The sequence below is a fragment of the Acanthopagrus latus genome, chromosome 23 (genome assembly GCF_904848185.1).
Source record: "Acanthopagrus latus isolate v.2019 chromosome 23, fAcaLat1.1, whole genome shotgun sequence".
Lineage (NCBI taxonomy): Eukaryota > Metazoa > Chordata > Actinopteri > Spariformes > Sparidae > Acanthopagrus > Acanthopagrus latus.
Genome location: NC_051061.1, coordinates 5,674,002 through 5,816,453, shown reverse-complemented (window position 1 = coordinate 5,816,453; position 142,452 = coordinate 5,674,002). Strand labels below are relative to the sequence as shown.

The 142,452-nt window shown below is 42.4% G+C and overlaps 6 protein-coding genes, 1 long non-coding RNA gene and 1 other non-coding gene across 21 annotated transcripts; 3 read left to right on the top strand and 5 right to left on the bottom strand.

Moving 5' to 3' along the window:
* Positions 1 to 5,876: 5,876 nt before the first annotated feature.
* Positions 5,877 to 11,376, bottom strand: LOC119014123 (probable ATP-dependent RNA helicase DDX5). 2 transcript variants are annotated; one of them, XM_037089046.1, is made up of 13 exons: positions 11,215 to 11,375; positions 10,325 to 10,496; positions 10,109 to 10,205; positions 9,901 to 10,034; positions 9,711 to 9,776; positions 9,440 to 9,581; positions 9,191 to 9,351; positions 8,907 to 9,079; positions 8,675 to 8,785; positions 8,513 to 8,574; positions 8,356 to 8,415; positions 6,828 to 7,049; positions 5,877 to 6,615 (listed from the first exon to the last, which is right to left on the bottom strand). In XM_037089046.1, exons 1-13 carry the CDS (start codon positions 11,271 to 11,273, stop codon positions 6,203 to 6,205), a joined length of 1,872 nt encoding a protein of 623 aa, XP_036944941.1. In that variant the 5' UTR covers positions 11,274 to 11,375; the 3' UTR covers positions 5,877 to 6,202. The 2 variants fall into 2 exon arrangements, with proteins under 2 accessions (XP_036944941.1, XP_036944942.1); XM_037089047.1 differs by having other exon boundaries at positions 6,448 to 6,615; positions 6,815 to 7,049; positions 11,215 to 11,376.
* A 1,273-nt stretch (positions 11,377 to 12,649) lies between these two features.
* Positions 12,650 to 62,563, bottom strand: smurf2 (SMAD specific E3 ubiquitin protein ligase 2). 3 transcript variants are annotated; one of them, XM_037089290.1, is made up of 20 exons: positions 62,365 to 62,563; positions 62,088 to 62,188; positions 41,809 to 41,847; positions 40,237 to 40,345; positions 35,973 to 36,112; positions 33,322 to 33,387; positions 32,343 to 32,427; positions 32,029 to 32,112; positions 31,021 to 31,235; positions 28,312 to 28,396; positions 26,642 to 26,800; positions 26,473 to 26,520; positions 21,761 to 21,962; positions 20,254 to 20,357; positions 19,900 to 20,014; positions 18,594 to 18,772; positions 17,999 to 18,257; positions 17,715 to 17,916; positions 15,477 to 15,552; positions 12,650 to 15,203 (listed from the first exon to the last, which is right to left on the bottom strand). In XM_037089290.1, exons 2-20 carry the CDS (start codon positions 62,137 to 62,139, stop codon positions 15,104 to 15,106), a joined length of 2,319 nt encoding a protein of 772 aa, XP_036945185.1. In that variant the 5' UTR covers positions 62,140 to 62,188; positions 62,365 to 62,563; the 3' UTR covers positions 12,650 to 15,103. The 3 variants fall into 3 exon arrangements, with proteins under 3 accessions (XP_036945185.1, XP_036945184.1, XP_036945186.1); XM_037089289.1 differs by having other exon boundaries at positions 62,088 to 62,563; XM_037089291.1 differs by having other exon boundaries at positions 35,979 to 36,112; positions 62,088 to 62,562.
* A 1,182-nt stretch (positions 62,564 to 63,745) lies between these two features.
* Positions 63,746 to 67,112, bottom strand: kpna2 (karyopherin alpha 2 (RAG cohort 1, importin alpha 1)). The gene is made up of 11 exons (XM_037089292.1): positions 66,967 to 67,112; positions 66,607 to 66,721; positions 66,365 to 66,505; positions 66,022 to 66,110; positions 65,667 to 65,935; positions 65,469 to 65,563; positions 65,027 to 65,290; positions 64,632 to 64,865; positions 64,340 to 64,522; positions 64,084 to 64,233; positions 63,746 to 63,992 (listed from the first exon to the last, which is right to left on the bottom strand). Exons 2-11 carry the CDS (start codon positions 66,661 to 66,663, stop codon positions 63,903 to 63,905), a joined length of 1,572 nt encoding a protein of 523 aa, XP_036945187.1. The 5' UTR covers positions 66,664 to 66,721; positions 66,967 to 67,112; the 3' UTR covers positions 63,746 to 63,902.
* A 594-nt stretch (positions 67,113 to 67,706) lies between these two features.
* LOC119014272 (nucleosome-remodeling factor subunit BPTF-like) lies at positions 67,707 to 93,378 on the bottom strand. 5 transcript variants are annotated; one of them, XM_037089283.1, is made up of 31 exons: positions 92,072 to 93,378; positions 90,036 to 90,858; positions 87,944 to 88,164; positions 86,263 to 86,442; positions 85,836 to 86,018; positions 84,037 to 84,249; positions 83,833 to 83,918; positions 83,211 to 83,563; positions 82,896 to 83,027; positions 82,530 to 82,659; positions 81,855 to 81,990; positions 79,912 to 81,760; positions 79,491 to 79,615; positions 79,117 to 79,245; positions 78,837 to 78,987; positions 78,618 to 78,741; positions 78,217 to 78,469; positions 77,469 to 77,636; positions 76,868 to 77,004; positions 76,671 to 76,776; positions 76,325 to 76,569; positions 75,123 to 76,074; positions 73,144 to 74,630; positions 72,978 to 73,060; positions 72,650 to 72,875; positions 72,006 to 72,505; positions 71,716 to 71,892; positions 71,400 to 71,592; positions 70,507 to 70,591; positions 70,106 to 70,292; positions 67,707 to 68,557 (listed from the first exon to the last, which is right to left on the bottom strand). In XM_037089283.1, exons 1-31 carry the CDS (start codon positions 92,583 to 92,585, stop codon positions 68,518 to 68,520), a joined length of 10,188 nt encoding a protein of 3,395 aa, XP_036945178.1. In that variant the 5' UTR covers positions 92,586 to 93,378; the 3' UTR covers positions 67,707 to 68,517. The 5 variants fall into 5 exon arrangements, with proteins under 5 accessions (XP_036945178.1, XP_036945179.1, XP_036945180.1 ...); XM_037089284.1 differs by having other exon boundaries at positions 79,912 to 81,757; XM_037089285.1 differs by having other exon boundaries at positions 67,707 to 69,439; positions 92,072 to 93,377.
* Positions 93,379 to 93,715: 337 nt separating this feature from the next.
* trnas-aga lies at positions 93,716 to 93,797 on the top strand. The gene has a single exon. It is a non-coding gene; the product is annotated as a tRNA-Ser (tRNA).
* Positions 93,798 to 99,467: 5,670 nt separating this feature from the next.
* On the bottom strand, positions 99,468 to 132,938 carry grb2b (growth factor receptor-bound protein 2b). Of its 6 annotated transcripts, none has more exons than XM_037088837.1 (6): positions 132,426 to 132,796; positions 130,310 to 130,572; positions 108,086 to 108,183; positions 104,095 to 104,217; positions 103,199 to 103,367; positions 99,468 to 101,329 (listed from the first exon to the last, which is right to left on the bottom strand). In XM_037088837.1, exons 2-6 carry the CDS (start codon positions 130,385 to 130,387, stop codon positions 101,135 to 101,137), a joined length of 663 nt encoding a protein of 220 aa, XP_036944732.1. In that variant the 5' UTR covers positions 130,388 to 130,572; positions 132,426 to 132,796; the 3' UTR covers positions 99,468 to 101,134. The 6 variants fall into 6 exon arrangements, with proteins under 6 accessions (XP_036944732.1, XP_036944729.1, XP_036944734.1 ...); XM_037088834.1 differs by lacking the exon at positions 132,426 to 132,796 and adding an exon at positions 132,096 to 132,411; XM_037088839.1 differs by lacking the exon at positions 132,426 to 132,796 and adding an exon at positions 132,096 to 132,407 and having other exon boundaries at positions 99,468 to 101,320.
* On the top strand, positions 101,225 to 102,043 carry LOC119013929. Its single transcript, XR_005072860.1, has 2 exons — positions 101,225 to 101,367; positions 101,709 to 102,043. It is a non-coding gene; the product is annotated as an uncharacterized LOC119013929 (long non-coding RNA).
* On the top strand, positions 131,778 to 137,044 carry mchr1b (melanin-concentrating hormone receptor 1b). Of its 2 annotated transcripts, XM_037088833.1 has the most exons (3): positions 131,778 to 131,909; positions 133,882 to 133,937; positions 134,342 to 137,044. In XM_037088833.1, exons 2-3 carry the CDS (start codon positions 133,883 to 133,885, stop codon positions 135,382 to 135,384), a joined length of 1,098 nt encoding a protein of 365 aa, XP_036944728.1. In that variant the 5' UTR covers positions 131,778 to 131,909; position 133,882; the 3' UTR covers positions 135,385 to 137,044. The 2 variants fall into 2 exon arrangements, with proteins under 2 accessions (XP_036944728.1, XP_036944727.1); XM_037088832.1 differs by lacking the exon at positions 131,778 to 131,909 and having other exon boundaries at positions 133,563 to 133,937.
* Positions 137,045 to 142,452: the final 5,408 nt, after the last annotated feature.

Below are 142,452 nucleotides of genomic sequence, written 5' to 3'. Positions count from 1 at the left end.
TACCTCCAGGTCATGCTTCTGAAATATGTGGAAAACAATTTAAATCTGCCGTGCCCACAGCTCTAATCTCTAATCAGTAGGTGTGCTGCTCACCTGTGGCCAAGTTTCAGTCTTTGAATATACACATGACAGGTGGAGCAGCAGTGCGACTGTGATGCTAGGGCCCAAATCCTCTTAAGCTTTTATAACAAAGAGATTAAAATCAACAAATGCACTTGATATCAAATACACGATTACCGTCGGGGTGTGAAGTGACTGTTACACATGTTACCGGTGTCGTCAAGCTCAGTCAAGTATGTGTTGTTTAAATGTTTCGGTCCTCATAGGAGTCCTGTTGTGGCCCAGACCTTGCACAAACCAGAAACATGGATTCCACATACTGCGTGGAATGATGGCTCTTGGGCGGTCCTCTCCAGTTTACCAGATCTGAGCCACAAGCGGGCCTTACTAATTACTAATTTACAACAGACAAGTAGTGGTAGGTTGTTTTCAGGTAAGGATGCTTGAAACTAAAATCCCTGTCAATGTGAAACCAACCTGCTTAAGGCAAAAGAGTCAAAGACATGCTTATTCGTATCAAAGTTCACAGGGATTTTTATTGAATAAGGTGTCACCTTTGCCTCTTGGTCATAACACATCAGAATGACGTCATGTGTCAAACGACCTCTTTGATGTAGAGGATGATATAATTTTGACGCTGACACCGTTCGTGACCAGGTGGAATAAGCATTCATGACTGGTTATGTATGTTTCTGCATACTGTTTTGTAAAAAAATTCCCTTTTCAATTAAAAGAAAACATAAATTCCCACACACTTAAAGCACAACAAGAGCACACTTGCATAACAGGTGCAAGCACTATGGAGGATTTTTTCGATTGTGGGTAAGCATACTATTCAAGGGCGCAACAGGCGATTCTGGAGAAAGATATCTGTCATTGTTGAATCACATTCTACGGTTAAGTACAGACGCCTTAGTTTGGCAAGTCACCAACCCAAAGCGACTTAGGATGAGACTCCATCAATCTCATACTCAGCGATCTTTCTCCATATGGTGTCCAGAAATGTCTGGATGCAGGCGCTGGGGGCAGGGTATCTGCAATCCAGTCAGTCACAAGTGATGATGAAGGGGGGCTATTTTTGTGCAAGCCTCTACATTGCTTTTTTTTAAAGGAATTCCTGCATTATATAACTTTAACCTGGAAAACGTCACTGAGAAAGACTAAAAATGTTCACCATCAACACTTCTATGGCTCCTAGTGGCCCACCATGTTAAACTCAGTACTTTAGTCTACTTGTGCTAGCGCGTTAAAATGTAGTTTTGTATTTAATCTCTAGAACCAAACATGACAAAGCAGAAAATCTGATGTCTACGCTAAGTTTACATGGTCAGGGATTACAATGATATGACACGCTGAAGTGTTCAGGTGAAGAGTTAATGGTGAATTCAGGAATGCTGAGTTAACAAATCTTGATACTTAAGATGATTTATAAAGAAAATAAAAAAAAAAAAATTAAATAGTGCCATGTAGCAGCCATGGCGGTCATTTTACTTTCAGCTATAACTGAATGTGTTTTGCATCATATCTCCTGAACCAATTACAACCGCAGGCTGACACGTGGCTCAGCTCACGTGACCAGTTTTGCTAAAAATGTCATATTTCACATACATATATATTAGTCTTTCAAAGCCACAAATAGACGCATTACCTCACTGCTCTGCATCCTGCAAACAGCTGTATTTAAAAAGTTAAAACAGTGTTAACAATATAAATAGAGTCAAGCCATGTCAAGATCTTTATGACAAGAGGAGGGGGTGCTCCCACAGTCTGTGGCCAGAATCAAAGAAAAATAAAAGGTGATTGTAGTTGCCAAGTTTCAAAATATGAATGAAGGAATTCATAGAATAATAATACAATTTATAGTCACTGTATTTTCAGGGTTAATTAATCAGCTCTACACAACATGCAGGCCTGATATGAAAAAGTCTGCCCAATGTTCTCAGATAGTCTGATAACATGACAGCATGGCTGGTTATAGTTTCACCCAGGGAGACTCTCTCTCTCTCTCTCTCTCTCTCTCTCTGTGTGTGTGTGTGTGTGTGTGTGTGTGTCTGTGCCTCTCTCTTTTTGTGTGTGTGTGTGGCATTGTGAGTACTTTGTCAGGTGATTTCCCCATAACTGAAAGATGCACTCAGTTGTGTAGAGATCAAAATGAAGGACAAGTTTGAAATGGGTGTGTGTGGTGTGACACATTATTACTGTGAACTCATAGCGACTTTAGACCAGTAGCACTTACTTCGGCAGTTATGAAATCATTTGAACGTATAATGGTCAGGAAAGTAAGGGACGAGGTGCGGGATCTATTGGATCCCTACCAGTTTGCATATAGATATGGCAGAGGAATGGATGATCCACTTAACTTTGCAAACCATCTTGTTTTAAAACATTTGTAAAATAACACCTCATACACAAGGCTTCTGTTTATGGATCTTACCTCTGCGTTTAACACGATTCTTCCTCAGATCAAGCTCAAAAAATGTAAATACTTACACTGCATTCCATACCCAGAGACAGCAAAGGGTGAGGGTCACTGGAGATGAGTTCAGGAGCCTCACAAGGCTGCGTGAGCTCAGCTTTTTTATTCACATTATATACAAATAACTGTCAAAGCCAGCATTCATGAAACTACATCATAAAATATTCTGATGATGCAGCCTTGTTACGTTTACTGACCTGGGATTCAGACACAGCAATCTACAGATCAGAACTAGCTGATGTTTTTAAGTGGTGTGAGGAACAAAACCTATTATCAAATGTCAAGAAAACAAAATAATCAGTCTTCGATCAAGGTCACTAGGTGACCACAGCCCTGTGTTGATTAACCAGGAGGAAACTGAACAAGTGTGCACATTTAAATACTTAGGACTGTACTTCGATTCTCAGCTCAGATGGACAGATCAGGTAGAGTATGTGTGTTAAAAAAGCATCTGCACTTTTTTCATAGACTCAGGCTACATGGTGTTAATAAGCAAATTATGTTGTTGTCTTCTAGGGCTTTGATTGAATCACTTACCTGTAAAACAAGAAGCACAACTGCAGAATCTGATTGGACGGGCGGGAAAAATAATCGGTGTGCCACTCCCATCCTCTCTCCAGGAAATCTTTGAGGAGGCGGCGAGGAGGCGAGGAAAAAGGTATTGGGTACCAAACTGCAAGTTAAATAGATATAAACTGTCCTTCATACCTACCTCCATTAAATTATCAAATAGTGCAAGATAGTGTGTGTATGCGTGAATGTGTGTATATGAGTGAGAGATTCATAAAGGGACTGTGCAATAAAAACGGTGGTATAGGGAAGAGCAATAGAATAATAGCAGTGCAATAAAATTATCAGTGCAATAGAATTAATGATGTTGTATGGGTGTATGTGCAATAGGAAGAGTATGTGCAAAAAGTGCAATGAAGAGTGTGTGTGTTTGTTTGTTTTTTGTGTGCGTTTTGTGTTTCTGTGTTTTGTGATGTGCTTTATGTGAACATGTGACGTTTTCTTGTGTCCAAAACAAATTTCTTCTAAATGTTTCTCCTACTGAGACCTCATGGGTCCACATGTTAGCTGATGTGTCCCCATTGCAGGATGGTCTCTAGTTTCCTTCTCAGTTTTACAGAACAGAATTCACCAGTAACCGTTGACCACCATAACAATTTATGATATAGGTCACGGTATTACTGCAACCCTTGACAATCAAAACATGAGAGGCATCACCTTTCCTGTGTTGTCATGTTTGGTTCAGGAACTATATGATCCAAAACAAAAACTTCAATTATGGCAGAAAATAAAATGACCACCAAGCGGCGTTTTTGCCATGGCTGCATCTCTAACAATGTTCAGTGCCCCAAACTGTACAACTGGACCAAGTGCCACGTTTGTATGAAAAGTCGCACAACATCTGGACTACTGGTCTTCTACCAGCAGGTAGAAACATTACACCATTTCTCATCCATCTCCCCAAACCAAACTGCAGCTCAGAGGCGCAAAATGATCATTTTTGGCAAACAGCACGCAGAAAGAAATTAAAGACATACTTATGAATCACCACAAAATAATTAATGTGGCCAAGATGCCAGCATTATCATCATATGTGAAGGATTAGACTGACAGGGAAGACAGGTTTTCACTGCGGGTACACAAGGCAGGAAAACTATAGCAAGTGAGGTCAGAAGAATCATGTCAGATTCAATTCCATTTTTGCTGCAAATACAATAATTTGCCAAAAGTATTCGCTCACCTGCCTTGACTCGCAAATGAACTTAAGTGACATCCAATTCTTAATCCATAGGGTTTAATATGACGTCGGTCCACCGTTTGCAGCTATAACAGCTTCAACTCCTCTGGGAAGCTTTCCACAAGGTTTAGGAGTGTTTATGGGAATTTTATAACATTCTTCCACAAGCCCATTTGTGAGGTCACACACTGATGTTGGACAGGAAGGCCTGGCTCTCAGTCTCTGCACTAATTCCTCCCAAAGGTGTTCTATCAGGTTGAGGTCAGGACTCTGTTCAGGCCAGTCAAGTTCATCCACACCAAACTCTCTCCTCCATGTCTTTATGGACCTTGCTTTCTATACAGTCATGTTGGAGCAGGAAGGGGCCATGCCCAAACTGTTCCCACAAAGTTGGGAGCATGAATTGTCCAACATCTCTTGGTATGCTGAAGCATTCAGAGTTCCTTTCACTGGAACTAAGGAGCCAAGCCCAGCTCCTGAAAAACAACCCCACACCATAATCCCCCCTCCACCAAACTTTACACTAGGCACAATGCAGTCAGACAAGTACCGTTCTCCTGGCAACCACCAAATCCAGACTCATCAATCAGATTGCCAGGTGGAGAAGTGTGATTCATCACTCCAGAGAACACGTCTCCACTGCTCTAGAGTCCAGTGGCGGCGTGCTTTACACCACTGCATCTGACACTTTGCATTGCACTTGCTGATGTATAGCTTGGATGCAGCTGCTCGACCATGTAAACCCATTCCATGAAGCTCTCTACACACTGTTCTTGAGCTAATCTGAAGGCCACATGAAGTTTGGAGGTCTGTAGCGATTGACTCCGCAGGAAGTTGGTGACCTCTGCGTACTATGTGCCTCAGCATCCGCTGATCCCACTCCATCATTTTACGTGGCCTTCCACTTTGTGGCTGAGTTGCTATCATTCCCAATTGCTTCCACTTTGTTAGAATACCACTGACAGCTGACTGTGGAATATTTAGGAGCGAGGAAATTTCACAACTGGACTTGTTGCACAGGTGGCATCCAATCACAGTACCACGCTGAATTCACTGAGGTCCAGAGTCTTTCACTGATGTTTGTAGAAACAGTCTGCATGCCTAGGTGCTTCATTTATACACCTGTGGCCATGGAAGTGATTGGAACACCTGATTTTAATTGTTTCGATGAGTGAGCGAATACTTTTGGCAATACAGTGTATTTTGCCAACATCAACACACAACCTACACCAGACCACTGTTGATTTTAGTACTGTAATGGCATACACTACTCAGTGTTTGATATTCTAACATTTCACTCCATTGTCAATTAATATCCAATTTCTCTTATCAAATTTTGTTTGCACAAATAACAAAATGACTTTTATTGCCTATCCCCATCCATGTACGATGTCCAAATATCCCTAACTAAATTTGTGTAGTGTAGTCACCAGTCAGTTCATGAGGTTAAGACTATCTGCATGACTGCAACAGTTTAATGGTGAATGATGACACCTGCTGGACAAAAAACGGCATTACAAGTGTTAAATTATTTGCTCACAATAGATGACTTCAAGAATGTTTTTAAAGTTTCAAGTGAAGAAAAAAACACCATTTTCTTTTTAACGTTTTATTTGAAAGATCATGCAGTGCACTTCCAAGGTCGGAGCTTAACATCACTTTCAATGATACACATGAAAAACCAATACATTTGTAATTACCTAGTACAAAACATAAGTATTACTGAGGAATGTAACAAATAAAATGGGGGGGAAAACAAGTGTGCAACACTACTGCTGCACTGCAGATCTTAAAAGGCTTAATAGAGGTTGAAGTTGTTTTTAACCCTGTTGTGTAAATACAAAAAAAAAAATCTGGATTAAGTATAGAACTTAAACGACAAAAAGCAATAAATTACTTCTTTCAAGTGTAAAGTGTGTTTACTGAGAGAACTGAGGAGGCATGGGGTAGGGCACCAGCGGTGGCGGGTGCTGCTGTGGAGCCTGTGCCTGGGGGAAGGGGAATGGGGGATGACCAGCACCAGTCTGTGCTCCAACCTTAGCGGGAGCAAACTGTGGGGCCTGGAAGTTGCTCTGACCACTGAACGCTCCTGCTTGGCTGTTGAAGTTGGACTGTCCATTACCATTGTAGCTGCCTCCGCTGAAGCCATTGGCGCTGCCATTATTTCCCCCATAGCCTCCTCCATTCTGTGAATTTGTGCCAAAAGCTTTGTTTGGTCCATTATCATAACCTCTACCATTATCCCTGTCCCTAAAACCACCAAAATCACGCCTTCCAGAGGAGTATCTATCCCGACGGTCATAGTCTCCACCTCTGCCTCCCCTTGAACGACCTGGAAAAGAAGAACAAACTTAAGGCCTGGCAATAGTCATTTAAAAATATATATAAAAATAAAAAAGTTTAGGCAAAAACTAGATGACTTTGAGATACCAATATGCTCTTTATGATAAACCAATCGACTTCTCAGAATAGAAAAGGAGAGCAGCAGAAAAAAAGTGGCTGCAGTTCACAGCACAGTTTCTGTATCTCACCAATTAGATTTACCTCCTCTGTCTTCCGCCATCTGGAGGAGCTTTGGGTTGATGGCCTGGTTGGCCTCGCGGAGCACAGAGATGAGGTCACTGGCCTGCCTCATGTTGTTGGGAGTGAAGAAGGTGTAGGCTGTGCCTGTCTTTTGGCTACGAGCCGTTCTGCCAATGCGGTGGATATAGTCCTCAGAGTTGTTGGGGTAGTCAAAGTTGATGACAAATTTCACGTCTTCAACATCTGTAAGATTGTGTTGCAGTGTGGCATAAAGGAAGAGGAGGACAGCACACAAAGACGTGCACCAGCGCCACCACAACAACCAGATCAAAAACAAAAGTTAGTACTGTCGTGAGGTAGGGATGGCTAGTAAAAGGCTGCAAAAGACTACCATTAGACAAAAACGGACGAGCAATTACCCCACAGGGAGACTACGGTGGGAAAAGAGAACCGATGCACACTCCATTGGCTTCCAATCCAGATGGATAAAATAAAAGCCCTCCCCTGCTGAACCACTGCCAAACCACCCTCAAAAAGAATGGATCAGAAGTCTTACCATTTTTGGAGTATGCATTCACTAGTCCATTCCCATTGCAGCATTCTCCCCACATACTCTCAAGTGACCCACAGGTGTCCCCATCACAGTAGGGCTGCTATGCAAACTACTGCCTCCTAGTGTGCTTCAACTAGCACTTAACCAAGGTCCCTTTGTCACGCTTGCTATAAAGTTCACACTGCAGTGTCTCTTGCCGAGAAACTGTAGATCTGAATCTATTTGCAGGATGCCTACAAACAGAACATCCACACTCTCGGCATGGCAAGATATATCCAGAACCAGTGTTCACTTGATCATAATGTCTCTCGTTGGCAGGTCTCGACATGACTTTGAAACGCAGGCGAGGGAGGAGTGTGAACTTGGATTTTGTCCAAGTGTGTCCAACTTAGCATGTCCCACTGTCACCAAAAGCGCCAGTAGCCATGTCTTTACAGAGGTGAAGGTAAGATCGATCTGACAGACTGCTCTTCCGACAGAAGTTTAGGAAACTGCAACATTAACGCCACCCATGCTTTACAACGAGTCTACACAACAAAAAGCACCCCCCAAATGACTCAAATGGCTTGCACCAACCATACATGCAAGACAATAGGAGACGGTGTAGCTGGGCTTTGAGCTGGGACAGTTACAGAGCCTGGGTGTGTGAAGCAGTCCAAACCATTGCCAGAGAACAGACGAGCATATGGGGAGGAACTGTGGCCAGCCCTCAACTCGCCCCCCTTTTTAGGCAGGCCAGCGCGTTAGCTGCACTTGGGCCTGGTCACCTCTGTATATCTGCTCGACTGGGAGACCCGTGCCTCGCCAGTCAGGACACCTCCAAGAATCCTCCTTCCCCCTCTGGAGACCTGGGCTTGTCATGCCAAGGCCCTGCCACACAGACTGCTCCTTCAGGCCAGGGGAGAAACTCAGAAAGAAGCAGAAGAGTTAAAGAAAGCAAATACTTTCTTTTTTGAATCACATAGGAGTACAAAACACATCAGGGAGGATACTGACCTAGACCTCTAGAGGCAACATCTGTAGCAATCAGAATTGGAGCCTTTCCATATTTGAACTCTGAAAAATTAAAGAAATCAGACATGATAAATATTTCCTCGAAGTTACACCGCTCCAATTAACCACAAATGTAAATGTTCTAGTGACGTAAGCTTACCATTGAGAACCCAGTCTCGTTCCTGTTGGCTTTTATCACCATGGATTCCCATAGCTGGCCACCTAACAGGAGAGAGGGGTTCAATATTAAATCCATACAATGACTACACGCTCAATACAAAAAAAGTCATGTTGTGATCAGCATTTCAACTCGAATACTTACCCATCCCTTCTCATCCTCCTGGTGAGGTCGTCACAGCGCCTCTTTGTTTCCACAAAGATGATGGTCTTGTTCTCTTTCTCACTCATGATTTCCTCAAGCAGACGAATGAGTCTAAACAAAAGAAAACGGAGGGGGACAGTACATTTAAAATTTTGTAAAATATATCACGGTCACTAGTAGCCACTATGAAAACATCAGTTTCATCACTTTCCATTACAGCCACACTACTCACTTGTTTTCCTTCTCTCCGTCGTTGCAGACATCTACAATCTGCAGGATGTTGTGGTTAGCACTGAGCTGCAGCGCACCAACATTGATCTGGACGTACTCCTTCAGGAAGTCTTCTGCCAGCTGGCGAACCTCTTTGGGCCATGTAGCACTCCACATCAGAGTTTGGCGGTCCGGCTGTCAAAACAGTAATGATTAGCAAACTATTCCCTTAATGTATACAAACATCTAGAGAGATGACTTTCCTACAGGACAACTCAATACCATTCACATAAGTTCAACACATACTCTGATTTGGTCCACAATTTTCCGAATCTGTGGCTCGAAGCCCATGTCCAGCATTCTGTCTGCCTCATCCAGCACAAGATAAGTGCACCTTCGGAGGTTTGTCTTTCCTGCTTCAAGGAAGTCGATAAGCCTTCCTGGAGTGGCGATGCAGATCTCAACACCTTTAATAGGAAAGCCATTGTTAGAACTAAATTATGAACTGACCGTTTGAGTTTGTTTTTTAAAAGAAGAAAAACAGAGCTACCGTACCCCTTTCCAAGTCACGGATCTGGGGTCCTTTGGGTGCTCCTCCATAGATACAGGTGGACTTGAGGCGAGAAGCTCTGCCATATTCTGCAGCTACCTGTTGTACCTGCTGTGCCAGCTCACGGGTAGGGGCGAGCACCAAGCACTGTCAATGAAATATACAGACCATTTTTTACATGTCAGTCAACAAGCAACTTCAGTTATCAGTCTGATCAGATGAGGCCAGGAATCTGTTAATGCTCAGAATTTGCAAAAACGGCACAGCATGACTTACAATGGGTCCATCTCCACGTTCCAGGAAAGGCTGATGGTTGATGTGCACGATTGCTGGCAACAAGTACTGAGGAATAAACAAAAAATAATGTTGATTATGTTCTCATATATTTGTCGATCTGGCCTGAAAGATCAATGCACTATTCTTTCGACATGGCATCATTTCAGTGAGATAAGAATATTCAACTTACAGAGAGCGTTTTGCCAGACCCAGTCTGGGCAATGCCAACCATATCCTGGCCACTAAGAGCCAAAGGCCAGCCCTGTGCCTGAATGGGTGTTGGTTCAGTCCAGTTCATTTTGTTGATCACATCCATCACATAGGCTGCAGAAAAGAGGTAACCATCAACTGACATGCAAAATTTCCGTGACATTTTAACACTCGTCTTTAAAACTTACATGGGAAGCTGGCCTCGTGGAACTTTGCAATAGGATTTGGGCATTCTCTTCCCTTCACTGTGATGGTTTTGGCCCTTCTGTACTGTTCAACTTCTTGCTGCAAGATCAAAACGAGGAGAGTTCAGTGGTCATAACTGGTTGCATAACTGCAACACGTGCAGGAGGGAGCACATTTCTGGTGTTGCATAACACAGAGAGCAATGTTGCCTTCATTACCATAGACCTCCGGGTAACGTCGGGATGCTGTTGATAGAAGTTTTTCTCAAACTTTGGGAGCTCATCGAGATTCCACTGTTTCTTCCGCAGGCGTTCACCGGGATTGCCGAACTTTCCTCCACCACCTCCTCCTCCACGGTTACCACCAAAGCGAGGAGGGCCACCGCCATAGCTGCAAATAAATTAAACGTTAAGTTGTTGTGTACAAAGTCAGGTCGGGCTCGGTCGCTTCGTCTACAGCGGCCGGGAACAGTAGTTTCAGACGAACAAAGGCACACCTTAACTGCGTCATTCTGTGGAAATATACAGCTGCCATATACTTTCCAGCCAGCAGAGGAACAATGGAAAACAGCCGGCATTTTGTATCCGCATTCATGCTGCCACATGGCGAAAAGCCGACTAGCCAGCTGTACTAGCAACACCATTTCGGAGCAATACACGTTACTATCTTTCGTAGTGATCACAAAGTGAACATCGTGTACAAAAACTATGGTCCGAAACCTGTTTTTAATCCAAGAAGTCTCGCGATATCCGCCATTAAGTCTGTGAATGAGCGCTTCCTGTGGCCGAGCTAGCTAACGGTATCCCGAAGCTAACGGCAAGCCGCTGTGCCGGGGCACGAGGCCAAACTAGGCCTTGAGCCAAAGACAACGGGCTCCGATCCCCGGCCCGGGCCTTGTGTCGATATATAATGCCGGCAAACTGCCCGATTTTCGATTTGGTAGATTCACACTTCGGAACAAAACGTAAATCAGGGTAATTTCCATTTAATATTTAGTAATTTTTAGTTATTATTCGACATTGTTCTTGGTTATATGGCTAGTCAGCCATTTCTTCGAATCACACGAGGGAAAAACTAATCTAAAATGAGAATTTAAAAAAGTACTTACCCTCTATCTCTGTCACGGTCCCTGTCCCTGCCACGATCTCTGTCGGAATATCCTGGCATATTGTAAACAATTAGTATAAATAAAAAAAGATAAATATACTTCTTTTTGGCTTGGCCGCCGTCTAAAAAACCCGACCGGCAGTGGTGCTGAAATGCCGGTAAAGAAAAAATGAGGCCCGGTTTATATGGCAAGAGGAAGTCCGTCTTCCGATGTAGTCATCCGCCATACGGTTTTCAACTTCTGCCTCTGCCGACAGAAAACATAGAGCCACTGTGTAACAGCGAAACTGTGGTTTAAATTCACTGTCGCTCTAAAACCCCACATCTGATTCCCTCAGTAGCCCACCAAATATACTTTATAAGCTAAAATAGACCAGACGGAAGAACATTAACAAGGTTTTGTACAAAGAAACAGCACGTAGTCATTGTGTATGTAGAGCATAAATTACACATTGGAAACTGTGTTTGGTGTTTTCTGATTGTTTTCAAAATGCTGCCCTGAAAATCCCACAACTCTGTTTTCCGCTGCCTCATTTCCATACTTTGTATTTTGATGATTATAACAGAGTTGGCGGATGGATATGTACGAGACAGAAACAGGTAATCCGGCACCGACTGTACTTCCGATGCTTTACGGTAAGTGACGTCATCGGGACCAACCCAAACACTTTTTTGTTCTTTCTTTTTTAGCTGGTCCCGACATGACTCAGTGTTACGTTTTCACTTGATTTATGTTGAAATAAGTGGGCAAGCAAATGTTTAGGCATTTATACAGATTGTGTGGCACAAAACCAGGATTTTGACATTTGTAGTGTGGCAGAAATAAGTTTTCTACATGTCATATTAGCCTTGAAAATAAACATTTCAGTGGGATGAGTTTTACTGACTCTCATTGGGAGCATTATTTAGAATTTTGTATTTTATGTTTATGGAAACGCACCTTTTATACATGAGGTACTACACCATAAAAATATAAAATAGCTTTTCTATTAATACTCACTAGTCATACTAATTAAAGTGGCCGAAAGAAGTGCGACAAAATACATGAACATGTTCGTTGTTTTAGCTGTGACAAACTCCGCTTAACCCCCCAAACGCCTCTGATCATCATCATTTTACCCCCCTTTCCCTGCCCCCTCTGAGCCATCTGCCAGACAATTAATCCACATTGGTATCAGTGTGTAAACAGTGGGTGGTCGGGGACATGTTCCATTCAGATGTAAAGTATTTACATCAAGTACTTGACATTTACTCTCTGGCTAAAAAGCCCCTTATAAATTGATTTAATGGAATTTATTGCTGTGGCAAAGAGCCCGTTTAAGCACAACTAAGCAGTTTAACAACAATTCAGATTAAAAAGGACTTTCATTTTCTTCATTTTTGGTCTTTTTCATGACATTTAAACAACCATTCAAACAGAAAAAGGACAAGACATGTCTTGTACAAGGCCTTACATTGTTAGACAAAGGCAAGTTTAATTAGAACTAATTACACACAAAAATAAAATACTCTTACAAAATGATAGTGTTAACATACATCAAATTGCATCAGTCAGCTATGAGAGATATAGTCCCGCTAGTGGATCATGCTATTGGAAAAAAAAACAACAAAAAAACAAAACAAAAGGTGGCATCTCTCAACTTCGTTTCATAGAAAGTTCAGTTCTTCAAAGAGAGGCAGCTACGGGGCAAAGCTGAGTGATGTAGTGTAGGAACAGACAGTAGGGTGATCAGCTTGTGCACTGGACTTAAAGGCGAATGAATATCTGTTACAGAGGTCACCATCGAGTACACATGGCAGCCTCGTTCTGTTTGTGTGCAATTCCTCTTTTAATTTCAAGAAAAAAAAATCTTCTTCTACTTAAGTTAAAGATAAATTACAGGTTGTTTGATCCACATATATGAACAATATCGTATTACTGTACAAAGCACCATCTGAGGACACTTTTCACTTTGCATACACATTAGTCCACATAAAAGAATGAAAATGAACAATTCATTTATGACTTTTTTTTTTCTTTTTAGTGTATGCAAACGTTAAGAACAGTCCACGGTCATAGAGATTGCTAGACAGGCAGCATCTTTTGAAAACATTCAAGAATTTCATTTTTAAATTGTAGAAAACAACCCCCCCCCCCTTACAATAAAAAGAAAATCACTGATGGGACTGTGTTGCAGGCTTTAAGTTCATCTCATTCACTTCCCTTTCAAAACAAAAGCACATATGGACACATGCAACAATTAATATATTTTAAAGGTCTGCTGTGGGCAAAACAATTTATATGACGTGACTTTTTAAAAACCTCTTAACATTCAGCAAATCAAGACAATTTAGCATCCCGTCAGTCGTCAAATCAAAAGGACATCACATATGACATCTCCTGAGTGTGTGGCTAGGTAGAGCTCTTGATTTCATTTACATGTTTTGTGGCCACAAACAGGTATGAGCACAAGAAGTGTATTCTGCACATAAAGCAGTAGTATGTCAATGAGTAAGGTTTCCAATAAAAGACAAACGTTAATGCTATTTAGCACCAAATGGCTAGAAGGTAGTAGAGGTTTTTTTTTCTTTTTGTCCAACAACAACAATGTAGAGACGGCACAAAACAGAAGTGATTTTTTGACTCCACTGAATAGAAAACCATTACAAATTAATGGTGGGTTTCATGCTCATGACATTAATATAGCCCAGCTACAAATGACAAACTGTTAAAAAAAAAAAATGCAGCTCCAGGATGAGATCAGTAGAATTTAAAGGGTCTGCTCAATATTTGCAAAGATTCATTCGTTCAAAAGTGATTATGGCACTCAGAGGACATTTGTGTGTTGAGGATTTTTTGCTTTTAAAGACACGTCTCTTCTTGTACAGTATGAGAGAAGTTATGTCATGAAATAAACCACAGCATTCTTAAGTGAAATCCAGTCAAACTCAATTCTGTTTTTCACAAATTGTCATCGATAATTTAAACAGTAACACTTAACATTTAAAGATTTGATTTTTTTCTTGAACAATGGAAAGGGGTTTCTGAAATATAACAGCAATAAATTATATATATTAGATATAATTTTATTGTTTCTTTTTCAATTTTCCCTGTTATATAAAAATAACACATTTCAAGCTATTCATTCATTCATTCATTTTCAAACAAAAACTAGCTGTCGAACGTGTGAAATAGGTTTTCTGGGAATGCAGCTCTTGTTGTTGGGCAGCGACTCAGTAGCAGAGGTCCCTGCTGCTGTCTTTGGAGAGGGTTGTAAACAGTCGGGCTAATCTAGTCTCTAGTCTTGCCTTTCTCACCCGCACACATCCCTGTTTTTCCAGCCTTGGCGTTGCTGATAGCCCCAGTGTGATAACTCCGAGGAACCACACAGCCCGATTCACCACACTCTGCATCCGAATTTAGTGTTTCCAAGCTGTTGTGGTAACCATTACTAACCCTGTCCTGTTCATGTCTTGTTTTCAGAGTGGACTGACCTTGTGTTCTGCTTGGTAAGATGGAGCGTTGCTACATGGAATACAGTCTGTTTTTTTTTTTTTTTTAAATGCTAAAATGAACTTAGAAAAAAAGGGAAGAGCCAGCAATACTTGCAGGCTCCACAAGTTAGTAAATAGTCTTGAGTTATTAGCAGCTTAAAGATCCTTTTCAATTATAAAAAAAAAGACAAAGTAGGGCTGGAGGCTCTATAAAAAACAGTCAGGTGACATGTTCTGGTCTTCTCTGCCCATCCTCCCTTAGCTTGGCCACATGTCCTGGGGAAGTATGGGCGTCCCTAGGTGAAGCAACCGTGGATGACCCCCGTCTGAGTGGACTGATTTGTAGGGGGGGGAGGCTCATCATGGCCAAACCATGTTGCTTCTGGTTGTTGCTGAGCTCTGCCGGCATCAGTGACTCACTCCACAGCAAAGCCGCACGTCTCCTCAATGGCAGTGAGCAGCTTGTCATATAGTTTGTCATAGTGCTCGTAGGGAGGAATGTCGATCCGATTAAAACTGGAAAACACAAAGGGAGAACAGTTTTAAAATCATTTTCAGACCATCTGAATCTCTACACTGCTGAATAACTCCAGCCCACAGTCAACAAAAAGCTTTTTTATAGTACTCATTGTTTAACTACCTTGACTGTAAAGTCAAAGTGGAGTGAATTCAGTAAAAAAATAAAAGCAAGCACTTCGTCATGGTTCAACACCACTCTTTCACTCATCTCAAATTCCGGCATCATGTCAAACAATCTGAAACATGCAAGAGTGCTGACAGTTTCCTCACCAGGTGTGGGCTTTGGGCAGGTTGTTGGTGCTGGCATCAATCTGGTGGATGGTGAAGAGCCGTGGGCCAGCAGCACCTGTATAAACACAATTAGTTCAGTAAAAATGGACATTAACACACCTGCTCTGCACTGGGATGAATTGTCTGGATTCTCTCTTTGAATTTCCCAGAAGGTTATTTGAGTTTGATTTTTTTTCTCCCCAGCTTCACATACTCAGACCTAAAACTGTCCGATATTCAAATAACAAGTTGCTCAGATTCAGTTGATAAACTGGAATTACAGGCTCGCAGTTGTATGTATGCCTTCACGCAAGATTTCAGAGGCAGTTTATATCCACGTCTATCCAGATTCATGTAATATATGAAGGGAAGACTTTGGAGGAATTCAGTTTAAAAGGTTATAAATGTAGCACTTGGAGAAATGGAAGTTATTACTACGTGTGATTCCAGTGAATAGTCTCCAGTGAGAAACATGCTGTCTTCACTTAGAGACTATTTTTACAGAGGAGGGTTTACATGAAGCTTTACAGTGGACTCACTGAAGATTCATCACGTGGTGCAGTGACAATAACCTGAAGCTTAATTTGAGTTTATGGTGGACTACTGCTGTATGACTGTAAGTGTTCAAGGTTATTGATAGAAACAGAAAACAGAGCCAAGCTTCCTATGTGTTCACATGCTTGGTCAATAAAGCAGATTGTACCTTCAAACCAGCATCAAAGAAGATCAATACAGTCAGCACAGTTTCAAGGTGGACACCCAAAATTAGTGTCACTAATTTAGTGGCCGCATGTGAAATGTGGTCACAACAATCTCCCCCTTCTCCTAAGCTGTGCCGTTGAACAATGGCCGGAAAAGTGTTTTTTGCACAACACTGTGACGTCACAGTCAAGTTGATGTTTGAAGAAATGTCATCACTTCATCAAGTTATCTAGACATTTGTAGGAAATTTTGGATGATGAGCAAATTCTGGAGCACGTTCACAGAACAGGACAGACAGACAACCAGAAAAACATAATGTCTCCGGTCACAGCTATTGGCGATGTATAAAAATCATAATGCTCAAAGTGGTGAAATTCCAAGGTGTAATCAATGTCAATCAAGCCTAGGGAATCAATCAGATCTCTTTATTATGTCATCAGAAGTGCACAAAAATGAAGGAGTTCAGCTGAGTGACTGAAAACCATATATTTTGAAATCTCAAAACTTGAAACTACATTCTGGAATTTAAAGAATGCAATTTCAGACAGCTGGTTTTAGAAGTCAAACATTTCAGTGCGTTAACTTTAAAGGAATCGAACTTCAAATTTAAAAATAGGGTATCATTTGCTCAGAAAACTGAGCAACATGGCGTCTCTTTTCTTCCACAGCATCTAGACTCTTCCTTGTTGACCGAGCTGTGTTATTTCAGTTCAGTTGTTTAACTGAAGAGGTCTTATTAATGCATGTTTCTACATTCCTCCTATTCCATATTGCAGCAAATAATGTGCCCAACCAAACAATAAACAAATAAAAATAAACACTGACTGACATCCTTTACTAGACTTGAACCAGTCATTATAGTGCAGTTTGAATGTGTCATGTTTTCTGTTTGTATCATGAACTTTATTATTTCATCATTACATTTATTTTGTCCCTTGACTGAAGCCAAGTGGTCCAAGCATTTTGAATCAAAGCAATGCCGCAGCCACTGTAAGTTCAAGTGTGTTATTATTGGATGTCCTGGCCTCTGCTGATGTTTTGACCAAGAAAGGATGGCCGTGTTACATAAGGTGTGTAAGGGAGCTGTCTGCCTGTGGATCACGGTGTTCTCCTCATGCCTGGGTGCTCTGTCTCTGGGCAGCTGTGTCTGCCAGGACGGACCCACTGAACCACTGCACTACGCTCAGACTCATGGTTCAACTCAGGTCGGAGAAACCCAGAGACACAGACACACACTGAGAGGAGCCAAGAAACCCTAACACACACTCTAGATTGTGTTGACAGAGCCTGTGAATGCCCAGCACTCTGTGTGGACAACAAAGGAGCAGTACAGACCACTCTACCACACCTTTTTTTGCATTATGGATTGACACCACATCAGGATTCAGTATTTTCTTTATCACTCTGGTCTAAGCCTCCTAACAAAGAAAGCTCTGCCAGGAGCGCTTTTGCACATAGCATAACAATTCTAATGCAAAAGGATATTAACATGACAACACATTAAGTATGCACAGTGTTCACCCCGGGTTTTATCACCTTGGAGCGCCTTGAAGCCTTGCAGGGGAACTCTGGAAGAGCCGGTGACAAACTGCAGCAGCCGGGCTCTGCGCTCCTCATCGAACGACTCCACGGCTTTCCAGAACCACTTCACAATGTTGCTGTCTGGGGTGCAGTGTTTGAGCCGTGTGTTGGACTTCCAGTCATTGATGTCGATTTTGCCTAGGCCGCATACAATCAGCTGCGGGTGGAGGAAAGAAGAACTTCGAGCATTTTGCACTTACAAGCAACCTGAAGTATGGTGTGCGCAAACAACAACTTACCTCAAGCTCCTTCTCATCAAATGCCTTCAGCAGGTGCTGGGGGATGACCTCGTTAAAGCCCTTCTGCAGAGCCAAGAACTGAGCCTCGATGCCTCGCAGGAAGCGCCAGTTGACGTAGAGCCTAACGTACTCTTTCTTGGTGTCTTGGGTGACGGGGATGCTCTTACCATTGGGCTTGAGCTCGTGCTGGATGATTTCTCCGTAGGCGTTGTGTTCTACACAGAAGGTGTGGTCCAGGACACCTGTGATGTCGTTGTCCCTGAGAAGTGATACATATAAAAATGACTGAATTACTAGGAGCAATTTTCATTCCACTTAAAAATGGGTGAACTTTTTTGGTGAATGTGTGCTGATGAGTGAGACACAGCATGCGCTTATGGTCTACTGATGTAAAAAATACACAAAAACCCTGGGGGGCGCCGTCATCCAAGAACTCTTCTACTTTGTTTTACCTCTATATTCAAAGCACACATTGATTGTTAACGGGAAAGCATATTGTTGTGTGTAATGTGTTTCAATTCTTGATCCAAGCATCTTTTTGCAGAAAACTTGATACTCTATACTTGACTATAATAAAAAGATGTCTTGTACGTACAGGATCCACACAAGGCTGTTGTGCAGGTCGGGGTCGACAGACTCCATGTCATCCAGGGTGATGGGTTTACCCAGCAGCTGTTTATAGAAGGGCAGAGTGAAGCCTCCGTCTATGTAGTGGCCATGGAACACCGCCATCCCCATGATACGCCCGACGAAGTGGAAGTATGACAAGTGCTCCTAAGGGAAGACAAAACATCTTGAGTTGACATCTTGAGTACCGAGAAGAACAGAACTGAGGTTTTAAGTATGTTTGGGTCTCGCAACATTATCTCTAACAACTGAGCAAAACAACGGTATCCACACAACACATGTCTATCCATGAGATCATGTCTGTTTTTGTTTGGGTTAACACTGCTCTCAAGTCAACAGAGTGCTGAAGTTGTGCAAGACAAGATGGAATGATCTCAGCTATCAGTGTCTGAACTGAAGCTCAGGCCTGGTTGTACAGATTTGACATGTGTGATGTGGTTGAGACTTAGTGTAGTGTATACCAAAATCAATCTGATTTCCATTTCAGTACCATATAGAAAGAGAGCCCTTTTCATGATTATATTGGTCAAAGAATGATAGAAATCCAGAGGGACTAATCATAAAAGTAAATGGATTTACTGACATTTCTTTACTACTTCCCAGCTGCATGTAACAATAATTCCTAGTTCCTAGATCCAAATCTGAGTCAGGAAATGGATGGGTGGATTAACCTTGGGGGGGATGATATGGTAAGAAAAATAAAGAAATAAATCCTTTTGCAATTATTTTTGACAAATATTACATTTGAAATGTGATTCACAATTTGTGTTAACGTTTATTTTCACTGAAAAAAAATCATGATCACATTCTGAAGATCTCATGAGATCTGATGAGGTCTGTGCCCCCCCCCCCCCAAAAAAAAATATCTGACTTCTTACTAATCTGGAGAAAAAGATTTGTATGCCACAGAATCTGTGCAGCACAATAGTACTAAACTATAGTGCTGTTTGGTTAAGTTACCTTTTATAACTGGCAGCTGCTGACATTTGGATATTGCATTTGGGCGTATTGCAATTTGGATATTTAGATTAATTGTGAAGCCTTAGATTAACCTTTTGAAAAATAATTCATGAATTTAAATTTGTGCCCAAACTGACACTTGAGACAATGAGCTTCGTAGCTACTATAGCTAACAGCAGTCAGTGTTTCTGCTGCAGGTCTGATCTCATCTTTATAAATGAGTTTCAAGAGGGACCACAATGGGAATTCAATGCTATTTAAAGATTGTTTGGTCATAATGTATAAGTTTTAATTGTTGGTGGGATGTGACTCACAGGGTTGACAGCAGAGTCTGGGTTTATCTGCAGTGTGTAAATGTCATCACGTGAGTACTGGAACAGGCCGTAGTACGGGTTCAGCATCTCATGGGACAGCAGGTAGAGCCACTCCCTGCACAGAGGCACAGAGGACAGGCAGATGATGGAGGAGAGAAAACAGACGAAGGAAACATCTGAGCTCAGAACAACTTAAACTGATGGAAGAAATTACTACACCAAATCAGACAGAACAGTGGTGAGTGAGTTGTGTGCTTTGGATCCTCCACTAGGAGGCAGACGGCTGTATAAAAAGTGACAGTGTTCACAGAACCAAAGTGTGTGTGTGTGTTTCATGTACCACGCTCTTCTTACCTGGCGACTCCTCCATAATCCAGCCCCTCTTCTCCTCTAAACTTCACCATTAGCCTTTTCCACAGGTCCTTCGGCCTCATCTTCATCACCTGTCGATATGATTCCTGCAACACGGACGCAAACAAAAACACATGCCCCGTCAAAGACAGTAACAACATCAGTTATAAAAGTCTTTTCTCTAACATTTGCCCTGGTGTCGGCTGGTTCTATATGGTTCTCAGTAGAAAAAAAAAACAGTTATAGGAAGAAATGTGTTCGACATATGGTGACATGGGGGAAACGGTCAAAAAATTAAATGTGACCACATCTTCCACTTTTGCAACCCCTTGCCTCAACCAAGGATTATTCTAAACAGGACTGCTAGAAAAAGAAAGTATTTCTCTGAACACATTTGCTCTCCAGTAGCAGTGAGACAGATGCAGTGAGGCGTTACAGCAGTAATTTCCAATTGGTTCTCTGTTGTGAGGCCAAGATCTCTCCGCCTCAATCAGTGTTCATCCCACGTGCAGACAGCTCACAGTGTCAGGGGGAGGGTTCATTTAAAGTGGATTAGGGGCAGTTATAATAAACACAGCCATAAGACTATAATAACACAGCCAAGTTCCACCGTGCCCTCCAGATACAGCAGCACAACAGCGAGGTGCTGTGCGAGAAGTGGGAATGTCTTATCGACACCGAAAAAGTACACATAAAGACAGGCCTGACAGCCCACCAGCCAACACTTGCCTGTTCAGTCATAATGTAACGCTTCAGCTGGTCTGGAGACGCTACGCAGTTATGTCTCAACCTCAAGACGTCCTCTGCACCCTCCTCACCCGGCCCTCTCCCCCTCCCTCCCTCCCTCCCTCCCTCCAACTCTCTCTCTCACATTGAGATCAGCCAACAAAAATGTCTTCGTTCAGATTAACAGACGTGGCTGTTCCAGCACATTCCAGTGCATATTTTATGAGGGTCACGCAGTCTGTTGCAGGTGTTGTTGCTCTGATGAAGGCCCCGCACCTCCTAGATGCACAAAAAGAAAACTCCCCAGCTGTGAAAATGCGCTCATCTTGAACAAGAGGTCTGCTTTAGATTTTGAACACACTGGCTTCACACATCATAGATAACCGGGTGTGTGAGAGAAATCATTCTCACAGCCAGACTTCTACGGGCAATGACCTTTATGGGAGTAGACAAGGAGAAGGGAGGAAAAAACCCTTGGAGAATGTTTAACGTGACTTTTGTGCATCTATAAATAACCAGACTTAATAATTACAAGCTGTCTGCAGGTACAAACAGACGGAGATACTGTGAGGTTTTGCTTTGCGCGATGAAGCAGATTACATCAGTCCCATGTTTTTCATTGTCATGCATTTTAATTCGTTTCACGCATGCTCTGGCTCCGACAACTGAATTTCCCTCTGGGTTAAATTATGTACCCATTTTGCAGTATCTTTAATAAGAGCCACCCGTTGGGAGCGCCAGACGATATGATGACATGACTGAGCTTGTTTTTTTCCATCCTCACCTCAAAGATCTCCTCACGGGACACCTCGATGCGGCAGTGGCCAGCCTGAGGCTGCTGCTGGGACAGTTCCTGGCGGAGGATCTTGAGCTTCTGAACAAGGTCTCTCTTGTACTTGGGCACCGTGAGGCACTCGGCCTCCTCTGGGAGCTGACCGGGGGACACCAGAGCCTGCTGGGCCTGATCCTTCAGCTGGTTCTGACGACTTGAGGACAGACAGCAGGGAGAGGAAGAAAGGCGAGGGAAGGAGGTGAGAGTGGAGAGAGAGCAACGGCCAAGAGAAAGAGACAGAGGGACAAGATGAAAGAGAAAAAAATGTAAGTCCTCGATGTTCCAAAACACAAACAAGCTTACTAGTAGGGAAAAAAGTAAGCAAGCACTTCCACAAAAACAACAAGGGGGATGCCAAGAAACTCAAAATACAGCTTTCCGAGAGTGAGGGTTCTTTCTGTGTCCTTTGCTGACTGCAGAGTACGAGGAGTAAACACACTGAGGTCATCTGGGAAGCACATCAAATCAAACAGCTGCCTCAGCCTCGCACAGACAGAGGTGGAGGGATTAGTGGAGGTAAGACATCTTCTTCACTCACTCACTGCCCCCATCTCTCTTTTATACAAACACAAACCTCCACCTGGCTGTAGCCTGGCGGTCTCACACGGAGAGGCTGCTGAACTAAAATAAGGCTTTCTGCGGGGGAGCAGCAGAATTTGACTGAGAGCTCTGCAAATAGATCCTCTGTTGCTTTGACTCATCATGTATACTTTGTGTAATGACGGGCCATCTTTGCCACCTTGAAGAGGCTTACTGGTACAGTTGAACATTCACAAGTTTACAGAGACAGACTAAGAATTGTGCGGGCACTGTGATGGATAGAAAACTCACGCCAAGAACTGGCCTTAAAGGCTCAAATTCCATGACTAAATCTAACAAAGTTTATCATACAACAAAATATAATACCACAGAAATACATCATCTGTCATAAACCTGTCACCAATAAACAGATTTTCATAGCACAACAGTGCTAGAGAAGGTCTGGCTACACCAACTGTCATTCTGGTATAGTGGAAAACAAACACTGTTTGTGTTTTATAAACCAGTCACGATCATCTTTGTTTTTGATTTTGTTTCTGCACATAACTAATGCAACATTAGCTACATGCTATCATGACAGAGAAAAAAAAACCTAACCTAAACTCCTGCTGAAAGGTAACTTGCTAAGCCATTTTTAGTTTTTCCACTGGACTTTTTTGGCCAATCGGGGCAGCAGAAACACATTGTGAGAACAACATTGACATACTTCATCTTCGCCTTAAACTTGATATTAATATTTGATATTGATATTAATAATTGCTTCCTATATACACATCCAGCAGATACAGAGCAACAGTATCTGACATTTAAAGTTGTGTTTCCAACCAAAGGGTGAGTTTAACAAGTCCAGTATTCACAGTCCTTAAGCTCATTTTAGTCTGTTGAACCTCCTGAGAAATATCTGGCTCTTTAGCTTTAGTGCTCTGATATATTTCCCTGCTAGTTGCTTACATTGACTCTGTGTTTGGTGCTTATCAGGTAGAGTTTGACACTTTTACATCACCATTGGCTTTTATAGGAACAGGACTGTAGGGACTTTGAATGCTTTTAATTGTAGATTATGTAGAAATATGGATGGTAAGTAATTAAAAACCATGAAATAACACATTTTGTTTGTCAAAGTCAGAGTTCCATGTTTTTGATGCATGTTTTGCATGTGCATGTTTCTGATCTCAATATAGTACAACAAGCCTGAAAGCTGAATTAAAAACATTATATTGCTTTCACTGTTAATGTAGTTGCTGGTGCTCGCAGGTTTTGTAGCACAATCTAGATTGAATGTACAAGAACATAATTTTCTCTCATTTTCTCATCATTTCCGTCCTCTCACTCTATTGGAGACTCCAAAATGATTTCAATTACTAGTATTCCAAGATGGCAGCATTTGATGGGACATTTCAAACGCAGGGACAAAACCAGCAGTTAACCGCAGTATCAATAGTGCGGCTGTGAACATCATCTGCGGTTGATGATGATAGAGGTCTTGAGAATACAACTTTTGAACTGGGTGCTGTGTTTAGGAAGACAGCCGCAGAGGGTGGCACAGTGGGGAGGCATACAACACACACACACCGAATCAAAAGAGCCTTTATGAAGCCGGCACTAAAGGATTATTTGCACAATGGCCTTTTGCACTCCAGTGGGGGGTGGCAGGCATGCTCGGCCCTGAGCAGGGTCATAAACACCAGAATCTAGAGGCGAGCGCAGAGGGTGGTGGAAGCATACACAAGTCAGTCTGTGGGCGTGCAGAACGATGTCTGGGCTGTGACACCAAGGTTACAATAAACATTTTCACTCAGGTACTTCCAAGTTTTCAATCGAGCTGACGAATACTGGAGGAGCTTTAAGTGTCAGTCAGTTCAGTTCATGACTCAGCAAAGTGGTCGGAAGGTAATTATCTCAAAACTTCAACTCTCATGTCTCATGTATCTGCCCCTTGGCTGGTATCTCCTCAGTGCACCACAATGACAACTCCTCTCTGACTGAGTAGCTCAGTTTGGTTTCTGGTGTCTGCCCCGTTGAATCCAGTTTGGCTTTTCAATCACTTCCTGCTATCCCAGAAAGCCACAGGGCCCCATAGGACACTGGAGACCTCCTCATGAATCCCTCTATTTCCTGCAGACTAGACTCAGAGGGAGGGGAGGGCACTCTCCCAGCAGCACCCAAACTCTGCAGACGATTCAGAGGGTGGGAGAGAAGGGAGGAGAAAGAAGTCATGGAGCATCTCCTCCAGCTCTTTCACCCATAAATCAAACATTCCCACTCCGTCTTTGTTGCTCTCTCTGGTGGCTGCCCCAGAGTTCTCTCTTCTCTCTCTCCAACACTCCTCACTGATGAGCACAACTCTGCTGCATGTTACCTGTCGCCGTAACAAAAAGCAATGTTTTGGCCACGCAAAAAAAAATCACAAGCGTCTGGGAAATGATGCAGATATTTCTCATGCAACTGTGCAGAGGGCAGCCCTGCAGCCAGGACCAGACGAGGATTGAGTTACCTATTGAATGGTGACCCCGGCCAGTTGGGACGGCTCAAATTTGGTCAGAGATTGCAACAGCACGAAGGAAATATAACCAAAACTGTGGTCTGGATGCTCAGGCTGTGTCTTCAGCAAATAAAAAAGGCAATAAACTATAGCTTTGATGGACACATGTGTGTATATCGAACATTTTTGAGGGATGACGGCACATGAGGTGAAAATTTCTAAAATCCCTGACTTGATAAAATGCAGATGTCTTGATTGAAATCCATGACGACTGATGTCTTTTCCAGAGTTTTGTCACAAACGAAAAAGTCACTGCAAAGTCTTTCTGCAGTAACAGCAGCTTCAGTACGGACATAAACTATAATGAAAAGGCAGCAGATTACAGGGTTAATGGAATTAGAATGGACTGAGGTTGGCGCAGGTTAAACCTCAGCCATGCAGTCATTTAATAAGAAGTTATTTCACAAATCTCAGGCCAAGGTCCATGTGCCCTTCAAAAACCTGGAACAGCTGAAATGAAAGACTTCATATTTTTCTACTTCTCACTTCACAATAAAAGCACAACAAACGTGCACAAATGTGATTAATAACAACTGCAAAACACATACAGATATAGACAGACTTTTTTCTGCATATCAATAATTTCTGTTATGTTATATAAAACATATGCCCACATTCTGGCTCTGATGGGAACTACTCATGCTACCAGAAGACGTACACAATAGAAATTCTATGCATGATATTTTCACACATCTGGGCATGGTCATGCTCATGACAAAATTCCTACATTAAAAACAAATGTGGCGTGCCAGTCTACATTTTTATAAGAGGACCAGCAAAGCGAATACAAAATCCCAAACACGTTCTTTGATCCATCAGAACAGGAAAAAACGAAACCTGATCTCTCCGTCGATGCATTCCATCTCTCGCTGCACAGAGAAGGAATGAGATCAGGCGGTGGAGGCCCACCAAGGCACCCGTATGCTGCTCCACCTTTGCAGAGCAAGGACCTATGGGTAATTCTACAGCCTTCACTGCGCAGTGTTGTATGTGTTTGAACAGCTGCACAGGGGAAGAGATTCTGAACACATGCATCCATGCACGCAGGCATGTACCAAGCACGGAAGCATGAAGCAACCCACATGAACCAACACACACACAGACAGACAGACACACACACACACACACACACTTCATTCATCGACTTGGGCATCAAATTTATGCTCTGTTTCCTGGACGTAAGACGCTCCTCAGCCACAGACACAGCAGCCTTGGTTTCCACTCAGCTATCTGATGTCTGGCCAAAGCCAGCTTTGTGACGGATTGTGTGCTAAAACGCCTTTATGATCAAAACCTCTGCGGGCCTGAGGAATTTAAATTTTTGTGTGGAAAGAAAGACTGTGGGGGAGTGCACCATGGATGTATTTCGGTGTGCGCACAAACGTCTGCTCAGCAGAAGGCCCACTCTCTCTGCTGAACCTCTACAGGTGGTGAACACACATTGGCACAGGATCTCAGAGTAAAACATTGACTGAGGGGGAGGCATAGTGAGTAAGTCTGCGAATGTCTGGGGGAGTGAGTGCTTGTGTGTGTTCTTGTCTGTGTGTAAGTGAGGACTACTGGCACGAGGCCCAAACCTTACCTGACATTCTGACTTTCTATGCCTCTATGAGAACCATTGGGACTCGGACTACAAATGGAAAAAACAAAGACAGAAAATAAATCTCACTGCTTTTATACCGTTTTTTTATGTGGCTTCTAATTTATTTCACCAACACATTTTTCTGTGTTAAGGGCACTATAGTACTCACTTGAGGACTAGATGCAGGTTGGCGGAGAGGCGCGGGTCTGTGAACTGTGTGGTTCGGTTGTTGTGGTCGACAAAGTAAACCCTCCCGGTGGCGGTGTTCCGTATCTCCCATCCAGGAGGTAAAGGACCCAGTTCCTCACAGTTCACATTACTCAGATCTCTGAAATGTAACAGACAACATGCAGTACAGAATTACTACAGAAGACAAATAAAGGCAACATAGGGTGGGACGGGTGGAAAGAGACACAAAGTACACACACATCAAACTGGAGGTATAAAACATACCAGAGCACTGACTAACTGGACTCAGGCGGACATCGAGATTCTGAGATGTCTGAGAAATTGCCTTTATTCTATTTTTCTTCTTCCTCCCATCTAAATTATTTACTGCTGCCCTGAAACCCCTTTCAGCTGGATTCCATGGAGACAAAAAGGTTCAGGAATTACAGCAGTCTCGCTATGCTGGCGCTGACTTGTCTGTTTTGCGGGATTAAAGCCAAAAGGGACGAGAGCTTCACGAGCGATGAGAGCTTGGCAGCTGAGCCATCTGCTAATGTTGGAGCTGTCTGAGGAGCACCCAGTGAGGTGTGGCGTGACCAATGGCCTCCTATCAGGAGCGATAAAAATATCATCTATCACTCACATGCTGAGAGAACGCAAGTGAGCAGAGGCCAGGTATTATAACATCGGTCATGTTTTATTGATGGTGTCTGGAGTGCACTGAAGCCCGACTCTGCACATGCACATGTAGATCTGTGTGCATTGTTCTTGGAATACAGTAATCAATGGGACACACGTGCCTGACAGCATTGCCCAAGAGCCTCTGGTAAGGCCGGTTGAGACCTGTGTGCTGTTGTCCATGTGTCCTACCGTGAGGCAGCTCGTGCCAGAAGACCAGATCGCTCAGAGAGCCCCGTGACACGGGTCTTCTCACAGCATGGCGGACTCATAATTAACTGCAGGTTTACAGTAAACTACAAGAGGATCGGGACTGAGAGACCGCCATATCGTCAGTTATGTCAGTGTCTGCTGTTTCAGGAGGACCGTAAAGTGCTACAAAGAACGATAACTGGTTTAAAGGGGCAGTTCATCCCAAAATCAAAAATACATGCGTTCCCACTTAGCTGTAATGCCATTTCTTCATCTAGATTGTTTCCGTGTCAGTTGCTGAATTTTCTTTTAGATATCTGTCATTAAGATGTCTGCCTCCTCTTGAGGATAACCAAACTAGACGGCACCCAGGCCAGCTAAAATTACAGCTAAGCCAAGGAAGACACAGTTTTATGTTTAGGAACACAACCCTCTCGTCCATGAGTAGATGCACAGTTCTTGTCATCTGGTGATATGATTGGCAGGTCTAATTTGGGTTATCATGATTTCTGGAAGGAGACATTGCTGTTAAGTTTTTCAAATGTGTTCTTTTGGCACTTCGAGCATCACAAACCATCAAGTTTCATCTTAAGAGAAGGCAGACATCTCTTCAGCAGATATCTCCAAAACTCAGACACAACATGCACAATCCATACAGATCAATAGCACTACAGGTGAGAGGAAAGACATATATTTTGGATTTGGCCATGATTTATTCCCTGAGGCAAGTAGGTGTTAAATGTTCTACAGTTTAAATGTGGGAAGAAAAAGAGAGCTGTTGTGTTGCCTGAGGGGACGTACCTGGGTACTCTGGGGTCATGCCACGTGCTGACACCTGTCTGAGTGTGGAGAAAGTACACTTGGCCTTGTTGCGTGGTCCTCTGCTCTGTAGGAAGACATAAAAACAAGATAAATTAATGCACGGTTTGGAAAATGATGTGAATCAAATAAATACATGAGGAAGTAGAAGATTTTGCTTCAACCTTGGTATCAAGTGCATGTCAAAGGTTTAAAATATATGGAAAGTGAAATCGAGTTTAAACATGTGTCACATGCAGACAGACTGTGCGTATAATCTGTCTGCATAAGAGAGAGATCACACAGATGGAGATAAAAGGACTGGCTGAGTCAGTGGAGATCCCAAAAGGCAGCAGGGAAGAGGAGGAGGGGGAGGAGGAGGGGGAGGGGGAGGGGGAGGAGGAGGTGAGAGACAGGGTGAAGAACATTGGAGAGGAAAGGAGAGGAGAGATGGGCTTGTCTGACTTTTGAGTTGGTGAGCTCATTCATCACCGCCTGACAGAGATATTTCCATGGAGCGGCCTGCCAGAGAGCTCTTCTCTGGCATCCCTTTGGACCCACCGCCCTGCTTAACATGCATGCACACGCAATCCTCCAAACCCCAACGAGTGCACAAAGTACATTTGACACACAGGGTGACATCTGTGGGCTAGTGCCCAAACGCATGAGGAGAATCAGAGGTGCCGACAGGTAATATAGGTGTTGAGGGGTTCCATTTCAAATTCCTCAAAAATGGGAAAACACAAATAAAGAAATATTATGATGGTGTGATGTATTATGTTGGCCTCACAATGTACAGTGATGTTAACAAAAAATCGAAAGAGATGTAAAAGCAGAAAAACATGAAATGTTCCATGTACAAGACTTTAGTTGTGCAATAGTAAGTCTCCAATAATTGAACGGTCTCAAAAAACTCCCTAAGTCAATATTTTCATGAAAATACAGTATACTATAATTGACACTTTTTCCTTTTTTTTTTAAAAAAAGCATGTAATGAAGCAATATTTTTCTTGGACCAAATACAAGCTATTTGCAGTAACAAAAATATATATATAAAAGAAACAAACTGTAATCAAGCAGTTCACGTGACCATAAAAGTATCCAGTCACGACAGCGAAAAGCCTAAGAAGACAGACATAAAGAGACAGGCATGAGGGGTGAGTAGCCTTCTAATCTGAAGGACAGAGAGCAGAGTCGTCATATGCCTCAGCAGCTCTAGATCCAAATCCTACACAAGATGTCCGTGTAATGATAAACAAAACTCTCTTTGGCTGTAGGATGGCAGCTTGTGTGTGTGTGTGTGTGTGTGTGTGTGTGTGTGTGTGTGTGTTTGCTTTTACATGAATGCGTCTGATTGTGTGCAGAAAGGAGAACAGAGGAGGGAGTGAACGGCTGCCGCCAGCCTTTAACAGCTAGATCAATTCAATTAGATTGTCTAAAATGGAGCCAGTATTTCAGGCTCCTTGTGCGGTGGAGCTGCAGCGTCATCACAGCGGTGCTGGACTGAATGAGGCTACAGATTAGCCGGGTTACTGAGCCCAGTGTTGAGCAGAGAGGAGGGCAGGGGCGAAGCAATTAACAAGACAGCGTTACAATCATGACACAATTCATAGTGGAAGCAGAGATGGCTTTCAGAGAGGATACAGAAACCCGGCATACTCCAGTATAATCAGGATATTAAATATTTATCCGTCTCAAGATAGAAAAGCTGCACATACAATATTGATAGTGTAGTGTAGTTTAGTTTCCAACCCTTTTTTATGCACCTCTACAGGCCTATCAGATGAACTCAAGGACCTCTTCTTCAACAGCAGTCATTCTCCAAATGTGTTCATTTGAACTGAATATAAACTGGATGTTATTTAACACTATTAAGTAAATAAAGTGGATATTATGTCAGTATTTTTCTATACAAGAATTGTCAGTGTTTAGGTTACTTTTTTTTAAAAATGTCAACATCAACCACGCAGAACAGCAACATCATCGCTAGGCAATAAAATCCATAACATCCACAATATTATGTATTAGGTCTATCAGGTAAAACCACTAGCCATGTTACTTTAGGCTAACTATTTCTACTATTTATTGATTACATTCAGCAAACTATTTGAGAAGATCAATTTAGCATGCTAATTCAAACTACTATCTGTTACTTTTGACTCTATTTTAACCACTTATCAATCTACTTCTAGCAAAGTATTTTTAAATATCCACTTAGTAGAACTAAAATAACATTATCCAAATAAAATGTGTACTACTTATGCATTACTGTCGAACAAGTGTTCTTGACAGGCTTGTCTGTTCACTTGCTAACTGCTTTTCATGCAGTTGTAACTCATGGTGTTGTATAAATGTGTAGGGACACATTATCATTTTAGTTTTAAACAAATAACTATTTCTGCTTTGAGCTAATCCACAACATTTATACACACCCCCTGGTAACTGTATAAGTAGTGCTGTTTGGGAATCACTGTTGTTTTTCTCTGAGTGGATTTTCAGTGAACACAGACTTAATTGAAAGTTCCCTCTCAATTAATTTCACAATCAGTTCCAGTTGGTGTTGTACTTTAAGATGTGCTCATATTTAGCAATTTATGGCATCATATAGATCAATATATCGACTACACAATCCTTGTTTGGTTATATTTTTTGAGCACAAAGCCCAGAAGATATAACAGAAGGTCTACTCTGTGGTGCTGGTCTCCAACTTACCATATCCCTCAGGGAGGTCAGGTGGCGTGTGCAGGTGGGTTCTGCTCATGTAGTTGCGGTGCCTCTGGGAGCGGACCCGTCTCTCCTGGGCCCGCTGGTCCCCGCCACTGGTCGGCAACGCTGTGGTGGGCGTGGCCCCATTCGTGCTAATGGGTGTGTTTTCATCCACAATGCAGCTGAGAGGCCGGCCAGGGCTGGAGTACTCTGATGCAGGCCTGGGAGGGACAGGAGAGAAGGAGGGTGATGAAGATATGCAAACAACAGAAGACCAAGAAGCACAGGTGGCAGAAAGAGACAGAGTAGAAGAAAGTAGAAGAGGATGGACGAAGAGGAAGTCATCTCTAGGAACACAAATAGCACCTGAAGACTTCCTAAATGTTGCCTATTGATTTGCTGCTAAGTAGGAAATCTATACAAGGAAACTCACACACAGACCATCAAACACAGAGACTGTCTGAGATCAAGGTTAGTAAGAAGTGAGCGATAAAGACAATAAAAAGAGGGTACATCAGATGCAGATGGGGCGAAGAAGAGGTGCCTCTCTATCCCAGGGCTCTTACAGAGTTGTGGATATTGCTCAGCCTCAACTGTTTTGTTCTTGAGGTTAAGAACATACTTGAACTGAAATACACGCCTTGAAAACTGTTGTATAAAAAATGGCTGCAGAGAGAGGCCACAGAAAGGAAGGCGACCTGCACATCCTGCACAAAGGAGATCTACCTGTATTTGATGGGGGAGTGCGTGAAAATTACTTTTAAAAGGCTGAACAAACACTGTTATCCTCCTCTGTCAGCTCAATGACTTCCACATCATTAAACACCACTGTCTGGAGCAATCTGTCTGACACGCTTTTTTCTTTTCTTTTTTTTTTTTTTGAGGACCCCACTCTAGTTTTGGACAGACTCCCCTCGTTTGGGAGCACTGAGGTCAGAGATGAGGTCTTCCATCGGCCTGCTGCTGTTTGATTTAAGAGGGTCTGACTTTCTGTGGTCTGCAGAGTGTATTCACCTGGTAGGCCTCTCCCACTGTGTGGTGCGTGTGATGTGGTTCAAGTACTGGATCCGTCCAGACGCTGTCCTCCTCTCCTCCCAGCTGGCAACACAAACATACACACACACACAGCAGTGAGCAGACATGGTTAAGCAGCCGCAGAACCAGCGAGTAGTGTTCTGTCTCGCTGCTCTGTCTCACCGCATGCAAATATCATATTCCACATATCTTTACCCCCGCACTTTAAGGCAGCATTTATTGTTTTGGATTTGCGACAACCGCTCAAAAATCTCCCTCTGAGATGATAAGAGATTTCCCCCAAACTCACTCACCCATCTGGAAGATCATTGTCAAACAGCCGACTGCAGTCCACCACAGGGCCTCCTGTGCCTATCCGGTCCCTCGACTGCAGACTCACTGCAGCAACACATGGCACACAGATGCAAACGCTACGATTACTAGACAGCAGATTACAGTGCAGGCAGATATTTTATCGGAGCACAAAATGGAGCTATATATCTTTATGAGTAACAGGGATAGGGTTCAGTTTTATCAGTGGTATCCTGAAGGGTCTGGTAAAGGCAGTTTATTTTTTCATTCTGCAGGGAGAGCTTAGTTTTATGAAATCTAATCCTACCTTTTACATGAGGGCTGTGATATATGTGTTACAGCAATGGGCAAAACTTGGCGGACTAGAGCTGAACATATATACATTTATCTACTTTTATAATGGCATTAAAGATTATCCTCAGGAGTGTTTTGGACCTGCATGCATTTTCCATCCAGACGCAAGAACAAAACAGAACATTGAGGGCCATTATAAGCTCCAGGATTACTACTAGAACTGTAGCATCTTCGCAATTAGTAACTTAATGAGAACTTTAATTTACTTTTTAATTAAAATGACAGGTTTTCCAAATCTTTTTAGGCTACCAAATAAGGCTGCAACAAACAATTGTTTTAATTATTGATTAATCTGATGCATATCTTTAGTAACCAACTAATGTGTGGGGCACTGGAGAATGTGTGTAAAGTCACTGTTGGGATGAAAAAAAACTGGGAAAAATGCTCATCGCCATATTCCAAAGCATAAAGTTCACATTCACTATCATAAATGACACACTCGTTCTGACATCTCAGAAGCTGGAACTAGCAAATGTTTGACATTTTACTTGTGGCTGAAACAATTTATTGATTATTAGAAATAGTTGGCCATTCATTTTCTTTTGAACGACTTACTGATTAATAAGCTTTAATCATTGCAGGTCTACTACCGAATAGATCCTTGTCTGTGTGCTAATCTGTACTCACCCACTATCTGGCCTCTGACTGTGTCACTGTCGTTGGGACTCAGCTTGTTCAGGTCCAGTCTCTGGTCTGTAGAGAGATGACAGAAACAAGAAGTAGAGAGAGTGAAGAAAGTAAAGGAAGGGAGGGAGAGAGAGAAAGAGAGAAGGAACATCATGAGACAAACAGGAAATGAGAAGAAAGATGAAAGAAAGCACGGAGGATTCATCAGTGTCAGACAGATGCATGTAAACTAGCATGTGTCTGGATGCATTTTTTTCCCTTCCAAGTCCCTTTGCTCTGTATCATTTACATCACTCAGAGTCAAATCCTCTCTCCCTCATTATCCGTCTCTCATTCTTGTGTCTGTAGACCACAGCTTGGCTGTGCCCTGGAACAGATGGTCTGGTCTGTGGAACAGCCACGGGCTGTAAAAATCTCACTGAGCATCGGTACAGAGCAGGCTTCAGTTCAAATGCAGAGGTCAAACATTTGACAAATTTCAGTACAAAGCCTGCACTATTCCACTCAGTCTTAGCATGGACATGAACTTCTGCCAAAGTCTGGAAACTCTTTGTCTGAACTTCTTAAAGTCTGCGGAATTTGAGAGCAAGGGAGAAAGAGGGAGATCAGGCGGAAAGAAAAAAAAAATGTCCAAGTTGCCTGCAGACATGAGAAATGCCACTATCTGCTCTCTGTTGTCTGGGTGTCATGCAGATCAGCTCAGGATGTCTGTCTAGACTAAACAGGGACCAAAACAGGCAATGGTCAAACCGTTACAAGGCTGGCCGGAGGTCAGCAGCCACAGAGAAAACAGAGAACACACAAACAGACAGTAAAATGTATGCTGAGGAGTGCACTCAAAAGTACATACATTTTAAATGCGTATGCAGTCATATACACAAAGACAAGAAACACAAGACACTCTGCAATTATACATAAATGTGACAGTCGACCAAAAACACTCTGCAATTATACACAAATATTTTAGTCAACCCAATGCCCTCTGCAAGGCCTGCTGAGGGGACAAAACTGCAACTGCTGGTAAATTCCTCACAAAAAAACAAAGAATGACAAATACTCGCAGGGGGAGAGAGACCACAACTGAGAGAGCACAACAAATCTACGCTTACACTTAAATAGCAGTACAATTATGCATGTCTGCGTGAAATGACCGGTTGTCTAGATCGGCAGACGGAGATTGAGGGAGGTTAGTCACAATGGCATTTTGTGTGTGTGTGTGTGTGTGTGTGTGTGTGTGTGTGTGTGTATATCTGTGTGGACATGCTGCAAGTCTAAGGAGGAGACTGGAGGGGAGACTAAGGGGTGAGGAGGAGGCCAGGAGAGAAAGGAAATGCAGAGGCAAACCACTCACAGCTGTGGCACAAGGCTCAGGTTTCCTGTGTCGCTCCAGGAAAACAACAGTGTCAGGGGCTTCTAGGAAAAGTGGTGGGATTCTTTCCCGCTTCTGCCTGCAAGGTTGCAGGTCCAGTGAGCAGGTACCAGTTCACCACGCAGACGAAAAAAAAAAAAGAAAAAAAAAAAAGAAATCACATCCAGACTGCTTCGCTGGTGCTACAACTGTCTGGCATGGATTTTACTAGGAGCCACTTACTAAAGCCTCCATCTCATTTATCCAGTTAGCTTCTGACATGAGACACTTTTTTTTTAAACAGTAATTGCAGGGCGATGTTGATTGGCCCTTCCTGTTCTGGCAGGGGGGCAGAGTGCTGACCCCTCTCACACACAGGTCTGGCCTCTGTCAGACCTAGTGAGGGAGACAGTACACTAACAGGAGCTACTCTATGTCCTGTCACTTAGCCCTGACAGCAGTGTAGTGTGATTAACTTCTCCTGCTTCTTATCACTTTCTCCTTTGAAACAAAACCGGCTCCATGCGCAGGGTCTCATTTTACCAAGCAGAAGTCAGACGTCACATAACTAGCTCCAATGAATGATTTAAAAGTTATTCTTCAACGCAGGAGAGAGCTGCTGCTGCCACCAGCAACGGCTGATCAGCCTAACAGGACTAAACTAGCTGCAGGGTGGAGACCATACAAACAAAACAGGGACCCGCTTGTAAACACATTTCATTGTTTCTCCTACTATTGCCTTTGGGAAGTGGTCAGCGAAAGACAAAAACATTTATATTTTTCATAGTTGCTGTGAATTCTTCATGTTAAGAGACTTCCAGAGATCTTTATTTTGACATTGCATTTTGAAATGGCAGGCTTGTTTCTGCTTCCATCTCTTTCCGGGCATGCTCTAAGATTAGCTATGGGTTTATCAAAGATGTTGTTTTGCTTTCTGATTCCAGTGTCGCACCCTTGGACACAGCAGGGTATCATCATCCCAGCTTTTGAGTTTCCCGCCCTGAGCATGACGTCAGAGGAAAATGGCCGTCATGTTATTATGGTCTATAGCACTAGTTTTAATGCTATCAGAGCAGAGGCATTAACAACAGCCAATATCAGTAAAAAGATCAAATAAAGGTACTTGCTGGATTCTTAAGCTTAACATTATAATTATCAATCGTTCAAAATTAACAAATGTTGTACTCAAGTGTATCAATATCCCCTCTCCGCTTAAAACTGAGCCACACAGTCCCACACAGATTTCAAATTTCATTTCTTAAGATATGACTTTAACAGGATGGTGTATTGGATTAATACTGACACTTACAGCCTGTGTCTTTAAGGCGGTTGATAGCGTTGGACAGAAGGCGGACGCAGCCCAGGAACCCAGCCCCTTGCTTCTTGTGAATCTTCTTGTGATTCCACACGCTGATGGTGATAGAATCTGACTTCCCAATGTATCTGAGGGGAGAGAGAGAAGGAGGAGACTTCATTAATATTCAGACATAGACAGACTTGCTAAGAGATGCCATGAGAGAATCACTGTGTGACTGCTGCTTTTTAGACCTCATAGGAGAAGCCATGTAACATTAACATGTAACAACTAATGTGTTGACAAGGGTCTCACTTAGGTCGTCCCCAGCAATGCGGGGGAGACACACATCCACCACAGATGTCGCAAAGTCTCCCTGTCAAGGACACGTTACAAGACAGTCGGGACATGGAAGAGGAAGGGTTGGCTGAGAGGAATTTTCCAGCCTGTGTACGGGGATGTGTGAATCTGATCCCGAGTGTCTGAGTGTGAGACGGAGCACCACAAACAGACGGCAACCGCGTGAATCATTTACAATATTCACAGCGGTACATCACCACGTATCAGGGGAGGACGGGTGAGACAGACGACTGTGGGAGAAGAGATACAATAGAGAGATGACGTGTTGCGATGAGCAGTGACGAAACTGTGATAATGATTCCGCGATTCGGGCTGAACATGGGGAAAAAAGTGATTTTTCTATCAAATGGTTTTTAAATGAGGCTGTCGTCAAGCTTTCAGCTTTATAGCACCTTTTGTTTTGTATATATAAAAATCTAAATTACCTAGTTGATTAAAAATGTAACTGGGTTTAAAGAGTCATCAGTCATGCTGTCAAATGTTGTGGGTTATAATATCAGTTATGTTTGCCTGCAATTAAAATACTTTGAAGCAGTTTAAGGAAAAGCTCATAAACTGTGCTGTAAAAGCACAAAAACAGTCATGTTAGCAGCTAGGTAATTCCATACAATGCTGAGCTAAAGGCTAAATTTCAGCGTGTTAACATGCTTATGATCACACTGCTAAGATGCCGATGTTAAAAGGTCCACTCCTGAAGATTTAGTGGTGGCCGAGGGGAGGGTGTGCCACTCAAAAGGCCATCTCTATCGTGTTTGTTTATCCATTTTTGGGTACTGTAGGTACACGATGATGCAACATGGCGGACTCGATGGAAGAGGACCCAAACTCAAAGACACTAATGAAAACATAACTCTGAATATTATATTACCAGGGGAATGTCATCAGTTCTGCAGGAATTAGGTCATAAATCAAAGTAATGGACATTTGAAATTTGGGCCCGACGGTGGCGCTAGATGTAAAAATTGGAACATGAGCATGCGTGCCAAATGTAATTACAAGCCATCCAGTATTTGTTGGGACCATTAACACAACACCACAAATGTCAACTTCCAAAGACCAAAGACAAAATCCTGTTTAAAAGATTAAAGGAAAAATTGTTTGCATGCTTCACAAGTGAAGAACGTGGTCAGGTAATTGTGTTATGTACAAACAGCCAAAGATGTGTAGATGGATGAAACAGACGGATTATCTCCTGACTGCCTTTATCCATCTCCTCCCCTGCATTTGTGTAGCTCTTGTCTCCCTCCCCTTGTTCCTCAGAACAGGCTGAGGGGGTGTGATACAATCTAACCATGTGAACCTGTTGTGGCACATCTGCTCGGGTGGGCTCCCTCCTTCAGTCTAAAACTAATCATCTGTACGATTCGCAGAACTGCATCCCACTGTAATTATCATGCCGCTTACCAAAAGGGATATGAAACAATGGGGCTGTGAGTAAGACGTCTGGACATTTTGAGTCAATGCCAAATGCCTGTCTGGGGTGCGATGTGAGAGAGCTGCTATGTCAGACAGACGTGACGGGAGGGAAGTATTACAACCAAACCCCAGTCATCTGGATCACCCTCCATGTAATAAAATTCATTAGTCTGGCTACGATTTTTAATACCAGTCATAGGCAATAACACACACAGACACACACACGCAGACACACACGCAGACACACACACACACACACACACACACACACACACACACACACACACACACACAAGACAATGGGGAAACTTGCAATAAAAGGATTTAAAGAGTCAGATGTGCTTTCTAAATACATGCTTTTATTTGGCGGACTATATTTGAACAGGAGGCATCTTTGGCATTGTTTTTAGCTTTTTCATGTAGGTTACTGCCAAGAACATATGGTCAACAGGAATGAAGCAGCAGTATGAAAGCCACAATCTGAGATACAAACAGAAACAAAAGGGGAAGTTCAGTATGCTAAGACTCACAACTTGGGACTGGATCCTGCTGATGCTTTCAAACTTCACAAACAGATCCCTTAACATATGAACTTACACTAAGGAACAGCTAAATGAAGGGTTGTGGCTACATGGCCCTCTCACACTTTAAACTCAGAGTTATGAGAGTTCTCTGTCATTTCAGTATATCATGCACCTTTTCTCTATAACAAGCAGAAACAATCGCTACTAGTTTGCTGATTTGTGAATGACAGTCCTACATTTCCTATGTTGATGCACAGTCTTCGCAGTGTACACTTCAACATGTGATTTCTCAGATAAACATATAATATCAGGAGAATGTTGTTGTCTTCTTCTGCATTGTGGCACCTATTTTTTCAGCCCCATTTAAACTGCACAGTAACACTAACAATAAAATAAAGCCATTAATGGTGGTGCTGTTTAACTGGGTGCTTCCACAGATATTCATCCCGGGAGAATAAATAAATAAAAATGGATGTAAGAGTGGGCGTAGATAATTTGAGTCTAGACTGGGCACTTAACATTGCAGATGCATTATTTAATGATGCCATATTTGAAGAAGTCCTAATTAACCAAATGTGACTGAGTGCACACTGGAGTGAGAGTCTCAAAAATGCTTGGAAGTACTTCACGACGCTCACACTGTGAACATGGAGGTCCTCAAAAAGAATCATTCTATTACTGATAACCACTGTGACCAGAGGAGAGGGCTGTTATACTAATGCTTTCTTCATTTCAGCATTTCAACGTGGTGCAGGCAGAGTTAGTGTGAGCGGCGGGCAGCCAGATAGACTGTCTGCTATCCTTGGCATGCCGGCCACATCCTGCAACAATGTGGAGGGGGTCACAGTTCACGGGCCAGTTTTGCCGGCTGTGGCTGACCAATGAAACCAAGGCCCCGGAGACACACATACACATACACACTTGCACAAGATTTCTACACCCTCACATGAGCACATACAACAAATGGAAAACAAGAGTCACTGCCAACAGCTTTAATGCACTCAGCTGTATTCTGAACACCAGGTGTTTTTCAGGCCCTATTTTAATAAGTGCGAGCTGGCCAGACGGCTTTCTAGGCTGCTCTCAGTCAATTAAAAGTGCTCTCTTCCAACACACCACCTGAGAGTCTGTCAGTCTCCTGCTGGCCATGAAGAGAAACGCTGACAGACGGTGAAGGGGACACACCGATGTTGAACTTCTCGCGATTTTCACATAAACTCCAGACAGCTCCGTCTGCAGGCTCTTGGGACAAATTAGCAAAGAGAAGCTCCTCAATCGATCAGTCTTCTAAAAAGGTGAGTGCGTGACTTTTTCCTCCGCTTGTCAAACGTGAAACGAGCAGCAAATTTAACAGCCATGTAGAAAGACGGGTCCTGTATCCCCAGCAACCAAACAAACGGAGACATGTGCTTCCTCTCGCTGTTGGCTACGCATGAAGGTTGGATAAACACAGCGGCCAATACTGGAAACTTTCACTCTCACATTTTCACTCACGCGCTCAGTCTCTGTTTTTTTCCAGGTTGCTTTCACGGAACAAACCATCTTTGGGAAAGGCAATCAGGGTACAACAGGACATGCACGTGTTTGAGTCAATGGAAGAAAATACTATTGTAGACACCCCTCCTTTTCGTTTTCTGTAGATACTGCTCCAAGGGACATTTTTAGACTCAGAGTTATGTCATTACGGAGCATCTAGATAAGTGAGAGAGCAGATGCAGGAGCTGTTTACATCTGTTACTGTTTAGCTCTTGTTAATGGCACAGCCCGACAGCACCAGTGTGCTCACTTATTGAGGTTAAATAAAGAAAGACAACAGCCCGAGCAGGGCCTCAAACTGCTGTTTGTATTCCTTAAGTATAAAGGAAGGTGGGAGGTATTCAAATAAACAAAGGAGGAATCCAATTGTTTTTTTTTTCCTGAGAGCAGATGTCAGAGAGGGCTGTGTGAGAAACGTAAAACTGTCTGGGACTCACAGGTCATAGTGTTGATTCCACTTGGGGTCAAGTGTGTTCCTCACAGTGTCTGTCGAGTGGCATTGCCCTGAACCGTCCACGACAACCTTGGCAAAGGGATCAGGGAGGCCTGCAAGAGAGAAGAAAAAACATTGAGACACTACACAACATTACACAGCAGTGTTAGCTTGCTTCATGGCAGATTGTACTAAATACAACTGACAGATGCTGGAGTGTCTTTATCGGCGTTCCATGCAACGGATGGAAAACTCACAGATTACTAATTTCTTACCTCCACAGATTTGTTGTACTTTGATTCTAAAATGATGTCCGTTGGCCACTAAAGTACAGTTCTGGATAACTAATAAATTAAAATGAATTTGAATATCAAGCTTGTCTAGTGTTCGATAACAAAAAGGGAACATGAATCTACGAGCAGATGTATTTATTAGAGGGTGTGTAAAGGTATCAGACACTTAAATCTAAGCTTTTTAGGCATTTTTTTAGGCATTTTTGTAGAGATGTTTGCTCAGACGGCTGAAAAAGAGCTGACAAGGGCCAACCAATTCAAACTTGAGACTACTTAATGACTTTTAAGGCTTAAGACATTTTAAGACTTAAAAAAAGCAGTCGCAGACACCCTACAGTAGTCAAAAAATCTGTTTTAAGTTTGGTGAGATTTAAAGCATTCATCAAGAAAACATACAATAAGATGTTATCAGTTGGCTGCAGTACTGATAAGTCTTTACTTGTTTCCGTTTTATGTCATTGTAAGCAGAATCTTTATATTTCACACTTATCAACTGATTATTTTAGAATAAATAAAATGTTATTTATGGCAGGTCTATGACTCATAGGTGGGACCTGTGTGGGACATTTTCCTCATTAAAATCACGTAGACGTGGTTGAAGCAAACACAATGATTGAGGCCAATGCATATGGACAAGCACACGACGAATGCAGCGCACTTAAAAGAACTCCCATCTACACACGTGTGCGCGGTCATTTTTATCTATAGTTTCAGTGCTGCTCTCCATCGACTCCCCAGCTGAATGTTTGCTCAGCTCCTGGGCGTTGGAATGGCAGGAATGGACACCACAGAAACCACCTGAGTGAGCAGAAGACCTTTAACATGCTCACTCACCATGACAGCCTGACCCAAACACACCCAAACACTCGAGACACCAAACACACCTACACGTGAGTCTTCAGCGGAGGAGACGAGCTGGGTATCTAATTCAAAGTGGTTGTGGATGAGTTGCCCAAAATGGAAACAGATTGACTGCACTTGTGTGACATGTTACAAGGATCATATATCCAGTATGTCGGGAATTACGTCTGAGTGTTAGTCTGTGTTTTTATGCTTAAAGTTACGTAGACAACATGCCTCCAATGAAACATGTAGAAAACCATTCACATCTGTTGGAACAGCTGAATAAATATATCCTAGCTGCTAAGGCTGGCACTTTCCCAAAGTGACCGACATTTTACAGTGCATGCATCATATACCCACAAAACCAAAACTGAAACCAAACAGGGTGTGAAAAACAAATATAGGTTTATTGTGAACAGCTGCGATTGGCAGATACTTACGGAAGAAGTCTTTCTTCACCAGGTTTTTGGCGCAGAGGACTGTAAAAAAAAGACAGAAGACAAGAAGAATAAAGCATTAATTCAACATAAACAGTAACAAGAGTTATAGCCACGAGTTAAACAGATTACACAAAACCATCTCTTAACTATGATTAGGCATTTTTAGAAGCACACAAGCCCAAGGTGTTCATCAACACCACATCAACACCGGCAGAGGAGCCAGTTCTAAGTTTCAGCAATTAATAGGTCTTGTATCATTAGAAGAAAAAGGCTTGAATGTATAATGAGTCTCTGTATACTTCATTTCAAACTATAGCCCCCAAGCTATACGAGGGGATGTTTTGTCCTGAGCCATCAGAAAGGCTGTTCCTGCTGATTTACTCATAGAGCCACGGAGACGGTTGCTAAGGTGACGAGGTCGAGCCGGATGGACGAGAAAGCTCAGTCACCACCTGGTCGTCTGGAGTTACAGTTTCAGCCTGTGACTCAGGCGCATGGAAATACAGTTTTTGGTCTGGCTTATTTCTGTGATAAAGGTTTTCTGAGGAAACGCACTGATTCACACTAGATGTGGCTGATTCAGTGGTGTGAACAGAGATGAGAATATAATGGAATAAGACTTTATAGTTGAAGCATAGTTCTACACTTAAAAATAAAAATTCTGTGTCTGATCATTTATAAGATTTTCCAACTTTACAGAAGGCCGTTTCAAAGGGGGGACGTTTCTCTGTGCTTCTCTTAAATTGTTCATCTTGTGTCTCGGAGTTTAACTGCTGACATGAGCAATATTTGCAATTTTCCTTGAGATGGAAGACATGGATGTCACTCCACAAATGTTTAAGTAGTTAATTTAACTTTAAAGTGGAAAAAACACACACATTTGTATGTCCATGTATTTTAATGAATCTAGTTTTGTTCATAAAATAACAGACTGGTCCAAAGATGACAGCTGCAGTGTGACTGGCATCATGCTGCCATATGGAGCCATTTCACACCTTTCATCAGCGGCATTTGGAGGGCATTTTATGAGTTAATCAAGAGTCAGAAAATGACTGACTGAAAATGAAACTATTTTGATCATAAATTAATCATCAAAATAATTTTTCATGCAAAAAAGGCAAACATGTTTCTGGTTTTCAGGTTCAGCTTGCGTTTTCTTTGCTTTGGGAGCAAGCAAACTGACTCTTTGTCAGGACCAAACGAGCAACGTATCATTTGTTAGAGGCTACTCTCACCATTTCTGCCATTTAAAATACCAAACCATTAATAGATTGATCAAGAAAATAAATAATCCATGCTGAAAACAGTTGTTACCTATTCCCCACATGTGCAGGTGAAAGTGCTCAGCCTTTAACACAAAGAGACAAAAGCACACCTATAGTGGCAGACCGCAGCTTAAGCTTTTCAGTCTGTAGTAATTTGTCTGCCCCCTCCATCCCATGCCACACACACACACGCACACGCACACACTTTAGGTCCGAGCTGAAACAATTTTGCCCACCAGGAAACTGAGGGAGGAGGCCGCAAAATTAAACGCACAAATCACCTGCTTCACCAGCGTCAGACATGCCAACATCTACATATACGTGCCATTTTCAGATGCACAAGGGATACACACACACAAGGTTGTGAGTTTAATGACAAAAACTCTATTAAAAAAAAGAAAGACTAAGGAGCAAAAAAAAAAACGAACAAGGGAAGTGGATGCATACCCTCCTGGGTGGGGAGGGGAGGCGGGGGGAGAACATGCTCGATAGATGCGGAAGAATTTCTTTCAGCAAACATCCCTGGGAATGTGTTACGTTCCAGCGAAACCCACCTCATTTCTAAAACATCTGGTATGCATCACTTTCGGTCGCGCTCTTCCTTAATATACAGACGAAAATGAGCGTGCACCCACACATACATATACACACACACACACACACACACACACACACAGCCCGGGAGACAACTCGCACTCCGCTCCAGCTCCAGTCATCTAATTAATTATTAACAGGCCCAAAGGAGTAAGTGGGTTTGTGTGTGCACATGTGCACACTTTGAGGAGAGGCAATCGGGGCTGAGAGGAGGCAACAGGTGACACTTTGGCTTGTGTCTATAAAAAATGCCGCAGACGACATGTATTTAATGTGCGAAAGAGCCCGACAGTGATTTGATGGTGTATCCATAGGGGAAAAAAAAACATCAAGCACTGTATTCCCCAGTCTAGTAGTCACAATGCAATAAATCTGCATGGGGTGGAGAGAAACAATAGTGAACCACTGGGAAATATGACACTAAAGCAAGTTAAGGCAGTGCATTCAAATTCCAACTGGAACAAAGAAATGACAGCAAAGGATACCAACTACATGGTAAAGCAGGACATTAAAGGGCCCTCACAACGCCCAAACCCAGCTGAGACAAACCTGCGGACCCTACTGTAAGTACACAACTGTTCCTCAGCCAGCCACACAGCAGGAAGTCTACACTACAATTATACCTATATAGGTTATGAAAACATACAAGGGGCCGGATTACAGCTGAAAACAGAAAACCGCTGGAATGGTCCGTGCAGGGAGACAATGGCGGCGGGGAAGCCAATTAGGAGTCTGAGGCGAGAAGGAGCGCATGAGGACAGCAACCAGGACGCAGAGGAATCCAACCATCAGAATGCAGTCCTCACACATTCATGAGAAAAACTGTTATTTTTGATTTTAAAGATGTGTGTAACCAGGTTACTTTGAGAGCAAGTATGATTATATGTCACTTGTCACAAACGGAGAAATCAAAAGTCTGGTTGGTAAGGCTCTTCACCACTGTCTCTGCAGGCTCACCACTCTGAGGAGCAGACATGTTTATCTAGCACGCAGCAGCACAAAGAACTGTCAAAAAGATCAGCTTGCTTGGGGAAGACACAACGTCCTTTAACTCTGTAAGGACACAAGTCAATTTTTTTGTTTTGAAGCTCTACAGCAGGTTGTCGAACCAGTTATGTGTAAGTTTAGCAGGAGTTTATTTTGGACATGATGGAGGAGTTTCAGCAAGATTGCACAATACAAAATGAGTTTCAAGATTAGGTGTCTCACCTCGCCAGGACATGCACAACTCAGTCCTTATTAACTGTGGCAGAACAGTGAGAAAGATCGGAGAAGATAAGAGTACATGCTCCATTAAAAATAGCTCGTAAGACGAGTTGTCCAACCACATCAGAAATCATAAGTGTTATTACTTGGAAAGTTACTAAAATGGTCAGACACAGCCTCTTCTAATGCGATGTTGGAAAGGTATAGAGGAGGGTGTGTGTGTGTGTTCCAGATCCATGTGACCAATCAACAAGCACTTCTGAAAGAGTATGCTGGCTCCCGAGTTAAAATTTAAGATCAGTTAATTGATTTTTCAATCAATAATTAGTTGACAAATATTTTCAAAACTGATCAATCATTTTTCAAGCAAAAACGACCAACACTCGCTGGTTCCATCTTGCAAAATGTAAGGATTTGCTGCTTTTGGGATGTCATGACGGTAAGTGAAGGGTCCTTGAGTTCTGGACTGTGGGGAAAACTGTGGTGAGCATTTTTCAAAAATTGCAGAGGAAACTTCTCTCTATATTTCAATCGGTGGAACATTCTTGTGACAGACTACATCAATTCAGATGATACCATGATACGGTTTTTGACATTTTATCATTTTATGGCTTAATGTGTGATACAACCATGCAACATAACTGATCGACCAATGACCATTGAATTATTAATGAGGTAAAAAAGGACAGAAACTTTGCAACATGGTAGCTAGTTTACACATGAAGCTACACCTTATATACTCTATATTTCTAACCTTAATATATTCTAAGATCTTATCTAATTTACTTGAATCATCGTCACTGTAATCTGTACATTCTTTGACTCTGTTCGTCTGTTTTGTACATGTGACATTTCTGTCCTGGAACAGGGATTCCTCTGTGACTCTTCCTGAGGTTTGGTCTATTTTTTAACTTACAGGAATGGAAGCTCTGAGGACAGACACTGAATAGACTGTAAATGCAATGTTATTTATGATTTGGGGATATATAAATAATACTGACATAATTAAAACACACTTTAGTGGTTTGTCTCCATTTAGTAAAGGCTTTCTCTTCAGTTTTCTCTCCAGTCCATAGATATTTAGTCTATCTAGTATTTCTAATACAAATAAAACAGTGTGTCATATCTGTAAGCACCTGTCTACTCAAACTACTCCCTATTTTCCACTTGTAGGAGGATATGTGGACCTACCCAGTCCTCACATTCCAGATGGTGAAAAATGGAGTCCTTTGGTCAGACAAAGGGTTTAATAGAAATCAGCAATGTCTCTCCATCTTTCTGTCACTGATACTGCTGTCTCAGAGGACTCAAATCACTCTCAGATCTGAGACATGACGGGTGGGGGCTGGGTTTTCGGGACCCTTGGTTGGAGCTGCCGTGTCACCCTCTGTGGAAAGATTGGCCTCATTTATGTTTGATGGAGCATCTCTGGGGTTTCTGCCTCCCTCTTTCTGACAACCTTCCTCGCCCTTTGTGTGCATAAATCTGAATCTCTAACACACTTCCAGCATGTAAAAAGTCTCTCTAATAACGTTGTTTTTCATTTCAACTGATGCTCTGAATTTAACAAGCCGCTTTAGAGAAGAAATCAAATAAATAAACAGAGAGAGGAGCAGCGAGGGGGGATCTGAATGTAGGGCAAGAGTGTAAGGAGGGAAACAATGAAAGAAGGAGCTTAACATTTTGATCCGATGATGAAAAAATTAAACTCAGTGGCACCAAAATACTTTATTTGAGCTCAGGAATGGGTTTAGCAGGGCCTACAAATTTCAGTGTAGAGCCTTAGTAATGTTGAACCCCTTGCAGAGATATTTCATCAGCAGCTAAATGACCCAACATAAAAAGCCCATTACATTTTCTTTCCCGAATCAAAGGCTTTATTTAAAGACATCAATAGAAATGGTGGTGACTCTTTACCTGCCAGCACACAGAAATGTCCTCCCAAAAAAATGTGTGCCATTATGGGAAACGCAGTTCTGATGACAGAAGCCTTCTCCAAGAAAAGGAAGTGGGCGAGCTTGCACCTACAGGGCAGCATCGTAAATCTGTTGTTTTATTGGTCACCCTGGGCGGGCTTTCTCATGCTCACAGAACGACAAATATAATAATGTGCTTTCTCGCTCTCCCCTTCCACATGAAAATAGAGGACAGACACATACGTCAGTACATACGCAGTCAACACCAAAAAGTGAAGGACACACACACGTGCACGCGGTTCCAATACTAAAGAATGATGGGAAAATTAGAAACATTAAAAGCTCATATCAGACGCCAGCTCGGATCACATCATTTCTGTTCCATGGCTGCACTTTACACAACGCTGATTTAAGGGAGGGACCATTTTTAGCTCAAGCAAATAATGTTGCCAGCATCAATACGGGCTGAGGGGCTTGTTGGGACAAAAATTCAGCTTGAATAAGGGCTGCAGATCTAAGAAATGTCTGAGCGAGTAACATTTTCAGTCAAATCTTGATTTGCTTAGTGTATGTTTTCATTTTAATGATATGTCATTTGTACTTTGTACCAAAATCTAGAGAACAGTTGAAAAAATACATTTTAGATACACAGAAAAGAATACATCTGCCGTGTATCTGTATAATATACTGTAGTAAATGAGGAGCCAACTGTATCGTCAAACTTGTTAATGGTCTCCAACTTCTTCCTTCTTTTTTCACAAAAATCACTCTGACACACTCCGGAAAAGCATCGCATAACCCCCTTTGCATCTCGGACCGTCTAAAATCCTTTGTCGTCATAGCGACGGCAAGTATGGAGGCAGAGCCGAGAGAAGGGTTTCTCTGTGTCGCCTGTGTTTCTCATTCCGGTCGCACTGCCTCACACAGCCAGGGACTGCAGCAAGAGAAGCCTATTAGACATTTTGAAAGACAATAAACAAAGAAAGCAGCATCAGAGGACTTTTCCACTTACAGCCATCAGTTAGACCAGCACTGACTTTTAAAAGGGATGTCAAGATGGCATACAGAACATCCATATCTGAATTTATGACTGTGAAAGATAAGTTAATATTTCCATCATTGTCTCAACCACACTACACTTTTGAGCAGAAGCAGGGATCACATACTGTTCCCTCCATCTGATAAATGACCAAAGCCTTTTAGGCTGACGTCCTACTCGTCTTTTACTGAGTACTGTTAGTTTAAACAGACCACAGGAGAAGGGTGCAGAATCTTGAGGCTCATCCACAAAAGAGATTTAAAACACTTGAAAAACGTGTTTAAAAATAATGCAGCATCACCTAACGACCACCTACAGCCTCACACACTACCAGTGGAAAAAACAAATTACTTTAACAAAATTGTCAGTGACTCAGGCTCGGGTGTTGTGTGTATGTTCTCGGCTCACTGCAGCTTATTAGTCACATAATGGCTTTCCACATTACGGCCCAAACAGGGCTGCTTCCCCCGAGGACAGCAGGGAAAGCTAAACAAACACCATGTATGGCTGATTATCAGCTCAGATTTTTTTTTTTTAGCCCCTTCCTTTGCCAGCCTGTCTCTTAATAAAAATCAATTCCTCTGAGTGGCAACAGCAGCTCATTGCAGGCAGAGACTGAGACCTTGGGGTGAAGTTGAAACTCCACCTGTGGGGAGAGGATGGGCCCGGTTTCTCACAGGCTGGCGCACAAAGAGCCCTACTGTGCAGGCGAATCAATGAAGTCCGCCAGACGCAAGCCAAACACCTGGGGAGGGAGAGGGTCACGTGATGCCCAGGGGGAGGGAGGGTTAGGGTTGTCGCCATGGCAGCAATCGCTGGTCCAGACAAGATGGAACTGTGCAGTGGAGCAACATACATGAACACTTCCACAGTGTCGTTCACACACGACGAAGCATGGGAAAAGAGCACCATGGGGAAAAGAGGGTTCACACTGCAGCCTGTTGTCTGTTACTCTGCGGTCAACCATTACACTGGAGCCTATGAGTTAGAGGACGTGGGGGTGTGGGAAAAGAGACAACCGCCTGGTAATATTCCACCACTACCATCCCTGTCCCAAGTCAAAACTGTCTGGAAACACACAGCCTGACAAGAGCGAGAGGGGGAGGAATTTCAAAACATCAGCCGATCCTCTCCTTGCGTGGAATAGTAACTGTGTGTGAACCGAAACATATCTCTTCAGGCCCACTGGCTCAGGCTGACCCCATTGTGAACCTCCCTTCCTGTCCACCTGGTTCCTCCAGTGCAGTGCACTGACCCGACTAGCCAGACAGTCTGAAACATCTTCAGGGAACAGCACCTCCTCCTCCTCCTCCTCCCCTGTCTTCCAGCCCCCAACCTTTCCTCTGCCTGTCTGCCTGTTTGTCTGTCTGTCCGTCTGCCCTTTTTTGACTCCAGACTCAGGTCCGTGCACTCTTATGCGCAGCATTGTTCTTCTATAAACAAAAAGGCTTCCTTTTCCCCTCTGCACGCCTCTCTAACCCTAAAGGGAGGGAGCAAAATGGAGATGAAGAAAGCAGAGTTGTGACTGACAAGTGGTGATGGCCATGCTGGTGAACCTGTTCTTCATTCGTCTCCCGCTAATCTCTGAGCCATCTCTTAATCAATCTCCTGTGACAGTATGTGGGCTGGTGTTTGGTTTTGCACACACTGCCTCATCACTAGGACTGCTGTAGCCGGAGGGGGGTGGGGGTGTGGGGAGGGTGGGAGGCTGAGGCTAGCTGGGTGCTGGAGCTTCCATGCATGGCAACCTCACAGACACGCAGGCATTCAGTCAGACACAGGAAGGAAATTAGGCGCAGTTCATAGGGAATCAGTCCAAGTTCATTTTGAACCAAAGCACCTCAGCGACCGAACAACACTTGCTCTTCGAACAAAAAGTTCCAGGAGCAATGGAAACAGACAAACTCAATCCTTGTTTGCTCTTGTTTTAATTTCCATCACACCAAAGGAACCAGAATCATGCTGTTAATCATATTAAATGTGGTGCGACTTCAACGATTTTGTGAATCTAATGAGATGACATTAAGTTCAAAGCAGCTGGATTTGGGAGATACAGTGACTTTTTAAAAATAAATCTAAATCCCTCATAAAAACAATCAATTGGACCACAGTTCCAGTCGATTTACCATCTACTTCCATATTCGTACGCATGAGAGAAGTGGAAGTGCAGCAGATACCAGAAAATCAGCCCCTAAAAAAGGCCAAGCTTTCTGAAGAGGTCCACTGCATTTGCCACAGAGGCAACCACACCAACGAGTACACATTCAGCGCTGCCCTATTCATGACAAAAGTGGGTTACTTTTTAAAGACCTGGCTACACCACTTAACTTTAGCCCTTAACTGCAGTCAGGCAGAATAGAGTGAGGAAGCAGGGTAGGATTTCAATCCAAGTCTTCACAGGGTGCAGGCTTACTGTGGAAATGTGGTTAGGGCGAAGTGAGTTGTCGACACTAGGAAATATCCCAGCTTTGGCAGGTTTTTATATCTTACCAAATCCACTTATGTAATATGCAAATCTGATAAGACTCCTTCTGGTCACATAGTTCAGATATTAGAGTCATTGGTGGCACGTGATCATGGAACTACTAAGTGCCAGGAAAATCTTCTAATACCTCTAAACAGACCTGCAATTTCCAAGATTTAGAAAATTAGAAAGGAAAAAGAGAAACAAAATCTCCCCATGCATCATTTAATACTGAGAGGAAAACAGAAAGGAAACATTTAAAAAAAAAAGAGGGGAAAAAGACCTAACGTTTCAAAAAAGTGTAGGGGCATTCAAAGACATGCTCCATCTCTGTCTCACACGTGCCCCAAGTGAGGGGAAAGAACAACCTTGTCAACAATGGAGGAGTGGAGAGGATAGCAGCAGTGAAAAACATCCAAACTCTCAGCCCTCGAGATGTACATTAAGAAACGCAAAGCAAACACAGACAATGTAGATTCCTGTTACACACTGGAGGACATCTGGGGACATCTGTTGCACCAAATCACTGTGACCAGAAGCGTAAACCACCGGTGGAATTAAGAGGAAGACAGGAGACATAATACATCCCCAAAAGCGTCTCTTCACAGAAGGATGAAAGGCCATGACTAAGAGAAGCCATACATCATTATACATCACATTCAGCACCTGCTGGAGGACTGATGAGAGATCTAATGAAACACAGCGAGACACAGCGGAAGCAAAGGTCTGTTCAGCAAGCTGGTACTATACATACATCTCAACGCTACTGTTAGACAACCAAAGCCAACTTATTATTAGACGCCATTAATATCTGGGCAGCCAGCCAAAGATGAATGACGGGTCAGATGCCAAGTTTTGTTATCGATTTGGTTTTCAGTGGCACGATGCTAAACTGAGGCAGCTGTGATGCAGGACTATAACCACGCTGTGTAAAAAAAAAATAAAAAGTTGTGTTATGGTGTGTGACAATGGTGTTTGTGTCCATAGCTGTTTTTTCTGTTTAATCTCATGTGTACAATTAGTTAATCAACATTTATTGTTGATAACGTTGTGACTTCTTTGCTGTCTTTTTGTAGTTCTTGCTTTGCCTGGATCCCAGAAGACTAGCTACCACTTTGTGGAAGCTAACGGAGAACCGCTTAAAGAAAGATGAATACCAAATACTGAATGGACAGATGGCTGAGAATATCAAGATGCCAACAACTGGATGGTTAATCTGCAACTAACTTGAAAATTAATTGTTTCGAGTAATTTCTTTTAGGAAAAAATACAGATATTCTCTTGTGCTAGCGTTTGATGACATCACAATGAAGGTTATGGATGAAAGTTAGGGCTGCCATTAACAATTATTTTCATGATCGATCTGCCTATTACTTTCTCCATTCACTATTTACTGTTTACTCTAGAAAAAGTCAAAACATTGAGAGACTAAATTGAGAGATCTTCCGATTGATGTTTTTGTTCAACCAGCAATCCAAAAGCAGCAAACCCTTGCATTTAAGGGGCTGGAAGCTGCAAATGTTTGACATTTTTCCATAAAATTACTGAAACAATTAATTGATTATTGAAATAGCTGCCACTTAAAATAACTACTTGCAGCCTGAAACAGAACGGACCATCAAGCCTGAAAAAAACACAACATAATGAAAGTGACTGGTCTCTCCACCACGGTAAGCAACCAGTGGCACACGTTTTTGAACCCATTGCTTTTGAACCAAACCAGTTCTTAAACAAAGACAAAAGCTGCACAAACAAAGATGCACAACTGTGACAAATCCACCACCTTAGGCAAATGAAGAGCTCATCTTCCTTTGCAAAAACCTGTTACATGAGGAAGCTCACCACACACATCCACACGTGAGAGGAAAGAGGCTGGCAGCATTCTTAGTGTGAGAACATTTCATCCGTCTCACGTCACCTTTTCCCTCCGTGATACAGGCCACTGTAATTGCATAATAGAGGAGTCCACCCCGACTATTTTCGGCTCCAAATAGTGGGAAACCATGCCACAATGGCAATTTTTAGTGGCATTCCTGTTACCCCTGCAGAGTACATCACTCCGGCTTTCCACTCTGTGCGATACAACGTGCCTAACGGAGAGTCATCCAGGCGAGTAAACTCTTCCACTGCACCTTCACCGCCGCCGCTAAGTGAGAAGTCAAAACAGTGTGCGAATCAGAGCACGGCGCAGCTTGGGCTTCTGCAAGCTTGCACTACTTTTGGCTGGGACCCCGAGTTGAATTCAGTGGCTGCACGGCTCTCCTAGCTTCTTGGCTCCTCTGCCCCCTCTGATGTAATGGAGGAGTGTAGCGTAGAGGCCTGGACCGAGCTGCAACGTAGAGGGTGGATAGCACCAACCTGTTTAACAGAAGTTGAGGACCACCACACGGCCGTGTTAAATGCCAGAAATGCTGCTTAACTTCTCCACTTTTGTACGCCGCTCCCACCTAACAAATCCTGGGGAGTTTCAGTTTCTAAGAATGATTTCACAACTTCATCTGGGAGCGGTGTTACATCATTACCACCCAGCCATATTTTTCCTTTTCTACACTGCAGCCTGCCAATGAATGAGTTGGACTGAGAGGACCCTCTGCAACTTTAAAGAATCCTGACAGTAATCATGTCGTAATCGTACATGAAAGCACTGCACAGTAGGAATGCACCCATATATCGGCTGATTTTCACCATGTTAACAGGTACTGGCCTATCAGCAAATAAGTAGTGGACAATGTTGATCTGTTGTGTCACTTCAGTTTTGAGCTGACACATTCATGAGCTATTGCCTTGTGACAACTTGCCATCAGTTTGTGAGGGTATGAGAGCACTGAATTCTTCCTGTATGAGTAGTTAGGTAGGCTAAAAGGGCTTTTGAAGCAATTAGTTAAAAAAAAAAAGATTATATCTAAGGTTGTTTCATAATTTTATACAATAAAACTTCTGCTCTTCATGTAAAAAAAAAAATGGTATTACTAAAAAAAAAAAAAAAAAAAAAAAAAAAATCACAATGAAGGTTTATGTTGTCTTGACACAAAATATGGAAGTAAATACCAACAAAAACAAAATAAACATCACCAACAGCTAGAAATATCCCAATTGCAGAAGCTACTATTTTTGAATAAGTTAAAATGGGACATTTTGGATTTAACTAAGGAAATCAGCAATGTTATGTGCCCACAAAATGAGGTCAGCCGTCTACCTGAATATAATGAATGACCAGGTTTTTCCATCAATACATTTTTAATTCCCTGATGGCATGGGCATATTCCAAAATGACAATGTCACGATTCGTTGGGCTCAAATTGTGAATGAATAGTTCAGGGAGCATGAGACATCATTTTCACAAATTGATCGGCCACCACAGAGTCCAGACTTTAACTCCATTGAAAATCCTTGGGGTGTGTTGGGAAGACTTTACGCGGCCTGAACTACATTTGCAACCTGTAGCTGTCCAGGTATTTATGTGATAAAGCTAAATTATCCACCATTTCGCCCCTTCCTCCAGAGTGACGTGTTCATTCTCAGGGGCAGTAGACATAAACTACCCCTGATGTCTCACTGAGATGTAATGGTGGACTCTGGATAAAAAAAAAAAAAAAAAATGACCAAATGCTGCTGAGTGCAGGTGCATACCATAAACTGTTTTTTACTATGTGCCGTCATGTTTAAATTAGATGACACGTGTCTTGTAGACGCGCGTCATGTCTGACCCACATTTAGCTACACTGATGAAAATCACCTCTCAGAGCTAGGGGTTGTTCAACAAAGCCATTTTTTAAGACTTCTGCTGAGGTTTTTCTTTTGAGAAAGATCAGAGAAATAAGCAGAATTGCAAGTGGCAATGTTATCGATAGAATCTCATCAGTTTGCCCATGTAAAAAAAGACGCCCCTATGCAAATAAAAATATGGAGGTTAAACAGAAGCTTTCAGACCAAGTAAAGAAAATGGGTTGATGTGTGGAGGATGCTTCATGTGATCATCACAAGCCTGAGCTGAGATTCTTAATTTATCCAAAACCCAAACAATAATTTCATTCAGCCGTGGGAAACCAAGCAACATCCGGGTTGGCTTGCATACAATCTTTTTTTTTTTAATCACCTCTTTCTGCCTTAGGCTCTGGACAGTAAATTAAAACATCAGTCGCTTTTCCTTTAATAGCAAGGTTTGTAGGAGTAAATATTGGGCAACATCTCTAAACATTCCCAACATGACTGACTTGAGTTTCTGTAACATCAGAGATGACTCATCAGGCTTTCGGTACTCTCCGTCTTGGATCTGAAGATTAGGCTCTCTGAAACTCTTATCTAGAAGACAGTCACACACAAGACTCAATCTCAAGAGTAATCAAGAATAGCCAAAGGATAAGGACTGCCTATTGGCCTCTGTACATATTTAGGATTCTTCTAGAGCAAGAGGTTCAGAAAGCAGTGTCGAAATATCATATTTGCCTCCCTGTGCATGTACAGTTTGACTGTTTTTTGTTTTGTTTTGTTTTGTTTTTTTACCACACAGGAATCCTGCGGTGTATTTGTTCAACTTTGGCAGAGGTGCCATTTGAAATGTGATCCGGTGTGAATATAAACATCTCTCTTCTAGACCTGACTCCTCAGAGGACTGAAGGGGCTCAAACGCCAGGGCGACACACGGACGGATGCCTCCAGTCAGCTGTTGGCGTCGTGCAGCTTTTGCTCCAAATCACTCCCCCTTCTTCACCACCTCCACCACCACCATCCTCCTGTCGGTAACACTGGAGACTTTAGAGAAGCCCCCCATCTGCTTGAGGTTAGTCAGAGTTAATCGTATCAACCCGTGTCCATCTAGGTTTAAAGCAGAGTCGGCATGTCAAAGAATTACTCTCAGGTTACCCTCCTCCATCAGACAGCTGGGCAGGAGCGCCCTGACCACACAGCCGCCACCTCTGCTTCGAGGGGAAAATTCAAATGGCCGCTGCATGTGTGGATATTTATCAGGGCTAATGAGACTTTGCACAAACTTGCAGAGTGATCTCACCTGGGCGCTCTGCTCAGAGACGATAATAATCACAGACATCCCTCCAAACAAATGAAGGAGGAAACAAGTCTAATGCCACGGCATCACTGAGGGATCAAAGTGGAATGTGACGTGAGAGGGCTTTCACAAACTCAAGACCTTAACCTTCCAGTGTAACCAGTATAATGACGACAGAAAGCGGCTCTGTTGTACCAGCAGCCATTGTGATAGAGGAACGGGTGTGATGGGGGACCTCAAAGCCAGAGATGTAGTGAGACAGTTCATGAATGCATTCATCACCACTGCAGTATGAATTTTCACAATAAACACGAAGAGCCGCCTACAAAGCGAGACCTTTCTCCACTTCTGATATGCAACCGAGTCTGGAATGAGAAAGCTTGACACGATGGACAGTTGTTTTTTAAAAAAAAAAAAAAAATCATTAATGTGCCGGAACCAAAACATTTTTTTTTTCTTAAACACATTCTTCTTCTTCTTTGTCAAAATCTGGCATCTACATTACACAAAATTCAACTCAACGGTCTGTCTGAGATTCAGACGTGTTAGCCTCAAGAAGATCCGGTTAGCTATTTTTTTCTCAACCCCACACCCCCAAATATTTTGGATTTCCTAAGTTTTCGCCTGTATAAAAACATGGACGTTGTCTCTGTGAGGTTTTCCAAAGAGGCATTGGAAAGCTCATTGCGGTGGCTCCGGTTGTCGCCATCTCTCCAGTGCCTGACTCTGCTTAAGTCCCCACTCATCCAAAAATAGGGAGAGTTGCAGTGTGGAGGAGCTGAGACTGGTCGAGACAAAGCAACCGCATTTAAATCTGTTTTTATTTGCGTCTCATATCACCCATAAATGTTTTCTTCATTTTATGTAACCCTCAACTGACTTACCATCAAGTCAATGTGATACGCTTATGGTCCTCACAAGCCACTCTTTCCACAGCATCAGTGACAGACAATGCCATGAGGCTCAGCAGATCAATAAAACAAGCCATACTGATAAATGTCTGCTGCAAGTGTCCTCTTCTTCAGTATAGACTATCTGCAGAAAACTAAGGGCACCTAAAGTCAAACAGGGTTCTACGCAGACATTGGATATGCATGCAGCCGCCTCTGATAAAAAATACCCCCAAGTGAAGTTTCTAACTTCAAAGGGATCACTAGTTTAAGAAATAGGCAAGAAATAGAGGGGCGAGGGCGGTGGGAGGGACAGCGTGGAGAACAGCCGGGCAGGAGTGATAGCAGAAGAGCCTGCGGACAAGAAGCGGCAGAGTTCTCGCTGGAGCTCCCAACACTCACACTAACAGCTAATCCAGTTCTGACCCATTAACCATCACAGCCAGGTTAATAGAGCAGGCCTTTGAAGACGGTCTTTCCCAAACCACCCAGGAGGATTAGCACTTCTTCAAGGCCACTGAGACACCCTCACTCCGCTGTCTGACAGAACTACAGGAGGAAAGCGACCAGTGCAATCTTGCAGTGTGTTGCTGTGTACAGATCCTGAACTGGGATCTCAAATCATATGACTCACCCCGGCTGAATACACCATACTAATTAAAATTCTTTATGCACTGTAATTAACCATGGCTTCCAGCAAACTGACTGCATAAACCATAAAAATGGAAATAAAAGAGAGCTTGTTCAGGTGCACTTTCAGAGCGGGAAAAATATTCTTCCTTTAACAGGAGGGTGAAAAGGCACAGAATGATACGCTATGTGAGTATTAAAAAAGTCACAGGGTGAGTTGTGGCTCATATGTCAGATACTGCTCAGGCTTGAGAATAGCGGTGCAGATGTTCTGGTGTGTAAGCGTCAGTTCCCAAATGGATTCAATCACAGGGGATAAAGAAGCATGTGCTAAGGCACATCATAGGAACTTTCACTGACGGATACTCTCCACCAAGCACCTGGTAACTAGAGAAGTGAAGACACAAATATATAAAACCATATTAAGCGAGAATCACAAATCAGAAGCAATTGTAAGTGTAATGGTTTCCAGCACATTTTTCAAAAATGTGCACTCATGGCATTTATCTGGCAGTTTTTAGCGAACTAATTCAGCTCTTTCTCCCTCTATTTGATCTATTTTGGCCACTGCTAATTATTCACTTATCAAACCCATTTAAAAAACAATTTCAACAATTTATCAATTTCTCTTAGCTTACTGTTTAGACTTATCTGCTTTCTAACCAGTTTTCAGGCACCCTGAAATGTGGATATACTTTCATTTCACATCAACTTCCATTTGAGTCTTTCCACTTGCCCACCCTCAACTGTGGGAATACCCCCTAGGGTACAAGTAGCCCTGGTTGGGAACCACTGCTGCAAGACAGTGGAGTACAAACAGAGACAATGGTGGGTCATTCTTTCTGTCCGTTCAGGCTCCAAATGAAACAGGGTGTGTGGATACAGGAAAATATTATCTGTTGTTAATGTTAAAAAGCAGCTATTCTGAAATGCTGATGCTCTACTCAGCGTGAAGAGCCAATCTCTCCAAACCACACATGCCGCCCACTAATCAAAGTCACGGCACGCTGTTATAATACAGTGACAGAACGGAGCTGTAAGCCACCCAGCGCTATAACCAAACACACAAAACGGCTAACGACCTGCTGAGTAACAGCAGTTCTTCACTTTATTATTACAGGGGAACCTCAAAAGGGGGTTTCTGGACTGTTCTGCTCCCCACCTTTCAGGGGTGACGTTTGGACAAGTGTTGGGGTCTGGGGAGCACTTCCTCTCCGAAACGCTGCCCACTCTCTCCCCCTGATACATCTGGTCTCCTCCAGGCCGTTGCTGGCAGCAGTTGAGGGCAGAACAACCGCAGAAGGCTTTGTCCTCATTGAAGAGCAGCTGAACCAACAGGAAAGCCAACCCCAGCCAGCCAATTAATTGATGGAACAATTTAAAATTATGGGATGCTCGCAGCAGGGGGAAGGAAAATGTTTACAAATGATGTGCAATAATTGCCTGTTAAGTTCCCTTTTTGATTCCCCCCCACTTTACTGTTTCATTTCTGGTCTGTTGCCGCCATTACATTTGTTTTCTTATATGTCTCATTAAAGCCAAATGTGGAAATGTTTGCTCAACATGCATGTCCACGATGGGCCAGTAGAGTCAACAGTTCACCACATGTAGCTAATCACTATGTATTTACAATGTATCCTGTCTGAACACAGCTAGATGAACCCAAATCACTTCCATACAGCCACTCTGTAAAAATGGCTCTGACTGACCACATGAATGCACAGAGCGCCAGCTCAGACCACATTAAAACAGTCTTGATCATCAGGTCCTTTGCCTCCACAGTCCCATCTGTGCCCAGCTGTGGGGGTTTCGCCTTCAATTATCTGACATCCCAAGACCCCCATCTGCAGACTACAGTCAGATTGGGCCACTCTGGAAAAGTGGGGACTTGCATTCAAAAGGAGGAACCTAAGCCTTTCACTCACAGCCACACAGTGGGCCAGTGTGAGACCCCAGGGCCTTTGTTGCATCTTCAAAATAAGTCTCCTTTATTCTCAAGCAGCATCTGTGTCCATTCAGTTGTCAGTCATATTACACAGGAAATGATCGTGGAAAAATGTAAACTACTTATTCAAAAGTAAGCAGCCTTTCTGTTCGGAGAATCAGCTGCAGAGCCATCAAATCCTGTTAATTTGCAACAGCAGCTAATAAGATGAAAAGAAAGACACACAACTACCTTCAGAGAGTGCATCATATAGAAAGGGGATCAGCAAGTGCGGAGGAAGCTCAGTTAGTAAGGGTGGGAGTGAAATATGCTTTGGACTCGGTCTGAGGGGGAAGGAGCTTACAGTCGGAAAGAACAGGAGTGACTCAGAGAGGAAGAGGTGGGAATGCGAATGGAGAATTCTAGGGAATCCCACTGAGATAGCTCTCTTCGCTCGTCTGCGCTGCGCCAAAGAATTCAGATGAGCAAACCATATGCTTAACAAGTCACATCTAAACTCCTGGTGAAGACGAAAACAGCAATAAACGTCAAGAATCTGAATCGGGCCAGAAAATCAAACAAACGTGGGTTAATTTATCGTTCTGTTGCACGTCTTTCTGGGCAGAAGATTCATGCAAGGGAAAAGACAGCATGACTCTTGCCGTCTCTAATGAGTCTGATTTTGCCTGTATGTGTCAGACAGCTTGAGATTCACAGTTCGTGACCGATTGGGGGGGATGCATTCTCTTTTCTGCAAAGTCTCAATCATACCGGAGGGAACTCTGTCTCTTGGCATTCAGCAGCGTGTCGTCATATGTATGTTTGCATGGAAAGTGGTGCAAATTACACCATGAGCTATGCCTGCAAGACAGAATCTAAGACTGATCAGACAAAGCAATGAGCCGTGCCTTAATGATGTAATTTATGACTCGGTGGATGGTGCGCGCTACGCCGTTAGCGGTGTTTGTGTGTCACATAACTTAGGAGTGATCAGCTGTAGAGTATAATGGAAACCTATCCCGTGTAGTCGAGGGGCAATTCTCACCCCAAGTGTTAGTTTTAGCAGCTTGCTTGCCATATTTTTCCAGTTTAATAGCTGGCAAACATCTGCAACATCTGGTTCAAATGGACAAGGGGGGTTGTCAGTGAGGAGAGGCGCCTGCAGCACAAACAGCTACAGGCCTGTTTAAATGTGGCAACTCATCATTCATGACCTGCCTGAGAACAAATTCGTCGGCAGTTATGTGTCTAAAAATCAACCAGACTACAGATGACAACATGCAGCTACAATGTCGCAATGAAGCTCGCTGAGCCCATTACTCCCTATGCAGCAATCTAATCAGCCTAGTATACACAGCTGTGCAGTGCTAAACAAAGACACACATAATGACAGTGTGTAGTGTAGTCTCTCTGCCTTGGGTTTACCGCCCGGCGGCTGCCTTCCTATAGAGCTTCCCCTCCTGCTCCGAGCTCGGCTTTGCACTGAAAGGGAAGACAGTGAGCTCAGCTATGGGACAGGGCTGACCATGTGGATGACATGGCACAATATTACATAATTCAGAAAGAAATTTGCCCTGAGGAGAAATTGCTTGTGGCAGTGAAAAGACTCCGCTGCCAAACGTACAGACGGACTCGTGCAGTGGACGCGTATGATTTGGTGATGCTATTGGTCTTTAGGAAGCATGATTTTCAGTCTGGAGGGGTGCACAGACTCACTCAGCATCTGTGAGATTTCGGCTCTTGCTTTTTTTTCCTTTTTTTTTCCACAGCGGACTCACATTCTTAGCATTCCTCCAGGAGACCACTGCGGTCCATGTCAACCTGCAGAGACAAACTAACGGACTCTAGATCTCAACACGAAAGTTGCGTGTAAAGATTCCTCGTGGTGACATGTCCCCGAGGGTCACTGTCAAATGATGAAGCCAAACAGGCCGGAGATCTCATGCTTTGTCAGAAACTCTGATGCTGTGCTACTGAATGAAGAACAGAGGACCACAACATCTCCATGCCTTGTTGAACACACAAAATACTTCATGCAAAAATGCTCAAAGTGTTTTGTTTTGCAGAAGTATTTCCACATGACACTGACTCAGTAGTCACATCATAGAGCAAGAACCTAGGTGTTTTGGAAGAAAATGAACCCAAAGATGCAGGATTTCAAACTGTGCATACACCTGTAAAGCATGTATACGGAGGGTACGATAGGTACCACATTTCTGTGTAAAACTCCTCCCCTGTATGTAGTGAACCCTGAATGACTTCTGACAACCATACAAACAGTTGCTCAAACCATGATGTCCTTGGCCATCTTGCACCTCCAGCTCATTACGGCGAGATCCCTCCCTGTTGTCTCCACTCATTCCTATCAGAGACAGCACCAGCTTAAATATTTAATTTGGCCCATTGCTGATAGAAAAGCACCGCCGTGGAATTCGATTCAGGTCAGACAGATGCTGGAAGAGCATCAAAAAGGGGTGGTGGGGGCCGTTGTCGGCCACTTCTCCTAGTCAAAACAGTGTTGTGCTCTCACGTAAACCTTTCTTTGCTGTTTGTGTTGAAAAGGCACAAACTAAACAGCTGAGGGAGGGTGATGGCCCAACAACAAAGTGCTCTGTCTCCAACAGCTTCAAGCATGGATCATGCTGTAGAAGAGTGAGCGGCTCACTGGTTCAGGCTGGTGCAGGGACACGACTTGATGGTGACCTGTTTTAGCAATAGTAACTCTCAAAGGAGGCAGCTGTCTGTCAGTGGGCAGTTAAGGGACACTGCTCAGCGGCAGTTGCAGACTCCTGTGACCTGTGGAGCTGCCTGACATCTCAGCCATAGAGGCTTGATTATAGCTAGCTGGCAGCAGGCTGTCCAGCTAGGCTAACGCCAGCTAGCCAACTTTAAGTGAGCCTTGTCTGTCAGCAGAGCAATAGGACATATTTTAAAATACTAAGTAGACATGCGAGATATCGTCCTAAATTTCGGTTTCATTAACTCAGCGACAGAGCAACACAATTCATGGCAACGGTAGCCCGGGACCCGTGTTATAGCTGGAGGTGGTTACTGGCGACAATCACAAGGTTCAGACTATTTCCAAGAACAATAATATCCATATTCAGCGTGATCTACAAGCCCATCCGGTCAGTTTTTAAAAAAAATATTTGCTAACTGTGAAAGCAAGTAAAAATTTAAAATGCGCTGAGGCCGTTAGCAAAATCTCGGAAATCAGGGGTGAAAGAACCGGCGTTATGCCAACTCTATGGCCCATGGGAATTGTTCCCATCCAGCAAATACACCGAGCCTTCCTAGCTAGTGTGTGGGGGAATATACTTGGGGATTTAAAAGCATTGCTAGCTACCTGTTAGTCGCAGCTTCACGGGGCCATTCCGCCGAACTCCTTGGTTAGACATCTCCTCTCGGTCCCAGCCTTCACTGCGCGTAGTCAAAATGTGTGGTTAACTGTAAAAAAATAACAAGGTTTATGAACCTCTCCGCCAGTTTTAGACAATAATGGAGTCAAGGCATTGTGGCCCGGATGTGAACTGAACTGCCATAGCGGTCGCTCACAGATGCGAAAAATTAAAAAAAAGAAAAAAGAAAATCGAGAGTGTGGCGCCGCTGCAAAGTGCATTTACTAGAAATGACTTGTCCCCCGGCGAGACGTGGAAAAAAAAAAAAAAAACCCGAGCTGCTGGAGCGGAGTCGCGGCGCTGTAACACGGTGCTTATCTTCACATCTTCTGCCTCGGACTGAGTCCTCCTCTCTGCGCTCGTCGAGAGTTGAACTGTTGAGCCCTCCGGTGCGGATCCCACTTCAGCAGGCTGCTGGTGGGAGCTGACCAGTGACGACAGCACACTTTGTTGGGGGGGGGGGGGGTGGTGAAACGCTTCTCCAACATGTGGCACCTCACTGTAATTCACACACAGGACCCAGTGTGTCCCCGAGGTGGTGATGAGCTGTCCCTGCATTTGCTTCGGCGGCATAAATAAATATGTTTATTACAATATTATGACATTTAAACAGGGGCGTAACTGCTACCTGTAGAGCCCTGGGCCCCCATCCGCCACCACAGTTATGCCATTTATGTTAGCTATCAAAGCAGCGTGCTCATGATAGTTTCAATATTCCAAGAATAAGTGATAATCAGAATAGACGATTTTTCATAGCAATTTGCCATCATTACAGTAAAGCACTGTGATTAAATGTCCCTGTAACTGAAGTAACTATTTATTTTTTTTTTTACTGATGTGTTAAACTGTTTTCTGTTAAAAATATATGTAATATTTTCACCTGAATTCACCTCCATGTTAAGCCGCATTTGGGGATCAATACTTCTGGCTGGCAGGATGGCGGCTAGCGGAACAAGCATCCGCTAACATGAGTTGTTTTTTTTTTTTAAAAACCCTCTCTTTTTAGTAAACTACACAATCAATGTTCTCAGTGCCCGTGTTCATGTATACAGACCCTGGTGATACTACAAACAAAGTTTCAAAGCCTCCTTAGTGTTTTAAAAGTAGCGATTTTTGATGCCATCACAGTAGTGCCCAAAGCACTCCCATTTAAAATGGGAGACAAAAATACTTTAAATCTTAAAAGTGCCTCTTTCATCGTAATTATGCATTTACATGAAGGTTTGACTCATATACATTGTTTGCCTTGTTTGCATTTTGGTGAGAGTTTCACTTTAAGCCACGATATGCTACATATGAAGCTACAACCAGCAGAACCTGTGCTGGAACATACATTTCATCAATGCAGAAAAGTTGCTTTATTTTCTAACCCTGGTTGTTTCAGGCATTACTATAAATATGAGAAATCTTAAGTAAATCAAACAAAGAAGTGTAACATCACAGAATCTACCACCACCATACTTGCTGTTAAAAAATACAAAACGCAAGAACAAATCCAAGCTAAGTTAGCATTCATTATGTGCTACTGTAATTCAATTATAACTGTAAATGCACTATGACCATGAGCAATGCTGTGAGTATACATAAATTGATGCTGAAAAGAACACAAAGCATGAATAACGACTTTATTTACAATGTTTACTTTATGTTAAAACAGTATGTACAATACATACAAAGAACAGAACTCACAATCACATGAACAAAGGACAAACAGCAGTTATGAGGGTACAGTATAGTTGAGAGGAAAGGCATTAGAAAGTTCTCTAGAAATTGAAAGAGCTCTGGTGGTCGCTGACTTGGAACGCAAAACCATCATCGGTCGCCTCTGGGGCCACACACTGCACCTCCTCATCCTTTAAAAAGCGAAGAAAATGAATAGTTAGACCTTGCATGCACATAAAAAGTCAACTCTAACTCAGTTAAAACATCTTAAAAGACACTTACTTCTTCAGAGAAGTATTTCTCAATCAGGTTGAGTGCTGCTTTGTAGACCAGCTCGTTCTCATGAGCCTGCAGAGCCTCGATCTTGTCCAGTCCACCGCATTCTTCAACCATCAGACTCAGCTTGTCTGCCTCTCCGATTTTATCCCCAGCCTGATGAGAAAACACATCATCATTTCAAAGCCATCTTGCCACCTGCAACTGGTAAACCACTGGAGTGAAAACACACATTTCCATTTTTCCACGACAAATCACTCACCATAAAGATGTTGGTAATGGCGTCCAAGATGACGAGGACGGTTTTGCTGTCTTTCGAGGAGAGCAGATTCAGAAGAGGCTCAAGAACATTGGCTTGAACAAGGTAAACCACCTGCTGAATAGTGCCCCCGCTGGTGAAGTTTGTTACAGCCCAGACAGCTTCCTTCTGAGTTTTGTAGTCACCCTGCAGAGAGATGACCAAGAAAAGTTAAATATATCAAATGCACGGCTCCCATTTTTGACTTCAGACCGTCATGTACTTGTAAAATTGAAATAAAACAAAAAACACACACCCGCACAAGCATATCGACCATGTAATGAACAAGGCCTGCGTTGATAACCTCCTGGATTTGCGTGTCCTTCCCTGCAGTGATGTTGGACAGAGTCCAGGCCGCCTCTTTCTGGATGTTGGCTTTTTTGTGGCGCAGCAGCTGGGGGAACATGTTCAAGGCCCCGGCATTCAGCACTGCCTGAGTCTGCTCATCTGTACCAGTCACAATGTTGCCGATGGCACGCAGCGCAGGGGTCTGAATACAGGGTGAGAGGGGTCATTATAACCTGAGAGAACCAAGGGAGCTACCTCAGGTTGATGATGCAGTGTACCAGACAACATGAACTAACCATCATCCTCTTCATGGACATGTTAGACTACTTAAAAAAAGACTAACAAGTGAGTCTTTATACGTACAACGATAGGCAGCTCATCATAGCCCAGAAGCTTCACCAGGCGACTGATTACGCCAGTCTGGACGACCACCTCGATGCGGTCATTGGCGCCGTCTGTCAAGTAAGAAATAGCCCAACAGGTGTCAGCCAACACCTCAGGGTCTTCATAGTGCAGCAGACGAATCAGAGTGGGCAAGATCTGTTGGACGGTAGCCATGGGAGGAGAGGGGTTCTTGTTGCGGCAGAGGTTTGACAGTGTCCAGGTAACATTTCTGAGGTAACTGGTCTGCAAAGAAATAAAGTAGAGGAGAAGAGCAGGCTTTAGTTTCATGTGGAGCAGCACTTTGTGTTAGGGCACCCCCTGGTGGACAATAAGAATGAATTTGATCATGTCAAAAATTTGCTTTCACACATGGCATACTACAATGAAAAATAAATAAATAAAAATAAATATATACACTTACATTAAATACAGACAGATCAGGGACTGCCAGCAGACTGAGTAGAGGGGCCACAGCTCCATGCTTGATGACCCTGTCTCTAAGAGCTGACCCATCACCTAAATAGCAAAACGGCAATTAATAAATGAATAAAAAACTAAAACACAAGATTTCTTCCTAATCAAATAGTCATACAGAAGAGTGTTATATTCTATCAGTTACCAGCAATGTTTCCAAGGGCCCAGACTGCCTGCTCGCTGATGTGCTGGTGGGGGGATGTGACCAGGGCGATGAAGGCAGGAATGGCCCCACCCTCAACAACAGCAGCCGTCTGATCAGCCGTCCCAGAGGCAATGTTGGTCAGAGCCCAGGAGGCCTCAAACTGGATCGGAGGACAGTCGATCAGCCCCAGGAAGGCGACGAACTTGGGGATCAGGCCGGCACTGATCATCTGGTCAATGGGTGGGTGCTTGTCACAAGACAGCAGCTTCCTGTGTCCAGTGCAGTAAAAGTTAGTCCCCGTGGCAGTAACTGGTCATTTTGATTGTGCAGTAAAGCTTATATGTCTGGCAATTACCGTGCAGCCTGTGTAGCCTGGAGCTGGGACTCTGCATTACCGCTGTTCACTCCTGTGAGGATCTCTTCAACTGTCCACTGTCGTGCAGCCTGCCAATTATCACACAGAAGTTGGGGGGGGGGAAAACGTGAATTCAGTAACATGCACAGTCACAAAGATCACCACAGAGCTGAATCCTTATGACAGGTCTCAACAACACACTAATACAGTGGATTACTGAAGTATATTCCCACATGTGTTCACCCCCTGGATATAAAGAGTAGAAAATTTAATTCATGCAAAACCACATGGAACACGAGAGTAAACATTTCCTCCTTTTAAATACTGGATTTAAAAGGCTCACCAGGCAGTTTTGGCTTCTTTCCTGGAGAGGAGAAGTGGCCTCATCAGGAAATGCAGACACATTTCTCCTTTTGAAAATCTGATCATCTTTCTTCGCCTTGCGGAGCTCGACGTTCACCTCCACCCTCCTGCGTCGGAGTTCCTGTATAAATTTAAAACGAACACAGGTCACACATTTGTAACTACGACTCGTATTTACGATACAGATGTGACACTAAACGCAACATTGACGAGTATACTTACATTGGCGTCTTTGCCTTTGTTCTTGAACTTGTTCAGACGTGCGACGTTCTCAGACATTTTTTTCCAAGTGAGTGGAAGCTCGGAAGCAGTTAAAAATCAGGTTGTGGTTTTATTCCTGATCAGAAAATGATATGAATTAAAAAAAAATAAAAAATAAAAATCAGTCGGCAATACTTTGGACTGCCTCGTGATAGCAAGACGAATGACACATTTGAAGGCCGCCGATTGGACGTTAAAATGTCAGTTAGCTCAAGTTGTGAATACAGTCAGCACCAAACAGAAAATATGCAAAGTATCATTTTCAAAAATAAAATGACATTACCTTTAATAAAAGTACATAAATAGTTAACACGGTCTTACCTCGCTGTCGTTCACAGTTTGTGGTGTACAGAGTGTGCCGCACAGACCTTTAAATTCCTGCAACAAAGCGTCCTGATTGGGCTGTTCGAGCAAAAGCATCCAGCCGCCGCCGTTCATTGGCCTGTTTAAAAAAAATCACCGCGGACACGGGAAATGTCGTCACTGCACAGTAACATCGCGAGATCTCGGCGCGGGAGCATGTTGCATCTGACTTTGGGTCAGTTGTCCGCCGTCTTTGTGTTTTTTTTAGCGGACGTTTGGAGAGATGAACTGTTCCCAGATCGATGCATTTCGGCTCTGGTATCACGTTACCACAACAGGGAAATAATTAACAAAGATCGTGTAACTTATGACAGTGAACTATTACGCCTGTTTTGACTGCTGACCCTGCAAAATAGTCTTTAGGTTTCTATTTAATTGCTTAAGGGAATAAAAGTATCTTTTTGAATTGTTTTATTTACATTTGTGTAAAACTCCTTTAGCTATAACGTACTCTTTTTCACTTTGAATTAAAGATTTTTTTCATGCATTCATACGGACACTTTAAATTAAATTTTAAAAATGCCAATGAATCAGAAAACACTATCAGGAACATTAAATGTTCTTTATCTCTAATTTTAACTAATTTTCATCTCTTTTATACTGCCCGACTTGTACTAAAATGTTTTTAAAGTTTGATAAAGACCTAAACAACGCTCCCACACAACACTGTCGGCCAAAAGACACATCAAAGAGAAGAATAATTCTTTTCCATTTTATTAAGTTCCATATACATCAATATTTCTTCAGATGTAATACAAAAAAAAGAAAAAGAAATCCAGTCAAAATCTGACAAATTTTTACAAACAGGGCAGGAACCTTCAAATACACGGTTTCATCCTTCTCAGTCAGTCACTACTGCAGAGCAATTAATTTACAATAGCTTATTACCGTACTTTCAGTAGGTTATAGAAGTTTAACCAAGCAGACTACTGATGTCCAGATATTTAGTACAACTCTCTTTCATGCCACTTCAGACTAAACAATGAGTGGAAATGGGAGAAAAAAAGTTGTTCCACCGCAACATCTGTATTTAGACACAAAACTCTTGATGCGTTACGCTCAGTAAAACTCAGCCATTGTATGTCAGTATTCAGTTTCCTATTTCTCGTTGGACATGATGACCTCAAGGGTGGCCTGAGGGTTTTTTTTTAACAAGAAAAAATAAAAAGACCGAGATAAAAAAAAAAAAAAAAAGAACATGGAAATGTGAGCGCTCCTTAAGAGTCTTTTCTCAGAGGTAAACTTTCTTCTGAAATGCCTCAGTTGTTCACGCTCCTCGGCACAGTCCCAAAGATGAAGACCAGGTCCATTAAACGTCCCTTAGAGCTCAAACGGGCACAAGGTAGCTCTGCCTGAACAGTCCTGTGAAAGCAGCAGTGCTGGTCGCATAGACAGTCAGAGGAGCAGATCCCAAACACATGATGAGGCAGAGGAGTCTGTCACAGAGTTACAGTTCAGAAAAGCCATATTCTTGGCAAGTGCATTTGTCTGAGCAATGTGCGATGCTTTCTAAGAGGCTGAAGAACACTGTAGCTTGTTGTTATGAGACCTACAGGATGTGGAGAGAGGGGAAAGTTGAGAGCCCTTCGCATTTTGTTTCTTGTTGTGACATCTCAGACACAGACACAGAGGATGCAAAGGGGTCGGCAGAGGATCCTGCAGCCATGTTGCTGTAATTGACTGGGAATGCCTTCGTTCCTGAAGAAATCTTCCACAACTACAAACTGAGGTTACTTTGTGAAGTGAGGAGCAGGGGAGAGGTCAAACTCCTCACTCTTTGTAGTATGTTATAGTTTCATAAAATAATACCATCTAAAATTATTTGTTTCAGCATTATTTAAAACATTCAGATACAGAGTCAGATTTATCTTACAACCACTGTACATGATTAAAAGTATGTACATTCAAGACGACCACCTCAAACAGCCAGTTAAATCAAACTCGAAGAGACGTAACGTACAAAACTTCTCATAAATATTTCTCTATAATAAAATAGGCAGCTTTACATTTATCATTTTTTACATCTGGTAAGGTCAACACATCCAACTCAGATGTATAGAAGAAAGAAAATCAAAGGGCAGGAACTAAAATGCATTTAAAAACATCCTAGCTACTGTGATTGACTACAAGAGAAGGCCAGATTCAGTAATGTGAAGTAATGAGAAGAAAGCATGTCCCTCAATTACATGATGAACACAAGTCAACATGGCTGCCGTTTCATAATTAAGCTGAATATCATAACGGTTAGTGAAAATGTTGAACTGGTGGCATTTACATGAAAGCACGTTTGGTGTTCGTGTGTGTGTCTGTGTGTTCTTTTTGCTTTTTGTCATGGTTATTTTTTCTGGAAACACAAAAGTTTCCAGGTCATTATTATTAGAGACCCCAGCATCCAGTCCATCCAGACTGGCCCACTTAAGAATCTGACAATCTGTAAGAAAGAAGAGAATGGGATGGCATAAATCAAAGGCATGCAGCAAAGGTGAACAGACACAAATGCAAGATGAGACACCGTACAGATGTAACACGGCACACAGTTCTGGTAAGACATGGAACATACAGTAAGGCCAAAAAGTCTGAGACCTCTAGTTAAATTACTTTTATTTTGCCTTTATTACAAAGATAATAACAATATGAGTGAAAAGCTCAATGTTTGAAAAAATGTCCATGAATTTCAGAATATCTTACTGTTTGGTAATCATTTTCAGACATTCAACTTTTCACTCAAATTGGTAAGCTAATATTATCAGTACTTTGACTAATGGTTCCGACTTTCATGACCCTACCATATTGTCTTAAAGTTTGTCAGCACTTGTTGGTTTTAGTACGGCCAAGCAACCCTTCGACACATTCAACAGTTAAAGCAAACTCTAGTCTACAAGTTAAGCACACTCTACTGCAAAATAACACTCACTACACATGCTAGCGGTATAAACAAAAGTAAAAAGTGAAACAGGCATAAATACGGAGAAAAATAAATTAAACACTCAGATGCGAATGAGTCAAAGCTTCAAAGCACACAACCACAGGTATGGAAAAGGAAGAAGAGACTTGTGGAACCTTGAGAGTCTGCAGTGGTAGGGGCGCCCAACCTTACCTGCTCCCTTTGAAACCTTTAAGCTTCTGTACAAAGAAGGCTTCAAGCACCTCTGCACACTGAAAGAAGGGCGTGTCGTTGGGGTTGTAATAGCGGCAGTTGTCGAAGATTTTGGTCACGTCAGCCACAAACTCTGTGAGCTTGTGGTAATGTCGCTTCTGCAAACGGGTTTCCATTGTGGAAAAGTCTACAAGGGGCAGAAACATGTGTGTATTAACATTTCCCACAAGATATCATGTAATCAACAGAAAGTGACACATTTTTATTCTTTTTAACTGGATTATTTAACCAGTTTAGGGAAATATAAGCGATACCTTCCCAGAGTGAGAGGATGACACAGAGGACATTTTTCCAGGGTTGAAGACAAAAGTCATTCGCAATTAACCATCATTTGTTCTTACCCATTGGCTCCTTGATTACACGATAATAATCAGGTGCATCATGGGGATCCACTGGTTCAAGGAAAGGCCATGCCATCTTGTGAGACTGTTGAAATAACAAGAAAATATTTAGAATTCCTTTTTAAAAATGGGCAATTATAATAATAGCAAAACCAGGAAAGACTATAATCTATTTGCCGAAAGTGATAGCTATTACACTGGATGCTGAATAAGCTTAAGAGTTTATGTTTAATCTAAACATGGCTCTAAAACCAGTTCAAACACTGGTTTATTATCTGAACCTTTCTACTTGGCCATTCACATTTCGAGCCAATTGTGAATATGACTTCAAAATGAATTTTTTTGATGATGATTGTTATTGGGTTATAAAGTAAAATGCATTGAGAGGGAAGTGATTCACCTCAACACTTTGATCACAGCTGCCTGCCCTCTAAAAGCAAAACAACAGACCTTTAACTGTGTAGCACGTATTGGTACAGGGTGGGGTCGGGCTGTTAAAATGAATATTGTACCTTTAATGTCTGTTTCAATTCATCCATATCCACTAATTTTCCACTACAATGGTTTTATGAGATTAGCTATGTAATGACATGTTTTATATGGCAGGAGGAGAGGAGCGTTTACTACAACAGAGCGTACTGTGGGCAGTTTGGATTGGTGAGAAACATATCAGAGGTTGTGTGAGGGTGCCCCTGAAAAACAGTGTCTGGGAGAATTTGTTTTGCATACAGGGAGGTGAGTCCTGCCATTAAAATGGCTAAATCCCCGCAAAAGAGGAGGTAAAAGCTGCTAGCTTGTTTAAGATTGTAATGGAAGTGACCAAATTAGGGTAATGTTATTGACATTATGATTATGATGAAGTAGAGATAGTCTAACATATATAGGTTAAATACCTGTAACGAGCGTAATATTCTTTTCAAGCCCTCATAGTCTTTGTCAGTGAGCGGCGTGAGGACTGTCATGGCATCTTCTGTTGACTGACACTGCGGGCAGACGTATACATCAATGTGGTTGGCCTCACTCTGCAAGATGCCCACACAACGCCCGTGGTACCAGTTCTGACAGCGGTCACAGCCAATGTAAAACCTGCGAGTGAGAATCAGAGACATCGTGGTAAACACAACAGTGAAGGTTTCGTACATCAAAGAAAATGAGGACGTAACATGTCTAATGTTTGTACTAAGTCATAAAATGTATAAAGAGCCATACTGTGATTCGTCATAAGGTGTCCTGCAGATGCAGTATAACTCCTCATTGCTTCCTCCCTCCTGACCACGTTTGCAGTCGTTACATACAAAGTCCTCCAACTTCTTGGCCTCTTTCTCTGTGATACCAACACACGCGCCATGGAACCAGTTGGAGCACAGGTCGCACCCGATGTAAAACCTGAGAGAAATACATCATTTAAATGTTGTCTTGTCATAACGACGATTAGATTCAGTGCGCACCACACGTGTTTTACAGTCGCATGTTGAAATGTAATCAGTGTTTGAGCTTACTTCGACTCGTCGTAGGGTGTTTTGCAGATACAGTACAATTTGCTGTCCTTCTTGTGATCCTTTGAGGTAGAGCAGAGTTTCTTCTTCTTCTTGTGTTTCGATGAGCTGGAATCTCTGTCTTTGTCTCTGTCTTTGTCCTTTTCCCTGTCCCGATGTCTGTCCCGCTCTCTGTCTTTCTCCCTCTCTCGATCCCCATCTCTATCTCGATCTCGGTCTCTATATCTGTCTCTGTCCTTATCCCTGTCCCGTTTCTTGTCTTTGTCGTGATGCCTGTCCCGATCCCTGTTTCTGTCTCTGTCTCTCTCCTCTTCCCTCTTACGTTTATGGGATGATGAAGGCGAGGGTCCTGTGTGTGTACTGTGAGAGGAATGTGTAGATTGAGAGGGATGTGAGGAGTGAGAAGCAGCAGCCTTGACTGTTGCTGCAGCAGCCTGGGTGATGGCAGCTCTCGCTTTCTCCTTTTCTTTCTGTAGCCTGGCTATATCCCGCCTCAGCTCCTCCTAAAAAAAAAAAAAGACATAATTTAGACTTATATATATAATATATATAATATATAATATAATTAATCTTATGCAGGATAAAGAATGGTTCCTGGATATTTTGACTATCATAGCTATCATGGTGAAGGCATACTGGGTGCTAACCTGAACTTGCAGCTGCAGCTCCTTGTCCAGCAGGGCCCTCTTCTTCAGGATCTCAGCCTTCAGCTGTTCTTTGTGCTTGTACAGCAGTGCAGTCAGCTTGGTGGCGTTCTGTTTGGAGCGTTTCTGCTCAACCACCTCCTCCTTCTTTCTCTTCTTAGCTGCCTGCTTTTCGTCTTTCTCGATCTTGTCAAGGATGAACTTCATCACCTGGTTGCACACAATCATTCTAAAAAAACAAAAGGACAACAGAAATTTATATTAGGAAAGATGGACAACAAGGGAGGGAAATATCATAACGCTCCACAATTCTGATTATCAAGTCCCAGACCTCTGGTTCTCCTCTCGCTCAGCAGCAGCCAGGCTCTTCCTCTGTTTCAGCTGTTCTGCTGTAGCATTCTGCTTCACCACAACCTGACAACAAAGAAAAGCAACATTAATATTTATGGTATGTATTTTCAAAAAGGAATGAGTCAGTGTACATTTTTGAGTCACACCTGTTTTTGAATGCCATCCCCAGGGCTAACAGCCTGCAGGTTCTGTTCTTTCTGTTCCCTTTTAGCCTCATTATGTTTCTTCTTCTTTGGTTTTGGTTGCTGCTGCTGCTGCTGCTGCTGCTGCTGTTGTTGTTGTTGTTGTTGCTGCTGCTGTTGTTGTTGTTGTTGTTGTTGTTGTTGTTGTTGTTGTTGTTGTTGCTGCTGCTGTTGCTGCTGCTGCTGTTGCTGTTGTTGCTGTTGCATCCTCTGGAGCTGCTCCTGCACGCTCACTGGTGCCTGTATGGTCACCATGTTCTGTATTTGGTGGGCCTGGATTTGCCCCCCAGTCTGCTGGATCTGTATAGGGAGCTGCAGTTTGATCTGCTGGGGGACTGCGCCACCCTGCTGCTGTGCCTGTGCCTGGATCTGAGCCTGGATCTGGGCGGCGACATGAGGTGGCAGAGCTGAGAGGAGCTGGACTGGCTGCTGGAGGCCTGGAACTGTGATAAGCTGATGCCTGATCGGAGACTGGACCTGAAGCTGAGGCTGTGCTTGAACTTGAGTTTGGCTCTGAGACTGGAACTGCACTTGGAGCTTCGCTTGGACTTGGGGTTGGGCTTGGACCTGAAGCTGTTGCTGGACCTGTGGAGGTGACTGCACTTGAAACTGGGGCTGGGTTTGGACCTGGGGTTGCTGTGTGGCCTGAGGTTGAGGCTGAACCTGGCTCTGTTGCTGGAAGTGGACCTGAACCTGGGGATGGATTTGGGTTTGGATCTGGGGCTGGAGTTGAGCTTTGGCCTGAGACTGAACCTGGGGCTGAGGTTGTTGCTGAGCCTGAGGCTGCGGCTGAGCTTGTGTTTGAAATGAAGCTTGTACCTGGGGATGATACTGAGGTTGGACCCTTGACTGGAGCTGGGCTTGAGCTGTGGTCTGGACCTGGGGTAAGGTTTGGTTTTGGGACTGAAACTGCACCTGAGGTTGAGTTTGAGTGAGGGGCTGTAATTGGGCTTGGGGTGATTGCTGAGTTTGTGGCTGGAACTGAACTCGGACCTGGGGGTGGTTTTGGCCTTGTGCTTGGCCCTGAATGTGCGGCATCTGCTGGACTTGGCCATAGGGCTGGACCTGAATCTGAGCACAGATCTGGGCTTGACGCTGGGTTTGGGGTTGCAGCTGAGGCTGTGTCGTTCTCACAGCAGTAACAACAGAAGTGACTGGAGATCCCTTCATGTGAACCTGCACTGCTGAGACTGGAATTTGAGACACTTGCTGCATTGATACAACTGTGGGGTGCTGGACTTGTAGTTGAGCTTGAGGAGGAAGAGATGCTTGAGGCAAAGGGGTAATGGGTGAATGTGTGGAGACTGATGCAGGGGCAGAGGGTGGTGCAGTAGCCAGGGCTGATGACTGAACGGGAGCCGCAGCCAGCTGAGCGGGCTGAACTGGAGTTTGAGCTTGAGAGGAAGCAGGATTCCAGACCTGAGGCTGAGCTGCCCTCTGCTCTGTCAGAGCTACAACAGGGGGGAGAAGAACCAGAAACCATGTATCAAAAAAAGTCCACCAATGTATACAGTCAATTTTACAACAAGAAGTGCCAACCAAGCAATTTCATGAATGTGATCAAAAGTCTTGTGAAAATATAAAGATGTATATTGGTATAGTGGGATGTATTTGAAATGTTTAAAATTAAAATAAATCACAAATCAGAGTAGGCCTATATGGACAATGCCATCATGTTTAGATATTTGTGGAAGCTGTTTAACTAATAGGGTAAGCTTTGCTGTCATTATTGACATGACAGTGACAAGATCAGGTCAGAGTACCTGCACCATAACACCTGCTTTTGTAATATTGCTAAAAGGAGACCTATTATGCCTTCTAAATGTTTTCATTTTTATTCAGTGCGTTATTCAGGTTCTTGTGCATGCAAAATATCTTTAAAGATAAAAAGTTGACAGTCTGCACCAACAGAAGCTTGACATGTTTTTTTTTTTTTTTTTTACCTGGCACTGACGGTGTTGTAAAGGTAGCCGTGACTGGTGTGACGACAGCGTTGGCCACGGCAGCGTGAAAAGGAACAGGGGTTGGGGTGGGTTGGATTTGGGTCAGAGCTTTCCCTGGGGATGGGACAGCGATTTGGGTAGACACAACAGCTATGACGGGAGCAGAGACGGGAGCAAGAGCAGGGGTCGGAACTTGGACAGGTGAAGGAAGAGAGGCAGAAACTGGCATCTGGGCCGAGTTAGAGGGGCCTGAGATGGGGGCTAAAGCAGGGGCAGGAGCGGTAACGTGCATTTGGAGAGGAGCTGAGGTTAAGGCTGGGACAGGGCTGAAGGCATGTGTCTGGAGCTGGGACTGAGGTGCGACCTGTCCTGGAACAGGTACTGACGCTGCAGTCTGGGTTTGGGTAGGGAATGAGCCTGGAGTAAGGGTGGAGACTGCATTTTGTGCTGGGGCAAGCACAGGTCTTGCCACTTGGGGTTGTGCGTGGACAGAGGCTGGTGTGGAGGATAAAACCTGGGCAGGCACAGAAGTGGATATTTGACACTGTGCAGGGGCTGATGATGGTGTAGCAACTGAAACCTGGGTTTGTAGAGCAACTGAGGCTGGCGTGGGGGCCAAACGTGGCATTTGTGTTGGGGATGGAACAGGGGCAGTCATTTGAGTTTGGGCTAGAGCTGGAGTCGTCTGAACTTGGGCCTGACCTTGGATCTGAGGGGTCTGAGCTACAGCAGGCTTTGTAGGGGAAGCAGTAGTGGGAGATGAAGCTGAAACTGATGAGGACGGGGGCATGGGAGTGAAGAGGAAGCGCTGGACTTGGCCATTGGGCATGGCTGCCTGCATTAGCTGCTGGCCAGGACCAGGGATGACTGTCACACCCTGTGGGATGATTTGCAACTGTCCCTGGGTCTGGCCCTGACCCTGGATCACCACTGTCAGACCTGGGTTTCCACCCTGCAGAGGTGAAGAGTAAACAAATCATGTCTTCCACTGTAAGTGATACAAATCTAACCTTTCTTTAAACAACATTGTTCAAAATAAAGAGGCACTTTTCAACACTTTGCAAATAAAAATACAAATATTTTAGTGACCCCAAGAGGAAGTTATAATACAAAGGTAAAAAGAAAATCCTGTCTAGTTGGTCAAAATGTGTACTTTGTGTATCAGCAGGAAGGAAAAGACAATAGAAAAAACATGCCCTCACCTGAGCACCCTGTGTTAACTGCATTAGCTGTGCCATAGTGAGTTTAACTTGACCCTGCTGTGGTCTGTTGGCCTGGGAAGAAACTAGGGGTGGCTGTCCAGGTGCTGTGGCGGCTGCGTGAGGTGACGGTGCAGCAGTGCCCGTCGCTCTCTGAGCTGCACTCGCCTGCACAGGTGTACAGCCAGGCACAGCTGTGGCTCCAGGCTGGCCACGGCTTGTCGGGATCATAGCCTGCTGAGGTTGGCCTAGAAGGGGGAATGGTTTTATTTGTAAATTAATAAGACATGTGTCATGAAGGCATTGACAATCATTAGCACAGTGATAAATACTCAGATGGATAGAGCACCTTGTTGAGCAGGACCTCTCGCCACTGCTGTGCCCATGGAGGTAGATGGGGAAGGTGACTGGCTCTTGATCGTGCCAGGCTGGATTTGGCCTCCTGCAGTGATGGCCTGTTATGCCAAGCATAAGCAAAGATCATCAGTCACCATGCTTAACATTTTAAAATTATTCCTAATGTGGACATAGCAAAAGACAGCACACCTGTTGCTGGGTTGTTGAGGCAGAGGTGGTGGCTCTGAGGTTGATGTTGCCAGTTGTAGGATGTAGTGTGCTGTATGTCCTAAGGTTCGCAGGGGGCCCAGAGGGAAATATGCCAACGACTTTCTGCTGGACTACACCTGTCGATAATACATATCACAAAAGGAATGAAGCAAACATGCACTGGGTACATGCAGTAATATGTGTCAAGAATGTAACGAAGCAGGGAAGCATGCACTGTGTGTGTAGAGAAGATCTTCAGATGTCTTGTTCAAAAAAATATCAAAATTATTTTTAAACACTTTAGTTCAATTACTAAAAGTAGTTCATACACAACTTGGATGAAGTTCAGACAAAAAAAAAAAACAAAAAAAAACAAAAAAACACAATCTGCTGCCAAACTTTTGGTCATGGAAGCTCTTCTATCAAACGTAAAAAAAAAAAAAAAAAAAAAAAAACCAAGAAAAACACTGGTGAAGACATCCATGCTCATCACCAATACTGATCACAGGCAGATTTTTTTCATCCCACATGACACTCTTCCATCCATTTTGGCAAGTGTAAACCAAAACCAGCGGAAATGGATCACACTCGTGCTCCCTACCTCCTTGCGTGGTGGGCATGTTGAGCGTTACAATCTTGCTGTTTGCGGGCAGCGGGAGTTTGGTGGCGAGGACTTGGCCAGCCACAGTCACTGGGCTGCCAGCGATCTGGAAGGTTTGCTCTGAGGTGGCGATGCTGCTAGCCACGCTGGCAACTGAGCCGGTGGAGGCTGCAAGACACACCATGCCACGCTGTGGTCACGCATAGCCATACTGGCCACCATGACAGCCAGTTTACGGCTGCGGTGTCCACTGGAAGGTTGAGTCAACCAACAGGCTGATTTTCAGAAAATTTGGGATCATTACTTTGCCGTCTGTTTATATGATGATGATAAACAGGCTGTCATGTAGCCTTTTGGGATATAATGACTACAAAAAAGTGAAAATTGAATTTCAACACAATTGTAAGTGGACACCACAAGCCAAAGGTAATTTTGGCAAGCCAATCACATTTACTAAGTAAGAATGTGACACAAAGAAAGATAGTCATGCCAGCGATCGACTTCTTACTAACTGATGGCGGTCAAATGACAACAATAAAAAACAAAAAATTTAAAAAAAATGAAGAGAAAAACAAAAACAAAAGTCTGAAAAAAAGGTGAAAAAAGCTTTGTCTGCCCTGCTCTAACAGTATGATGGATGAGAGGTAAAATAAAAAATCCAGACATTAAATGTAGGTATGCATGTTCAGATGGGCTGGTGATTATTCAAATACTCTTTCAATCTTCAAATAGACTTCAGCCGGCTTACCAGAGCTGTTGTTAGTCTGACCCTGTTTGACCCAGGAGGCAAAGGACTGATGGAAGTTTTTGTCTTGCTGGAACGACACTGGAGAGCCCAGTTTGGAGGCGAGGACCATCTTGGTTCCAGGTGTGACCTGACCTGTCCTCTGACCCGTGGATGACAGGGTGCCGGGAGTGCTGGGGGTGCTGGCTGAGGTGGTGGTGGTTGCTGATGACGGAGTGGTGGCGGGTGTAACTGGCCTCTGCTGCTCCAGACGTTTCTAAAACAAAAATGTTAGAACATATTAGGTCTATAGAGAGTCAGTCAACCTCCCAGTGGGGTGCTGCCCAACTAAAACCTAATCAAGGTATGACTAAATCAGAAAAACTGATAACACGGGTCTGCATTTGTGTGTACAGTGCTCCTACCTGCTGAGCAGCAAGTCTGGCCTGTTTCAGCTGATTCTCCAAATGGGCTTTGACATCCTCTGCTGTTTTGAGAGTGCTGCCAGTCTTTGAGGGGTCAAGACCCTGTGCCTTCTCCCTCTCTATCCTGTAATATCGAGGAGAAAAGGGACAATCAGGTCAATCAATGCTCTATTAAAACAATGCAGTATTGCCAGATGAGGGTTCCTGTGTGTTTCTCACCTTTCTGCGAAGGCCCTGATCTCCCACAGCTCCAGGTCTTCTTCAGGCACCCATGTCTCCACAGCAATAGGTCCAGTCAACTTGGCTGGCTCCTGCTTCTTGGGCCTCAAGGCACTTGATCGCAGGCCTTTCCTCTGTGGTGTTGGGGTTTCTACTCACCAGAGACATTAAACAATTTATTCATTATCTGTATAAAGCATTACCAAATAGCTCAAATGCACGGTCATTTGTAAAATCTGTAAAATCAAGCATCGTCTGTGAGCAAACGTTTAGCTTTTACCTTTTGGAGTGTCTCTATTCCCAAGGGGACAGATGATCTTCCTGATGCAGTACTCAGAGCGGATGCCGTAAGGTCCCACGTCTCTCCGTTTGATAATCTCTGTTGTAATGATGTCCGTCTCTGTGGTTTCTATAATGAAAATTGTATGTCTTAGCAAACTTTTCATGCAACTCTGACTTAACTGTGCATTTTAAGGTGGAAACACCAATGTTTTGTTGGGAAAAACACAAGATGAGGTAACAGACGAAGCTGAATGTTTGAGCTAAAACAGAAACTAATGTCAGACGGCTTCCTCGCAGACACAGTAAACAGAGGGCCCAAAGGAAGTGAAACATCAGTACAGGTGAAAATGAAGTGTGAAGCATTTTTCTCACCTTTGCGAGTTGTCCCTACAGAAGCAGAGGGTTTAACAGCCATGTCGTCCCACCTCAAGCAGGCCCACAGCAGCCTCAGCATCAGACTGACCCCTGCCAGAGACCTCACAGTCTGGAGACGGTACCTGAATGGGACACAATCATAAAAACATGAGCACTGAGCACTAATCACTTTTAGAAACACATTTTAATGTACTGTATTTGTATTTTTGCATCCTGGTAACATTGTGCTCATGGATTGAAAGAAATGTCTTAATTTCTGAAGCTGACATTCATTTGTGTCTGAGCTAAAGTTTGACAATAAATCAAAATACTGTTTAAAATAAGTAAACATTGACATTGTAAATCTAGAGTGCCAGTCCTTAATGTATCTTTTAAGTCTCCCAAACAATCAGTAACAAGATCTAAATGTGTTACCAACCTCCATGTTATCCCAAAAGTGGGCCGAGGTGATGGATAAGGCCAAATATCTGGGGCAGGCTTGGCGTTGTAGTTGAAGATGGGCACCTCCCTGATGCTCGCCCTCCTCGCCAGCCTCTTCAGGTCGTCGTTTGGCAGGATGAAGATGCTCTTCTTGCTGCTCTTGGTGACAAACTTGCGGTAGGATGGCAGGGCTGTCCCTGAGCGTGCCTTCTTGGATTTGGAGAACCTGAGGAGGCTGACTCGGTCCCTGGTGGAGTACTCTTTACTAATCATGGAGCTGGTCGTTGTCGAACCAGAAGTTCCCATCTTGGTGTCGGTGACTGGAACTTTGGTCTTCTGTGGGACGACTGCCTTGGAGGTGGGCTGGGTGGTGGGGGTTACAGAGGAGATTGTGCTACCTGCTGCTTGAGAGGTCACGTCAGACTGAGGAGCATTTTGTGACTCTGCAGTGGTCTTCAAACCTTCACTACTGTTATTGTCAGCACTATTACTATTCAGGCAAGAAAGGCTTGAGGATGGAGGCTTAACGGGAACTGTTCCCTCTTTCTCATTCACATTCAGAGTGTCTCCTTTCTCTGCCACGTGGTTCTCTAATTTCGGCACTTTCAGGGGAGGTGGATGACACATGTCAGACACATCATTTTGTGAGAGGTTTCCATTCATCAGAGACTTGACAGGCTCTTTCTGAGGGTCTTTAGCATCACCTTGGACTCCACTGGCTGCATCTGAGTCGACGCTTGAGTCTGTGGCGGTGGGAACTCCTGCCTTCCCGTTCATCTGTACCGGATTGGTCTTGCTTTGGTCAACCTCTGCGCTGTCTGTGTCGCTCTGTCTGCTGCCTTGTTCCATCTCTTCATACCCACGTTTCTTAGCACTCTCTCCCACTACAGCCACCTCTGACTTCTGTGTTTTTTCTTTGCTTTCTATTGTATCTGATATACAGTTGTTTTTACTGTTGAGCTCAGTGTTCGCTAAAGGTCCTCCATTCACTTCTTTGTGAGCCAAGACCTCTGCACCGTTCCCCTGCACAGCATTTACCTCCATCTGTTTGCTGTGGTTGGGTGCTGTGATGTCTGACTTGACATCCAAGTTGTCTGCCTTTACCTCCATCTTCTCCTGCTCAAAGTTAAGCTTCTTAACCACATGGTCTTTCACTTGAAGACTCTCATCCTTCTCTTGTTTTACACACAGTGCCGCAGCAGACTGCTGTTTGCCCAGTGTGGATCCTTCAGTCTTGACAGTAGAGGCAGGCTTTGCGGGAGCCATTTTGGACAGTAGGGCCGCCTGTCTCATCCGCTCTAGCCTCTGCTTTTCCTCCAAGGTGAACTGTTTTACGCGACGCTCCAGAAGCCCATCCAGTTTGGAGGGTTTGACCTTCTTCTTATAGGCAGTCCGCAGTTGGAAGCCCTCGCTGACGTTCACAACATCGTAGTAGGGCTTTGGTGCTGCGCTCTCTTCCGTCTGGGATTGTTCATCTTTCGGAATTGGTTCTTCAGTCACAGGCTGCACGGAAGGGGAGGAAGGGTCTTTGTCTTCAGCCTTATCTAAACATTTACCTTTCTCATCACCTGAAGCAGCAGTTTCAGAGCAGGGGTCAACCTCCATTTTTTTATCTTCTCCTTTCTCTTCTTCATTTGTTCCCCTCTCCTCTTCTGTGGGTTTTTCTTCCTCTTTGGGGGTCTGAGGTTTGTGGTCCTCCTCTGATGAAGTGCTCTGTGCTGACACAGCTACAGATGCTTGTTTATTGGCGTCATCCACAGTGTTTTGTGTAGACTGCTTCTCAGTTTCCATCAACTTTTTCTCTTTATTTGTGCAAGCTGCTACATTTTCCTTGCTCATTTTAGCTGCTATGAAGACAGTGGGAAGAAAATGAGAACACAAGCCAAACATGCCAGCAGCAGGAGAATACATTGAGGAAAATTATGCTAGTTTAACCCTTACCCTCCAGTTCTTTGCGGTAGTTTACGTTTGTGTTCCCTGGTAGCTTTGGAACAAACCGTGGCACTCGAGTCTTACTGACCCAGCTCCAGCCGCCATATCCTGTCACTCTGTACTCCTCTCCCTTCTGCTTCCACACCTGGATAGAAAAACACGCAAGTGAGCCACAAAATAATGACATTTTCAGATGAACTGCAATAGCTTCAGACAACATTTGTAAAACTGACAAACAAAAACAAAATCTCACACAATGTGTAGGCTGTACAGCAATATGAACACTTTATCAATATACCACTGCTTTGGGTGAGTGACTCCCTACCAGCGGTGCTTGTACTGAAGTATCATTAGTTTATAATTTGAAAAGAAGTAAAGACTAAATTCACATCTGAAACTGTTAACTAAAACAGATTTAAAATAGAGTAATGAATAAATTGAAAAAGATTTAGTCAAATGTCAACCTTACCTAAACAACCTAAACACTGACAATTCAATTACATTTTTAAAATGCTGTAACAATATCAACTTTATACTGTTAATAATACAATTTTGTGTTAAAAGGTCAATTCAAATGAACTAATTTGGAACATTAGCTTGTGCTAGTAAGTGGCTGTGTGGACTTTAAATCTGCTTTAGATCAGAATGTATAAAGTAAAACCTCCTCCATGTATGTTGTTTTACCTGGTGCTTGATGGGGATGGTGTACTTCACCCAAGTGGCCTGCTGCAGTGTCTCCTCATCCTCCAGTTTTTTCTCTCTCTTTTTCACCTTCTCCTTTTCCTCCCGCTCCATGGAGGTCATGCGATGTAGCCTGAAGGAGGAATGCACAGTGTATAACCAAGATGTAATGCACAAGGTCGGTATTATAATAGAAAAGTTATAACTGAGTCTGCTGCGTGTTTGGTGAAGAAGTTAACACCAAGCAGGCTAAAGAAATCACTGCTGCAGTAGCTTTACTCCTTGGGAGTGCACTACATGTTAGTGTACAGTTAGTGTGAGTAATGAACACTTGTTTGACTGCCATACTGCATCTAGTTTGTCCATTACCTTGTGTGTCCAAGAGAATCTTTCCATACAGGCAGCATGACCACTGGTTTGATGGCACACTCTAGTATGGCCAAGGCCAAAGCAAACTCCCTGGCCTTGCTGCACATCTGCACTGCTTTGTTCCAGTTGGTCCTAGGAAAACATACACAAACTCTGTTAAACAACAGGGAAAACGGCACAATGCTCAAACAGCCCATGCTAAAAAAAAAAAGATCAAATTTTTCAAGATCTAAAATTATTTTGTTTTGTTCCCTTAAAAGGAATTGCTGAAATATTTTGGGAAATTATTTGCTCTCTGTGAGATCTGAGTCATACCTGTGCGATGCCCAGTTAGGATGCATGAATGGTCCAGGGACGTTGGTCTCCAGTTGGATGATGGTGAGACGCAACGTGGAAACAGTCAGGCTCCGCGAACCGTAGATGGAGCCGTTCCACTTGAATTCCGCTGCCGTGGTCAGGCTGAACTTGTGGGAGAGGTGACGTCTCTTGTCGTGGTCCTCGCGGTGCTGGTGCTTGTTTAGGGCCAGGACGTTGGTGCTGTACTGGTTGTGGTAGACTCTGTATTTACCCTCTTGGCCAAGTTTGAACAAGTTGTTCAAATTCACTATTAGGTCCCGCTTTAAAAAGCTGAGACGTGTAGCGTCACCATCAGACCGTACAGGAGATGACTGAAACATGACACAGAACATTACATTCAAAATTATTATTATCATTAGACATGATAAAATTAATGCTTTTTTTAAGGATGCAGATGCAATAGCTTATATACATACACACATATATAGCTATAGACTCAGTGTAGTCAGTACTCAAGTGTTTTTCACAAGTCCTCCTCTTATTGTTAAAAAGATTTCTGTAAATAAGAATTATATAATAATAATAATAACTGGCAAACTGTTAAACAACATCTTTGTTCTGAAAAACACATACACCTTACCTCTTTGCTGCCTCTGGGTGTTTGTTTATTTGAATCCTGTCCTGCTGCTTTCCCGCCATCGCCCTTGATCCTTTCGTTGTAGTCGTCTGTCATTCAGAAAGTGACAAAATCAGGTTACTCAAACTGAGACACTAAGACAGAATTTAAAACAACTGGACTCATAACAACATCTGTGTCAGTATCTGCTTTCACTTTTATGTTTACCTGTCCCATCCTGGCTGGTGAAAGAGGACTGAGAGGAGCGATCGGCCAGGTCAGGCTGTTCTGGATTCCTGAGGCTCCCACATCCAGAGAGCTGGCTGCTGCCACTACTTGCCTCTGGCTGAGAAGATGGCTGCTGTGGACTGTCTTGGGTAACCGCCTGTGACTCGTCAGGGTGCTTGTCTTCCCCACTAGACTCTGCTTTTGCATCTTCATCTGTAAAAAGTATTTAAAAATTAGGAAAAGACCGGGCCCAGGCGTAAAGCTTAACAGGGATGCAAGGAGTGAGACTGAATGACATTAATTACAACCATGCTTAAGGCAAAGACAGCAGCTGTGTAAACAGACAAAATTACAATGGTGTTTATAAAAATTCCCCCTCTACATTTATGAAAATTTTAATATAGCTCGACCAGACCTTGTTCAACGATCTTGAAACTATAAATTTGCATATGACCAAAAAGAATACATTTAGGTGCTTCATCAGTCCAGCCAGGCCTACAAAAACAAACCCATCTTAGAAACGCGAGGTTACACAAATCCAGAACAAGCTGTTCACTTTTGGCAAAGCCAAATAAAGACACCAGGCATGCCTTTGAGTTGTTCGAGGAGAGGGTCCTGCATATATATGTGGCTCTTTGTTGACGAGGTAGCAGGTGTGCCTTCCAGGCAGAGAGTCTTTTGTCTGAGCAACAGGAGCCCACCCAAATGCCCGTAAATTGGAATGAGAATAAGGAGCTGCCTGTGACAGACGTGGCGTGCTAGCTGCTGCCAGGGACACTGTCTAGCACAGTGCCAAAAGTGTGCTTTTCAAGACCATTAGAGCAGCAGACAACATATAACACAAGACAAGAAATGAATGCAGCACAAATAAATGGAACACTTATCTGCCGCAGCAGGCGCTGATTGCAAAAGCTTTAGTTTTCATTCTTAGAGGAGGTGAAGACAAGACAAATGACAGAAAATGGCCCGCAACAGCTTCAGCTCTCTCAGGAACAATTAAATTAGGAGACAATATCTTCCAACTATCCAATTAGACTGAAGATAATAGAGAGATGCTGTCAAAAGGGATTCAAAAAGGATCAGTAATTGTGGTCATTCCAATGCTGTATGAATAGTAAGAGCTGAAATGTTTTGTCTGAGCCACTCAAAGAAAGCTTATCTGTTATTTATGTCCAGGTAGAGGCACACAAAAGCCACATTAAAAGTGTGTGCCATTCATAAGGGCTGAAATTCAGCTGAAGAAACACAATTGTGCACTGGGGAATTTTTAATATAACATGGTCAGAGACACACAGTGCACTGTTTGAAGAAGCCATGTTACGCAGAAGGGAAAAGCACAACAAGCGCTCCATTAACCAGCAGCCAGCTGACACAACAAGCAGAAACTGTCAGAACAAAGCAAACCACACCAGTAATACAGTATTTGTGAATAGGATTGCAACGTATGAAGCTAAAACCTCAGGGGAACAACCACAATGGTCTGTCAGGAGACTTTGAGAGAGATATTTAAAGCCTTGCAGAAATGGCAGAGGTATCAGAAAAAAATACAAGCACTGGAGCACCTACACAATCACCTCAATTTTATACCAGGGACAAGTTAGTGTCTCCATCCTTGCGCACAATGAGGCAAATGGGCAGGGTGAAAAGGGCAGGGTATGGTTAGCTGCAACCAGCAGAGACAAGCAGACGCATGAAGATGGATGGGCAGCCCAGCAGCTGGGTTTGAAGTGGAAGGATGAGCTGAATGGCTGTCCAATAACTGGACACCGGAGTGAACATGAATCTTGTTCTTCGAGTACCTGTCCTTTCCAGCTTTGCCAGCGGAGGGGACTCCCCGCTCTCTGAGCTCTGAGAGTGAGCAGACTGCGTTTCCTTGCTAGTTTCAAGGGACTCTGTTTTTGGTGCCGCTGTGTCCTGGGGGGCTGAGTCGGGCTTTGGATCGAATGAGGAGCTCTCCTCTGTGGCGGGGGTAACCTCGGCTGCTGTGATGACATACATACACAGGGTGGAACAGCACCAGCTGAGTCATAATACTGTTTATCAGCAATTAAAGTAGCGCTAAAGGTCTTGAAGGTGCTGCAAAGACATCACTGACACATAAGGACAGCACTTTGAATATGTGAGAAAACTACACCTGCTGGTACCAGGACTACTAGGTCTGCTGCTTAAAGATGCACATAAGAGAGAATTAGAGGTGAGAATACTGAATATAAAGTTCACATTTACCCTGCGAACTGGTAACCTCCTTGGGCTCAGAGTCTTTGTGCTCTCCGTTATCGAGCGGTGAGGTGATCTCGTCCTCTGCAATCTTCACTAAGCCCGTTTCCACTTCCTGCCTGACCTCCCCTGCTTGCGTCTTCGCTTCCTTTGACTCCTGCCTGATCTTCAGACGCTCTGTGACCACATCTACAAACACAAGGGAACATCCTTTTTTAAAAAGATTTTATGAAAAGGCAGCAACTACAAATCCATGCAACACAAGGAATTTACATGTAAAGTTCTGTCTTGAGCAGCTGCTTTTTGCAAGGTAGGATGATAATGCGAAATAGTGAATTAAAACTTTCTTTGTCCACAAGGGAGAGAACAACAGAGAGTTTCCTGGTTTGTCCATGTGAGGTCATACTGATTACTTATAAGGGTAAAAAATTCAAATATTGTACAATATCATTCCTCTATTCTTATGTTTTCACATGAAGATCAATTTCTCCAATTAAAAAAATTGGGGCTGCAACTAATAATTGTTGTCATTGTTCTTTAATCCGCCTCTTATTTTCTTGATTATCGTAAATCCTTTGGGTATAAAATGACAAAACAATAGTGAAAGTTATGATTTCCCATAGCCCATTGTGATGTCTCTAAATTCCTTGTCTTATCCAACCATCAGTCCAAACCCCACAAATGTTAAGTTTACAATCAGTTATGATATGGAAAAGCAGCAAATCCTCACATTTTAGAAGCTTGTTTGGCATTTTGTTGTGTGATTAAAAATTATGATTGCTAATAAATTGTTTCAGCCCCACAAAAAGTATTTCAAAGAAGCTTCATAACCATGCATCTGGAGCAGAACACCATTCCTATGATAAAATGCTACCTCTGACTGGTTAATCTGAGCAGTTATATGTAAATAATGATAACATATTAGTGCAAACTTCTGTGCTAGTATACATCTGATCGGTAAACTCAAAATGCAAAAAACCTACTCCAGTCCACACAGATCCAAGAAAGAGCACATTTTCATTTCTCAGATGGTCATAATCTCCAGAGAAGCGTGTTTCATAACTGCAGCTTTCACTGGGACACAAACAGTTTAAAGGAACACAGGCACTGTGCTGCAGCAGCAGTGGGCCTTCAACGGATGAATTATAACGGCAACACCCATAAATCACATACGATGGTAAAACAAAAACATTGTTTCTTCCATTGTGGACTGCAGAATTCCTATTCAGACCTCTAGTTGTTGACAGAATGCCAGAGGCCCATCCCCAATAAAACATAGTACCCCACTGTCTTTGTAAGAACTAAAAATCAAGCAGTTTAGTGAAAAACACAGGAAAACTGTTACATATGTCAGCCTGACAAACAGATACGGAAACCACTGGCACAGCAGTCAAGAGTCTTCTAACCACTCCGTCTCCTTGGAGGAAGGTGAGAGGGGAAAACAGCTGCCTGCTGTCTGAGAGAGCGTGAAGCAGGAAGAAAGGGCAGCACCTAACATTTCTGAGTCAACCGTCTTAACAGCACAGCTGCCTGAGGCGAGGAACTAAGTTATCTGTAGCTTAAGTAGACTGTTAGATGTAATCCTGCTAGATGCATATAGATACATGTGTTTATGAGCAAGGTTAAAAGATAACTGTGAAGTTCAAATGTAGCTCTATATTAGTAAAAGTAGTTAACATCAGATCTGTACCGTTGACAGCAGTGAGGTAGGCTTTATTGTTTCCTCTGGCTTTGTTGGTAAGGTCCTCTGTGATATCCATGTGTGCCTGCACCTCCTCCTTCATCTCCTCCAGGGTGGCATGGAGGTCCATCTCCCAGTACTCCTTATCCAGGCACATCATGAGCTCCACCAGCTGCGCCTTGGTGCTGTAGTACCAGATCTTTTTCTTCTCATGCTCGCCGTCCTCCTCGCTGAGCAGGTGAGAACAAATAGGGTTCTTAAATTGACCTCATTTAACTGGGACAATACAAACATATTTACTGTATGAAACAAAGACATTTTGACACAAAGTTCTGAGTAATTCATTTACAATACCAGGTAAAATTACATCACTGGTGTTGGGTAAATACCTCCTGGATTTTCATGAATTTCAACTGCTGTTAAAAAAACATTATCCTCTATTCTCTGGGGATCTTTGGATTACATAAATGCTAAACATAGAGAGAACCCTGTACAGGCTAGCTGAAAGAAATCAATTTACATTTTACAATTCAAATGCAATAAAAAGCTGATTCATAGAGAATTAGCCCAGCCATCTGAGAGTAAAGATAATGAGGTTTGAGATAATACTGAGTGTCAAGGGCAGGTTAAACTGTGACTCTGGCAGAATGCTCATCTACTCATTAATATTCTGTTGGTGCACGAAAGTTCAGCTCAAGCACGGAGTACCTTTTTTTCACTCAAATCAAACACTTAAAAAGATACACATGCAGTCCAACAGTAAGATAAATTCAGCCTCTTTTTTTTTTTTTTTACAAAGCTCTAACAGAAAATAGCTTTGAGCTGAGGATGGGGAGGCAGGAAAAGCATCACTGCCAGTGCAGAGAAGGGGCTTTCATGTCTGTTCTATAATCTCACGTCAAACAAATGTTGTAATGTAATTTGTGGAGTGATTTTCCTAGTAACTTTCACTTTCACTCTCCAGATGGTTTACATTTTAGTTTGGAACAGCACACGTTCACAGCGTAGAGACAGGTCGGGTAATGTGAGACTACCTCTTAGGAGTGTGTATTCTACGGGCTGCAATTTCGTTTCCAGGCATTTTTTTAAAATCTAAACTTGAGGCCTATGTTGTTACTGTCTAGGGGTAAATATGCATTTGGTTTCACAACAACAAATCCCTTTAGGATTAACGTCTTTCATAAAGTTGTTATTTAATATTTACATTAGTCAATGGTTACGACTATTCATAGTTGCTGCTTTGTCACTGCTTCATCCTTATGTTGGCATATTTAACATTAATGCCTCAGGTCAGGATCTCAGATCTTTAGACATTCTACATACTGGTAGATGTTAGAGACTACATGAAGAGCTGAGCAAATCACTTAATAATAACAAGATTCTGAGTTATGATGTCAATATGTATCAGGATATGACGAATGTACACAACATCTCCTGTTAAAGGAATTAACATATTTCTATGTATACTCTGCCCTACAGACTGGCTGACACAGACCTAGAATGTTTTTCAAAATGTACATATTCACTAGGCGAAACAAAAAAACTACTCTGTCAACAGTTCGCTTTGCTGGTGCATAACTCTGCTTCATATGGGCAGAAATTTTGGGCCAGTGTCTATCTCATTACAATGCGTTTATCCTCCAGTACTGAAATGATGACGTGCTAATCTTATCCCTTGAAATAACGCAATGACTATAACAATACGACTCCATGTAAAGTTGATATATGATAACATTGAGTTGTTGCCCAGAACAACCTATTTTGATCAACTTGTGAAAGGGTTGCAACTTGACATTGTTGTGTTTAACCGAGTTACCAGCTGAACACCCCCCCCCCCCGAATGGGTTTTCTCGTAACCTCTGTATTGAGTTGATATATAGATGCAATAGGTTGACCTGGAGCAAATGCACCTCTTAGCTGCTATAATGGTGAAGTCATACCTTTGAATTAGAATCAGAATCTCAGGATAATTTTCACCATTAAACCAAATCAGTATCAAGTATTTTCGACTTGCTTTCATGTGTGGTACTAACTTAATGAATGAAATAAAGCCAGTGACAAAAGGGAGAAGTAATTCTAGTGAGGAAGGGTCCTAACTTACACGATAATCCTTCTGTTTAGGAACCAGTACTTCCTCTGGTGGCGGTCGTATCCAATGGGCTCTTGGCGGATGTAGGGCCTGTTCTTCTGCACCTCTGTCACACAGTCTGTGACACCAGGCACCTTGTGCGCCACACAAATCTCACACTGCCATTCGTCCTCTGGAACCTCCTCTAGCGGAGGTTTCACACACTCCAGGTGGTAGACCGCTGAGCATGTCTCACAGCACAGCAGGTCACCCAGGCGGTGGCACACACGGCAGTGGTCGTCATACTGCATGCTGCCGTCTGACATCAGCTCCTCGCGGGCCATGTTGGTGGTGAGAAATTGGTCCACCAGAAACTGCAGCACCTTGATCTTACTTCCAAGCGGACCGTAGGGATAGTCGTCCATCTCCTGATAAGGCAGGACATGATGGTACTCCCGGTCGCTCTCACAGTATGCCCGCAACACCTCAGGCCATGTCATGCCATCGATAAAGTATAAAGTGGAGTTGGTGCTGTCCTTGAGGTCAGCAGGGCCAAACGTAGTGTTGGAGGAGTCCTCCTCACGCAAGATGGCCTTCAAGAGGGAAATATGAGTCTCAGCTATTAAAGTGCACTGCTCCTGGCCAACCAGTGCCGCACAGAAGTCCTCAAATCGGAAGGGGGAGAGGCGCAGCACTGTGCTGAAGTTCCGTAGCACCTCGTAGATGGAGGTGGCGTTAAGCAGCTCCTCGTTGGTCACCAGGAGGTCCTCAGAGGTGTCAGGAAGCACAAGGGGAGGAATCTCCTTCTCCTCCAGAATGGGAGTGCGAGGTCGTGGAGCCCGTACTTTTTTCTTCCCTGCAGGATACACAAATGATATAAATAAGCTATAATTACATTGCAGCAAATGAAAAAAATATTTTTCTATGGTTGTATTTGGACAGGAAGTCACACTGTAACATTATCTGTGTTAAGGTATGTACTCAAAACATTATGACATCTGATCTTATCTGTATCAACCAACTCTTCTGTGGACCTATATATCAATAACCATCTCCAACTTTCGGACGGACACTGTAAGTCAAAACTTCATGTAGTTGAAAATCACATTATTTTCAAACCCACAAGTGCAGTTAATATTCCATAACCTATTAAAGAGACAAAATTCAACATATTATATCCCAAAATATGAAAATAATAAATTGTGAAGTGTGGCTTTAAAATTAGTGGCAAAGTTTAAAGCGTGCTACTTCGGCTGAGCCGGCTCAACACATGGCCAGTGTGATTAGCTAAATGGGTCTGCTCATCCTGCTGCACGTAGGAAAACATTAGCTGTCATGTCGGCTAATAGCTTGAAAGTTAGTCAGGCCACTCCGTATAACATATTTTGCTTGGTGTGACCATGAAAGACATGCACAGTCCTTTTGTGAGGCGTCCTGGAGTTATGAATTGTAGAGTTAAATACGTTGAAAGCTGATAAAGTGCTAAAAGAGAAATTACAGGCATGCTAGCAAAGCTAAGTTGGTTAGCCAGCTCAAAGCCCTCTTTTTATCACTTATAATTAGATAATATAATTTATTATTCACCCAAAGAGCAGTTTTTGTTGAGAATAGCTATAAATACGTAAAGTTACCGTTATTTAATTAACACGGACTGTAGGATGACAGCTGACAGTGGAAGCTAAATTTCATTGCTAACGTTAGCACGCTAGCAGCTAAGTTATTGCACATAAATGCTACTGAATAATATTACGAGTTTGAGGCATTGGCGGTCATTCTTAAAATGTGTCTGGAGAACTTGAAGGGGTGCTCTAATATGTACTGACAGACAATAATATCATAAAGGTAAGCTGACGATACAGCCACCGATTCAATCCACCTGCAGTAGCATTAATGACTGCGGCCTGTGTTCATACACTGTGCATTCTCCATTTTGAACAATAACCTTACTGCTTCCTGCACTGATCAAAAATAATCATCAGCAACATCAGCTGCATTTCGGGGTGTATTTTCCGACATCAGCAGTGTGTGATGAGACACGGTACCACCGCCTGATCATGGTGTTTATTTACCCGGAGTGCTGGCGTGTGTGCTCTGACTCCGAAAGCTACTCTCTGTACAGTAGCTGGCATCATCCCCCTCCTCCTCCTCCTCGTCCAGCACATCTTCTTCAAGGCAGTCAGAGTCCGCTTTGAGGGCCTCATCCTCCTCGGACTGAGGTTCCTCCTCAACAAACTCGTCCTCCTCCGACCTCAGACTGACAGCATCGTCGTCCTCGTCGCTCTCGTGGTCGTCGTACACCACTGTTTTGGACGCGGGCGTCCGCCTTCCTCCACGACCCCCTCTGCCTCCTCTGCCACCACCGCCACCTCTACCTCGTCCCCTTCCCCGTGTTGACGCGACGGGTCCTCTTTTCTTCTTTTTAGCCGACTTGGGGCTCTCCCTTGTGGGGCTCTCGACGTCCTCATCCCCGCTGTCCCTCTGCTTGGGCTTCAGATTCCTCCTCGGTCGCAAGCCCCTGGTCGTAGCCGGGGACGGCTCGTCAGCTTGTAGCGGTTTGGGCGGCCTGCCCCTCTTCCCTCTCATGATAAGCGAAACCTATTATTTTAGTATCCCAATTTTTGCGTTTATTTAGCCAAAACGGGCGCGAGCGAAAACGGCACCCCTGCAAAGCTGGGCCGGAGAGGATTCAGACGGTGCAGTAACCCCGAGAAGCCCCGGTGTCTTTTCGGGCGAGAAAGCTCAAAATGTTAGCCCGGCGTCCCGTTTAGGTTCGCCTAGAGCCGCCATTTTTCTTCTTCTCTGCCTCTCTGGCTGAACAAACAGCAGGCTCTCACCAGAGGAGTCACGTGGTGACACTGCTTCCAGCTTAGCGGCAACAATGACCGAAATGACTGTTACTACCAATTACTCTCATATCTCAGGCCCCACTTTGACAGTTTTGGGGTTTTTTTTTGGTCTTTTTGTGCGGTTTCACTTTTAATCAGCATTCAGTGGAACATCGGGCTGCTGCATAAGCGGAAGTCACTGTGGCTTATTTGGGGATATACGATGGGAGATAACACCAATGCAGTTAATGCAAAGCAAGCAAGATAAAACACTCAGGACATCTTTGAATTCACACTGGCCAGCTAGTTACTCACATACAGTAGCCTTGCATGGATTGAGGTTCGCTAAGGTTATAGCCAAAGTGAATGGACAATCCTGTAGATTTTCGTATATGTAAATGTTTATATCACGGCTGTATAAACGCAACAAGTCAGTCAACCCTTTATTCTGCTGAGTTAGAATAAAACTAGTTATACATCATATTCGATCAGTCTCTCGTTTGCTTTGCATGTGAATGACGCGAAGTCGGGCCAGCTGTCAGATACAGTGAAGTAACACGCAATTATACACCTGACAAATGCAAACACGTGCGTTTATATTTATTTAGACTAAATAACACGTTTTTAATGACTTTTATCATGATATATAATAACTGATATAGAAGTAATGATAGAAAGTTCTAGTGCTCCTAATAGTACTTTAGTGTATGTTAACTGAGGCTGGTTTAGTTCTGTTTCCTTCCTCAACATTTAAGTCACCACACTGTTTCTGACTACATAGATGCCACTCCCAGGACGGTATTTATAATAATTTTGTCCAAGTTAATGTGATTTAATTTGATATCAATTCACACATGAAGAGCGGTGGAACTACAATTGATATCGTCAGTTGTCGTGGCCGAGTGGTTAAGGCGATGGACTAGAAATCCATTGGGGTCTCCCCGCGCAGGTTCGAATCCTGCCGACAACGTAATGTTTTTCCTCCTGCTTCACGAACTTATGCTCAAATACCTCCTAACAATATCCTTCTAACGATTCCTAACAAGTCCTAACATATTCGAAACAGCTCCTAACACAGACTCAGCTTACTCCAAGTTTTATACACATTCACTCATTTTGTGGATAGTTTAAAATGTCTCGTAGCTTCCTGGTTTCATAAGTAATGAAACAGCGCCCCCAGTGCCTGGCTCCGCAGCAATATTCAGGGTGCTTCTCTGTTTTATAGGTTAAAGGGGTTGAGGAAGAAAAGGTTCCCAGGACACTATTTGAAGCTAGAGAGGTGGCAGGGTCCGCCAAATAGAAACAGTATGAAATTGTGATGCCTTTTAGGGTCAGTTTGTTTTTAATTTGGTCATGAAAACAGAGAGTTTGTTTATTTACTTTGTTTAGGCATTTCTTTTCTAATTAAAATGTATTTCCCAAAACAGCAAAGTGCACCTTTAATATTAAGATTCCAAGTACGACTAGCGAACACACTTTCTTTAAAGGCAACCGTTGAGCTATATTTAAAATGCCAAGCCTCTGTGTATTATGTAGTGCAAGTTCAATATGGTCAATGAACAGAAAATATTTGCGCTGACAACATAGCCATGAATATGCCAAATTCATACTGACATTTAAAAAATATTTATGTTTTACGGGCACATATTATCATGACTTGGTATATATAATTAACATATTTAATGCATGTAAGTATTTTATGTATAGTAAAATGATCTTTATTGTCTGTATCTTAATGTCTAAGTGACAGTGTCACCTTATTATTGCAAAGTAGGCTGTATATGAATTCAATAAAAGTCTGATTAAAATGAAGTAATTTTTCATAGTGGCTGGAGCCTCCTTCCACTCCCCATACAAAGCAAAAATGTGATAAGAACTGGACTATTTTGTAATGTTTCTCCAGATTTATTGGTCTCTCAATCAGCAGCATGCTCATCTGTGATTATCATAATTGAAAGTTACAGAGAGAACTACGACGTCTTGATTTTTTCCAGGTACAGTGGAGATCAGCCACTAGGTGGCAGTAATATACCGTAATCAAGTGAATAGAGAGCGTGCACCAGTCTTAGTGCAAGTCAGCTTGAATAAATTTGACTGATCGATTTAAAAATAAAGAAACGCAGATGGAGGAGCTGTCTGTCACATCAAATTTCCAATATTTGAAGAGTTTCAACATTTATCTGCAGCTGTGTTTAAATGCGACAGAGCGAAATGATTTAACAGTATCAGCTCTCTGCACACATGTCACCACTCTGTGCTGTGTACTTGTCAATACTTAAAAAGACTGTTTGGCCATGTTTACCAGGTTTGGCAGCAGCTGGCAGGGGTACAAAGAATTCAACGTTTGCACTACATAAAGACCACGAAAAGTAGTTCAACAAGTTAACGACAGGTAATTCTGCTGGCCCGGGTAAGTTTAGGCCTTGAACGCAACATTTCAATTTGCAGATTGGCACCCAATGTGAACCTGGAAGCACCCACAGACTGCCACAAAGTTCAAAAATGGGGAGGAGCGTGTAAGACTGAGTTTGAGCTCATCTCATCTTCCTGTGTTTGCTAGTGGGGAGACGAGCGGAAAGTCTCAACCTTTGCATGCCAGATAAATGCAAACAGTTCAAACGAGTGATCTGATAACTCTATCACGTATCAGACACCTACACAGGCACACAGATTGTTTCCATGGGGCCGTAATTACATTTTTTTACATGAGGTAGTGAGGGTTAAACTTCACCTCACTGGCAGACTGCTGCCCACTCAGTTGACATCATGAACAACAGTGAAGCTGACACTGCAGAGCTAAAGCTGAGGGAAGCAACGCATTAAAGGAATACATGAATATTAATGAATCAAGAAATATTCTAATATGAAATTGTGTCAATAAACAACTGCTATTTGTATCCCAGCAGCCACTCAGTGAGACACAAGATGTGTGTCTCATTATGGCCATTTCACATCCCTCCCTCCCTCATCTCTTTGCAGTTGTGTTGGGTCTCTTTGTGGTCATTTTGCTTCTCTTTTTGTTATAGTTTTGTATCTTCCGTGAACGCTCTGCATCCCCTTGTAGCTGTTTTACATCTCTTTGTAGTTGTGTTGTGTCTCTTTGTGGTTATTTTGCATCTCTTTGACACTGTTTTGAGTCTGCATTTGGGCGGTTTTGTGTCTTTGTTGTCATTTTACATCTCCTTATAGTTGTTTTTCATCTGTTTGTGGTCATTTTGTCTTTTCGTAATAATTGTGCATCTCTTTGTAGTTGTTTGCATCCCTTTGCAGTTGTGTTGGGTCCCTTTGTAGGCATCTTGCATCTCTTCACAGTTGTTTTTCATCGTTTGTGGTTTTGTGTCTCTTTGAAGTCATTTTGCATGTCTTTGCAGTTGTTTTTCATATCTAAGTGGCCATTGTGCTTCTCTCTGAAGTAGTGTTGTATCTTTAGTGCATGATTTGCATGTCCTTGTTGCTGCTTTGCATCTCTCTGAGGTTGTTTTGAGTCTGTATTTGGTCATGTTGTACCTCCTTATTGGGGTTTTGTGTCTCTTTGTAGCCATTTTACATCTCTTTTTAGTTGTTTACATCTTTTTGTGGTCCTTTTTGCTTCACTTTGCAGTAGTTGGCATCTTCTGTGAACATTTTATATCTCTGTGGTCATTTTCAATCTCTTGGTAGCTGTTTGAATGACTTTCCAGCTTTCCGACAAACACCTTTACCGAGGCTTTGGTCCAAGGGCCCTAGGGCCTCTGCCTGGGAGGCGAGTTTAGTAATCCATCAATGGTAGAAACAGAAACGGATTTTTTTTTTTTGTCAATGCCTGTACCCTACTATAAATGCATGTCACCAAACTTTCTTACACCTTCCAAATCAAGACATCTTATTTTATCACCCTCATATATTATGTATTGATGATGGGCCACGTGTGGGTCTATGCATGTGTCTAGACTTGAACTGAAAATAATCACTTTAATAATGATGCTGATGGACTGGCAGAGACAGGTCATGCTGATAATAATCTTCTCATCCCCGCACGGAATGTCCTCCTCACTTGCAAATCCTCAAATCATCTTAAAATGTCCACACACAGTGGAGAGCAGCGGGCTTTTAATGCTGGCGTCGCTGTTGTCGACTACTATAGCCGCAACATATGGCAAACAGCCAGGTCAAGCTTGAGAGGCAAAACCCCTGCAGCAGAGTCAGTCATTAGGTCTTACACCGCAACCGCAAACAACAGTGAGACATTAGTCTAGTAGTACTGTACATCAGGAATCTCTGCTCTCAGTTTTACCCGAATAACTGCCAGCACCAATGTTCAGTGAAGTCCACAGTGCAAACCTGTCACTGGGTCACATTACTGGTAAATGTCATGTAGATGAATAGAAGCACTGGAGCAGCCAAATATGTTTCATAACTAGAATACATTCCAGATGAGAAGGCTAGAAAGAGGACTACAACGCCGATGTAACAGTGTCTGCTTTAAGGCGGTCGGTGGCAGACATGAAAGCTGAGAGGAGCCAGACTGAAGAGAGGAGCGAAAGTGGTACTCAGAGTGCTAAAAGTCAAAATGTGGAGCAGGCAGTGCACCAGACCGCAGCTAACGTGACGTTACAGACCTCATCAGGCTGCAGCAAAGTGCTGCGTGCAGAGCACCCCGGGCTTCCCTTCAAGAAATGTAATCATCAGTTTCCCCTTCACTGCCTCTCAGATTAACTGACACATGCTCATCATCGGCACCCTGAGAGACAGACAGACACTTTGAGTGTGTTTCATAATGAAATGTGGCCTGATGTACTGAGTTGGTGTTTGACTAAACCCACTCACTGACTCACTGCTCTGCTGTCTGGAGGAAATCCCTTTTTCGTGTCTAGGATGCTAATTCTGTACACTGCGCGTGTTCATTTTGTACATTATCCACATCGATGATTTAACACAACGTCAGAATAACACAGGCAATATCATGAAACTATGTCTGCTTCGGAATGGAATTACAAGAAACCTCCCACCCTCTCAGTCTTGATCATCACAGTTGGATATAATGCACAGCTAACAGCATTTTTTCATCTGAAAACATGTCGTGCTGATGAGGAAGTACTGTTCTCTTTGTGATCCTTCGTTTTTGCTTCAAGGTTTGACCAAATGACAGCAGCTCTCTCATCCTGGTGTTCTAAAGAGCCCACAAACACAGGACAATCATCCGTAGTGTTAACAAGCAAAGACAGTTGGGCCAAAAATCAAAGCTCACTGTGATGTATTACTCACCACAAGCTAGTTCCAAGCTGACTATCATACTGTACCGACATTTACAGAAACCACCGGCTACCTAAAAGGTCAACAGTAGAACTAAAAACTTGTATTAACCAAGAGCTGCCAACATCGTTCTTTTGCCAATCGTGTCAAAATAGCCCAATTAGAACTTCTTGGAACATGTCAAGTCTTATGTCTTCATGTCTTCATTCATGTCTCCATGAATTGCTTGATGATCAGTCAGCATTTTTCTAACTTTCGGTGTCGCCACCCCGAAAAATGGGCTCTGGCTGTAGCTAGCTGCTGTCTGTCAGCCAATTAGCTGACTGAAGTCTGTCAGGAACGCAACCTCAGAATCCACAGGGGCTGTAGTTCTACTTAGATAAGTAAGAGACAGCCTTGAAATCAGAAGGTCTGCAGTTGAATGTTTCTGTTAAGTACGGAAAATATTAAAATAGAGGTACAAAGCAGTCTTGGAGACAGGAGGTGCAGATGCTAGCTAGTTACTCTGCCAACTTCAGCCATCTTAGACATAATGGCAACACTGGTTTCTTCACACTCTGTTAACAGTTTTTTTTTTAAGTGAAATTCTGGACTTACATAGCGCCTCTTTAATGCCAGCTAATTTTATATCCTGAAAAAGCAAAAATAGGAGGAGAGGATTGTTTAATTTTAGATAACATAACTCTTTGGTTAACAGGAGTGGCTGTGTAGATGAAAAACATCATTATGTGGAAAATCAAGCATTTTTAAAGCAATATATTCAAACTGAAGCATATTCCCCAACATTATAGTGAAGCACATAAAATTAGACATTTTCCAAAAGTTCTGAACTGTACAACCCCCCCCCCACCCGCAAATGACTGAACAGCTCCCTCTTGTGGAGTCCATACATCCTGATAAACATGAATAAGTGAGTTAGTGAGTCAGTTACCCATCAGGTCCATGAGCTACATCTCTTCACAAATAAACACCACATAAAAAAATTATTCTCATTTTTTAATAATTGCATTTTATTAATTGAAAAAAAAAAACAAAAACAAAAAAACAAACAAAAAATGCAAATAAAAAAAAAAAGAGCAAAAACAAAAACGGTATCATTAGGTAAGACAAGGCGAGAGACACTTAAATAAGAAGAGTTCCATGTTGGTGAGGATAAAGGTGAAGGCGGGTTGATGTAGGAGGGGAGAAGGGGGGCATTGTTGGATGGGACAGATTGGATTATGTACACTGTTTCTCACTGCAGGACTGGCAGGCCCCGTAAAGGGAGGGGGGCTCAAAGTAGCAGGTCGGAGACACTGAAACACCAGAGAGAAAGGCACTATCCAGAGAGAACGAGAAAACACAAACAACACAAACACAGTAAACGAGCACGCACATACACACGCTGGACCAGAAATCAAAATGTTTGACAAAAAAAAAAAAAAAAAAAAAAAGTGCTTTGACCACACGCCACATTGGACAAAAGAAGAAGAAAAAAAAAAACAGGAAAACAACTTTTACATCATTTACACTGATCTCTCAACTTTTAGCATAAAAGACAATCTCTCAGTTTTCTGAACTGTTAATCTGTGCCAGCTGCAGATCTGCACTGGTGATTACACGATGTGATTATCCGAACTCAGCCTCTCTGCTACGTGCAGGTATAACAAGGAGGAGAGCGTCTGCCGGTGCATGCATGTAATGACGGTTTGTGAATATGCATGTTAACTACCTGTACATATCCTCCATACATCACTCTCTATAAATGAATATTGACAACATTTCAGCATGTCTTTTTTTTTTTTTTTAAATCCCTTGCATGGTTGTGTAGTTCAGTTCTCCGACCTTGCTTCCCTCATGTTAATGTCAATGGACTCAGTCAGCTACATTCACTGCCCAAGTAAAATGGCTGCAATAAATACATTGGCTTTGAAAAGGTGGCTGACCTTTATACAGGGCTCCGTAATACAACAGCTCTCGCAGCATTCATGGCTCGACTTGCTGGTCAATATTTAGCTTCCAGGACACGATTAGTTTCTTCTTAGAGAACTAACTTGACTTGCCTTGCATTATAGACAAGAGAAACCTCTTCAAATGGAACTGATGACCCCTTTAAATATCATGCTGTGTTATCTGAGATCCCTCAGATAGATTCAGAAAAAAAAAAACAAAAAACAAAACTGACTGACAATTCAGCACATTCTAGAGCTACTAGGTCTTATCCAGACTAACAAAAGATTGAACATAATTTACAAATGGAAAAAAATACAATTTGTGATGAGAGGTAAAACAGACAAAACACATACAAATATATAATATATATTCTTAAAAAATGGATTCTCTCTATAGTTGATTTATTTATACAGCCAATGGCTGATGTACAATGCTCACGTGCCAATGATCTCAGACATGGAAACTTGCTGTACTGTAGATTGCATCTTTTTTTTCTTCTCTCTTCTTTTTTGTACATTTTTTTTTAAAACAATTTCTTCTTTTTTATATTTTTAATTATTTTTTTTCTTTAAAACAGAGCTAGGATTTATTGGTAGGCTTCTCATTTAGGTGATTAAAACAACAAGCGGCAAAAAAAAAGGAAAAAAAAGAAAAAAAACAACAACAAAAAAAAGGCAGAATGTTAAGAAGTTAAGGAGAAGACAGAAGCAGCTGTGGGAGCGGTAGAATCATTTGGTTATCTTCACTGTTGGTGCACTACTCTTTAGTTTTTCTGCATTTAGATTTCCCTCAAAGACAGTTCAATCCTCACCGAGGCGTTCACTAGGGAGGTGAACATTCTCAGCACAAGTAAAAGTTGATTTTGCTCAGCTGCCACCCACACAGCGACGCCTACGACAGCACTACTACTGTTTTATCTCTCTCTCTCTCTCTTTCGGTTGTTCGCGTTTTTCCTGTCTGCTCCTGTTATCGTGGGATGGCGTAGAGGGGTGGAGGGGGTTGGTTTCGGGGGAGTTGGATGGGGGCTGATGAGATCAAGAACGATGATGATGATGATGGTGGTGGTGGTGATGGTTGCTGTTGTGGTGGTGGTTGCTGTTGTTGTTGTTGTTGTTGCTGTTGTAGTATACATGGTCTGACTGTTTACATGTTCCGATTGACAGGCGTGACGTAGTTGCGGGGGAACATGCCCGTTTGGCCGTGACAGCCTCCTTTCCACCAGTTGGGGTCAGAGTTGTCCAGGACTTGGATGAAGTCGCCGCGTCGGAAACCCAGCTCTCCTTCCTCCTGGGGGTCGAAGTCAAAGAGTGCCTGCACATATGTGGGATGCTGTCCCATCAGGAGACGGAAAAGACGAGGAGAGACATATTAGATAGGTTTGTGACATGATGAATCTACACAATTAACAAGGGATTTAGAATACAATAGCCCACTCCTAAACATTCACACTGTGAGTTAATGGTGATCCAAAATGGCAGTTACCCTAAGAAATAGTCCGGTATTCACTTATTTAAGTGGCTAACTTTCATAAGAAAAAATAATAGAAATCAAGTAAGGTCCATCTCTCTCTCTCTGTCTCTCTAACTGTCAGAGATATGACTTCACTGTATATCACTTACTCTCTTTCCCTCTAACTGTTTTACCTGGGATTTCTTTTCAACTCTTTTGTTTCCTGTGTGGTTTTGGTCACACTCCCTCTCTCTTCTTTCTCCCGCAGCTGTCCCTGAGACCTCCAGGCTACAAGCTTCATGGGAGCTAACTCCCTCCTACCGACGTCCGGATTCACGCAAATATCACACACATTTTTAGATGAAATCTACATGATTCTGTCCAAGAACCGACTATAATATTTTATAGGTTACGTGAACTATCCTAGCTCCATGCTCCTTAGCTAAGCATGAGTGCTGCTGTCTTTTCTAAGACAATAACTCAAACTGATTAATCGTTTATCAAAATGGTTGGTGACTAATTTAATAGCTGACAACATATTTATTGTATTGTGTAATGTTATAGGTATACTGCTGGATTATTAAAAGATTAATCACAAACAGATCACTTTCACTGGCAATGATAAATTGTGAATTTAGTTTGAATGGATACCAAACGCACAATGAGCTGTTCGCAGTTCTTTCTCAGTGTTCCTCTAAAATACTGAATTCAGATGATGACTGGATACTGAGCTCAAGTGCACCACACCCAGGAAATTTGTTGTAGGCTGACCAGCTTTGAACAGCCTTCTGACTTATGCCCTAATGCTGACGAATGCACATGAAGCAATAACATATATGATTAATAAAGTAGGTGACAAGGTAAAAGACACACTTCTTGAAAATAAATGGTTGGTTGGTGGGTTGTACCACTGACCAGTTAAGTGAAATGTTGCGGTTTTATTTTCTTGAGCACAAAATTAAGATATTTATCTAATTATATTTAGCTACAATGGTTGCCAAATATAATTAGATAAATATCTTAATTTTGTGCCAGAAAAGGACTGGACTGTCAAAATATACAGGAGGGGGTAAACAGTAAAACACTTCTTACATCACCAACCTATTAAATGTGCTGCAAATAAAATGCCATTTTGTTAATCAAATACATTCTCAGAACATTACAGATGTTTCCACACATCATTTTCTTATCTGAACCCACAACACCGCACGCAGCCAATGAACTTGAATTCAGTTTAAACCAAAGAGCGCAGACATCTAGTACTTTTTGGGGGAACTTGAACCAGCAGACGGTGCTATGTAAATCACGTTGCAGCAAATTTTAGAAAGCAGAACAGGATGTTATGTTAGCGAGGTCTAAGTGATGTGATGGCACACTTAATTATAGTCTTGTCTTTCCAGTTTCATACACGTTTGTAGTTTTAACAGCAAAGCATCTACCTGTTTTCATTCTACTCTAGTTTGTTCACATGTGGTTATGCTGATAACCAACATGCTGTTAGTGGCGTCACAATGTTAAACACCGCCCCGCAAGTTATCTAGAGTAGGTAGGGGCAAATATCTATATGAGCATCGACAGTGCTACAAAGTTTGAAACGTTTTCGATAATATCCTCAGATGTTCACCTATATGTATGTTCATATACCATATCATTCTGTAAAAGAAACACACTGCCATTTTTAAGTGTTTTCATGCTGCACATGTCACTATTGTAGTCAGGAAAAAAAAACCCTGGATCCAAGCATATGTCCCCTCTTACCTGGGTGACCTGCTCTATGTCTCGCAGAAAGATCTGCTGATTGCGAGAGACCGAGGTGGAACGGTGGTAGTCTACCAGCTCATTGAGGGAGTTAAACTTCACCACCCATAGGAAATACTTTCCAGCCCCGTCACGAAGAACCTTGAAGTGTTGGACGTCATTTCCATACCTGCACAAGGTCACAGAGAGGAAAGCTATGAGAGGGGGGGATCTTCAGCACAAAAGGCATTGTCCAAACTGACAGAGAGCTGTTGTTTTTTGAGGGCAAACCACAGATTTAAATAAACAGAGTGGAACACTAGGGCATTAAGATCCATTATCAGATGCATTAGGTGTGTCTGATAAGCATTAGGTAAATACGTATTATTTAAATGAAGTCTCAGACTGATAATGACAGACTGATAAGCATTAGTTAAATGAATCAGTCACGCCAGTAAAGGATTGACATTCAAAACAAGCTGACTACGTGGAAATTAGGACAGTCCAGACAGTAATTAAGATCCATATCACAGCATCAACTTTACATGCAAGCTGCTGTGAACTGATCTGAACTGTTTCTTTTGGGAAGGTCGGAATGGAGAGAGGCAGATAAGAGGAAGTGAGCTCTGTATGTGTCAGCTAAAACCCTGAGTACTCATAGGGCTGAGTTCCAACGCACAGTACAAATGATCATAGCTGGCAAATGCTGGTCACCAGAGGGCAGCACTGAGACTTCACAGGAATGAGGAAGAGGTTGTGCTCATGACTCACACATACCAAGTATGGAAACTTGTGAACCTGATCAGTTGTGGGGAAACGAAGACTGATGTAAGGATAACATGAAACAGTATTCATAGGAAACAGTGTGTGAATTTTTTTTCTCCCCCCCAGTGGCACACTGGTGCAGTGCTGCTTACTTCACAGAGAGAGAGAAGTCTCCTGGTGCGCTCTCGCTCTCTCTGATGAGGAAGGCCCCGTCGTGCCTCTGTTTGTTGAGCATCTCCTCTGCTTTGGCCCGAGGAATCTTCCCAAAGAACCACCTGGAGAAAGGAGAGAACCGATACAAGTGAGCACAGGGTAAGACTTCCTTCTGCATAATAGGGCCGCAACTAACAATTATTCTCAATGTTGATCAATCTGCCAATTATTTTATAGATACATCGATTAGTTGTTTGATATATAACATATCAGAAACTGTTCCCTGAGCCCAAGACGAGGTCCTTAAATGTCCTGTTTTATACACACCCCAAAGTTATTCTGTTTACTGTCTTAGAGGAAGAAAAAAATAGAAAATATTCACATTTAAGTAGCTCAAACAGTTGATAACTGAATTAGTGCAAACAGATCAATTAATTGTAACAGCTCTACTGCATAGACTCGATCACTTTGACTTTTTTTACAATTTAGAGTTTCAGTTGAACTCTGTCTGCGGGCATACACACTTCACAAAACATCACACCTCCTGCTGGTTAACAGGTTGGACCTGACGACACAGTGGTGTGGAGACCATGCTAACCACAGACACACTGCACTGCTGACAGGCAATGAAAAAAAAAAAAAAACTAAACAAAACTAAACACAATTCGCTTTAATTGGGCCAGAAATGCTGCATGTACACACTAGGATGAAAAAAAAAGTTATTCAAGCACCGGCCTTTCCTGTCAGGCTGCACTGTCCGTCCACTTACAAGGAAGTAGATTAGTCATTGTCTATTAATAGTGGTAGAGCAAACACAAAAAATAAATATAATCATCTGTTATATGTCCTGATGTGCACTCATAAGCATCTATGTTGAACTGAGAGGCTGGAAAAAGAACAGGTTCAAGATGAGATTTAAAGTCAGACATTTTTCATCATTTTGGAGTGCCATTGAATGTATCTTTTAGCTGTATGTATGCCACTAATATATGTTTGTGAGAAAGCCCTGACAGAGGGAATCGGTGCGAGCGATAAAGATGGATGGAGAGAGGGAGAGACAAAGCTCTTTACTTGTGTAAATAATTAAAAAGTACAGTCAGCCAAAAGATGACATCTTGGCTCCTTTACACGTAGGTGAAAATCAATAATGAAATGGCCAACTCTTGATCTGCTTCGTATCCGCGCCTGGAAGCAAAGCAAGCCAGCACACTGAGTCTCTTTCCCTGTTTGATAAAAGTGATAACGGAGCAATTAATGGAGCCGAGGAAATAACAAGAAGCAGAATGACCGGCAGTACTATCAGCAGCATACACACCTACACCTCTAGCGCTGTGAGGGGGAACGCTTAAAAGCACTCAGTACTGCTTCTACCACTCTTACTCTTAATAGACTGTCACACAAACCTGAGCATTAGCCACAAAAACACATTTACTGTGGGCCAGGGGAAAAATCTGTGTACAAACAGAAAGCACTCTGACTTAGAGCAGAGCTGCATTATATTGTGCTGTATAGTACAGCTGTGTGTGTGGGTGCCTGGTGCTTTCAGATGGCACTTCATTGTCACCACAACGGGAGACAAAGGCAAACTCCAGCCACTTCATCGCCTCATCACCACTGTTGGTTGTCCATTACTGTACTGGGTAGTTTTGTTCAAAACATTTACAGTAAATCTGCACAAAAATGCTTTTATTAAAAATCAAATTCTCCTGGGTTGCATGTAAAATCTGAGTCTAGTGCACCAAATTCTACTGCACCAAGACAGGTCTGACTTGAATTATCCCTAATTAGAGCTGTGCGATATTACGATACATAAAAATGTGATATAAAAATAGGATATAGGATATAACCCTCTGTTGTTTATATCATAATTTTAACGAGTAGGCTACTTGTTTAGCACTGTTGCTATACTAACGTTAACATACACTACAGTTGTGATTTAAGATGCCGTGTAAAGCACAACTCAAAGTCGGAATGACCGTTAGATCCAAGTTCAAAACGAGTTATGAAGTCAAATGTAACTGCAGCAACGCTACTGCTTTGTGGTAGCATTTTTACATCACCCGCAAGGACTCGTTTACTGCACCAGTCTCTCGGGAGTGAACAGAAGCAAAGCAGCATGGCGGAGATGGAGGAGAGCGCAATGGAAGATGAAAATAACGTCACTAGTAACGTTACATCATATGCGGACACAGAAGCAGTACCCCAAGAACCGGAATTACATCGTTTGGCTTTGGTTTAAAAAGTCAGACACTGACCAGACAACAGTAATCTGCAAAACATGCTGCCAACAAGTTGTTACTAGTGACTCGAACACGTCTAATATTTTCTACCACTTAAAGACACGAGATGAAAAACAGTACAGAGACAGTGGGATATACATCATTATCGGGATGTAAAATTAGCTCAAGATATAAAATGTTGTCCATATTGCACAGCACTATTGCTAATAGTGGTCTTGTTGAAGACATTTTTCAATAGAAAGCATGACATGACGTCCAAGGATGTGGCAACACTGCAGCTGAGCCAATTACAGTAAGCAACATGAGACAGCAGACAAGCTCCGACAATCACTGGAGTGATACGGGTTGAATCTAGGATTTAGCCATAGGGGATATTTGGCCTGCTAGATATTTCACAATAAAAGATGGAACAAATGATCCGCACTTTGACGCAGATACTGGATGTGTTGACTTTCCATTAACAGTTATAATATCTGTCACCATCCTCACTAGAACGCAAACAAAACAATAAACAAATCTTATAAGTGCGAGTCATCACAGTGACTGCAGTGGCTTGCCCGATAACGATGAGTGTATTTTACTGTTGCCCTGGTTGCTGTTATTTGCATATTACATAAACCTTTACCCTGCCGTGGAGCAAAGTAGCTGAAATGCCAGGTCCCGCACACACACAGCCTGTTAAATGGCACAATCTTTCCTGCTCTCTCTGATGTGTTCAGAGTGAGTGGCAGGCGGTAACATTAATCCAAAGCTCCGATGAGAGAGCAGTGAAATTCACCTCACGAGTGCAACAGGCAGGCAGATGTGTTAATGAGTAAATATTTAAACATTATTTTAAGGCACATGGACAGCTAAACAAATCTATGGATTGAATAAGAAATGTCAGTATTAATAAAATGTTATACATAAGACATGCTTAGAAAAGGACAACAATGCTGATCTACATAGAGCACAGAGTGTAACAATTGTGTCTTGCCATGTTTGGGAAGTAAATACTGGCTGAATAAAAACAACTGATAATAATCTGTTCAGAGAGGCAGTTTAATTTCAGTTATTTTACTATTTTGTTTCAGAGTTTCAGCTTACCAGTGCTAACAAGTCATGTTTCAAATGTGTACATTATCTTACAGAAAACAATGCACCAGAAATTACATTTTGAAAATGTTGTATTAAAGGCCTTAAGAACCTTCATCATAGTGATTATAATAGGTTCAGTGTTACAGAAGTATGAGGCACAGCTAAATATGGATTCCCTATATCCATAAAAAAAGACCGTAAACACTTGACTATTGTTGTTACCAATACAAAGACACACCCCCCTTGTAAAAAAGAAAAAAGGTACATCTGACGGCAACGCAGCAATGATGCAATAAGGTCAATATTCAATTAAGCATAAGAGGCCTCGAGCACATTATTAAAAGAGAGAGCTAGTCTGGCACTGAACGCAGGTCCAGAGGTAATGTCCTCTCTAAGGATCCTGCCAGGCCCTCTCTTTAGTGGTTCAACACACACAACCTTGCACACACGCGCACACACACACACACACACACACACACACACACACACACACACACACACACACACGAACAACCAATCTTGTAAGAGTAAGTAGGACAATTGTAGTTCAAGTCTGGCAGTCAAAGTGCCCAAATAAATTTGTGAGCGTGCATATTTTATTTATAGATACATCACACTTCCACAGATACATAAAGACTGACGTTAGAGAAGCAGGTATGCAGGTAGTACTTACGGATGGGCTTTGACCTCTATGTAATTCTTGGGGATGAAACCATCTTTTCCATTTAGCTCGGCCTTGTACCAGTTCTGATCACACTCGTCATTTAATACCTAAAAAAGAGAGACAGCGTAGTTGTTCAGGTTAGTGTCACATACAAGTGTCAACAGTGAAAAGATACCAACTAACTAAATTTAGCTTCAGGCCATTGCATTTAATTTCCTGTGACTGCACAAGGTGTGGGGGGAACTGCTTGGACAATATTAGCAGAACACACTTAAAGCAGAGGAGAGCAGCAAGGACATACAATACAATATTTATACGCCTCAAAAGATAGCATCTAATGTTCAAAATGTCACCTGCATGTTTAGATAGGGAGACTCATTTAACAGGACACCTCAGTGACACTGACAGCTGTGAGGGCAATCATGTCTAACAAAGTAGGGCTATAGTGCAGGTGTGTTGGGTTGGTCGTGTGTCAGTGTGTGTCCAACTCAATTTGTGCACTACACTCCATGTGTCAGTGTGCTTACAAGAGATAGGTCTTGCTGAAAGCAGTTGACCTTCACGCCTCAGCAGCTGATTTATCACATGAAAAGGGTGCCCATGAGTGTTTTATATATTCAGATTGTTGTGTTTTTTCGTTTAGTAGCGAAGGAAAAAGAAAACATTCCTCTCAAGTAGATGCCATGTCACTCAATGTATGTGGATTATCCACAGTCTTTTTAAGGGCTAGACTATTCATCTATATTAAAAGTTTTTTTTTCTGTTTTCACTGTGAGTTTTCAAAAGAAAAGAAAAAAAACATTAATACATGAAAAAAGAAATGACAATAACATTAACGAGAAAACATGTGACAACATTCTTCCTTACAGTATTTCATCATGCATTGCATGTAATCCTAATTGCATTTCAGTAACACGTACCAATTTCAGGGGAAAACTAAGCAACAGCACTGAGTCATGCAGCCTTTATTTGAATGATGTTGCAAAAACAGCAGTTAAAGCACATCTGAGATTCTCAGACTATCTCAAGGCCACCACAGTCTAGCAGGGTACAAAGCTTTGAGAATCAACAGAAAAGGATGTGATACATGCATCACAGGACCAAGCCGTCACTTGTTAGATTCTTTGAGGAGCTTCAAGTAAAGCTGGGCGTGCATTAATGTCATCCCTCTCATCCAGTCAGGCAGAATCCTGTACCGATGAATGACTACATGAGTCAAGTTTGTTAAAAGCCATTTCTTTCACCCTCTTTGATCACAACTCATCTGCATAATTCATGGGGGGAAAAGGCATTTTCAGCAGGCATGCACGCAATCTTTAAAGTAGCTCCTCTGGAGGGAAGAAACTTCAGACAAAAATGACTGCCGACAATCCTTGACGGATATTGGACTCCAACATTTTTCCCTCTATTTTGTCGGTCAGATTTTTGTTTGTTTGCCTCCCTTTTCCTTTCCACTTAAACTCATAATTTCTCACTAACCCAGCCCCAGACAGCTGTCCAATTGGCCCCTGTGTAGTGCGAGTGGCCGGGTCTATTTGCTCCAGTGAGCCTGCAGAATGCCAGCTGTCACTGGCCCTCCCCAGCTGCTAACCCTGCACAAGACAGAGCATTACTGGATCAGGGAGTGGCCTTGGACCAAAAACGTAAGTGGGTTGAAATGAAGAGTGGGGGGTCGGAGGGTGTGTCTATGTGCAAGTGTAGCACAGTGGACTTGCAGATATTAGGGTACATCTGTGAAACAAAGAGATAGGGAGAGCCAGTCAGGGTGAGTGTGTTTACGCTACTCAATGTGGCGCTGTCTGTGTGAGCTGAGACTCAAACAAAGGGCCTTAGCCTCTGGGCTGGATGTTGACACACCAAACCAACCTTTAAGAACTAGTGTCTACAAAGGCAGACCAACACTGTGTGGTCGTGCGGCCAGCTGGCTGACAACATGCAGTTCTCTGCTCACATTTGCACTGCCATCATCAGCTCTCATGAAGACTTGGCTCAAAGCTAACATGGTGTGAATGATAATGCATGTTGATGTTCAGCTAGTCTGGGCTATCAAAACATCATGAAGTCAAGGCATGATGTAAAGTAGAAACTATGCATTAACTCTTTCTCTTTTGTAGAGCAAGGTCCAGTGAACTCTGTACTAAAGATATAAGGCATAAAGCACTGATGCACCTTTTCCCTTAGCACTGGACCAGCTCTTATCATGGCTGATACTTGTTTACTTCTGTGTTTTTCACTTAGTAAGTAACCTTTCTAACCATGAAGATGAACAGACTGCAGCCTGAGCTTTGTATGTTAGCATACTAGAATTCACTTATCCAATTCAGCATTAAACACAAATTACAGTTGAAGCTGATGAGTCTGTGAGTTTCCCTGTTAATTTGTCATGAACAAAGTTTTGGATGAAAATGAAATATTGGCCAGATGAAAGCACACAGAAGAAAAAAAACTGAACCTCTCCGCTGCATAAAACACGCTAAATTAGACAAACTCCAATACCTTAATGAAGACTTGTGCCAATATGCCAAACACAAATGTAGCAAAAACTACATGTGATTTTTGGCTGCAGACACTCAACAATTTGTCAGCAGCCGAAGATCAGTGTGGTTGCCAGGGCCTCAACAAATCTCACCAATACTGTGAACTCCAAATAATATTTTCCTTTCTCCTAATTCACATATATACGCTGTCCATATGTGGAAATGCAGAAACAAGACTTCTTCACACATATCCAAAAAAACACAACAGTATTACTTCCACCACTTGGAGCAAAATAACTTTAAAATAAACATAAAGATAACAAATGCCGTAAGAGTGCAAAATGCTTTTCAAAAGTAATGTAGGTGGAAGAGTTGCTTAGCTGTCAGATAGACAATGCCTCATCCTCATGACCCAAGGCTAAAGCCCACTTGCTGGCAAGCATCCACTCAGCAGAAGCACCCCTGAAACCATAGCAGCTCCAACAGTGCAGCCTGTTCAGCTGATCCTGTACAATGACCTCCCCTCAGGGAACGCAAACAAGAAAAAAAACTAACAAACAAAGAAAATAAAAAACCCAAATATCTTGAGTGTATTAGTTACTGTAAGTAGATAGACATAAAGTCAGTACACTGTTGTGAAGTACACTAAATGCAATAATGATAATAATAACTGGACTGAGCATTTTTCACTTAATTTTCAGCAGGATGAAAGCACAGTTTTTCAACCAATCATGGCCAAATAAAGTTAATTTAAAAAGGTCTCATATTTGAAGCAACACCCCTCAAACAGAGAATCACTTTATCTTGTACTGTTAATTAGCACATTTTTACCAGAAACAAGTGTCATTATATCATTGCTGAAAGGGGGAGTTCTACCGGCAGACAGGTGGCACAACATGTGAACTTGAGTAACCTTAATTACCAGTCTACAACCAAAGCTAATTATAGAGCACAGCAGGTGCTGCATTATACTGTACCCCGATGCTCACATGAATTGCTAAGATGCTATAATGAACTTTCCAGGAAATTCGATAATAAGCCAGTGATTGTACAAGAGCAATGCCGATCTGACTTACATTTTTTATATTAATTATAATTACTCAATATCTGCAAGTACCTGACAAATTATTTGGTGCACTTGAAAATGAGTTTTGCTCCATTCTGTATGCTGTAGTATTACAGCGCAAAGTTAAACTCAGCTGACATCCAACTGAAACAAACTGGGGTCACATCGTGTTTGGTGCAGTTGGCGACGCAGTATGTTCACACACACTGTTGTGGGCTGACCGTGTCTCAGTGATGCTGACAGCAGGGCAAACAGCAGCATGCTTGTTTAATGGAGCTCCTAAGGCTCCATTAAACAAACAAGAAAGATACTTGTCCAGGCAAAATAAACCCCAAGTGTGCACATAAAATCCAAAGCTTGATTCCAGCTCAATACGGCAAAATGGCGAGATAGCGCTAAATGCACCATCTTGCTATTCTAAGCCTTGTTGAAAAAGCTTTCCGTGAGGATAAATGCTGTTAGATTTGTCACTTCAGTTAAACAAAGCAATTCTGTCACCAAACCTACAGCCAGTTTTGAAAGTGAAACTGGATGTCAATTTCAGTAGTGAAAGCTGGTTGTAGGTTTGGCTCCAGATTTGGGGGAACACCTGAACATTGGGGGGACTTTTCAAACGGAGAAAGACAGAAAAAACAAATCTTACCTTACCTGACAGTTTACCAAAGGAATTAAAGCAGTAGTGAAGTATAAATGTGTAACCCTTTCACGACATCATATTTTGTTTACCTAAAAGAGACCTTAACAATAGCACTAATAAATAGGGGTATACAGCTCCATTAATCTGGATAGAGTCATTGATTTATCATCCATACAAATTGAAAACATCAATCCATATCATCATCTTTAAGATTCTCCTTAATTTGGCACATCTGTATCACCTTGTCCATTAAAGTGCACCTCCTTCCAAAAACATTTAAGGGTGTGAATGACAGACAGATAATGGCAAGCAACTGGGAAAAGATGAGGATATCTACTTCCCTCTCAGGAATAAATCAGAGCTGGGGAAATATTTTGGAGAAAGAAGAACTTTGGAGAAAAGTCAGGTCACACAAACAAACATGGCATCTAACTCTGCAGCTAACCAATTTGCTGCTGTTGCTGTAGCAATGTTAGCCGCTACTGTAAGTTTAAACAATGGTTGAAATAAACATGCATGCAAGGTGCAATTCAGCTCTGGGGTTCTTTTGGCACGTGCAGTGATTAAAACCAATGATGGTCAGAGATAGTATAATAACACAAGTAATTTATTAGGCTACGAGTAGAAATAAGTCAGCTAGCCGCCAAGTTTATTATTTAGCTTATAATGGTAACTAGCAAATTATGTCTCTTGACAAATATTGAGCTGAATCTTACATTGTTGTTAAATGTTCTTGTTGTTCAGCCATGTTTAATGTGTGTTAGTGTAGTCAATTTAAAGTTAACTTTTTGCACTTAACCACTTAACAGTTATACACAATTATTCATGTGCCGTCTTATGGCCAAAACGAAAAAAATAAAGGGATGGTAGCTTCATCTGTGTCTGACTATGTTAGATGGCAATGACATTTTCTCATATTTAAAGGCAGGCCCTTCAACTGAATCAAGTAGAAATTGTATCACGGCAGAATGTGCTATCGGAAAACATAATTTTAGTCCTCCAAAGACGTGATATAATGTTGCATTATAATGAAACGTGTGATTAAAAACGTCTTAAAAACCCCCCAGCAGAAATAATGTTTATGGAAGCTACAAAGGAACTGATCGACAATAAAAAATGAACAGCTGTAGTTACAGCAAAACTCCCTTAATTTTCTACAAATGTCAGCACCTGGTAGGGTTAAATAGTTTCCCAGGAACTGTCCGCCGAGCGCTGAGTTCACAATTTTCAGACCTCAGACCTGGTTAAGCTGGGGTGCTATGGTAAGAACAACCTACATTCTGGTCAACCAGAGCCAACAGAACTGTCTTATCTTAAAACATGTTAATTACTGTGGTGGAGTCACCTTTGATGAGTTTTTCTTTTAGTGTCGGAGCATCAAACTTGCCAATGAAAGGGGTTTAGTAAGTGTCAGCTCAATCACACAGTAGCATATTTAGCATATGCAATGCTTCTATAGAAAATATTAAGATTATGCATCTGGATTTCCGGTTTCCATTAAAAAAAAAGGTAATGCAACACTTATTCACACTTAGGTGAAGAGTCCGATCAGAAGATCTATGCAATTCTCATATGTACCCAAGACCAATGCTAGCAAGCTGTAGTTTGGTTTAGAAAGAGACTGGAAACAGATGGAATAAGCTAGTTTAGCTCTGTCCACTCCTAACAGAATCCACCATCCAGCACAAAAACCAGAGCGTAAAATGGGAGGAAGTTACTCTGCTGGGCTAACTGTTTCCAGTCTTTGCACAAGGCTAAGCTAACTGACTTCTAGTTGTATCTAAGCTGCTAAAAAACAAAACCATGAGTCTGAATATCAAAATAGTGACATAATACAGAGAGAAACTGTACACCCAAACAATATATCAATTCAAGCCAAGCTGGCTCAGACATGCCTTTGGAGTGACATTTGAACTTCAGTGCTTTTGGGTCTATCTAGTGGCTCTCGAAACTGAAAGAATGGCAGCCCATGAGGAAAAGCAGAAATAAAATATTTGCTTGGCTGGCAGTTTTCTTTTTTTAAACCATGCAAAGAAGAGACAACCACAGCATTGTGTCTGACTGAGCTCAGTGTCTGTATTCCAAGTCGGGCCAGCATTGTGCTACTGCACTTCTGTGGATGATATGCATTCCCTCCCTCCCTCTGAAGATTTTTTTTTTTGTCTTTTTAATCTGATTGAGCCACAATAGTCGTAGGAGTTTCTATTCGAGAGGCTAAGGTCCAGGCCAGGGATTATCTCCTCCACAGCTGCCACTGTAGTCGCCCTCCTCCCCGTCTCTGCCTCTCACACACACACACACTAAAATATTATAGCACTTCCACCCACAATGCCATGTGTGATACTAAACACGGGTAGCTGTCATTCACAAGGGACTCATGTCCACAACTACCAATTTAGTATCTCTCTATAAAGCCATGAAATTATACAACATCGTGCACAAATCCATCTGATAAACAGACTTTAAGCTTGAGTTTCAAAGACATTTATCATCTTCCAAAGCTATGCTGTCGTTACACTGAAGGTTTATTTAGGCTAGAGAAACTATTGCAACATAATAGGATCGCTCTCATTCTATTCTGCCATCTATTGAAAATGGCTTTGATTTGGATGCAGTGTTTAGTGGTGACCATAAGGAGATTAAAATCTTCACTTTCCCTTTCCCGCCTACCTAAAACTGAATGTCACAAAGCCAATCCTTTGTATGACACTAAGTATGTGGATAAAAGAGAAAGCCATGCTCGAGAAATCATTATTGCATAAGATATGCATTGGACCGACTTACAAAGCATTGCCTTGCAATTGACACGCAATGGAGGTAGAGAGCGAGCTAGTAGGCAGACTAATGGTGGGGACAGAGAAGACAAGATGCCAAATAAACCAAGTCTGCACAGTCCACATGGGATTGCAATAAATCAGGAGCAGGGATTACCCCAGAGTGTGAGTTAATCTGAGCGTGAGTCAGGTCAGCCAAACAGAAAGACAGACAAGCTAAAGCTTCATCAGAACCTCAGAGGCCAAAGCCTGTTGGGTGTGCTACCAAGTTTAATGAAACTGTCTGCACACCAGACGGTAACCGTGACAGCATCAAACAGTGTTTTTGTTATCTTGCTCGACCACAGATTATTATCCTCATCATCATTATCAGGTACAACCGAAGACCTGGTCATATGCAAAGTCAAAATCAGTCACTACTGAGAAGAGCCAGGGGATGAGAACGGAAAGGAATTAAACTAGAGCTGCTCAGTCATGGAAAAGGACTCAAAAGTTGCACCAGCCAAATTTTGGTAAAATAAACAAGTGTCTGGTAGATTTGCTTCTCTCACCACCAAAAAAACCCTAAACAATGGTCATCTATAGCATGTCTAGTGACATTTGAACATTTATTAGCCACCTGGCCACTAGATACAAAGTGGATTTGGCACAGTCACCACGATTACATTCATTCAAAATTTTAAAAAAACGCAACTATTTAACACAACTGCTCACTGACTTTGGAAACACCCTGCATTCACTGAAGTTAAAAAATTCTATCATTTGTGAATAAAATCATAAATCATAATCATTTTGAGCATCACCCCTGCGAAATGACTTTTCGATCATAATTTAAGCCATTTGGTCGGATAACTTTTGGGAAGTCTAGAAGAGCAGCCTGATTAAATGACTTTATCCACATTCAAGTTAGTGATCTTTTTTTGGCTTTAAAGGAGCTTTCATAGGAATGAACGGAGCTCTGCCTCCAACTCTGTCCAGTAATAAAACGTTCTAAAATGTTCTAAATGTTCACCCAGGTTTTATGTTTAGATGAAAGCCGAGCCGACGTGATAAAAACCTGTCTACTGCAGAGTCAATTAACCCAGGTGTAAATGCAGAGTGTACACAAAAGCCCGATCTAAGAGGGTTTAAGTGGGATTTTTGACCAGTGGAAAAGCAGTATTAGAATAACCCTAATCCTAACCCTGTTTATAAGATCTGAGATGTGCGAACTGCTGAAAGGCCACTTGGGTACAATAACAGCATGGATTGCAGCGCTTCAAAAACAAAGCGGCTGATTTCACCGCTTCTTGCACCGACAGCTCACTTAATCATAGTGAGTTGATATATAAGAATGAGTTTGGGCTTGAGAGGAGGGGCGAAAGTGTACCCCTTTAAAAGAAAGGTGTGCACTGGATTTACAATGCTAGACAAAGCAGGAACATCACAGTGAGATGGAGCTCAGGGCAGTGATCTTTTAAATATGGAGGGGTCAGATATTGAAGTGGTTCATTTAACTCATTTAAAGGCTAACACCCTCCATAACACAGGGCATTAGCTGATGGAGAAAGATAATACATGAACACATAAAATTGGCTCAAATGGTACTAAACTTCCAATATCATGACTGTATCAAGTCTATTTCTTGCCAACGAAGATGTCAGAATATTTCAGAATTTGTAGATTTAACACCGACAAAAGAGTTGCTATTGTCAGTCCTACACAGTCATTTCTGACAGACAATATTGAGCCATCAGGTGGGCCTGGCTCCCACACACCCTCCAAAAAAGACGTGAGAATAGAAGGCCTGTAATGGTACACTTACTAAGTGGTGTGTGTGTGTGTGTGTGTGTGTGTCAGTGCCAACTGTGTGGATGTCCTGCAGGAATGGAATCTGAGGCCTGGTATTTTGACATACTGGCAGCAGAAGTGACCCCCGTGGTGGCACCAGATCTTACTCAGGGGACAAACTGAACCCCTTCACAGTACAGTATCTAGGACAGTGTTCAGGGACTGGGGGATCAAGCCTTTAAAAAAAGTAGGCAATGTATTGGTATAAATACCGCGAATGGGTTATCAGAGATAAGTAACACAGATAATGGAGAGAAAAACACATTTTAAATCACAGCAGATATGGGAGGTCTGATGGGGTGGGGCTCATTGCGTGAAGACCAGAACAAAACAGCTCTAGCTGTCAAAATGAGTCTGACCTCCTTTGCTCCCAGCAGGGAGGCTGGATACTTGGATCAGGGAGGCAATGAGTGCCACCCAGATAAAGAAAAAACACAGAAAGAGATTACACTGGATTCAACTAAATGAAGGCTTGTAACACTCTTGTAATTAAAACAATGCTTGAGGCCATTACCACATGGAGAGCCCCGCACCCCCTTATGGAGCAGAGACTGTAGCTTTAAACACGCATTACACCTCCAACCCAGGGGAAACAATGAGTTATGGACACCCAGAAGAACAGTTTTGGAGTCTACCAACTCCCATGCAGAAGTGGTTCTCAAACTTGAGATAATATAGTAACAACACCCACACTGTCGTAGGCATAAACATACCTTAAGGATGAACCTAATATTTTCTGAAATATTTCAGGAAAATATATTTATGGAAAGTACTGCAAGACTGGGGGAGAAACGCTGGTAAGTGCTTACAGCAGCACGGACTGACTTAATTTCAATCTGTTAATAACATTGTTTGCCACACTGAACAGTTTATAGCTACAGCTATAGTCTCGATAATTAAGTATTTTTATATAGTGATTAGGGGATACAACTATTTGCCATCTTAAAGGAGGGACGCCTTTGAACTGTTGTCTGCTGCCTTTGTTTTAAATACCGACAAAATGCAAAAGCAATTTTTTGAAGCAAAAGCTATGGTGTCTTTAATTAGCAAACGCCTCAATGCCCTTACAAAGTGTGCACATCACACACAACACTTGGATGAAATCAGGACAATGACACGTTCACATCATCCGCAAGATCAAGATAATCAATGAATTGCCTGAAATTTGCGAGCTAAAGAAATGTGTGGCTTTGATTAAGACAGGTTAACTTCATTTACAGGAGTAAATAGGACTGGATAGCAAATCTCAGTAATGTCATCCATCTTTTTAAGCGCAGGTACTTGACAGATCAGTTTAGAAAGCAGAAATTCACTGTGGTGAGGTCAATTATATTCAATTAGACTCATGTAACACACATCAATTTTGATAAAATACATACCTCTTTTTATTGGGTTTAAGTGCTTTATATTGTTTAATAAAAACAAAACTGCACTTTTATCAGCCATGTGTCCCATCATCCGTTATAATTTTTAGATAATGCCAGTTCCAGTGAGAGTGCCAATGAGGTGGGTTTTTTGGCAAGTTTGTGAGCCAAAACTGTTACTTGTCATCTTCATGGTTTTTTTTTCACATAAAAAGGCCCGACACCTGAAAATGAGTGCACAAACTGTGCAAGCTACTCATGGTGTCTAGCCAGCCATTGCCAACTTTGTCTCAAGAAATCCGGGGAAACCCAAAAATAGGCAACAGGCAATCTAACAGTTAAACTGGTGCAGATTAAAAAAAGACCATCTCATAATGACTGAACAATAAGTCATAATGCCTGAAAAGATGAGCCCACCAGCAAAAACCAGATGGGTGGTAAATTAATTAACAGTACAAGTGTGATAATTGATGTGGAAGGATAATTTTGGCTTAGCCCCACTCCAGAATCCTTCCTCCTCTTGACATCAATTGGACTCAGGCAGCTGGAGACAGGATCGTCTCTTACATCATGATGTTGTTTATCACAGCTTGGCGTCTCAGTGCAGTTTATTTTGCGAGTGCCCTCTAATGACTCTAGCTTAAAAAGAAAAAAAGTGACCAAATCTGTTGTGCAGTAAACAGATGTGACAGCTTAGGCAACTGTGTGCATTTAGGAACAACTGTTGCACTTCTGTCACATTAAGAATGAGAGCTTAACTGCTGTTGTTAAAGAAATTAACAGTCCATACAGCAGTGGAACCCAATCCAAAGTCAGCGTTAATGATCTGTCACCGTCCAGTCGTGTCATGAGATATGTCACCATGGCCATATCAGGCATGTATTTACTGTATTTAACACTGGCTCATCAGTATCTGCTCAAACTTTTAAATCATTTATCATTTTTCACTCATAGCCGGTGCAGAGGGGGAACTTAAGTGGAGCACAGGAGAAAAAAAATCAAGAGGATGATAACTTTTGGTTTAAATACAGCTGTCAGTGACTTTATGACACATCATGAGGGAGTGGTGTGGATGTGAGATGGACTGAGATCTAATTACAGCTCTCTGACTCAATGCTCAGGAGGTAGAGCAGTGAGAAAAGAGGCAGAGACGGCAAAGGGAAGAAGAGTGAAAAAACAAGGGCCAAAACCGTGACAGAAGCCAGATCAAGAGGGATAAATAGGAAAAGCATGAGAATGCGACAGAAGCTGTGAAGGAGCAAAAGAAGAAGACAGAGGAGCACTTTGAAGAATCACACTCCTTGTGATCAGCTTAGGAAAACTCCTCAGGGGCAAATGGCATAAAATGAGGGCATCTCTTATTCAGAGCAGCCAAAACAGCTATGTTTTATTCTGTGGAGTGCACTGTCCTCCATCTGCGGTAACCGGCTAGCGCGATGCCTTTTTATGGTGCCCCATCAATCCAATGACAGAAAAGTTGTCATTTCATTCCCACGCCATTCCCATGGTTGAAACATCTAACCTGGATCTGTAGAGCCACTGACATTCCTCCTCTCTTTATTGCAGGAAAGAATGCGGAAATTATAGACAGAATGTAGAAAATGTACTGAAAATTGTCTGTGACATGAACTTGCTTTTTAAAAGGCTTAATCTTCATGTTTATGGTGTTTTTTGTGTGTGGAAGCCACAGTGATGACGTCGAGTTAATCTCAAAAGTGATATATATATATATAGATGTTTATGTCCGGGATGGTGATAAAACAGACCCGAGCTGCCCTAATTCCTGCATTAGATGGTTTCTTATAATCGGCCACACAGCTTGTCTGTACTGGATTAGCGTGTCTATCCTGCCGACCTCCTTAAAGGCATATATAGTATATACAGTAGTCATCTTTTAATGATTAGAGCAGAGTTAGGAGGAAGGACCTTATCACTAAGAAACACTGTTAAACCTGCTCTTATCATGGTCATCTGTACCTGGCATGGCTTGTTAATTTTTAGATGGTTGAAGAGTAAAGAAACAGACTATTGCCCACTTTGGCTGCCAGGCCAGGAACTGTGGAATGAATCAGAACTGTATGCATCACCTGCACAGTCAATTAGTCAACAGGAAATATCTTTTAACCAGTGTATCAAAACTCCACCCTCCACCCAGCCTGCTGTGCTGAAGCAGTGAAAAACTTCAGGTACAGCAGGCTTTAACCATGCTGTGCAAAAATCATACACATTTCCACTCAATATCAAACTCACATTCTCTACCTTCCACAGTTTGTCATTAGCTATGACACAGTATGGATGGGCAATATATCATATTGTTTATCATATACGAGTCTATATATATATATATAGTCTGAAATGTATGCACTACATAGTGCCCTCAAAAACCTCAACAATGGACTCAGCTCACCGACATGTACTCTATCTACCACATGCTAATCCAGTGTCTTCTTTTGTCAATATCCTACATAAATTCTGTTTGCAGTCACAGAGGAGTAAAGAAACCATAAAATACTGACATCTAAGAAGCCAGATTCATAGAATTTACCCTTTTAATTTTTTTACTTAAAAAAGTTACTCCAAATGATTGATTGTCAAAATAGTTAAGTGCCAGAAATATCAATTCAGTGGTCATGTAAACGTACTATCTACAACACACAGGATGTAGTGAATAAGTGAACGAGTTATTTCAGACACAGCCATCTGTTGACTGTGTATACTGTGTCAAATCCATAATCGAAAAAGCTCTATAAAGTGTCTAAGCACCACCTGTACTGCTGCCGTTCTTTGCATAAGGTCTACAGGCTGTACCTGAGTACAATTTACTGCTCCAACAAACTGTTGGCAAAGGAAGGCCACAGAAATAGAGAGAGTCAAAGTGTCAAAGAGAGCAGGTTTGAGCATCCATGTCAGCAGCAGGCATGACTGCAAACATATTAACCCTTGCCAAGATGTGCAGCCATTGTGCCAGAGTGGGTAGTTGCTGGGACAAGTAAGTGTGCTGCTAAGAAGCTTGCAACAACTAAAAAGGGAAAAAAGCAGGAAAAGGTTCATGCAAACACACTCTCCTCCATTACTGAGCTAAAGCAATATTTGCAGTTTCCACATCTCCTTCCATTGGCCCCGGAACAGCGGCATGCTGGTGGTGGCGTCACTAGCAGAGAGAGGTTGTTGTTCCTGCTGTTTTAAAAGTAGACCACATGTTTTCCCCTTAGCGCTCATCTTTCTGCCCGACTAGTGAAAATCCATTTACAAACACAGGCTATGAAAACAAAAACCTGCACCAGTGTTGTTGCATGGGTATTGCATCGGAAGACAGAACTGCTGAACTACACTTTATCAGACTAATTACTTTTTGTTTTGTGTTACAGGCTGCCTTTAATTCATTCATTCACATGGGCCACATATCCTACAGCTATAGTTTATAGCAAAGCCTTTAGAAAAGTTTTCCTTACAGTAACAAGGTCACTTTTTAAAATTAGACAAAGGGAAGAGGGAGAGGGAAAAAAAACAGAGACAGAAATGTACTTATCTAAGCTTACTCTCTAGAGATTCAGCAGTTAATTAGAAAATAGTCAGCTCTTATGCAAATGTGAACTGAACACACAGACTCTGGGACTCCAGTGAGATCCTACAAGGCCTCTAGCAGTGTAAGTATGGTTAATCTAAGCTGTAATAACATGCACAGTGAGCTACAAATCAGCGATTTATTGACCTTTCAGCTCCTCATAGACAACTGCACTGCTGCTTCATGCAGACAGCCAAGAAATCTGCAAAAAACTGTTGCCGACTAGAACTTAAGGTGTTTAGAAAGGAAAAATCATATGGGATTGCGATCTGGGACTGGATCTCAGACTGATGAGTCTTTCCAGTCAGTCAGGCAGTGCAAGGCAGGGCTGATACAACTCAGCTTCTCTTCGCCGGTCAAGTGGACAGAGAGGGGAGATCAATACACGAAGCACTAATAGGCAATGAGGGAGCCATTAATCAGGGGAGGGGTGGGGGGCCTGAACAGAATGTGTTGAAATAACTGGCTAAAAGCTCCATCCTCCTCAATATCACAAGCCCTGAGGAGGGACGAGACAGTTGTCACAAGGGGAACTTAATAATGTTTCCTAAAGCCAAATAGGTTTTACTGTGCCACCGCTGAACTCCCTGTCAAGTAGGATGGGGCTTGTCATTCTCTGTAAATTCAGTGCTGTAACGCAGTAGGTGCACACTGTAGAGCTGCTGGAGTTTGCTGTGGAGACACAGGAAGTTGCTGGGGGTTGGAAGACACATCAAACAGGATGTGAAAACAGCTAAGCTGTGGCGTTAACGTAAGCACACACACAGACACAAGGACACACTAATGTTGAGACAGACTAGACAACTTTACCACAGATTTTTAACCCAATTTGACTCTGGGTTCCAAAAGGTTTCAGGCAGCAGGATTAGTGGGCAGTGGTGGTTTACAGTCTGGTCTTTCTCTTGGAAAATATCTGATATTCATATTTAGTTTCACTAAAAGTTGGCTCAGTGTGAAACAGTACCATGTAAATACACTTTAGAGGAGAATAGTTTAATAGGGACACATATCCAACTGAAATTGTCCTGATGATTCAAAAAACTGAAGTTTTGGTTTAGTCCAATATCTTTTACCATTCTATAGTGCTGTTGTTCTGATATTTCCAAGGCCTTGCAAACCTCTTCATGAAGTCTCAGTGTTTGTGGTTTGTACAAATTTTAGTGAGTGAACATGTAATTTCGGAGTGTAAAAGGAGTTTATGTTTACAATAGTTTGACATTTGCCTCCTATAATGAATACCGAGGGCTTTACTGTTCCATAAAGCGCGCGGCTCCATTGGTAATCTATTGGTCAGCACTCTGTCAATTCCTGTGTTGAGTCTGAATTGCAGTTTTATGACATACTGTTTCATTAGTGGCTGCAATAAAATACTGATAGAGTAGTATGGCTTGACCAGAGTTTAAATAACAATGTTTGGAAACTGCAGACAACAGTTTGCAGAAGTAGCGAGGAGGAAAGGCGGATCTTGGATCGTGCTACACAGGCCGAGTTCAAAGATCTGTTGATGGAAGCTAATTCTGTCAGCTCGCAAGGCTGTTAATCTTTATTTATTTAAGGAGGAAATGAGAACAAGTGTACAGTGCTCAGGGCAATGGCCAGACTCGACTGTGGCCTCCACTTGCCTGCTGCTTTGCCTCTAGATGTGCTTTCAGACACAGAAAACGGGCAGAATGAGAGCAGGGTAAAAACAGAAAACAGCTGATTTGGTTACCAAACTGTTGAAACAAGGATTGAACTCTTGGATTACTGGATTTATATTAAAATGCTCATGTGACATGTGCATTAATGTATTTGAGAAAAAAAAGAGACAGCTGTGAATGTGATTACTGATGATTTACCAGTAATTAATTCTGTCATACAATAACTGGCTATGAATCAGTTCTCACGTAAGTGAAACACTCTCTAAAAAATTGATTTCTAACTTCAACAAATTACTTTTTGCAGGTAAACTTCTACAGGTAAAATAATAGTGGCGAGGAGGAAGTGCTAATGTTAAAAAAGCCTGTGTGTGTTGATCTAGCTGTTCAATGTCAACTTGTAAGCATTTTCAATAACTAAACTACTTAATTATTGACTCTCCAAGCCCCTACTATAACATCAATATTGTTATAACTGTGAAAAATAGTTCACAGAATTCCTGTACACCCACAGCAATTGATGTATAATACCACTTTGTTTAATTTACCATATGCCCATAGAGTAATTGTGTAGATGAAACACCAGATTAAAGCTAAATTCTGCATTTAACATCAGTATATTTTAATCAAAATATATTCCCAACTTAAATAACACAGAAATTTCCCAGACTTTGTACCAACCATGCAACCAGAAGCAGCAACTTCCCCTTTTTGTCTATGCATGATGGGAGACCACATTCTGAAACTGAGCTAGTCTGCATAATGCAAATTTGTCATGGGCCCACACACATTATACTTTACACCCAAGCCCACACGCCCATGCGTTTTATGTTTCTGTTTTCCGAATCGCAGGCTAAAGTAACAAATCAGGCCTCATGCTCAGATTAGGACAAGAGTTGAAACAGTTAGACTGTTTTTAAAGATAAAACAGGAAGGTGGTTGCAACAGCTCTGTGTGCCATTTACTGATAAGGAGCAAGAGCAATGTGTAGCGTAAAAGCTCTGAACTTATAACAAAATAAGATTTATAGTATAAAGAATTAAATGTCTATGACATTAAAAGACACCGCAATACTGAAATGAGACTGTTGAGCCATTTTTCATATGAAAAAAGACTGTGAGGGGTTGAAGACTCTGTTATACTGGGACGCTGCTACTCATGAACTGGCAAATGAGAAAACTAAATGTTGGCTTTACACTCAATGCTGCTAAATAGGAGGACGGCCTGGACTGGACAGGCTGACAGATTTGGACAACATATCTTGGTAGAGATGGACAACACAAGCTTTGTTTCATCTGATAAATGTGCTTTTCTGTAACACAGCAGCATACTCAAACATTTTAAATGACAGCAGGAGCAGTTGAACAAAGTGAATGCTTACTAGGCTGCCACAAATAATCGATTAGTTGATCAAAAGAAAATTGCCAACTATTTTGATAAACAATTAATCATTCTTGTCATTCTTTCAAGCAAAACATTTACTGGCTCTGACTTTTTTATGTCAGAATTTGCTGCTTTTTTGTCATTTATGATGGTAAATGAGGAGTCTTTGGTTTTGGACTGTTGGTTGACCCAAAAAAGCTTGAAGACATCACTTCAGGCTCCCAGAAATTGCCATGAGTAGTTCTCACAATTGTTTGACATTTTGTTTTGTTTGAAACAATTAAATAATTGATTCTAAAAATAACAGGCAGAATAGTTGTAGCCCTTGGGCTAAACGTGTATTGAAGAAGAATCTGCATCAATAGCTGCGATTACATGGTGTTTGAAAAGACGAACAAAACTGGAACAAACAAACGAATGACCAAATTGAGAACCAGTGGAGTCTGAGGCAGCCTACTAATGTTACAAGGCTCAAAGTCAAAAATCGCAAAAGTGGTTCCGACCCAGACCAACTTACGGATGATCTAATGGGAGAGTGTAGATTGACATGACGTGCTAGGGTGTGTATGTGGGGTTTGGGAATTACTCGTCTTAAGCATTACTCGTAATGGATGCGAAAAGTGTATTCACAGATGGTGCTGATAATCTTAAATGAATGAATGAATGAATGAATGAATGAATGAATAAATAAATAAATAAAAAAATAAATGGAATATTCTCAATATAGTTGGAAAGACATCCTTTTTGTTTTTGGCAGATAAGATGCTTCAGGGTGGGTAGAAGCACTTTACACTTGTAAAAAAGTTGTATTCTAATTACATACTTGGGGCATGTAAACACACATTTTTATCAGATTCCTTTTATTAAATGTCCATGTAAACAGTCAAGTTGGAATCTCTAATCAGAGGGATTTTAATCAGATTTAAGAAGAACAGTCCATGTGAACTAAACTAATGTTAACCATGTAAGCACAGCTAAAGACCGTAAATGAAATGTTGTTAATGTCGTTTCATATTATATTTAATCTCATTTTCATGGTTAATATTCAACAAACATTTGCCACCACCCACCTTTGTGGGAATTCTGACAAGTGCTAAAGCATGAGCGTCATTTCAGGATGATTAAATAGCTGGACCCAACAGGATTTCATGTCCCTAAAACACCTCTTCATCCCCTCGGTGGCATCCGATAATGCTTATGTAAAAGGCCTTTTCTAAAAGCAATTGAAACGAGGAGGAATGCTGCTGTGTGGTTGTGTGGCATGAAGCCAGAGCCTGAGCCGCCTAATATTCAGGCTTCATCGTGGTGAGTTTTAGTGAGTCACTCGACTGAAACTGACCACACTGCTAGTGCTGATCACACCTGCTACAAAACCTGCTCGATGTCTTCGGTACCAAACCACACCGGCTTCCTTTAATCTGTGTGTACTAAATGCAGCAGTAAAAAAGAATTACAATCACTGCAATGCTGACAAACTCAACAGGAGTAGACGAACAAAGTGACGATCAGATATTCCTGTATGTGAAGGCTAGAGTTAGCAACACAGCCACCATCTCCCACTGATACAGAAAATGGTGAGAAGTTAAGGATGCTACATACAAGTGAAGCCTTAACACAGGCTCACTCTCTCATGAGAGGGAGCCTTTGTCCTAAGAGCAGAGCTGTTTAGTATTAGTATCAGCAGACAGATAGCACTGGTGATGGGAGCAAAGGAGCCACTATAACCACACTCCACCTCAGGAAAGCTTTCTTTTAGATGTACTGTGCAGTGCTTGTGTATACAGTAACAGATCTAAATAAACAGATCCGGCTCTCTGTTCGCTTGTTTATGTTTTGCTAATCTGTTCCTTGAGTATGTTCCTTTATTCCCGATAATGTTGATTGAGAGAGGGATTTACTCTAGTATTATTGATGTTTAAACAACTGTTATGTAACAAAATATCTAACTGGTCTAAAAAGCAGAGTGCAAAGAGCAAAGTGAGATAGTGGGCGAGAAACACGGATGTAGGTTTATTTAGCAGTTACTGCTTTGAAATAACCAACCATTGCCAAGAAGTAATCATCAGAAAAAACAACACGTAAACACAACTAACACCAAACTAACCAGCCCCAAACTAACCAACAGCATACTTTTAGAGGTCTGATTCATTGCACACACTGATCTTCAGGATTTTTGAGAGAGGGCCATTCTAATCTTTACCATAATTAACCTCAAAAAACATTATAAATTCAGTCTTTTATTAGTGTTACTTGCTGCACAGTTGACATTTTGTGCCACTACATGTATGAAAAACTAGGTGATATCCTGGTGGGACATGAGATCTAGTTAGATCCACTGGATCATTTTTAGTTACAGCCTTAGAGTGCTCAATAAGGTGGTAGCTTGAGTCCGACCCAGTACCAGGATGTTCCAGTGAATGACAGAAGCTTGTTCCATCCTGTTTCAAACAAGTTACCTGAGGGGGGAAACATTCAGACTTGAGACTAATGTGTCAGTACTATGAAGAGGAACAAAGGAGGAATAGAGGATAAAAGAAATGCATGGGGCGGGGGGGTGTCTGACAAACAAGCTGATTCATTTGGTCTCAAAAAAGTGAACTGGTCCTTTGGGCTAAGCGGCCAACAAATGATTCAGATGAAATGTGGACAGTGCTGGCGGCATCGTTCTTGCAGGCTTTCCTTCCCCATTTTCCAAATTCATTCTCTGAACCGAAATAACACGTAAAGCTTTTTTTTCTGTGGCCATTGAGGCTGCGCACTTTCAGTATTTTACCCACTCACTGTCAAATATGTAAGGCCAGGACATATGAGAAGTGTCTTTTAATTTGTAAACAAAATTGTATGCTGCACAAATGGCCATCAAAGTCATAAGGGTCAAATACTTGACAAAAGAGCGTTTTGATGAAGCACTGCAGAGCTGTAGACATGTTCTAACCTACAAAGTGTTGTTCTCCAAATGTAAGAAAACATGTTTGATTGTTAATGACCGCAACAAAAGTCATGTCATTATGAGTTTAGCAGTTTTTTCAGTGAAAATGAAAACTGTGATGAAGTTATGATCATTCCCACCAATCGTAAATTGTACCACAATCACAACTGAACAACTGTACATTAGGACCACAGTCCTAATACTGCATTCAGTTTTGACTATGGTTATATTGTGACAGGGCCTAAGTCTTTTCTCTTCCTTGTTTCAGTGGCTGGATTACAGTAAAGTGATGTCATTTTCTGGTATGGCTTTATCTGTTATTACGTCTCATTCATTTGTGAGGTTATTTAAACTCATTGAGCCAAAGTAGGGATTGAAACATAGGTTTTGACTGAATCTGAACAATGGTGTTTTCCTGATTCATTTTTGTTCTGATATAAAATGACTGTATGCAACACCTGCCTTGTGCTTTTTATCTCGCCACAGAAAAGCAGAGGCTCTGAGGAACAGTGCCTCTGTAAAGGACTTGGAAAATGCATTAAATAGAGTGTGTGAGGAAGGAAACAAATCAAGAATTGAGAGTGACAATGTGCTTCACTTAAGGGGAACTGAGAAACGCAATTTAGAACAAAATTGAACGAAAAGTAGCAGAACATTAGATTAGATTGTAAAACACGTCACAGAATAATATGCAGTTTCATCTAAACCTGTGTGCCAACATGCATGTCTCATCTTTTAAGATGTCAAATTAAAGGAATAAAAAAAAAACATTCTGTGGTATTTCTCATTAACATATTGTCTGGAACTCTGCCATTTGGTAAAAAGCTCCAGATTTTGCAAAAGGATAGTTAGCTTGTAAAATTAGAGAAGTACAGTCCTTTCACTTCTCATATGCAAATTTTATAAGAACTCATATTTAACTCAGTGTTTCCTAAGCTGACTGTCTCTCCCTCTCTCTAGGCCCCCTGGTGAGATAAGAAATCTCTTCAAAACTCCCCCCTCAAATCTCTTATTCAGGGGAGAGAAACAGCGCTCATCCCCTGATAGAACGGTCAACTCATCCATGACAGATGACTTTTATCTTACATACTGTATATCATACTATAGTATAATATTAAGGCACTTTGTTACGTTGATGCAAATTGCCATAAAGCATTCCAGCATGCTACTGAATCATTAGCACAGGGGCAGTGTCATCTCATATGGAGTGGAAAGCAGAAGCCCTTCAGCATTAAGATTCAGTGGGAGGAATATGACGGTAAAGCTATTTAGAGGATGTTTATTTACTGCTCACTGTTGATCCCTTAATACCAGATACAATTCTCTTGTTCCCATCTGCATTCGGCAAAAATAGTCCTGTGCTGCCGTACTGATGACAACATTCATTTTCTAAAAATTGGATCACATATTTTGGAAGAAAGAACTGATATGAACATAAAGACAAATATGCATTTGTTAATGTTGCATCGCAGCAGTTTTCCATGTACTTGCATGTCTGGAAAAGCAGATGTTGCCCGTAAAAGCAAGTTGGTGTTATGATGAAAACAGGATGACAGGTTACAGTGAAAATACACAAAGCTGTGTGGTCTTTTAGAAATGTATCATTTACAAAAGGGGCTATTCACTCAGTTATCAGCCAATAGCTTATGAGCAGCATTTCTGAGAACCATCTGCACTGTAGGCAGTCCGTTTTTAGTAAAATAATGACTGACCTTAAAGCCAAGGGGCTGAAAGAGGAATTCTTGAAGTCATGCATTATCTTTAAAAAACTGACTTTATAGCCTTGCATATTTTCTTAGAAAATAAAGACAGTTTATCTCATTTGTCTGTAGTGTCGCCTCAGCATCCTGCCCTTCGTGACCTCTACACAGAGGGATTATGTTGATTGCATTTAAATCCAAAGAGAATCATTGTGTAGGAAAATTGCAGTATGTACTTTTGACGCAACAACCGGCTATCTCATCAAGGTCGGAGAGTGACAAACTCTATTCAGGCGACCAGAAAGCATAGGGCTTTGAATAAGCAGCTCATGCCTGGGGATATGGGCAAGCCTGGGGTTTCAGAGAGCACTTTAGGTGGTTCACAATAGAACAAAAACCCTGCATCTTTTGCCTCTATAATCACTGGACCTCCTTTAGAATACCATCATGCAATGGGCCACGCAGCATCTTGGCCTAAAATGTTGTTGCTCTGTTGCCACATGAGGTTAACATACGTACCATCAGATAGTAGTATTTTGGATTTCAGTTTACAGCCCGAGCCTATGGATCTTTTCTCTCTTATTAAACGTTTGTTTAAGTTTGATAGATACATACGACAAGTGTATGATTAGGTATTAACGATCGCAGCATAAGATAAAGATATGGTACTGTTGCTTTACTGGGTGATGATTATAACCGTCTGCATCTCCTTCGCATGTTAAATTAATGTAGGCAACTCTTGGCATAGTGTTGTTCGCTGTTTTTATTTATAGACAAGACGGATATGATTAACCACGCAGGAAAGAAACCATGTACTGGTGAGTAATGCAGACAAGCCTTAACACTGAACGATCAAATAGTTGTCGCTTACCTTGAGGATGTCTCCACGCTTGAAACTAAGCTCATCATCAGCAGTAGCTTTGAAATCGTATTTGGCAATGGCCTCCATGGTTGCTGTTGCTGCGTGCAGGAAAAGAAAAACTGCTCGGCTGTGGTTGTTTATGAGGAACTGAATAAAAAATAAAAACACGTATCCAGGCTTCTGTGGCCAGATGCTTCTCTCCGAGTCTCTCCTCCCGTCTGTGACCCGTTCCTTTAGTGCTTTGACCTCACATAAAGGTTACAGTAAAGTGCCTGCGAAGAAAAGACAAAACTGTACTGAATCACACTAAAAATGTAATATGGGGCAACGACTGCACTGCTAAGAAAAAAAAATTGTTTGAGACATGTTTGCTCTTAAATATGAAGATTCATATTTTGGATACATGAATCAAATAATATGGCGAGAATTAAAAAAAACCCTCTGAATATGGTTTTGGTTAAAGAATGTCGGAAAAATATGCAAATCAGTCTTTCAGTCTTTCAGTTATAGTTTTCTTGAGGTCATGAGAGTGATTTTGTGCTCTGGACATCACAAGCTTTGTTCCCTCAAGATCCAACAATATCCAAAATACGATACACAAGCTCTAATGATCACCTCCAATCTCCTACATGTTCCTTCATAAGAAGACAGGATACTGACGCAAAATTTACAATCAGTGGCAAATTGCTTAAGACTTTCCTGACAGCCAACAACCTGGCCGGGGCCACAGATAAGTCGGTAGCCTACTTAAACCGAGCCGTCACTGATACTCTGGCTAAACCTGCAGTTGCTGAGTTAAATGGATGAAGCTACGTTATCTCATTAAGTTGTTTGCTAACATGGCCCCCTGCAGCAGTGATGGGTTCGCACTAATAACGAACGGCTCTGCGTCCAGTGAGGCCATTCACATCTGACAGCCGGCCAGATGACTACATTAGACTAATGAATTCACCAAGAATAATCTGTAAATGCCAAACGCCAGGGTTTTGACAGACACAGTCCCGTCGTGAATAATGTTTACCGTTACTCAAAAACAGCGACAACATCAGCTTTTCTAGAAGCATTTTGACAGCAACGAAACAACAAATTCTTAAAATGGGACTGCGGCCATTGTTTACAGTTATACAACAGTCAACAAGTCAACCCCGTGGCCCCAGTAGTTGAAGACAGGCGATCAACACGGCGCATCAGTGACAGAAGTTACGTTAGCAGAGACAAAGTAATGACAAGGGAAGCCGAGGTCTAACGGCGACAGACTGCGATCATCCTCTTTAGTTCACTACCATCTCGAGGTGTTGTTAATGTCAGACCAAAGTCAGATTCTAACACGTTGAAATGTGCCATTTCGAGCATCGGACCGCGATTTTGGATCGTTTTCACGCGAGTGCGAGTGAATCGAATCCGTTCCAACAGGCAGCCTGCGCCCAGTGTTCTAGAAACGCTCGAGCTAGCATACCGGCTAACGGTCGAATAACAATAACTGCGATGCCGTGTGAATCTCAAACTTAACCCCGTTAATTTACCGCAACGGGAAAAACCACGATGACATTACTCAACACAGCTGCCCACTCCAAAATAAACACAGGGTGTTTATCAACGCCCGAGGCCTGTAAGCTAGCTGCACGTTGGCAAATGTGAAAGGGAAGAAAACACCTTTTTTTTCATAGCGCAAGCTGTTGTTGCTAGCTCTGTGGCACAGTTAGCCCAGCTAACGTTACTGAACTTGCCTAGCCTGCGTCGCGAGAGGAAAGAGTACACAACTTTTACGTGAGGGGAAAGAACAAAGAAAACTCACCACTCGAGATATTCCGTTTCGACGCTGCCACCGTAACAAACAAACACCCTATCGTGCGATAATCCGCTCCCCGTTTCCTCTTGAGAGGCAACAAACGATGTACGCCTGATGTCGCTTACACCCCGTCCGAGGAGCCTAAACGTAGCTACTAGCATAAGGTTTACGACGTTTATTTCCGCTTCCTTCCACAGCGCTGGGAGGGTCTGCCCGCCCCTGTGACTGGAGCTCCTCCCTGTCAGTCTGTTGCACTTGTCTGCCAAACCCACCACAGGACTGTTACTGGCTTCCAACTAGCTTTCGTTATCCCCCCCACTAATTATTAAAGGTTACCTCGTGCTGGTGTGATCCAAATCGGAGGGTTACGCATTACGCACGCACAGATCCATATAATTCATTAATTGTTACGTAATCGTGCCATGACAGTGAGGTAGAATATTAGATTGAATAGGCCTAGATAGGGCTGAGGCATCTCAATGCTTCAAGATTTATGAGTGTAAATATAACATCGAACTGTTGCTACACGAGCGCCTGGCATCAGCAGTCGGGTGGTAAAAGTAGACATGCCAGTGAAAACTGCGCTGAGTGTTCTGACCTGTGTAACTTCTCGATAAAGTGACTTATTATGTTGAGTATAATAAGCTACTTTATAAGCCACGAGCGATCAGCAGTTCTTCAGCTGGTTCCTCTCATTAAAAATTGACCGTATTATTCAAATATGCACAGAGTGCACACTCACCACTCTGAAGATGTGCCAGGCGAGCTGCTCAAAAAAAGAAAAAGAAAAAAGCAAGAGAGTAGCCTTCATCCTCTTAGAAAATAACTGTCAATGGTGAGTTAGCGTGCTAGCTGCCACCTTTATCCCACTGCACAAGCCGCTGCTTGGCTGATAGTTGGCCGCCTTTCACTTGTTTTGACTTTTGGAACATCTGCTTTGAATTGTGAGCCTCGGAGGCCTGGTGTGTGCGACAACCAGAGACGCGTTCACCAAATGCCTTGACGGTACTGACACCTAGCGGGCAGATCAGGAACTGTTCGGAATGCAAGACTCGGAGATTCAGGATGCTTCACCGTCGCTCAGGTTGTACAAGTTCAGGCGCGTTACACAGTGGATGAAGAGTATGTAATAAGTAAAAAATAATAATAATAAAAAATACCGATGATAGTAATTACAGTAATAATGATATAATAATATGAGAGTATGCAGTAAAACTATGGACAGCAGGGATAAGGCGCAAGTGTATCTATACATGTGTGTCCTCAAATATTATTAAAGAACGAATAGGCAGCAAGGGACAGTATGTTTAAAATAAAGCAAAAATGTGTCTAAAATAAGAATCACGGCGAAAAAAGACGACATTAAGAGAAGAACCTGCCACTGTCTCACACTCTCGGTCCGAGTCGACCTCTCTACTCACCAACAACGTAAAGCTGCAGCCCACCTTTCTCCTCAGAGAGCTGAGACCGCCACACGGGCGAGCACGTGTGTGTGTGTGTGTGTGTTGAGTGAAATGTCAGAGCTGTGACGTCGTTGATGTTGTCTTCATGGATCCGTCGGCTGTCGCGCGCACCGAGGAAGAAGTTTGAACTACATTAAACAAGCTCGCGTCGTTCCCTCCTCTGCTGTTTTTTTTTCTTTCTTTATTTCTCTCTTTCTTTCTTTCGTTCTTTCTTTGCTTATATGTATACACGTGTTAGCCCTTTCTTGCACCTTTACTCACGGTACCCCATGTCGCAGGTCTTTATTTCTTTCGGAAACTGTAAGTTGACTGTTTTGAGCACATTTTAGGATGGACTCTGCCTACATGTCGAATTCGTCTCCTACAACCTTCAGGCCAGAGGAAGGTAAGTTGTTTGTTTTCTTTTAACACGAACTCTTTCGTCCAATTTATTTTCCACGCATTCTTAATAGATCCTTGTTACCTTCCCCCCCTCTGTCGATCCAGTGGTTTTAGTGTTGGAGTTATATATGGTGCAGCTATGTGTATGTTTATTTGTTTTTAATATACTGCATTCATTTTGATATAAATGTTGACCTTGCGTAGTGCTAATTCGATTTTGATGTGAAGGTTAGGATGTGTTTTTTAAGTTTTTAATTTAGTTTTTTGAGGACGTGTCCATTTTACATTGATAAAAATCTAAATCTAATCGAATTAAAAGCAATTTAAAAGAAGTATATTGAAGCAAAGGATGTTTTTTGAGAATAGACTCACAGACCAAGCGACTAACAAAGACTACCCTGTTTGTAGCCCTTTCGCCAGAACATGAGCAGTACAACAATGTGCTCATGCCCAGCATCTTTGGTGTCATCTGCTTCTTCGGGATCGTTGGTAACTGCATCGTGATCTACACCATTGTGAAGGAAACCAAGCTCTGCTCCCAGCAGACAGTCCCAGACATATTCATCTTCAGCTTGTCCATCGCGGACCTCCTCTTCCTCCTCGGCATGCCCTTTCTCATCCACCAGCTTGTGGGCAACGGCTCCTGGTGCTTCGGTGGCACCATGTGCACCGTCATCACGGCGCTGGACTCCAACAGCCAGATTGTCAGCACGTACATCCTGACTGTGATGACCCTGGATCGCTACCTGGCCACTGTCCACCCCATCCGCTTCAAACATGTCCGCACCCCCTTCGTGGCCGGGGCGGCGGTCGCTCTGGTGTGGGTCTTTTCACTGGTCTCCATCACTCCGGTGTGGATGTACACAGGACTCATGCCCCTCAAGGATGGCTCAGTCGGCTGTGCTCTCCTGCTGCCCAACCCAGCCACAGATACATACTGGTTCACCCTCTACCAGTTCTTCCTCGCCTTTGCTCTGCCTTGGGTGGTCATCTGCGGGGTCTTCTTCAAGATTCTCCAAAACATGTCAGCTACGGTTGCCCCGCTGCCCCAGCCCAGCCTGAGGGTGCGGACGAGAAAGGTGACCCGCATGGCGGTGGCCATATGCCTGGCGTTCTTCACGTGCTGGGCCCCCTACTACATCTTGCAGCTGGTCCACCTTGGAGTGCAGCGGCCCACCTTTGCCTTCCTGTACGCCTACAACATCGCTATCAGCATGGGCTACGCCAACAGCTGCATTAACCCGTTTATCTACATCGTACTAAGTGACACGTTTAAGAGGAAGTTCATCGTAGCCATCCGACCGTCCCACAGGACGTTCAGGGTCGCCCCTGCCCTGGCTGATGGCAGCATGTGTCTGAGGATGGCTCCCGACAGCCTCCATCCATCTCACCTGCACTCATCAGGGGAACTGCTTCAAAACATGCTGCCTGTTACTGTGGCTGTGCACTGAGATTGGCCGTCCAGAAGCGTTGCCAGCAAGTCTCCAGCTGCCACTACTGACAAACACTTCTCTGTCCCTGAAAGCATAATTAAAGAGAGGTTTCCGTTCCAATTGTGACTCTACTGAACTTTAAAGTGCATTTATTTGCGGAGTGGTGATGTAATCTGTGACATTTTTTAGGCATTTTCAGTGTTAGTGATAGGTACTCAACATTTTACTTAAAAGGCAAAAAAATGAACAGTACATTGAATTTTCCAAAGCCATGTTTGGTTAGACTCAGCCTGATACAGAAAATCAACATGCAATGATAGAAATGAATATATATATCTTCAAAACTCTTCTTTATTTACAATTCGTTGTGTTATGATTTTTATTTGTAATTTGTAATTTCAACAGTAATTATTACATATTGCACCTTTAAACCCCCCCCTGAATTTTACTGGGGGTAAGCAAGTTGATTAATCACTGTGCGTCTGTGACGTCTTTTGGATGCATCGTCGATTAACTCTCAAAACAGCCAGTGATATTGTGGTTATATAGAAATTGTGCAAAAAAAAAAATATATATATACACTCGTTGCATGAAAAGTAACAGAACGAATGCAACATTATGCAGAAATTGGCTTTTGTGTGACCCCACCCCCCCTGCCCTGAGTGCAACACCACTGTGATGTAAACGTGTATATAACGCTGTGATCCTGCCCTCTCACTGAAGTTACACCGTGCAGAAGCAAGTGACACCATTCACCATATTACAAGTCACTGTACCATCAACATGATCTTGAAGCTGTTATTTTAAGGTGAAACAGTCACATAATGTTGCTTTAAAGGCTTTTACTAAATAATATCACTGTAGCAAAATAAAATTGCATGGTTCTGCACCACAAGATTATCATTCATATGATCTGAAATATGATTTTTTTAAAATATTCTTTTAATAGCTAACTGTGCTAGCTGTTTGTATGTTGCAAGCTGTGATTAGTATTGGTGGATAACAGAGTTTACAGTGCAGGTCCTTATGTATGTCTGTTATACATTTTTGACCAAGATGACCGTGGCACAAATTGGAAAAAAAAAAATCCTCCTCCGAACAGAAAACTCAATATCTGTATGACTCATAAATGTTTAACTTTTTAAATGTTTTAATGATATCTTTATTGTCCCAGAAAAAAACAAACAAACTGTATTTACAGATTGTTTATGCATGCATATTTAACAGCTCGTAATACAGTCCGTATTTGAGTGGGCATCTTTACTGTGATGTGACTACTGTACCTTGCTGTGTGTTTTAACTGTTAGAATGTGCTCACGGAGGTAGAGATGACTGTCAACATTCAGAGGCGTGTGAAAGAGGAGCCCAAATGCTTTTATAACATATTTTCTACAGTTATGTATGTGAGGAGAAGTGTTGATAAAGAGTGGAATACAGCTGAAGTGTCTTCACTGAGTAGCAAGAAAGGCCACGCACAAAGCTTGAAAGGAAAGAGAAGTCTGCCGCGGCAGGTCAGACTTGAGAGGGCGGAAAGCAGCATTGTCTCTTTCTTTTCCCACCAGCTTTTCACAGTGGGCCGACTGAATGAGTGCATGTCGAAATGTCAGGTGGCAGGATCTGAAGTATCAACCGCTGAATACTGAAATAAAGCCAGGATTACATGGCGCTGACAAGATAACGTTTTCTCCGTCCTTGTGTCTTGGGTTTTTGTTTGTCACAGTCTGGAACTAACATCAACATTGTTTTTTTTTGTTTTTTTTTTTTTTAGTTTCCCAGTTTGAAATACTGCGTGCATTAAGTCCAAGTGTGCACAACAGCTTGCGGAATAAATGTACGCTTCAGTGAGTCAGAGCACAAACTCAAGCTGGGAAATGTATGTAATGCATCGCAATGTACGATGTAATTACCTGTTAACTGCACCAGCACAGGACACAAGTAGATACATTGAGGTTTTGGGAGGTTAAAACCCCCCCAAAAATGAGAGGACGCGCTTCAGGGAGCAGCGCTGGTATTTTCCTGCGTAAATGGTTGACAGGGCCAAAACGGGTCAGGTTCTGCTGATGAGACTGCAATTACAGGAGCCCTTCCAAACTAAATCGAGGACCAGTCTTTAGTTCAGCCTTTGATGAGTCGTTTCCCCGTTTCTGCTGTTCCGTCAAACCTCTTCCTGTGATTTACTTTGAAATAAAAGTTCTGCCACCGATATGGCCGCCTGCTGTGTCTCGCTTTTGGGCCCACCTTCGTCGCTCTCAGCAGGACACTTATTTATGAATTCTTGTTCCCTCGGTAGCTGCATTTATTTAACAGTGCAGCTATAAAAACACAGCCTTCTTTTCAAACGCTTCCTCCAGGCAGCACATGTTGGAGGAAACCGATGCTGAACGTGTGTTTGCTACTGTCATAATGTGTTATCTCATGACAGAAGTGTAATTAATATTTTTTCAACATGTACATTTGTTGTATAACAGGTTTACATAACAGCACATTGATGGCTTTATGATACCCTGTGGTGAAGCTTCAACTCTACTTGAAATAAGATTTTTACTCTTTCATGGCACACAACGTGTTTCTAGATGGAGGGTTTTGACAGAATCAGAGATAAAAATTCCACTTCGCAGTGGAATCTTTTCTTTTTTCTTTTTTTTTTCTTGTAGCGGGGACTTCACATTCATTTTCACTTTTCATTCTCTGCCCTTAATTCTCTCACTCGCTGCCAAACTGTAACGGCTGATGTTACTGTGAACCACGGGGAGCGGCAAAAGTCACAACATATCCCCGAGCTGGGCTTTTACATTAACAGCGCATGAGAAAGTCATTATAAAGACGAGCACAAAGAGACACAAAATGTTCACAAAGAGAAGTACAACAACCACAGAGACACACAATGTTCACAAAGAGAAGTACAACAACCACAGAGACACACAATGTTCACGAAGAGAAGTACAACAACCACAGAGACACACAATGTTCACGAAGAGAAGTACAACAACCACAGAGACACACAATGTTCACAAGGAGAAGTAAAATAATCACAGACACAAACTACAGAGACAAAAGTACCACAGAGACACAAACTACAGAGACAAAAGTACCACAGAGACACAAACTACAGAGACAAATGCACCACAAAGACGTGGCTGCATGTCTCTGTATTTGGTGACTGGTCAGAGAGCATTTGACCCGCTGCTATAAGCGATCAGCTGCAGGGTTTCAGTGAATACACAGCTGAAAAACAAAATATGAGTTTGTTCTGCAGAGGCAAGAATGCACTGACAAAAACAGTGACGTCTGGCAATGGCTTGAACATTCTTTTGCGTAAGGTACATTCCAGCTGTCTAAACGTCCATGAACAAACAAATTGTTTTGTTTGTTGTCTGTTGTCATTGTTTGTCTTTGGTTGTCAATGCAGGAAATCAACTGAGCATTAAGTCTTTTCATAGAGAATCAGCTTCATCACTAATTAAAGTCAGCGAGCGTCCATGATATACACCACATCTGTTTGTCTTCCCTTGATTAGCTTTTCTTTTCCGCTCACGAGATTCCCATGATAAAGTTCTCTGGATATGAACCTTTCGCTTCATCATCATGTTCTTAATTTTCATTAGTTCAAGCATTTATTTATTTATTTATTTACTTTCACATGCCAGTGTCAACTGCCAACAGTTTCATTTTCAAATTTAACTCGGGCAAAACTCATTCTTTCCAATTCAGACGACTGATAAAGACGCATGATTACGGCTGGCACAATAATGCCCATCGATTCAAATGAAATGACGGAGGAAACAAAAGCAGACCCCGGGGGGTCGCTTCTCATGTCATTTACTATGAAACTGCCAGACGTGAAATTGACTTTTCATAACAAACAATAAACATTCAAAAACATGTGGTTTGATGCGAGGGTTCCGATGCCCGCAGAGATGCCTTCACGTTGACTTTCATTCATCACTGGCCGGCTCTAATAGAAAACACAAGCAGGTGTCCGCCTTCGCTCTGATTGTTAACAATGACACCCGTTGGCGACGGCGACAATGCGGCAGCGGCAGCACTGGCCTCAGAACAACAGCCCGCCAGCAGCCATCGCGCCCATCTCTGCGTGAGCAAAGACAGCAATTACCTTGGCTGTAATGAGTTTGGTCCTCTGTCCTCTGTCTCTGCTGCATCATGCTGACTGTATTCACAGCACAGGATCAGTGTCACTCCATGTGAGTTAGCCCAACAGAAAGATGGGAGCATAAACAATCTGCACTGATAAGCAACTTTTAGGAGAATATGCCTTTTTTTGGTCTAATATTTTATCCTTGAGTTTAGTGATTTTAACAGAATACCCCAATGTGACATCTTTGAAGCGCCCCGAACATCTAATCACCCCATCCAGCGCTGATGTGTTCACGCTGGAGTCTGATTAAACACACGAAGAAGCCAGAAGCTGGACGGGCCTATCTAAATGAGAATCACACGTGGATGACATGCATGAAATTCCGATTCAGCACGTGTCGGCAGTGAGGGGCCGTAGCTCTACAACTTATCCCTTGTTCCGCTGCGACACTGTGGATCGACACGTGGAGCAGATCAGTCAGTTTTGAAGCAGAGAGAATTCTATTACATTTGTTGACTGTCCCGCCCCCTCTGAGGTCACATCTCGTGTGCCATTTTGAAGCGAAGTGTCCAGTATCCAACAGCCCATATTCAAATAAATAGCATTCTCTTTCATGTAGATTAATGTATTGCGTGGGTTTTTCTGGTGATAAAGAAAGCGGACATTTCTGCAACAGAGACAGTGAGTGCTGTTTCCTGTGACATCAAATAAAGCATCAGAGGCTCAGTGTGGCGATTATGTTGCTCCAGCAACCCTCCTCCGTGTTAGCATCCACTTTTCTGAACGGTGCCTCTGGAAATGTGTTTTTATTCTGTGTTTGATCAGCAGCGCTTTTCCTCTGTCCCGCTGTTGAGCCTGGTCCTCTCAGCTGAAGCACAGGGACTCCAGTGTTAAAGGGCACAATCTGTGTTTACTTTTACGACTTTAACAACCACATGCGGACGTGTGTGTGTAGCAGACACAATCATATAAACACAGTAACCGGCAAACAGGTTTATGGTGCAGCAGGTCTTCTCTAAAGTCGATGATCTAATTAGATTTGCAGCAACTAGCTGCAGAAATTTGCTATCAACAGGAAGTCTTTTCATTTTAACAAACAGGCAGCGAGTAAATTAGAAGTGCACACAGACCCCCTGATTGGAGGCCTAATGAGTGATGTCATGGTTGACATTAAGAGTGTTATTCAAGAACAGAGCGAGGCTTAAACATACATTGGACCAATGAGCCAATGTACATTCTGTGATGAGCTGCAAACAGGCTGATTAAATGAAGCATTTCTTTGACATTGTTTTCACATCATAATGGTGATGCTGTGTGAGTTGAGCTGGCTGGGAAAACAATATGATTAAATACAGGCACTTAACGAACCTTCTCATTTTGTCCTCTATATTGTCAGATGGTGGGCACTAAGAATAAACATTGCTGAAGCTCCCAGTAATTTTAAGAAGTGCACAGTCTCGTTGAGAATATAACAATGAATAATGCATCTTTATGGAAATGTTCAAAATAACGCCTCCAGAGAGTTTGGTGATTTATCTCGATGGTGTTGCCGTTCAGCGTCACCTCTGGACCTCATGTGTTTGCCAACAGGGCGGGCTTCTGTAAAGTGCTGGAAGTAAATAGGGGGTATAAATACACGGTATGTAAATTACCAGTGATATGTGAGGTCATCTAATCACAGTCCTAGGTGTCAGGATATTGTTATTACAATGGAAAAGCAATCAATCAATATTAACAGTAAAACAGTAAATGGAAAATAACTCATACTGATTTCTTTTTTTTTTTTTCTTTTTTTTTACAGTTTATTTAGGGCCGTGTTTGCATGTATATCTTAGAAAACTGCTGGTCACATAATAATCATCATGAGTACATGGTAAATGTATAACCTTCAATGACATGCTTTTATAAGCCAATAATTAATGAGGTCCTATCATGCAAATTTTCAGGTTCATACTTTTCTTTGGGGGTCCTAGTAGATTAGGTTAACATACTTTCATTTTCAAAAAAACACATCATTTCTATTTTTATCATTTCTCATAGGCTTCATTGCTGCAGCACCACCTTTCTTACTGTGTCTCCAACACCCCGTTTGAGCTAAAGAGTGAGACATCTTGCCTCTGTTCAATCTTCTGTGAGAGCTGCACATATGCCTTACTTAACAAGCAGGATTCAGCAATCAGATGCACAGCAGCAGTAATAACGCTGCTACAGCAGAAGCAACTGTGTGTGTCCGCTGACTGACTGGAGTGTATATATTTTACAGGAAATAAAAATACATATTTATATAATGTCTGTGACACAGTGAGACATGTTAGTTATGGAAGTAAAAGCTTGACTTCAGACCAGGCATTTCAGGCAGTGCAGGAGAGAGTAACTCTCTTTGGCATAGACTTTGGGCTTTTTGACTTTGCCGATCTCTTAAATGCACTAAAAACTGTATAAGACAAAAAAAAGGAAAGGAGAACCCCTAGAAGCATAGTATGACCTCATTAAGCAATCATAAAGGTTTGTAATTGGTTGCCACATTTAATTGTCCATCTAGTTAATGATTATAGATAACTACACAGTATTCATTAACCATTTACAATGTGTTCCAATCACCAGTTGCAACACAACAACAAACAGTTGCTTAATACATGTATTTGATTGTTTGTTAAAGGTGCCATACATAAGAATTGACTTGAAAATGTAGGATAATAGAAAAATAACTAAGATTATCAACAAAATGTAAGGAAATATCAGTGCTGACGATGATGTTTAAGAGGCTCCTAGCTAGTCCAAAGCCGGGAGTGACCCCATTGGTCCAGCTCAAATACTTGAGTCAGCAGGCGTGCTAGCCTTTTTGTTTAGAGTAAGCTATGAATTCAACAGTTCCTACATACTGCACCTTTAACAGTAAAATAGCCATTAACACTGAACCAACAACAAGAAGATTCTGTGCTTGAGTCTGTCTGTGTGAATTCTGCATATTTCTCCCACAGTCCAAAGAC

What these genes read in the sequence shown, in the direction of transcription:
- LOC119014123 (XM_037089046.1), bottom strand. Translation starts at nt 11,273, where the DNA reads ATGCCAGGATATTCCGACAGAGATCGTGGCAGGGACAGGGACCGTGAC. An exon ending in CCACGAGGCCAGCTTCCCAT is followed by an intron (nt 10,035 to 10,108) that starts GTAAGTTTTAAA and finishes TCTTTTCTGCAG; the next exon opens with CCTATGTGATGGATGTGATC. An exon ending in ACGAGACTGGGTTCTCAATG is followed by an intron (nt 8,416 to 8,512) that starts GTAAGCTTACGT and finishes TTAATTTTTCAG; the next exon opens with AGTTCAAATATGGAAAGGCT.
- smurf2 (XM_037089289.1), bottom strand. Translation starts at nt 62,139, where the DNA reads ATGTCTAACCAAGGAGTTCGGCGGAATGGCCCCGTGAAGCTGCGACTA. An exon ending in TAAAGACACAGGCTGTAAGT is followed by an intron (nt 33,388 to 35,972) that starts GTCAGTATTAAT and finishes ATCTCTCTACAG; the next exon opens with ACCAGAGACTGGACCTGAAC. An exon ending in CAGACTCTGCTGTCAACCCT is followed by an intron (nt 18,773 to 19,899) that starts GTGAGTCACATC and finishes GTCTTCCCTTAG; the next exon opens with GAGCACTTGTCATACTTCCA.
- kpna2 (XM_037089292.1), bottom strand. Translation starts at nt 66,663, where the DNA reads ATGTCTGAGAACGTCGCACGTCTGAACAAGTTCAAGAACAAAGGCAAA. An exon ending in GGCCCTTGGAAACATTGCTG is followed by an intron (nt 65,564 to 65,666) that starts GTAACTGATAGA and finishes TTTGCTATTTAG; the next exon opens with GTGATGGGTCAGCTCTTAGA. An exon ending in CCATTACCAACATCTTTATG is followed by an intron (nt 64,234 to 64,339) that starts GTGAGTGATTTG and finishes TTTTCTCATCAG; the next exon opens with GCTGGGGATAAAATCGGAGA.
- LOC119014272 (XM_037089283.1), bottom strand. Translation starts at nt 92,585, where the DNA reads ATGAGAGGGAAGAGGGGCAGGCCGCCCAAACCGCTACAAGCTGACGAG. An exon ending in CACCCAGAGGCAGCAAAGAG is followed by an intron (nt 83,564 to 83,832) that starts GTAAGGTGTATG and finishes GTCATGTTTCAG; the next exon opens with TCATCTCCTGTACGGTCTGA. An exon ending in TACAACACCGTCAGTGCCAG is followed by an intron (nt 74,631 to 75,122) that starts GTAAAAAAAAAA and finishes CCCCTGTTGTAG; the next exon opens with CTCTGACAGAGCAGAGGGCA.
- grb2b (XM_037088835.1), bottom strand. Translation starts at nt 130,387, where the DNA reads ATGGAGGCCATTGCCAAATACGATTTCAAAGCTACTGCTGATGATGAG. An exon ending in AGCGTGGAGACATCCTCAAG is followed by an intron (nt 108,184 to 130,309) that starts GTAAGCGACAAC and finishes TCTCTTTTTTAG; the next exon opens with GTATTAAATGACGAGTGTGA. An exon ending in ATAGAGGTCAAAGCCCATCC is followed by an intron (nt 104,218 to 108,085) that starts GTAAGTACTACC and finishes TCCTTTCTCCAG; the next exon opens with GTGGTTCTTTGGGAAGATTC.
- mchr1b (XM_037088833.1), top strand. Translation starts at nt 133,883, where the DNA reads ATGGACTCTGCCTACATGTCGAATTCGTCTCCTACAACCTTCAGGCCA. An exon ending in AACCTTCAGGCCAGAGGAAG is followed by an intron (nt 133,938 to 134,341) that starts GTAAGTTGTTTG and finishes CCCTGTTTGTAG; the next exon opens with CCCTTTCGCCAGAACATGAG.